The 144179-nt window shown below is 39.1% G+C and overlaps 5 protein-coding genes and 1 pseudogene across 13 annotated transcripts; 2 read left to right on the plus strand and 4 right to left on the minus strand.

The window, feature by feature from the left end:
• Positions 1–310: 310 nt before the first annotated feature.
• EFHB (EF-hand domain family member B) lies at positions 311–24891 on the minus strand. 3 transcript variants are annotated; one of them, XM_064704613.1, is made up of 13 exons: positions 24717–24891; positions 24366–24425; positions 23436–23579; positions 21971–22151; positions 21232–21342; positions 19820–19946; positions 19385–19468; positions 17592–17659; positions 16052–16206; positions 15026–15233; positions 14450–14653; positions 13473–13654; positions 311–1204 (listed from the first exon to the last, which is right to left on the minus strand). In XM_064704613.1, the coding sequence occupies exons 1-13, from the start codon at positions 24780–24782 to the stop codon at positions 965–967; spliced, it is 1830 nt and encodes a 609-aa protein (XP_064560683.1). In that variant the 5' UTR covers positions 24783–24891; the 3' UTR covers positions 311–964. The 3 variants fall into 3 exon arrangements, with proteins under 3 accessions (XP_064560683.1, XP_064560685.1, XP_064560684.1); XM_064704614.1 differs by lacking the exon at positions 311–1204 and adding an exon at positions 8132–10619; XM_064704615.1 differs by lacking the exons at positions 24366–24425; positions 24717–24891 and having other exon boundaries at positions 23342–23452.
• Positions 24892–30735: 5844 nt separating this feature from the next.
• RAB5A (RAB5A, member RAS oncogene family) lies at positions 30736–46635 on the plus strand. Of its 3 annotated transcripts, none has more exons than XM_064704616.1 (6): positions 30736–30983; positions 36603–36855; positions 40158–40309; positions 41369–41491; positions 43300–43393; positions 45755–46635. In XM_064704616.1, exons 2-6 carry the CDS (start codon positions 36693–36695, stop codon positions 45868–45870), a joined length of 648 nt encoding a protein of 215 aa, XP_064560686.1. In that variant the 5' UTR covers positions 30736–30983; positions 36603–36692; the 3' UTR covers positions 45871–46635. The 3 variants fall into 3 exon arrangements, with proteins under 3 accessions (XP_064560686.1, XP_064560687.1, XP_064560688.1); XM_064704617.1 differs by lacking the exon at positions 30736–30983 and adding an exon at positions 31262–31546; XM_064704618.1 differs by lacking the exon at positions 30736–30983 and adding an exon at positions 31306–31434.
• Positions 46636–47426: 791 nt separating this feature from the next.
• On the minus strand, positions 47427–50366 carry PP2D1 (protein phosphatase 2C like domain containing 1). Its single transcript, XM_064703183.1, is given in 7 exon segments — positions 47427–47584; positions 47587–47764; positions 47767–48216; positions 48218–48510; positions 48513–48550; positions 48552–48593; positions 50296–50366. Coding segments are annotated over 7 exon segments (1230 nt in total).
• Positions 50367–52005: 1639 nt separating this feature from the next.
• Positions 52006–62066, minus strand: LOC135442906 (uncharacterized; annotated as a pseudogene).
• KAT2B (lysine acetyltransferase 2B) lies at positions 62065–102578 on the plus strand. The gene is made up of 18 exons (XM_064704619.1): positions 62065–62286; positions 71068–71194; positions 76538–76683; positions 77213–77302; positions 79021–79202; positions 81537–81728; positions 84229–84335; positions 84924–85049; positions 86474–86610; positions 88416–88624; positions 90851–90977; positions 93176–93286; positions 94287–94430; positions 96009–96123; positions 96884–96920; positions 97276–97339; positions 97437–97521; positions 100572–102578. The coding sequence occupies exons 1-18, from the start codon at positions 62065–62067 to the stop codon at positions 100763–100765; spliced, it is 2415 nt and encodes an 804-aa protein (XP_064560689.1). The 3' UTR covers positions 100766–102578.
• Positions 102579–103723: 1145 nt separating this feature from the next.
• On the minus strand, positions 103724–108831 carry SGO1 (shugoshin 1). 5 transcript variants are annotated; one of them, XM_064703326.1, is made up of 9 exons: positions 108255–108674; positions 107943–108085; positions 107663–107859; positions 107129–107233; positions 106599–106663; positions 106303–106436; positions 104886–105731; positions 104517–104691; positions 103724–104280 (listed from the first exon to the last, which is right to left on the minus strand). In XM_064703326.1, exons 2-9 carry the CDS (start codon positions 108076–108078, stop codon positions 104178–104180), a joined length of 1761 nt encoding a protein of 586 aa, XP_064559396.1. In that variant the 5' UTR covers positions 108079–108085; positions 108255–108674; the 3' UTR covers positions 103724–104177. The 5 variants fall into 5 exon arrangements, with proteins under 5 accessions (XP_064559396.1, XP_064559400.1, XP_064559398.1 ...); XM_064703330.1 differs by lacking the exon at positions 108255–108674 and adding an exon at positions 108801–108831 and having other exon boundaries at positions 103725–104280; XM_064703328.1 differs by having other exon boundaries at positions 103725–104280; positions 108419–108674.
• Positions 108832–144179: the final 35348 nt, after the last annotated feature.

Here is a 144179-nt window from a genome sequence, read left to right on the forward strand (position 1 = left end):
GCATTGAGAAAATATAAGAATCAAAAAGAAAACACATTACCAATGTGTGTTCAAGCAACAGAGTGAATGATTCACTACTGAAAAGACCATGTTTAGTATTACACAGCCAAATAGTTCAAAATATGTTTGTTACCAGTCATATCACTAATAAAAAAGAAATAGTAATTTTAAAGTACTTTTTCCATTATTTTACTCCAAGAGTATTTTAAATTATCACTGCTTAACAAAATAATAACAACAAAACCAAAAAAAACCCCACATTTTTTGTCTTTTGATTAATCAAACCCTGTATATTAACACTGAAGACAAAAGTTTTTCCCTAATACATGCACTTACTAATGAATCTTTTTCCATGTTTATTAGGTTATTGTAAATTTTTATTGCAATACTACCCAAAAACCTGCAGTTGCTTTTGAAGAATCTTTTCTGGAGTTTTCCTTTTTCCCATTCTAATTGTCACTCACTGTGGCTGCTATATATATCAAATAAAAACTTACCATTAAAGGAAAAATAACCTTTCACATAACTTATATTTCATAGATATTAAAGTATATATTTATAGATTTTTATATAATTTGCATTGTTGCTTGCATCAATGACAAAATGTGATGTTTCTGGAGGATCTCTGAGCTATGAACAAAGTCTGCTGCAGAGAGTAGCTGTGCTAACCCTAACAGACAAAAACATTCTGGACATCTGTGTGTTGGTAAAATACTTATTGAACTTGACTGAAAATCTTCTACCTGTATAAACCTGTTATGTTGAAATCCTATAATATATATATACTACAAAAACCACCGTGATTACTTACACAGATGTATATCAGGGGAGGAAGCAAGATAAGGTATTTATTTACACATCACAATTCTTCAGTATTATTGAATCACATTTCTCCCGGGGAAGGTTACACAGACCAAAGCGAACATGCAACATTAAATATCCCCAAATTACAATAAATATCCCCTCAGAATTCAATGCTGAGGAAGGGATGACATTTACTGCGGGCTTCGACAGAGAGGGAATCCCAGTGTGACGGTGTTGGCTTTGGAGAACACGGCGTCAGGCGATTCCTGCCGCCGGGCAGCATCCCACATCCCCGCGGATCCTCTGGAAATCCTGGAGCGCCGCCTGCCGCTGGCACGGCCGAGCTGGAACTGCTGAACAGCATCAACCAAGGACAAGCGTTTATCCCCCGCTCCTTGCGCTGCCATCGAGAAATAAGTCAATAGATTTAAATCGCACCAGCCACTAAAAAGCACATGCTGAGGCAGCATCGTGCTACAAGAGAAGATTTTGGTTTTTTGGGTTTTTTTTTAATAATGTCCTAGGCCAAACTCACAAAAAATTTTAAGGAAAAATACTCTCTTCCACATGATAATATAATGGACATGGAAACAGAAGGCACAAATGCAGCCCATGGACTGAGGAAGGTAAATCAAGTGCTGAGCCCAGAAACATCATAGAAACACGGTTTGGCTTGGAAGAGACCCTAAAGAACATCCAGTCCCAACCCCTCCGCCATGGGCAGGGACATCATCCATTATACCAGGTTGTTCAAAATCTCATCCAGCCTGGTCTCAAACACTCCCCGTGATGGGGAATCCACAGCTTTGCTAGGCAATCTGTTCCAGTGCCTCAACACCCTCACAGTAAAGAATTTCCTCCCAACAGCTGATCCAAAGCTACCTTCTTTCAGTTTAAAGCCAGCACCCCTTGTCCTTTTATTTTATGCCCTTGTAAAAAGTCCCTCTCCAGCTCTTGTAGGCCCCCATTAAGTAGTGGGAGGACACTTTAGGGTATCCCTGGAGCCTTTTCTTCCTCACACCAAACATTCACCAAGCTCATTTGCTTAATTTAAAGAGATTCTAAATCTCCTCTTAGTCTTTGAATAGTAAGAAAAATATTTGAGAAACTCAGCTGCCACAAAACTCACATCTTTCCTTCTGTTTAATGTGAAGGAGGCTTTAGGAAAGTTGATGCTTCAATAGATTGCCTACAGTTAAGGAGAAAGGGTCATTGGTGATATTAAGCACAAGATCCCTCTATCTCACAAATACATATCTCAATTACCATAATATTTATGTTTAAAATTAAATATATTATTAAATGCTGGGTAAAACCATTTTGTATGATTCACCACTCCAGAATATCATTACTAGCCAGGAATCCTGGAATTAAAGATGTGAATGACATCTAGAAATTCAAACAAACGGCTTGCTTGTCAGAAATGCAGTGGTTGCAGCTCTCAGTTCTGACAGGAAAATGGATTTGAAGTAATACAACATATCCTCCCACTTGCATGAAACACTACAAAATATTTAGGCAACTATATTTTCTACATCATCCTAACAGTAGTCACTCAATAAAGTGATAATTATCAATATTCCTACAGTTTCCAAGGAAATTAAAGATAATAAGAAAGTACTGTACTTCTATTGCATGACTAACAACTTAGGGAAGAATGGTGATTTATTATTATATTTATAGAGTCACTCAAAACAAAGAATCAGGAACACACTGTACTGGCACACTGCTGTCATACAATGCAATACACGATATTCCTCTCAATGTTTCAAAACATCTTTTAATACTGCAAAACAACTGCCACTCTACAGACAGCTACAGTGTGTTTTTCTCTCAAACACCTTGCTATATTTCAAGAAAGGTTCAATGTCCTTTCAGGAAATTCCCTTTAGGGAATTACAGCTTTCTTCCATGTAGGCTCTTTGGCAGAAATGGATGGAGTTGACCAAAAAGTATTTTCATACTTTTGTTCTTCTTATCCAAAAAAAAAAAGAAAAAAAAACCACAAAAAAAGCCACCAAGCACACTCCTTTTGATGCACATCTCTCTTGAAAAGAAAAATGGGCCTTTTTATACGTTACTCATTTCCAATTTCCCAATATTCTCCTATTGTTTTTTTCTTATTGTGTTTTTTTCTACTTGTTCAGTGGAACAAAATGAAAAAGGAGACACTCTTTTCCCCTACATTCTGTTTTTGATTGGTTGGTTTGGTTTTGCATTTAAGAAGGAAATAACCCACAAAAACTGTGTAACAGCATACATTAATTTCTTTTCCTTTCATTCCAAACAGAGTCAGTTTTCCCTACCAATTCTGTTAACTGGAGGGAGAATTGGACATGACACTTGACATCTTTCAAGCCCCAGGGCCAGAAAATCTTCAATTCATGTAAAGCTCTTTCCAGGATAGCAATCTGCTTCCCTAATTTTCTGGTGAAGCAGCAGTGGAAAGGGAAGCACTCATCACTCATCTGAACCACGCCTCGTTTTACAAACAAATGTTTGTTATGCAGAATTTTACTGAGTAATCTCTCAGTTCTTTTTGTTCTCAGATAATAAGACCAGTAATCATGACACTGGAACATTGTTAGCACATCTCTGACCACCTGCAAACACTATTAGGCTGTGTGCTCCAGCGATGTCAATCTCACAAGCCCGAAGTAAATTGTCTGAACAGAAAAGCTGACAAACACAATAAATGGTGGGAAATGAAGCAAAAAATGAGTCAGTAACAAAGTACCAGCACTTTCTGTGACAACATACTCAGGCTACTGATATTGTTTCCAGCAATACAAAATAACAAAACAACAACAAACCCAACCCAAACAAACAGAATTTTAAGAACAACAGCTATTATTCAGAAAAGAAATACTTGGCATGATATCTAAGCTTTTGGTCTCAATCTTATCCCTGCTACTGGCAGTAGGTTTCACATCAAAGCAACTTGAGAGGTGAACTGTGGGCTCTCTCAAGCAAGGATGTATTAATCATTGATGATGGTGGTTTAATAAGGGTTTACAGTGTTTTAACAAGGCCTGACTTAGCCGCCTGTGTGATTGAATTAGAAAAGAAAACCAGGTCTGTGACAGACAATTACATGCCTGCATGTACACAGAGACAATTGCCTACTGTCTTCAGTAGATGGCTGCACAGCTACAAATGCTTTTAGCACTTCTCAAAAAAATGGTTATATGAGTCTTTGTTTCCCCACCTGTAGAATAAGGACAAGAGAAGACTTGAAAAAAAAAGAAAAACAAAACCAAAACAAACCAACAAAAACCCCTCCAATCCTACATTCCTATTCATCATGTTACTATTTTAAATGCAATTTAAGTCCAGCTCAAATGAAGTAATTAATCACCAGCTTGTTTTTTCTCTCAGAAATTCTTTGTAATGCTTTCCATTCTAAAGTTGGTGCAAATAAGGACTTCAAAAGGCATTCTTATTGAAACATCAGAAGTCTGGAATCCATTTACATTTGGCTTTCAGCTGGACTGTCCTTTGAATAAAACACTGTATGAGTGACCTTTTGTTATTGGTATAGCACTAGTATATATTCCCACTGCAACTGGACAACAGAGTATTTATTAAAGCAAAGCCATTTAATTTCAGGTTTCATCTTCCATCCTACACCTCCAAAGTATTTTATTTATTAAAGAAATTATGTAGACTCTCCAGGTGTATAAAGGGAACCAAATTCTGTTCTCCAAGCAACATGCAATCTGGAAGCAAACCTACTTGACTCAGTACATAAGAGCAAAGCAGGTCATGGGGAACTATGTTTGCAGTAAGCATACACCAGCGTATTACATGGTTGTTGCCCTCAGCAATGACCTCTGACTCAGTACAAAATCACTGCACTCCTTTGAAACTGCCCCTGCTTCCATGTTTGAAATACAGTAGTTATTCCCAATATCGTTACTGGGGGAAATCAACTGACAGCACAGAGAAAGCTCTTGTCTGCCACTTTTAAATCCATGCTCATGGTACCTCAGAAAATGTGCTGCAGAGCCAGAAACATCTCAGAAAAAGATAACCTGTCAAAAGAAGACTTAAAAATCATTTCTATGCAGGCAACAGGTAAGCAAGCAGTCCCCAGACCAGACTTAGGAAGGATGTGACAAAGGTTTATAAGCATCGGTATCACAGACAGCATTTGGAAATTGATTTGTTTGTTGTTTCTGCTCATCTTACATCATACTAAGACTTTAGAAAGGAGGTTTAAAATAAGCAAAGGAGCTAGGTTTTCTGTTCAATGTATTGCTAAAACTATGGAAATCCATGACAAAAGATGTTGCAGAAGGTAGAGCATGCCAAAGTTTCAAGGTTGCACTGGAGAAGCTCATGAAGAGAAACATGCTTAAGATCATTGAATGTTAAGAATGCTTCTCAGAAAAGTTCTTCCTTCCTTTCAACCACTTGAGGCTCAAGTAGTTGGAGCACTGAGAACTGCTTGGAACAAATATTGAAGCATTTGCCCTGGTGGGCTACTTTTCCATAAACATGTTTTTGACCATTGTCAGTTGGTGTGCTGGGCTAGATAGAACCCCTGAGCTGCCCTGTGAAGACACGCATTACATTCTCATGTTATATTCATTGCTCACAAGCAGAAAACTCTACACTTTGTCATGCACTGAGGAACACACTTTTACTAAAGCAGTCCTTTGGGATTCTGTATGTCTGTCTTTGAAATCTGTTGAAAACTACTGAAAAAAAAAAGAAATCATAACCCTGTGATTAACTGGTACCATTTGAAAACTCTTCACTCTCATTTCAGTCCTTTGTACCACTCCAGATTCAAAGAAACACTTGACAATTTCTAGAATCTGCAGAAAACATCAAGGCTTATAGGAAAGCTATTTCTAGAAGGACATGTTCTTAAACTCCTCTGTCTACTCCTGATTTGATTGTGTGGTAGAATCTTATCTAGTGAATATACACCACACACAGGATTATTTTTTTTAGGATACAGAATATATGATCCTTATTACTAGAGGAAGAGAACCTTTACAAACACCATGACTAAAACCTGTCAGTGGTACTCAGGTCCTCTTTTCTTTCAGATTTAGTCTTAGTTTTGCCATTTTCATCTACACCTAGGCCCTGGAATAAAAAGTCACCTTCGAAAGCACACAGAACACAGCAGATTTACTCTTTACTTTTATTACAGAGTTTAACACTTCATCTCTTAGGGTATAATCTCAGAACACAGTTGCGCATACCTGTGTCCCCAGAAATATAAGTTTCCACATTTGGAACTAAGAATGCGGACCCAGGAAGCACAAGTTCTCTACATCCTCCAGGCCTCAGAGAACCCACATCTCCGGTTTATCTCGGCTGTTTGAGGGGCCTGGAGAGGCTCTGGGTGGCCTTGGGACAGCCCGGGTATCCAAAGGACGAGAAGAGGCTTCAGTTCTTCTTTCTGGTTTTATGTTTATTAATTGTTTATCTAAAAGATGTTCTTTCAGCTCAACAGAGATCCGCACAGCAGTCAGCCATGGGCACACTGTGTCTCCCTCCGGGCAGGCACCTATCTTTATACCCTTTGCTACGTGTACAATATTTATCATTTTTCCCCAATACCATCTATTCTTATAACTCGGTGTACTCTTAGTAATAACCAATAGAAAGGTGCCACCGTGGCCAAAGAAGATGGAGGAGAGGAGGAAGAAGGAGGAGGACAGGACACACCCCAATTCCTCCATCTTACTCCTCTAAACCCCCCTGTACATAAATCTTAAACCTTGTGTCTCACCCTCTAATTAACTAATCCCTTCACCATTCACCCAGTGAAGCCCTCATCCCTGTCGTCTCCTGTGCAGGGTTAAAGTCCAGCTACCAGACACTTCTGGCAACATTCCAGGAGTCCCGAGACCCCCAAAGTGGTCTCGGAGGCTCAGAATCTCAGGGCTGAGATTTTGAGATCCGACACCCACACATCTGGCAGAAATCAGCAAGCACCTGTCGTAGGAAATCAGAACCTACTGGCAACTGTTTTAACTACCTTTCTCCTTGCAGATTAGTCCTGATCAAAGACTTCAAAATCTTTCCTATGGCTTTGAATAATCTATGATGACATCTCCAAAATTAGTAGGTTATTAAAGAGTAGTAAAGAAATAAATATCCTATTGGAACTATTTAACAATGGTAGCATTTAGTGTTTCTCTAGCACGCCTAAACCCGTACCTAGCTGCCAGAAAAGCACTCTGGCCATCCAGCAAGGAGAAGCCACTCAGGCAGATGGTGCACTGTGACAGACTGTCAAATGCAAATAACTACTGTCCAAAGAAACACATCCTAATGGCAAACATCAACTAATTAGGCTGTGTAAGTCATTCCAAAAATATCATATCTGCTCCCATCTGTTGGCAACACAAAGACTTTCGCCATCTTTCTAGGCACTTTCCCCCAGTACCTTTTCTGCTTAGGCATCCATTTGAAGTACTCTTCTTAGTATAAAAGATTATTAGCGTTCTATTTAGCACACAAATAATTATATACAGCTGTTTAGAAACCAAATCAAGTAAACAGGCAAAACTGGCCATTCACTTCAAGGAATGAGTTCAAGGACCAGGAAATTTACTTGATCAGATAAATCACTGAAAAACAATAGCTCTTGATGTACAGAGCAAAAACACTAAATCTTTTTACGACAGATACAATAATGTTAGCTATTAATATCTAGGAAAAGGCCTACATTTATATGTACATACATTTCTGTGGAAGACAGGGGGCTGGATCATCCAGCATGTCAAACAAAAGTCATTGCACAGATTATTATTTTTTTCATTAGAGAACTGAAATAATAACAGTAATAATAACCGAATGATCTAGTCCAACATCTGCTTTACTTAGCACAAGTCACTGCCAAGTAAGGCATACTAGTTGTGTACATTCACATTCCAAAGTGCCAGAAATACAGAATGAATGAAAAGCAATTTTGCACATTGAAATCTTCAACATTATCTTTTACAGGTGTCTTTAGGTACTGAAAGTCACTTTCCTTGTCATGGTTTTTTGAGGACTAGCAAACACTAGTCTCTATCTCTGTATATAGGAAGAGCTCCCTGCTCAGCTCCGGAAAACCAATACATCTGCCCTAAAATGAACTTTGTTCATTTGACAGAACCAATTAAAAATGCATCATTATTAAGTACATTATTCTTTGGAATACTCATTACAGTGAAACAGATTAATAGAGAAATAATGCACGAGTATCTGAATGTGCTGTGTCTTTTATCCAGTGTCTATTTTTATGAAAATTCTATTAAGAAAATTTGACACAAAATGTCTAGAATTCACAGATTTTTGACAAAATATTTACCTTTGCTACAATTTGTTGTTTATTAGCTTTGTCCACCATCTCAGTCAACATGTGATATTTTAATATAACTGTCAACAGAATAAATTGCCTCAACCGCTAAATTTACACATTTACTCTTAGAACACATGGCTTTTGAGTTGTTTTCACATCTCTTTCCAAAAACTTTACCTTGGATACAGCCCCTGGGTTAGTGCAAGGTAGTGTGCTGTCCTAGTTACACCAGCTCCGTACCTAGAATCACACTGAAATACGGACAAAAGCAAATCTTTTTTTTCTGTCTTTTGGAATATATTGAGGGACCCACAAAAATTACAGAACACAACTTGCAGCTTTAAAGTCTAAAAACATGTCATTGAATTCACATATTGGGAAGTTAGACATGAAACAGAAAAACCCGCACCAAAGCTCTGTGTACACAAACTGTTTCACAAAAGGAAGCAAAGGATTTGGGGAACCCCTGAGAAGTCACTGTGTCATAGTTATTAAATCTTTCAGGGGCTTCCTAATCAGTATGGTGATGAAAAACAAGCACCTATGAGCAGAATTTACAGATCTTTTCAGTAATTTATCTTTTCAAGCTTCAGAGGGGTAATTTCAAACCCAAACCTGAAAGAAAATATTTAGTCTGTGGTTACAAATATACTCACAAAAAATGAAACCATGATTTAGCAGTCTTCTTTACTCAGAACGTATTTAGCAGACTGACCAAGAACAACATTAATTCAATTTCACTGACAGAGGAAAGGATTCTACTGAAAGAGGAGTGCAAGTACTTTATGGTAGAATAAAAAAAAAGTTCACAGAATTTCAAGCTGCTCAACAAACAGAACAGATCTCATGTATACACATACATAAATACATACACACAGATCCAGTAAGTTTTTTTCATTTTCCCCTGACATGAGCTTGAGTATTTCATCTAAAATCTTCTATTGAAGAGGAAAAATATTTCGTTTTTTCTGAAGTAATTCTCTCCAGCAGGAAAGAAGTTGCCTTCATCCAGCAGCATTTCCACCACCTGCTCCTTGGAGATACCAGCAAATTGTTTCTACTTGATGTAAGACAGTTGCTGTTAATGCTACAAAAATAATGCACAAAAGGGTCTGGCTTGCAGATCTCATGTAACAAGCAAGTTACATGTAAATGACCAGCTCCTAGAACATAGGCAAAAGAGGAATCTTAAACACGACAGAAGAAGGAACTAAAACATTAAGCTGGTATTACATGCGCATTTCTAGTATTTAACAAAAGAAACCTTTACTTGTGTTGTAAAATTTTGGCTGGCAACGTTCTCCGAATCTTACTAAGGTATTTAAAACACTAATAGGTGACAAAATAGCATCCTTCTTTAAATCCTGTATATTAAGATTACATTGGACAAGGATCTTTCATTTGCATTTGAGAGCCTAGAAGTAATATTTCTCACTGTTAATAGTGAACAATTTCCATCTGTTTTACATCAAAGTTCAGTACTGTAGTAAGAGTGAACATTCCCACTCACAGTTGCATGTTTTCATATTATTTTCTTTCCATTATTTATTCTTATTGGACTTTACATCTATTCATTGGTATTTGCATAATAATCGTTAAGGGTTTTCTATTAATGACTCTCCCTCTTTCCAAGAAACCACACTGGTCAAAAATGAAATGAGGGCTCTCTGAAAGCCCTCACAAACTTTTCTGACTACTCAGCAATGTAAGGTTTATTACATAAACACCTCTCAATATCCATACTTTTTCCCTCATTATGAAAGCTGAATACTATTAAGTAAGAGTCATAAGGTTGCATAAGGAATGGGAGCCCTCTACCACAAACTGGACACTCATTCCTGGCACTTCTTCCCCTATAGGTTTTTATGGGGTCTATTTCATGACAACACTTCAGATCCCACACCTCCTGCTATTTACCTTTCTTACTATTGGACTGTAAAGCACTTTCACACATGAATGGTCAAACACCTCAAATACTTTGCCACAACCAGATCTCTGTTGACAAGAATTATGGAACATGAGAAGAAAGGGAAAATGCCATGATATGATAATAATCTTTGACAGGCCTTGAATATCTGAAACATTTATTTTTAGCACTTTTTAACGGGTTTTTCCACTTATAAGAGAAAAAAATAAATTTAAATCCATGAAAAATGGGATATATTTGTAAATATTGGTACTACATTTACAAGCATGGATACCAGTTCCTACCAAACGCAATGATCCATATATGTGGTGAACCCACTACTCAGAAAGACAATACACATATAAATATTTGGGGTTTTTTTATTCAGCACCAGAATTATGACTAATGTTAAATAAAAGGAGTGTCCGGAGACTAGAATTCTATGCCTGATTCATGTATCTTATTCAGTATATTCCACATACTTTCTTCACAATCACAAAGCTCTTGTATCTCATGTTTTGTACACACTTGCTTCCATATTTCTTCAAACCTTTCATCTGAAGTATTCATGCCCATATTGTGGAGAATTTGTTTAATCTACAAAAATAATATAAAATAATGCAATCAATGTAATTCGAGTCAGCATTTTGTTAAACTCTACAGTGTCTGGCTTTGACATATTTAGCAATCTCTATTTGCCAAAGAATATTTTCCCACTCTTAAGTTAAAACTACAGACCACATCCTGTATCCTAAACAAAAGAAGTTTCTATTTAAGTAAATCTGAATCTTATTGCAATGAAAGGTGTACAAAATTGTCTGTAATTAATGCAGTAATGTGAATGCACTACTTCAATGCTGGGACAAAAATCAAATGCAGAAGACTAAGGGAAAAGTAAATGTTTTTCAAAAGCCCTAAGTAAAATTCTGTTTATCCACTCTATTTTTGCTGTCTACAGTTACCAACACAAATCACATTCAATTATTATCTGCATTTCACAGCAACAGTACTACACACAAGGTCATCAGCTGGTATAGATAAGTGGATGAAGTGACTAAAACGAAATGGTTCACATCAACTTTGAGTTTTGCTATAATTTTACACCGAAATAATTCAGCAGAAGGGATTATTCCCCTGTTTTCTCACTTGGATGCTTCCTGTTGCATGCCTCATTACACTGACCTGTTGACTCATTAGAGGAAGGTAACTTTAGAAGAACATTGATGCACTCTGTGCTTCTGTTAGTATCAGCAAACATTTGGCTTCTGCAATTGTATCATATATGTCTGTGTTCAGGTGTTATATTTTTGCTATGGAGACTTGATGCATGCTTTGATAAAGAGCTTTAACGCAGTCAAATCAGCCTTACTGTCTTTTATATTTTTGTATAAATATAGGCCAGATCCCCAGTACAACAAATCTTCAGCTTCATCTTAGCCAATAAATCTATGAGTGTTTCTGCAAGGTGAAATTGCACGAGCAAAGAAGGGACTGAATTTTGTTTCTTTAAGCATAAGTGTTGTATCAGTTGCATCAATCATACTACCCACAAGTAAAACAAACCAGATCTGATCCATTGTCTTCAACAAGCTAGTGAAATATAGGCATGAAACTAAAAGCAATATTCCTTCCCAGGACACCACTGCAGGGAGAATAAAGGACTACATGTTCTCATAATTTGGCTTCACCATATTGAGAGAGCTCTGTCCTGACTCAACTGCTGTAAAATCATCACTGACCAAACCACAGACTGTCTGCAGACAGGATAAAACTCACTCTCACCCATGATCAACATGCTGCATACAAATTACACACTATTCCTCAACTACAGAACTTGTATCCTCTTCAACAGACTGGAGGGAATTTCAGTGAAGAAAACAGCAAGCCCAAGAACTATTTTGTTCTTTTGTAACAAGATGAGTCACCTCATAATACTACTTCATAGTCAGAATTTGCATTCATTTCTACCACACTATACAAAAACACTATTAAATTACTCTGAGCTTTCATCTAATAATATCATATAATCATAGAATAATTTCATTAACCATGAAATTTTTGGAAACAGTAATTATACATATCAAAACAATAATCATAAAATTGCTAAATATCCCATTTCATGAACATAGGGTGTTTCAACAGACTCAAAGGTGGTTCTGCACTGAATTCTATATAGCTGGTATAGTCTACAATAGAGTATGACATCTCAGGACATGTTATAACTTCAAAGAACAGCTCTATCTAGTGCCTGACAGATGTAATTGGCTTCTCAATGAAGCATGAATTGCATTTACTGTTAGCTATTTGCTGCATGCACTCATTTCCTGCTTTCAGAGCTAGATTATAAAGTGGTAAAAGCTCATGTACACAACATTCTAACAAGGCGTTTGATGAGCATGACACCACACCTTCTACCCCCAATCACTAACCAGCAACACTATTTTTTGTAAAATATATATTCAATCTCTAGATCCACTTTCAAACATGACTGCTGAACATTTAATATAATGAGTAGAGGTCATTAATGTAATGAAGAGGTTGCCACAGCTTCTTTTCTCATTTTAGATTAGAATTTCACATTTCATCACAATTGTCCAGTAAACTGTATTTAATGTAATGAAGTTCTCTTAAAATTCTTTCCCGATGAATTGTATACAAATGTAAAAACAAAGTGGTAAACAATACTGAAGAAGAAAGAGCAAAGTTATTTTAGTACTTATGTGAGAGAAATTCTGGTCTGTGAGAAAACAGAGTGGTAGGAGGCTGCAGATGTATCAGAGAAATCATGGAGTCCCCAAGTAAGTCCCTCTGGAGTCCCAAGTAGAGTCTCATGTCCCATCTTTGCCTTCAGAATTATGAGACAGCACAGCATTGCTGTGTGAGTCCCAATGTCCTCCATCATATACAGATCCTTTGTACACCTGAGCCTACAACTGTGACTCAGCAGAGCACTTAAAAGGTACTTTCAAGTGGTTTGGTGAATTTGTCATTAGCAAAAAGCTGCCAAGTTTGTCTGAGGAGAGACACTTTTGGTAAAATCTTCCATTAAACACCCCTATGTGACAGAAATTATTTGTATACACCTTTAAAAATCTCCTTGTGGGGCTTTTTAAGACATTTCATGGAATACCTTAGATTGGAAGAGATCTCTGGAGATCATTCATCCAATCACATAATCAAAGCGGGGCTAACTTTACTATTAAACCATATTGCTTGAGACCTTGCTCAGAAATTTCAATAGCTTGGATCACAATAAAATTAATATCTACCATCTTTAGGAATAATTTAGAACGTGAAGAGTACATATTTTTCAGATAGCTGAATGGATGTAACACAAGATGGTAACGTTGCACTATGAATTTTACAACCTGTTCACTTAATGACTTCCCACTCCCATATGGCTAGCAGAATTATTATCTTGGAAGACTATTCTGAAGAAATTCACTATACCTCTGCCTTTGGTCTCTTTTTTAAAAGGTGTTTTTCATATACTCCCTTTTGACTGAAGACAGAAGGGTACAGAAGTGAAAAACTACTGCCCTGGTCACCATAATTAGTCGTGTCACTGAGGCGACAAACTTGAGGAGCAGGAATATCTGAACGAATACTTGGAACACCACACATTGGATAACCTGTGAAAAACAATCAACAGGTAGCATGGATAAATAGTCCCAGGGAGGAGAAAACATTTTGTATGAAATAAGAAAAAATGTGATGCTTGTTCAATAGTAAGTTACATAATTTTCTTCCTCATATCTTTTTTCACATTTTTAGACATTCTGGCTTCAGCTACATCATGAAGTGTGAAAACAAGGACTCTTGCAGTACTATACTAGTACTTACTTACTTAATATTTCCAGCTGAAATTATTTTAGGTGATTATGTTATCATTATATTGCAAAGGTTTCATATTGCTGTCTCCTTAGCGTAAGAGTTTCACACCTCCTTGATGTTTCTTGTGGGCATCTCCTCCAAGCACTGACTCTTTCTTCTTCTTGCAGTGGCCAACTGACTCCAGCTCCCCTCGACCACCCAATCCACTCTTTTATAACACTCTTGTTATTGGCTACAGCTGCAGCCTGTTAACATCAGGCTTGCTCCTAATCTTTGATAATTAACCCAGCTGCAACTCTTTAGGGGGTAAGATTACTTTCTGTACTACCTTTATTTTCTTATATTCTATCCCCCTACATGATTGTAAGGAGATATGGTCCTCCCAAATTTACTAACATAATTTCTCAAAGACACCTAGATTAATTTCAATGTTGAACAGGCAATCCCTTCCAACTCTTAATCTTGAAAAACTTAAATATAAAATTAATTTGCTATTTTACATTAGTAGAACCTGTAGCAATACTTTTTAACTTTGCTCCTGATTTTGTCTTAAATAATGCTCACAAGTGAGCAGCACAGTCCACTGTACTTACAGGATGCTGGGATACCACCAACTACAGCATTATACTGAGAAGATGATGTTTGATAATTCGTATATACACGGTCTGTTGATCTTGTAAGTGGTTTTGGCATCTTTTCTGAGCTTTCTCGTTCTTTTAACTCAAGATCTTTCTGTTCTGGCAGTGGTTTATCCTCTTTCTGTGTGTCTTTGGGAAGATAGGCATCTAATTTTTTCCCTACAAAAGGGAAAAAGTTATGGGACAGCCAAGATATATTATCAACATATTATAAAGTAAGAGGCAAAAAACTTTGTTTGAATAACTGTAAAAGAGGAGACATAACTCATCTACATTTCTGATTGTGCTTCTAGGAGATGTTTTACTTCCTGTTGATCTGTATTACTGAGGAAACTTCCCAGTGTCAATCTCAGCATGCAACACAGAACTCCAGGATTCTGAAACACAACTGCACCTGAGATGCTGGTAGTTAAATCAGTCTCTAAATCCTACCCTTTTAAAGGAGCACCTAGTTTACAACAGCAATGTCCTTTCAACAGCTATCCTAAGAACAAGATCATCCCCATATTTTCCCAGTATTAAGGCACCTACCTTTTGTAATTATTTTTTCTTCAAACTCTTTAACACCCATTTTATCTTTCCAGTTCAGAAAGTTCGCAAAGTCCTGGTAATTAATCAGACCATCCTTATCCAAATCACAGCAGTCAAATAAGATTTCCAGGAGCTCATCATCCAGATTCACATTCAGCTGAGAAAAGATCTTTCGTAGCTTGTCCTTGTGTATCATTCCATCACCATTCTATTACAAAGAAAACAAAACAGTTGTTATATTCTATGATTCTCTAACAGCCATCATAAAGTAACTTCACCAAAAGAAACACATACACGTGTTTATACAGCTATGTACACATATTTATACATTTATATAAATAGCACCAGACACACTATTTCAAGACAAATAATATTGCTGAATATGAAAATAAACCCTAAGTATTGTAGAAATCTGAAAAATGTCAAAAAGTAATTTTCAACTTAAAGAATACAGTGGTTTGAGAGTAAAAGTGTAACAAGCTATTGTGACAAGACTGCAATCTAATCATAAATGTTGAGGAAAAGCAAAGATATCTTTAAAAGTAAGACATCAATCATTCTGTATACATTACAATTAATCTTACATATGAAATGTCAATTACAATTTTTTTTTCCAGAGAGAAAAAAAAGAAAATACCTGAAATTCTGAGGCTTGGCAACTCAGTCAAAAAGTACAGCTCAGAAGAAAATATGAACATAACCCCTTCCACTGTTTTCTCTTTACCAAGGAATGCCAGACTTTGAAATCCAAAAATTGTTAAGATTACTCCTGCTTTTGTGTCCCTTGCTCCCTCTAACCTGGATATTCCAAATAATATTATGAAAAGCTCCAAATACTATTGTGTCTAATTCCATAGCATATCACAATAGATGAGACATTCAATAACTATGAAGTTATCTTCACAGTTACAGTCTTCATCCATATTTGCCTTGCTATGCTTGTGTTTCTTCTCGTCTGTATCTCTACAGCACAGGAGAGCTAATGTCACACATTCCTTTACATTTATACCTTTTGAGAGCACTAACCTTATCAAAATGTCTTAATGCTTCTAGCAACACATCAAAATTCCTATAGTTAGCTTTCTTCAGACTTTCTCGAACTGCCATCAAGATAACTCTTTCTCTGTCCTTCCCACAGAGGAACTCACATGGAACCCGGACATGAAGAAGATCATGAACATCTATAAAAATGAACAATTCCTCAATTAGTTGTGCATATACCGTAATCAGACATTTACCAAAAAAAAAAAAAAAAGCTTGAATTCATTAGGAAAAGGAGAATTTCAGTTTCAAGATGCTAATTTTCAGCACTGCTGCACAGGTGATACAGCCATTTCATTGCAAGATCAAACAGTCCACATCATTATTTCTCCACTCACACACAGTTAATATCAAAAATTTTGGAACGTGATAATGTAGATTCAAAAACCTATCCACTGCTTTCAAAAGCTTCTAAAAGCAGTATTTTTTACTCAATGTCCAGATAATTGAGCAAAAAAGAATATATATTATTGATCTACCACTTCTGTCACGTTTCACGTACTTATGAGATATAAGTATATACCTATATACTATCCAAAATTTAGTATTTTGGATAATTATATATCACAGGTTTCTAGAAAGACAAAGCAATATTTTTATGTTACTGTTCCCATTTTTCATGTATCCTAACTTTATCAGTATTTTTAAACACTTTAGCATACTGAGCTACAATCTTCATCCAGATTCCTAAGGTGCCAGTGTCACTTTCTGGAGTGCAAGAAGCTCATTCACAGTACAGTAACAAACATGAGCAGCTCACCTAATCCCCTCTAACAGCAGTGTACAAGCATTATTTCCTACTTGTTAATTATGAACTCTTTTGTTCAGTTCCTTCTGCTCTTCCTTATAGCACAAACTTTATTACACTACATAGTAAAGCATGTAAAAGATTATTCACTGTTTGAACAGACTTTCTCTGGCCCAGATTAACTGTATGACTTTGATCCACTTCATTTTTTTGCTTCCCAATTATTGACTGTATTCTTTAATTATTAAACACAACGCTAAAACATCATCAATCCCATTGACTATTTGAGTTGAGTAGCTTTCAAAATTTTGTCATAATGAAAATAAAGACTTATTTTGTACTCTGCTTTCTATCTCCTTGCAACCTTCAAAACTTATTTATTACTTGTAGTTTTTACTCCTTTTAGAGAAGTGCTTGAGAAATCATTAAGAGGGAATATGCATGATTGGTTTAAATAGCCATTTTTGTTTGTCACTTTGATGTCAATAAGGGGTTTCTGCCATTTCCCATTTTGTTACATTTGGATACAAAGGCTTTAAAAAAGAAAAAAAAACCAGCATGACAATCCTAAACGTAAAGCTTCTTTATTTTTGACATTTACTTTTTTCCCTCTAGCAACTTTAAATCCACCCAAATTTACATTTCAAAAATGTATTGTCAACAAATTTTTGTACCTTGCCTCTTAAAATTTTGGGAAAATTGTATATGCAACCAACAGTTATTACTTTAGCAGAGTTTCATCAGCAAGGTAAGATTTTATTCTGCTCCTGAACTTACCATATTCATCTGGACGGGCCACCAATCCAAATGTATGGTCTGGGGGAACATTCATAGTATCTGCTATACTGTCAAAAAGAACATTTTTTTGTTAATTGCCAAACAGTTTATTAATAGCCATAATAAAATCTCAGCTACTGTTAAAAAAGTGATTAATAATAGGGATGATACTCATAGTTTACCTGACATTTGTTTATCAGGACTTTGTTTCAACATTACCATTCCAGAAAAGCAACCCTTTACAAGCTGATTAGAACATTCAGTGTTTGTAACATAAAACAGCCAAATGTAAACATTAACAGTTTGAGCACTTATGCCCATTAAAAAGAAAAACACCCTAGGCCATTTTTCCAAAGAAAATGATAGAAACATGCAAGAAAAGTCCTTGTAGTCAAAGAATGGGAATATTTTGACAAAATCTCCAACTGAAATATCTGAAATAAACTACTTTTGTATAAAGTGGAAAAATTGAATCACATCTCTGCTTTTCCAAGTGCAATTTTTTGTCAACCAAAACCAGCAACCAAGTCCATATCCATGTGGAAAACTTTTCTCAGTTCTATTTTCCAAAAATTGAAGAATTTCCTTTTGACATTAAAGAACTGTTTCCGTTTTTTAATTTTAAAATAGATATAATGCTCATTTTATTTTTGATAATTAAATAATTAAAACACTTAGCTGAATCAAAAATCCCCATCAGAATTTAAAAGATTATCAGTGCTTTGTTCTAAAGCACAAAACAAAAACCCACGCATAGAAATGGAAATACCACAATCTAAAAACTACTATGTATATTTTTCTTTTATCATTTTCACATCACACATAGCACGTGGATGGCATAAAATTCACTAAATAAGATTAAGTTTAGCCTGTATCTGTCTTGTAATATTAGTGGTGGGTTTCAGCCTGCACTGCAACCCATCCCTGACTGATCACACTGCTTCATGCTGCTCATGCTCCAAGTCTGTCTCACAGTAAGCTGGGACACAGTGACAGGGAGAGAAGAAACTGACTTGTATTTGTGCTCACTGCTCACATTCATTTATGAGAACACTTCCCCAGATCAACCTAAGCCTGGGATCTTGAGTTTAAAATTATATTTTGCCACCAAAGTCCATGTTAGTGAGCCTTCAGATATATTTTTGCAGAAATCAAGAGTATCTGTAAAGACAACCTTTGGATACATTCAGGAGCCCTAGATCTGCAGCACACCTGGATCCTAACCCCACTGTACCTTATCACTTTGTGGTGCTTCTTAAGCGCTGTTCTGTAAAATTACAAACTGTTCCAGATTGCTTCATAATCAGTCATTCTAATGATTCAAGAGAGATTGGTAAATGCTGCTAGGTAACAAAATTTAGTTCCATGTCCTTTTCCAAGGAGGTAATACAGTGAAATTACAGATGATGTAACAAAGAAGACCAAAAATTGTGTGAGAGTAAGCAAAATGGTTGAATCCCAAAACATTAGGTATTATGTGTCAGTCCTTTCAAACCTCACTAATTGCAAAATACTGGGGGAAAAAATGTCTCAAAGAGTGCTTGACCACTCAAACAGTAAGCTCGAACTTCACTACATGGACACAGTACAGCCCTTACTAGAAACTTGTGTACTTATCAGCCTAATTAGGGCAGGTAGAAGGTCCTTTTCTGTTAAATAAGTGCTGCACTGGAAGCATTAAGCACACAGTTATAATTTTTATCCAAGACATAAAAAGATACTGGAGAAATGGCAAAAGTGAGTGAATTTTGTGCTTGATCTATTTGTAACAGAAGGCATCTTTGCTTACTTACGGATCAAAAACTTTTCCAATCAGAGGCTGGTATTTTTCCTTGAAATCATCACTTCGTTTTGACACAAGGTTTGGTCCTCTCTTCCTACAAATTACAAAAATAACTCTTGCACATAATTTTTTAAATATTCAATACTTTTTCAATAATATTTAAAAATATTATTATATATTTAAAAAAAAGCAACTCCTTTCAACTTAGTGATTAAACTATCTTGCTACTTAAAATCAAAGGGCTTTACATAATGCTTAAGATGTGCCAAGAGTTGTTATATGGTAAAAGTTATTTGGATAAACTGTTCCAAAAATCACATTTTGCATTTTCTGTTCAGTTCAATACAGCTAAGGATTGTGAGATATACAATTTTTTTCAAATATGAAGACCCACTCTTCCTGATCATTTTTAAATTAATTAATTAGTTAACTCATTGCAACTTACGAATCCAGGTCAAAGGCCCAATTGAAGGTCTTGGCTGTATTTCGCCCATCTTCATAGTGAGGGGTTTCCATTCCATAAACAAAAGACTTGTCAAAGTGTGAGTTATACTTCCTATTGACTGATTCCCCTGCAGAAAAAGCAGGCATTTCAACCTGTGTAAAACACCTAAGGAAGAAAAATGTACCCAGTACCTTCATTCTTAAGAAAAAACAATGAAGAAACAAAGGCAAATAACTAACAAACCTGTTCAATTAAAGATAAATAATTTGCATTTTCCCTGTTTATTGAGTAGTTAGGAACAATCTCATTGTCAAAAGTGAAAACACAAAATAAAAAGCAAAACTGCTTCAGTTGGATGTTCTTTTATGTCTGATTAAAGACAAGCCCAACAGAATAAATTAAACCATGTAGCCTAAGTGGTGAGGGTCAAGCAAACATTGCTTTATAATATCTACACTTGAGCAGAAGTGTGCACCATTTGATTTATTGTTTTCAAAAAATGCAAAAAATGTTTTTGATGTGTTGCATTTTCAGATATACTCTTGCTATGTCTTTTTGTCACAGAAAAAAACAGTCATTCTTTTTCTTCAAGGTCTTTTCAATCACCTTTTAAAAAGCATGATAATTAGAAATTTTAAAAATATTATTCACTGCATGTTTTCTAATAAGGGCTCCATAAGGCTGTATGGCAGCATGGCATTTTTTACACTATTGGTGGGGCACATAGTTGACTTTTTTTCTGTCAGTCTGCTTCTGACTTGGCCTCTCCATGGTAGATGGATGTTACAAGAGAAACAGAAACAGATTATGAATAATTTCACTGAAACACCCAAGAAAAGCAGAGAAGAAAGGAAATGAAGTTACAAGTTTGGCCAATTTACACCAATACTCTTTATAGAATAATTTCTCAGTGAGACAACAAAGTACTATAATTTCACATCTATGTAATAGTATTCACATAAAATTTACATTTTCAGCCAAAGTGAAAGTCATGGAACTGGGAAAAATTGAAGTGGCTGCAAAAAAAAAAAAAAAAAAAGAAGTAAAATCTGAGATTGCTTTCAGTGGCATAGACAATGCCAAACTCAGTAAGCAACCAGGGCATCTGTGCGTTTCTAGTATCCTGGAAATATTTTGCTTTTCAAACAGCACCCAAAAGAATCTGGCTTCCAACCCCTTCATGGAGTTCTTATACTGTTTTAGATGCCCATCCTGAAGTGATTGACAGTTCTAGAAACTGAGATCATGCTTTCTCACTTGCTTTTTTTTCACATAATTTTTTAAAGTAATATATATTGTATTTATGCAGTGATTAAAATTAATAGTTTATATCTCAAAAAATAGCATACAGTAGGCACTGAACACACATAGAGGAACATTTTATGTGGTTTCTTATGAGCCTTTTACCTTACCCACATAATAATCCTCATGTGAGAGAACATATAAATCATGTCCTTCTCTTGCTTCTTTATCCACTTCTTCAAAGGTTTTTGGTGGATTGACAAGCTCTCCAGCTGTTAAATCTGGAAACAAATAGAGAATGTCTGGTTGGGGGAGCTAAGGAGGGGGGATATCTTATTTCATTAATTCTTAATAGTAAACAAAACCTTGTTAGAGAATTTGCTAATACTGTGGAAGGATGATACTTCTTACCACATTTCTAGTCAATCCACATTCATCTAATGAATGGATGAATAAACATCTAATTCATTATTCACATAATGACATCGGACTAGGGAGAAAATCACAGAAATCCAGATGAACAGAATTTTGCAAGAAAGCTACATGGGCAACACAGATGTGATTTCCTCTAGTCTATGGAGGAAAGCTATATATGTCAAGGAAATTTCTTCCATGAGACTTATTAGAGTTGTCGGAAAAAGGAAGGTAAGTTGACAGCTACCCTACAGTTCTCACAGGAAATCTATAAAGACAGAAAGGAAGAGGGCCAAAAGTCCTGGTAGTTACCATAAGTTCTCAGTTGCTTGTTTCTTCATCAAAACTGAAAAATTTTTAGGCCTTTTGATAGCTGTTATATAACAACTCTTCTCTTAAAATGGAGTGGTTGGAATCATAGAGCATGTGATAGATACTAAATTGCAGATTATCTTGTATTTACAGGAAATATGTTTTAATAGCACATTTTCCTACCTTTGAAGACTTTCATTCCAAATGTAGTTTTAATTATATCCAAGCCCTCAGGTAACTTCAAAGATTGATCATGTGATTTACCCAAAGGTGTTTCACGATTACTGGAGTAAATTGCTTCTTTCATGTCCTGCATCTTTTCTTGAAATTCACTTTTAGCAACTGGACTTATCAAAGAAGCTACCTGAAGACATCACAAACAACACCAGGGGCAGGAAAACCAACAAACTTTGATCATTCACGCATCACTATGACTACTCACACAAACAAAAGTTTGCTCATAAGGGTTCTAATGAGATCTTTCATGGTTACACTGACATAATTTTATCCATTGAGTTGCAAACCAAAACTGCATCTTGAGAGAAGACCACTAATAGCCAATGCTATGCTAAATTTCCAGCTAAATAAAATACTTATCGTGAGATATTTTTATTTTTATGCTAGCTTTTCCACTTTTTAATATATACATTTTCTGACCATAGTCTTTCTTTTCTTAGCACATATTAGAAACTATAGTCAAATTACAACGTGACCAAAACTAAAGTGATTTGATTTTTCAGGCTATCAAAGTAATGGAGATTCTAGAGGAGATTTATTGTTAGACTGTCAATATTATATAAAGAAATATTGAAAAATTAGTAGCGAATACAATTGATCCAAACCCATGCTTAGCAGACTAGGCCCCCAACCCTTCCTAGAGATAATATTTAACTAATTATGCAAAGTCTTCAACAGACAGTACAGGCTAATCCAGTACAGATCAATCCATTCAACAAAAAACTTCTAAGGAAAGACACCAAAATCTGGCTGTCTTTCATTTTGGATATGCCTAATAAATGTCCTACTCAACATCCTGGAATACTAGGACTTCCTTCCTTCCAAAAATACACTTTACTAACAAAACTGCTATTTTTAGAGACAGAAACACTAACTGTGTGATAAAACCAATAATGATCTCATCAGTTGTTTGATTACAGATTACAAAATCATTTCTAAAGAATACACACAAAATAGTCTGCCATATCCAAACCATCACTTTTTGGCTAAAAAAATCAGTTTCTAGCCAAAGGTAAGAAAGCATACAGAATGACGACACCAAACTGTAAACGCACTTGCAGATAACAGCTCTTTTGCTAAGAGCTCAATTGGTTTTATCTCTGTAACCCACAAAAAAAAAAAAAAGGCAGAAGACTGTTCATTAACTTAAACATTGAAATTAATTTAGTAGTCACTATGAAAAGTTACATCACTGATAACAGTCACTGAACTTCAAATAATTTCCAGGTTCAATTATGCTAAGTAAGTCCTATGATTTGACGTCAGAACTCAGATCATTCACAGCAGCTGTGAAATGCTGCAGCATAAATCACTCACCTTTATCCCTGACTATGAAGACATCAGTTGCTTTTATTAAGAACACTCTTAAGAGGTTCATTCTTAAACAAGAGTAAAGGAGTCACATTCTTACACTGCATTGGGAGGTTGACTTTATGCCATGAGTCAAGTCTGTTGCAATGTCAGGATCATCTGCACTGCCGTAGAATATTATTTTAGCACCAGGAGCTGGATCTGTTGTATTTCGAAACTTTCGTACAGCAGTGGGAGTAACAGGCTATATGAAAGGCAAAGCAAAAACAAGTTTACATTAGACATTCACAAAATGTTCATGAAAAGAAAATGCACTGCAGACATTTATGTTGTTCCAGATATAAGAACAAAATATGAGGATGCTTTAGGGCTGCGGTACATGCCCATGCTCCTGCAGATGCTAATACTGTGAGCATAAGCTCAACATAACCCACACTAAATTTTATCAAATCAGCATTGTTAAGTTTCAACGCTTCAATTTTTTTTTAAATTTGAATAACAGCTACTTCACATGTTCTTGATGAAAACTAGATGTTACAATTATAAATTTCAGAAAGCTTTAACCCAATTTGCAATTTCCACCACCAATGAAGCAAATTTGGAAATTGTTTAAACTAGAGTGTTGGGGTATCTTTAAATATCATTTAAAGGGAGACCTGCTGTTTACAGAATCCATTTGTGTCTCAGTAGCCTCTGACTCTTCTGGCCATGGGAAAGGGTCAGTGGCAGGCATCCTTGCAAAGAACCTCCATCTGAAGTAATAATAATTTCCAATAATTACTTTAATTGCATTACCAGAGGGAAAAGCCGCCTAAACAATTATATTTAGTCCCAAGTAAGCAAGCATGGTGACTTTTGTAAAACACATGGAATGGAAATGAACTGCCAGAAGTGTTTTCCAATCTTGCCAGCTAGTCTCTGTAATTCCACGTGATAAAAAACAACATTGAAAAAAACTATAGTTTCAAAAGTGAAGGTATGTAGAAAAAAAAAAAAAAAAACAAAACAGGAGACTACAAAACCAACTCACCTTGGGTGTCTCTTTGAGACAACTCGCAACCGTGTTGCCCGCTGGACTCAACTTTCCAGCCTAAACAATGCAATCAAAAAATAACGTATAACGCAACTCGTAATAATATACACAACTAGTCAAATTGGGATCTGGCACTATGCACGGGACGTTGTCCAGTTGTTCTGATGAGGGTGGGAATGAGCCACCCTCATTACAGGGAGAGAAGGAGCTCGCAGGGAGATGCGCCATCCCCTCCCACATGCGGCCCTCCTCCAGTCCCTTCCCTCGGCGAGACTCCGCCCCTGAAAGGCACAGAAGCGGGGCGCAGCTCCGGGGCATCGGTGACAGCCCTTTGGCGAAGGCACTCACGTTCGGCAGTTCCGGAGTCCTCTCGGGGAGAGTCTCTTTGGGACATGGCGGTGGCTGCTCCGCCATGGCCACCGCTCGCTTACTCTGCTCGCTCGGTAACGGCGGCGGCGCCGGCAGCGCTCGTGCGAGATCCGCGGTGCGGCCGGCGCTCACAGCGCTCCGCCATCCCCTCGCACCCAGCGCCCTCCATCCTGCCCCTCACAGCGCTCCGCCATCCCCTCGCACCCAGCATCCCCCGTCCTGGCCCTCACAGCGCTCCGCCATCCCCTCGCACCCAGCGCCCTCCATCCTGCCCCTCACAGCGCACCGCCATCCCCTCGCACCCAGCGCCCTCCGCCCTGCCCCTCACAGCGCTCCGCCATCCCCTCGCACCCAGCGCCCTCCATCCTGCCCCTCACAGCGCTCCGCCATCCCCTCGCACCAGCGCCCACCTCTTCTCCCCTCCCAACCCTCCCTCTACCGCCCTCAGCACCCGCCACCCCCCTTACACCTCGCATCCTTCGCGAAAAGTCAGGAAATAAATCACATTGGGCTGTTTTGTAAATGTCATGATCTAGAAAAATAACTAAGGCCCGGCCGCAGAGGTCGCACATTCCTTACACGGACTGTTTGAAAATCTACCAGCTTTCAGACAGGCAGGTTGACTCCTGAGTTTGAAATGAGGTCTTACATGGTCAAAAGTTTGATCAAATTTTCAATCTTTATTACTGTAATAAAAAATACTGCCCCTTTCACAAGTGTTGTCACATGCTATTAAAATATTGGGGCTGTTCCTCTAGAGAAAACTGCAGCTCACCCACCCACAGCTTGGAGGTGGGTGAGAGAAGCCCGTCAGCACTTCCCCATGTATCCGACACGTGAGTGCTCTCACTGTTTGTCTTAAATGAGTCAACACCTCGTATATCTAACCCACTGTACTTGCCTTTTAGAAACAGATGTGGATTATTTCAGAAAAGCAGCATGGGTAAGACTGAACAAGTTTCACCGCTGTTTAACAGACCCTCAGTTCTTACAAAGACTCATTCTCAGATGACATGTAGCAAACCATCCTGTTCTTCCCAGCAAAATATCTCAATTTATTAAGATTGAGATAAATTTATTTAATTAATTAATTAAATTAAATTAATAAATAAATTTAAATTTATTATTTATTAATTTCCATTCTCCATAGTCCTTTGATGGCAAAACCAATCTTACATAAATATACAGACCTTAACTGTAATTAATCAAACATTACCAGGTGTTACCATTTTATTCTCTGTTCTAACATTTGGTAAGGTTTGGTAAGGACTTTAGATGAATGATGCTAAGTTAAAACTAAATTTCTTTTCTACAAATGGAAGGTGAGAGGCTCAGGCAGTCCCTGCTGTCTAATGATGTGCTCCAGCTGTCCAAGTCACCAACAGTACTTGTCAGTGCCATGATCCATGAACTTCCAGCACAAATGTATCTTGGTCTTCTCCAGGCAAGAAGCATCATCTATAGCAACAACTATGATCTAGCTGTGGCAATGATGGTGTCCATTATGTGTTTTCCTGCTGTAGATGTGGCTGCACCACATCCCTAGTATGGAACCCCCATGTCCACTTGGGAACTAAAGAAGCTCTTGTAAAGTCTTAGTGTGCTCAATTCTTTTCATATTTCAGTCATATTTGTTGTTGCTTGAAGTTTAGAGTTTTCCTGCAAAACAAAGCAATATTTTTGGTAGTTTAATAAATAAAATGATTGGTTGTATCTTGCCTTGTGATCCATTCATCTGTAAGGTGAAATTTCTATCTAGTAAAGTTGACAGAAGGGAGCACTATTTATAGAGAGAAAGAGCAAAGTACAGTAATGTAAAAATTAGATGGTAGTAATGGGGCACAGGAAACTGGGAATTTTTTTTTATCCCAGGATAAAATTCAGGAAATGGAATTTTTGTCCTAGTATTTGTTGTATTTCTAGATGGCTCTCTACCTGTGCTCAAGGTGGTATCATTTTTATACATTCTGTGCATTGCTGATTTATTTTTACCTTGTTTTTTTCCCCAGTAGGTGGCCACACTTGCTAATTGAAACCATCCCCTCAGCCCGATGGAGTGGGTTGTGTCAAAGGCATAAAAATAGGACTTGGACATGTAAGAAGAGTGCCTATTGCAGAAACAAGTAGAGCAGAAGTCCTTTTTTTTTTTTTTTTTTTTGCCTCTCTGTTCTCCTTTACTTTTTTTGCAGAAACATGGGTCCCTATAAATCAATTTGAAACCTACTGACAATACATTCTTCCCTATAATTCCTCTCATTCTGGAACCAGTGTCATATCCATTCTTTCTTATACAGAAAGTTATTTTGGCCACAGAAAGAGTATTTGTGGAGTGGTAACGATCTGTGATTTTAAAGGTAAGATGATGAATTTAAAAAAAAACAATTGAACTCAATTTTAGGGAAAAAAGGATTAAAACTTTCTTTACTTCAGCATGAATTTGTCATCTCCTATGTCAAAGGTAGAATCTCTAGAGAAAACTATTTGAAAAAAGTTGAAAAATTTCCATTTTTCAGCAGCACTTTTTTTCCTCAACAGTACTTGACATTTCACTAGTTTCTGACATCCAATTCCCACAACCTAATGCCTTTTTCTGTCTTGTTTAGGCTAAAACAGGAATGGAAACTGTCCAAAACCCTGCATTTTACTTTCTTTATGAAGTGCAAGCGCCCCATGTTCTGCAACACAGCTCTCACTCTGACTATGGTGCTGGCAGACTGGACTCAAAGCACTTAAGTCTGTATATTCCTGAAGGTCTGTGAAGGTCAGAGAACTCCGTGTAAAACACTCAGAATGTTGTGAAATGCCTTAATTGTGTCAGCCATGCTGATGCACTTTGCTGTTACTGCCTGGTTGCTTTCATGGTTTTTTATTCAGTTCATTTATGGATAGGAAATTACTGTTTTCTATGCACAGCACACTTTCTATGTGTTATGGTATGACCAAGCCAATGTAGGTACATAGAAAATGTACACAAGTAGAGATAGGAGACAGAAAAAAAAAAAATTGGGAAGTTCAAGCACAATAAAGAGATTGTGCACATTCTCTATAGTCAACTTCCACTTATTATTACCCATCTAACATTAGATTTAAACACAAAAAGGCAGAGCAGAACATAATATTAAAACTCTACAGAGAAATGCTAAAATAGATGGAATACCACCTGGTGAAACCATGACCCACTAATATAAATTTGTTAATATCACCCAGCAGTTTCACTTTTGGTATATGATCTACGAACCACGATGAAACAAAATATGAAAACATGACCACCGGTAGGGGCTATCTGTGTGATTTCAGAGCTTTCCTTCCACATCTTTTTGCACAGACTACATCAGAAGAAACTTGTCTTCACCACTAGAACTCACAGAGACTTGTCAAGCCTGAAATACAGTAAAACAGTAAATACAGGAACTTGGTAATTTGATTACTGCCACATTCTCTCGTGCCTCTATTTCACACATTCACAGTGAACCCTCGGTGTTGCTGTCCCACTCTGTCAGCCTCAACCAGCTGTGAACAATTTGGGCATTTCACAAAGCAGGAGAGATGTGCTACAGCTCTGCCTTGCACTCAGAGAGCTAAATTAGCCAGCAGGAACCTCCTGCATATAAAACAGACTTCCTAACAGCAACTATACAATGTGAATAGAGTTCCTGCATCAAAAATTCCATTTAGCCTTGAACTTCAGATACATCTGCTAATCTGAAAGATTATTTCAATTTTATGAAGTATTTATTTATATCAGAAGCATAGATAATGATCCTTACATATGGAATAGTATGGTTCTTTATTAGATAAGATTAAGTGAAACACGAAATGTCACATATGACGTGTTAAATCTCTGAATTGAATTTAGTTCAAGTAATTCTAAATTGTGCAAATTCTAAAGATTTGATGTAATATTTTTCCACATAAACTGTTCATGTGTGTACTGTGTCTTACTGAGGTGGAGTTAATTTTCTTCATAGCAACCTGAATAGTGCTGTGTTGTGCATTTGTGATTAAACTACTGTTGATAACACAGAAATACTTCAGCTACTGCTGAACTGTGCTTGGATAGGGCGAGGACTTTCTCTTTTTCCCCACTTTGTCATCAGCCCCACCTAGGGAGAAATGCTGCTGATGGTCCAGAAAGATGGGAGTGGAATACAGCCAGGACAGCCGACCCAAACTGATCAAAGGAATATTCCATCTCACACAGCGTTATGCTCAGCAATAGAAAATGGAGGTACACAAAGGAGATGTCTTCCAAGTTGGCTGCTGCTTGGAGACTGCCTGACACTGGCCTGTTTATGGGAGGTAGCCAGTGATTTCCTCTGTATTGCCTTTCGCTTCCACTTTCCTTCATCTATTACATTGTCTTTATCTTAACCCACAAGTTCTCCTGCTTTTGTCCTTCCTGTTATGTTCCCTGTCTTGCTGCGGGGAGGTGAGTGAGTGAGTGAGCAGCTGCCAGGTTGACTGGATACTGTCTGGTGCTCCAATGCATGCCTGTCAGGTGTGTAGTAAAACACATTTGGTTATCAGGAATCTGCTGTTTGCTCAGCAAATCGTGCAATCCAGTTGAACATATTGAGACCAGTCAGAGGGTTATGGCAAATAAGCAGTGTATTAGGGCAGGATTACATGATTTAAAGGACAACTCTTACAATTAGAAAACTCACAGCTCAAAAAAGTTTGTATACTTTACTTACACAAATATATTTCTCTGGAGCTAGTCTGGCATTCTACATCACTGGTGAATGCAAAGACTATTTTCCTTTTTTTGAAGTTACATATTGGCCTTTCACAAAGCACTTATGTAAGTGATTAACTTCAACTTAATAAAGCAGAAAGGGGAAATTGTTACTCTGAGACCAAACTGGTACCAACGGAAAAGTGTATGGAAAAGAAGAACTGATGAAGATTATAAAAAATAATGTTTTCACTCCATTCACTTCATTATGTTCAAGTATTGATAAGTCATACTAAGGAAGGGGAAAGTAGCATAACAGTGACCACAGGCTTTATATAACTTGATTTTTGCTTCATTTAAATATATATGGTAGAAATAAAAAATGTATTTTGAGAATGTAACTACATCAACTTGATTATTTCCTGTGACGGAGTATCCAAACAATCTTCATTAAATTGTACCAGTTACTAAATACCATTATTGATACACTTATTAAGGTCTTACCAGTTTACTTGTTTCTTTCTTTCAAATGCCAACTCTTAGACCTTGTTGAAGCGGCTATACTGAAGAAACACTTATCATGATTGTTCTGTTTCCGCTGCAACCCACTTACAGCCTGTGGCCAACTGGCCTTTATCCTGCTCTCTCGCAAGGCCATGCTTTGTGCTATGAAGCAATCGGGACTTGTTCTGAGCTTTAGCAGTGGCTGTTCAAAAAAGGCAAATTCCCGATGGCAATTCAGGTTTCCCATGTAGTTCCTCCTTTCAACTCACTTGACTGAAGGATTAAACCAAGACTTGTCTGCGTGTGCAGTGCCCAGCTCCCACCCCTGGCTCCTCAGAGGCCTCCTCAGGCTGCAATGCAGTCCCTAGAGGACTGGCAGAGAATCATGGAATAGTTTGGGGTGGGAGGGACCTTAAAGACCATCCAGTCCCAACTCCCCTGCCTTGAGCAGGGACACCTCCTACAACAGCAGGTTGCTCGGAGCCCCACCCAGCATGGCCGTGAACACTGTCAGAGATGGGGCATCCTGAATTTCTCTGAGCAACCCATTCCAAAGCCTCACCATCCCCACCGTAAATGGAAGCTGGAAGACGCGCGGGTCGCTCGCAGGGACTCTTCCCCCGGGAGCAGGGGAGAAGCGGGAGGCAGGGAACAAACACCCTGCAGCCGAGAGCGGCTCGGCCGCGGTGGGAGCGGCCGGCAGGGAGGGGAGGGAGCGGGAACAAAAGGAGGAGGGGAAAAGGTGGGAAAGAAAGGGAGTCACGTGACGGCCGGCGCGGGCGAACCGGAAGGGTACGGCGCGTGCGGGCGTGACGTGGCGGTGGCGGAAGTGCGTGTTGTGTGTGTGTGAGTGTGTTTTGGTCGGGGCAGAGGCGGCGGCGGAAGTCGGCGGCGGGGCTGGGTGAGGCACGGCTGCGCCCCCGCCCCTCGCCCCCACCGAGGAGCCGCCTCCCCTCTTACCCCTCCTCCGCCCACCCTGCCCCGGCGCGCCCGCCAGCCCCGACCGACGGACGGACGGACGGACGGACAGCGCTGCGCCGCCGCCCCGGCTCCCCCACCCCGGCCAGGTGAGGAGGCGGTGGCGGCGCGGGGGGGTCCCGGCGGCGGCGGGACGCGCCTTGTCCGCGCTCCTGGCGGCGGCCGCTCCCCCGGCGCCGCGGGAGCGTCGTGCCGCGGCACGGGCGGCCGAGGTGGGCAGCCCGGCGTGCGGGGAGGGGACGCTGCTCTCTCCTTTCCCGGCTCAAAATGGCGCCCCCGGTTTTCCCACTTCCCCTTATTCCTGTGCCTGGAAGGGAGCCGCGGGGGAGGGGAGGTGGCGGCGGGGGTTGGAGGGGCTGGGCCCCGGAGAGCGGGGATCCTCCCCTGCGTGCGGGCGCTGCTGCGGAGAGGTATCGCTGCCCGGGGCCGGCCGGGAGGGCTGTGCCCCGCGAGGTGCTTGTGAGATATGGAAGGGGCGGCTGGGTGATGGGTCCCTCGCTTTCCCTTTCGCTTGCGTCTGGAAGAAGCACAGTGAACTAGGTGGGAAGTAAAATGCTCCCGACAATGCGTCGCCATCGGGGGGATCGCGACAGGCCTAGTGTGCTGGATATCTTCTGCTTCGCACGGAATTGGAACTAGACGCAAAGCTGGGGTAGGGTAGAGGAACAAACCTAAGCTTTTTGTGTTTTAGAGGAGAGCTGAATTGCATAAGAACTATCAAAATCCTCCAGACAGGGCCATGAAAGGCTGTTCTCTCAGCATTTTTAATGATTTTTTTTTTCTACCTTAGCACCTTTTTCAGAGCTTGGGGATGGCATTGAGAGGCTAAACAGCTATTTAAGCAGCAGAAATTAATCAGTTTCTTTCATGTAACGTTCAGGCGAAGTAAAATTCATGGATTTTTAAAATTTTTTTCCAGTTTTATAGTGTCTCTTCAGAGTTACAGTCATGCTTACCTACGGATGGCATGTAGGTATTGTTCTTCTATAATGGGAAACTTGGAAAAGGTAGATGTTGGCTGAAGTGAGGTGGCTAGAGACAATGGTATTGTAGTCATCACTTACATTTCCTGTTTGATAAACCAGTTTATCTGAAAGCAATTGGTACCATTCATATTCGGATGAGCTTATTAGATGGCTGTTACCTTTAATTGTAGGGCTATGGTTTTTTTGCAGCAACTGTGTTGATTCACTTGTTTAACTTACAGTCTCATTATGTTTCAATACGGCTTACATATGATGATCATTTTGCTGGTTATCTCTGTCACTGTCTTGAACACTGCAGTAAGGTGCCACACTAATTCTGATGAACCTGGAAGGAAAATTGAGTTAGTAGGAGTGGCTAATATATAAGCCTTTGTAGTTACTGCCTTTTAAAACGTTCAAGAAAGTCCAGTATCAAGAAATTTCAAGTAGATAATAGTTGCAGCCTTAGCATTGTATGCTTTGTGTCCATTGATGCAGCATACAAAAGTTTATTAGTAAGAAACAGTGTTGTTTGCTCTGAGATATAAAAGTGGTGGAATGTTCCAGTTTTAAATTTATCGTGAATTTTTTTGTGTAGCCTTTCTATTTGATAATACACTTAATCACATTAATTGTAGGAACAGTGCTCACTGTCTTAATCTCTTCAGTAGGCTGGCTTTTGTCACCAGTGTTACTTTGATACTTCTGTATTAGCTGTATTGTAGTTGAAAATAGTCCAGTGCTTATGCTTACATGACTGAATTATGCCATTAAATTGAGAGTTTGTAGGTATTGGCTGGGGCTGTTTTGGTATTTTGTACACAGACTCAGGCATAATAAGATTTGTGTTGGATCTGTTAAAATACTTTGGACCCTTTCATAAATAAAACTCAAGACTGTCCAACAGCATACAAATTTCTCTTCTGGAGAAACAGCATCCAGTAAATTAGTTGGTGGGATGTCCTGGAGTACTTGGCTAATAATATACTCCAGGCTTTGTGTTCTGGCATTTCAGCATGGATCTGCTCTGACATGGGGGAAATATTCAGAAGAGTGCAAGTTCCTACTTAGCAGAGTGACATGTATTTGTACTGCCCAAGACTGCAAAGTGGAGTTTTTATGTTAAACTCGACAAAAGTAAGAAAATGTCCCTCATTTCCATCCATCTCAAAAAAAATTTTAGTATTTTCTTAACAGATTTTTATATTAGTAGGTCACTTCTGTAACTCCCATATGTATCAGTTTAAGAGCTTGTTTCAAGTCAAGCAGTTGAGTACTTGCCTTCATGTAGCGAATGAAAATGTCTTACCCAGGTTTTCTTTCTTTACGTATTCCAAACTTATTGATTACATTGCATACAAATTGGAAGAGGAGCAGAAAGGGAGCCATATCAGTAGATTTTTTTTTCCCAGGAAATTTTTCCTAGATCTGGGTTTGCAGTGTATGTGTAGGGTATTGAGTGTACTATTCCTCCTGGGTTCTCCAGGTTTGTATTTTACTGATGAATTAAGAAATAGAAGAATGAATGTGACCTGAGACTTGGAGTGTGCACGGGGAACTGTAGCATTGAAATCTACTTCTGAGTCTTGGTGAGGCACTGTGTGCTCAGCTCACAGATGTGAAAAGACCAGGCCAAAACCATTCTGCAGTGGCTGTGTCAAACTGCAGTGCTGCTTCTCTTCACATCAAGCAGGTACTTCTCTTGTTTTTTTGTGTAAGTGTGCTGCCATTGGTAACATCTGAAACCTCAAAAGATTATGATTTCCATATACACTGATAGAAGGTGTTAGCGACTTTTTTAGTATGTCACAATCATCTGGATGTGCTCTATCAGGTTTTCAGTCTTGCATTTTCTTTTATCCTGAGCTGTTGAAAAGTGGGTGGTATGACTAGTAGGATTCATTATTAATTTATTAGGTGTATTGATGTGACTGTTGAATGAATGAGGTTTGCAGTATGTTTCTTAGATGGCCTTCCTGTCAGGTCCTGTGGTCTGCTATCAGCTTGAGAGCTGGTTGTCTTTGTACATGATGTCTGACTGTCTAGAATGATTTCAGAGGAGGGATGCTGTAAGAATGTAAACTTTGATGGTCTCTGATAACTACAGCTTCTGTAGCTTGGACATCTATAAAAATAAAACTAGATATTCTTCTTGACAACCTGTGTTGGCTTTGTAGTTTTGAAGTAGTTTTGCCAGGGGTAGTAGTTACTGTTTCATGAGTGGTAAAAATCTGAAATAACTACCAGCCATAAATGCTCAGGTGAAATTGATAAATATTATGCAAGTTAAATGTTCTTTTTTCATACCTCATTTTGCTCTCTGTGTGGGAAACAACTAGCAAAAATATCAGTCATAGGGAGTAACCTGTGCAGTGACTTGATTTCCTCACTGTGTGTCATCTAGAAGTCACTTGCTCCCAGGAGTACCAAGTCACACAGTCGTTGGATGCTGTCCTTATGTTTTTATGAATGCTGCAGTCTGGAAGAATATGGGACATATTAAGATTAAAGGATTTTAAATTATTTCATGGTTGTCCAAACACACTGGAATGCTACAGCAAACAGATGGGTTTTTTTCCCGTTTTAAAACAAAAATAACTTAATTGTCTTCATTATTTTTCCAGAGGAAAAGATAAACAAATGGCTGACAGTATTCTGAACCACCTATATTTTGGTTATGCCTTGCTGCATTCTCTATTGTAGTACAATTAGGGAGAGATTAACTGTTGTCACTGATCCATTTTTATCCAAATCACTCCACAACTTCTGAAGCATATTTCCACAGCTTGGAGGGGGGAAGAGTCTTGCCTGAGAGCCAACACTCTACTAGTGCAAAATCGTTTTATGGTGTAAGGATGAAAGGTCTGATATTTTTAAAATAACTGGATCCATTCCCATATTCTGAAATACTACCAAAATTAGTTTAATGAATAAGAGTTTTAGTATAGAATTAATGTGGTAGTTAATACAAACGATGGTAAGATTTGCAGGGGCTTTTTTGCTTCATTCTTTCACTGTGGAATACTTTCACATGTTTCCAAGAATATACAGCTAAAAGGTAATACTTAATAGATTATGCTGCACAACTGAAATTTTTAAAATATGTATTTTTTAGTGTAATAGTGAAATGGAACACCAGCTCAGGACAGAATGCCAAGTTGTTATATTCTACCTCAAAGAAAGGCAATTATTTTGAGAGAGATGAGAAAAGGAGGAACATGAACAAATAAGTGTCTCTAAGATGCTGAAAATATTTTTTAGAACCTGTGTTCTGGATACAATTGGAAATAAAGTACCTGTTTTTCAGCTGTTACGTTTTTCTGTAAATAATGCTAAGATTTTTGTTCTCATTCATTCCATGAATATTAGCTTGTAAGGGAGTGTCTTACTGAAGCGTAGGGTTCTGCTAGACTGCTGAAACACTTTCCAGGAAAGAAGGTTCTTCAGGACTTGTGTTGAGGGAAGGGGAGATTCAGGAAGGAGAAGGGAGGCTTGGCATCTGAGCTAGGCCTGTAGCAAAATTGGAATGCTCAAGTGCCTGATCTGTGTTTGAAACAGGAAGGTGGTTAAAGAATACTGTTTGGTTTGAAATGTAGTTGCTTTATCACAAGGAATGAAGAACAGGAAGTAATTTGAAAGTATTATGTTTCCTTACTTTTTTGCAATATATGAATTTATGGCATTTTTTGCATTAGGAGCACATACTCCAACCTAACTCACATCCTAGATGTTAAAAAAGCTGTATTCCTGCAAAGTGTGCTTAATTCAAATAAATTATCAGCTGGAGCAGGACAAAATTATGAGCTAATTTTGAGAGTCTTTTGTTTTGCATCTACTGTTAAGTGTATAAAAGCATAAGTATTAGGGTCAGAAGTGGTACCAGCAGAGTCTAAAGTCTTTCCTTTCTATATGAATAAGTACTGTGGGTGGGGTTAATTTAAGCAGCTGGAAAGAAGAGTAAGCAGACTAAGCAATACACTGTTCATACTTGTCCTTACCAAAATCTCTGTTGTTTATACTGATCTAGGACACGTGTAACTATTGGAAATAGAAATTTATCATTGTACAGTAGTTATCTGGTAGTTTGTGCAAAGTGGCCTGGAATTCTTACTGGTCAGTTGGTTTTCATATGGAAGGCTTCACTTTTGCTTCTCAGTACAGTTGTTAATTAGGGAGGATATTAATGGTTTGCGTGTGAAGATCTGTACTTTTATGTAAGGAAATTGTGTTTGATAGGTGGGATAGAAGTGAATTGATGAGCTACACTTGCTAAGAAGCTGCTGTGGTGTTTGAGTTTTCCCAAATCGCTCAGTTTTTTAGCATCCTTGAGCAGTGCTGACTTTGGAATATTGGTTAGCAGTAGTATAATTATGAAAAGTTATTCCTGCTTGTCATTTGTTATTTTACTGACAATTTGCAAGTCTAAACCTGTTGTGTTATACATCAGTCCTGATTTGTTAAGAAGTAACAGGAGACTGAGGTCTTGCAAAAAGCAGCATAATTGGATTTTAATGTGCTAATTTGAAGCTTTGATGGGAAGACTAGGTGTTGAAGAAGATAACTGGTTCATGTGTCATAAATTCTGGCTATAGTTGACAACTTAGAAATGATGGTACCTGTAGTCTGGACTGCTGAATTTGGTAAATACTAGGTGAAGTTATACATAATACATTGCATTAGTGAATGAGACTTGTCTTACTTGGTTTGTAAATCTAATGCACCCACTGTCTTTTCACAAAATAGGTTGTTACTGGCAGAAGAACCAGGATTCAGATCTCAGTGGAACTTGCTTTCAAAGGCTGTTGAAACAAAGGACTGCTTTCTAATTTGGACATGGCTAATCGAGGAGCGACAAGGCCCAACGGGCCAAATGCTGGAAATAAAATTTGCCAATTTAAACTAGTACTTTTAGGAGAGTCTGCAGTTGGCAAGTCAAGTTTGGTGCTTCGTTTTGTAAAAGGACAGTTTCATGAATTTCAAGAAAGTACAATTGGAGGTGAGAAAATTACCCTGTTAATTGCTTTCATGTTATGTGTTTATATTGTCCTTGCCCTTGAAAGCCTTAAATGTAATGGCACTTCTGGAGTGATCCTTGACAGCAAGGCTCAGACCTGTGTCAGTAATTGAGAACTATGACTTTGAGTTAAACATAAAGATCCTTTTCAAATGGAGGTAGTAAAGGTGTCTTGAACTGCATAGTTTTGAAACCTGGGCTAAATGTTACATTTTGTTTGTAAGTGGGTGTGTGGCTCTTTTAATTGTGCTGCGTGCTTAATGCATAAAATAACTGCTTAGTAAGTATTATGAGCTTAGTTTCTATGAAAAAAAACCCAAGCATTGCATCTTCCATAAAGCTTGTATTTGTCACTTAGGCATTCTGACTTTGATTTTGGAGAACTTGCTACATTTTTAGATACATTTTTGTGTTAGCAATCACAGAATTTATTGTGCTGTTTTTCCATTTTGTGACTTCAAACAAAACAGGTGCTGGCTACCAGAATTTTTAAAAAATCTGTTTAGCTTTAAACAGCTTTTATCACACTCTTTCTCTTGGCAGATTTCTTAAGTTATATTGTGTTTTGGAGTTAATTGTGCTTTGAGCTGTATTCCTCCTTGGATAGATTTAAATGTATCCTAAAACTACCTAACAGCATACAGACTTTACAAAGTTTGGATTTGGTGAATTGATAATTACTCTCCAGTAGCTGCTGTTGCAGCTTGCATGAGTCAGCCTGTTCCATTGTAATATTTATGTGAAGGCCTTTCAGTGGTCTGTATGTGTCTTCACACACCAACAGTTGTTGAAATGTAAAAACGCTGGAAAGCTTACAAAATAAATGCAAGCTGAATTTCATTGCATTCTTCTTTTGCCCTATTTCTAGCTGTTACATGTGTTTATTTTTTCTATCTGTCAGCATAAATAGACAACCACATATTTTCTGCTTTAGCAATCTTGCTAGTGCACACTTTTGGCTCAGTGCATTTTATCGTGGCTTGAGGATAGGTGTTGGTATGAAAGTTTCTGTATGCTCTGATAAACAGCTGTGTGGTAATACAGAGAACTTTCTCAAAGATGTGTTGTGAATTAACTTTCCAATGTCACCAAGGTCTTTAGTTTAGAAAAACAGTTAAAATTTAAGTAAAATTCGTTGTTCCATTTCAATGATCTCAAAATTCATTTAACCTCTGTTTAGTTTTTTCTTGTTTTAGTGTTTGGAATAGCCCAAACCCTGTTACACTGATCAAAATCTAAGCAAAGGTTAAACAAGAGCCTAAGTTCAAGTTCAGATATATAAAGTTTAGTGTGATCTGTGTTAACTTGTGCTTCTTCTATATCAAATAGAAACAAGGAAATGCTATATAATACAGCTGAGAGCTATTACATGCAGCAATGTTGGGATTCAGAAAAGTTTTCTATAGAGAAAGCTGTCTAACTCTGTGGCTTGTAGTTGCCTTAGGCATAATTTTCTTTGTATACAAAGAGAGGCTTATGTGCATTGTGAATCTGGATAAAAACATCTGAAAGGGGTTGCAGTGAAAGGCAGACATGTTGGATGGTGGTGGTGTGGTTTTGCCACTTCAGACTAGTGTAGCAAGGCCTGTTAGTTGCTTAAGACAAAAGTATGGCTGTTAAAGAAGATAGACTTTCAGATAATTAACAGATGATTAATTGTTAATTTACTATGGCCTTGGCAAGGTCGAAGAAAGTTATCTTTTTTGCAGAAATTAACTGTTATTTTAAAGTGGTTGAAATGTTACTTTTGACAAAAACAAGAGGATTACAAAAAATAAACCTCTTGTTTAATTCTCTTTCCAAGTACATACCTTCATTTATGCAGTGTAGGTTTGTTTTTTTTTTGTTAAGAGAATAAAGTCTGTGAGAACTTGAAAATCAGCTTGCTTAACATCTTGTCTCTGCCTTGGAGAAATATAATACTGAGCTGGTTCTGGGGAGAAAACACTTAGTTTAGTGCAGGATGCATAGTGTTTTTCCACTCTGTTTTGGTTCTGGGCTGCTTAGGGAGCTGCCAAGTGGAGCCTGTTCTACCAGTGTTCAGATATGTAGCATTTGGAGAGATTTATGTTGATTTAACATTGGAACATCAAAGCTTTTACCTTCTCCAGCCTGCCTGCTCATCTGTGATGGATGCTAATACCCCTGAAGCAGGAGCACCTGACCACTTAAGGAGTCAGCTTCTGGTCACGGTTTAACCCCAGCCAGCAGCTAAGTACCATGCAGCTGCTGCTTACAGCTGAGACAGGGACACTTCTGTATGCTAGTTACAATATCCTTTACAGAGCAAGAGTGGCTTCATTTTGGTTTCTGTAATGAGATGTGTTGAAGGTTGGAGCAGTTTTGGAATGATTCATACACTCTCAGAGTATGTAGGACAGGATGCAATCCCAGGTATGCAAGTGTTAGGGATCAGTGTCTCTTCATCCATTTGATTTAAATTGATCGCAGTCCATCAGTGTGCCTAGTGATCAGAACTCCTGCTTCAGCTAAATAGTGGGCTTTCTGTAGTTTAGTTTTCAATGTGGATTTCTGTGGGCACTCACCTCCATACTTCTGATTGTACCTTAATGTGAATGGAAAAATTTTACTAGTAGTAACTGTTTGAAGACTTGGAATGAGTTAGTATTTTCTCTAACTGGAAGACCATTATTTATGGTAATGCATTCAGCTGTAGTAGCAATGGCTGCAAGTTTTCCTTAAACTACAGGCTGTTGGAATTGTGCTGAAATTAATTCTTGAGATCACTTGCTAAGTCAAAAATACAGCTGCTTTGAGAACAGGAACTTTAAAGAAGTGCCTCTTTCTTCCAGACCTGTTAGCTAAGGCAAAGTTGTTAGGAGCTGAAAAATCACAGTTTTAAGATGCAAATCAAGTAATACAAATATGTAGAATTGAAAATATCTGAACTTTAGGATTATAGCATGATGAGATGCTGTTATTGGTACTCTAGTATCCATCCTGCTTCAACAGACCATATCTAGAAGCTTTTAGAGAAGGCTTATGGTTACTCAGATTCACTATAATGAAAAAGGAATTTTTTTCCAATTTTTGCTTTCTTATGTCTAACTTGAGGAAAGTCCAGTTGTTTAAATAACTCCTCTGTGTTGATCAGAGTCAGACTGTCAGCATTTTGTTTGAATAGATAGTAAATAATGATTGCATCAAACCTGTTGTGTTTTAATAGTAGGCTATAAATATTTTGCATCTCTGTGAGCATAACTATATATGAATATAGAGATACAAGCAAACTTCTGGTTTCAGCACCTCTGTCTTTTTTGTAGCTGCTTTTCTAACCCAGACTGTATGTCTGGATGATACAACGGTAAAATTTGAAATTTGGGATACAGCTGGGCAAGAGCGGTACCACAGTTTAGCACCCATGTACTACAGAGGAGCACAAGCAGCTATAGTGGTATACGACATCACAAACGAGGTAAGTGCTGGAGCAGGGATGCACAAGGGGGATTGGGGAGTTACCAGTTTTGCATTGATCTTTATGGTTTTTTTTCCTCACTGGCTTATGTAAATCAGTTCATCATTTTGTAGAATCATAGAATGGTTTGGATGGGAAGAAGCCTTTAAAGGTTGTCTAGTCCGACACTCCTGCCATGGGCAGGGATGCCTTCTGCTGGACCAGATTGCTCATTTCATACTGCACTATGTAATGTCAATTTGTGTCTAAACTTTTCTGGCTAAAAGACTGTTTCTAGAGTTGGGGTTTTGTTTGTTGTTATTTTTTTGGTTTTGGGGATTTTTTTGTTGTTGCGTTTTGGTTTGTTTGTTTTGGGGTGGTTTTTTTGTTAAAAAGAGGGAAAAGAAGATGAGAAATCCTCTTATAAAAATGTTTCTAACCCCCCCTTAAATCAGTTCACGGAGTTTGAGCTTTTACTCTCATCACATTGCTGGTGGCACCTTTATTTCTGATAATGCAGCCATTATTTTAATATAGTATTTTTGCAAATTTTGATTAAGGATTGGAAAGGTAGCACAAGCTATTGAGACCAAAACCAAAGGTTATTAGATTTCTTTTTATTTGAACTTGGATGAGATAAGCTTCACTAGTTTCTGATAAAATTAGACTTAAAATCCAAGTCTCTCAAAAAAACCACAGAAATCATGTACCATAATGAACAGTCCTCAGTAACTAAAAAGTAATTTTGAGGCCTTCTCAATGTAGCTGTTCATACACTTGAATCTTCCAGAGAAACTGAATTTCCTGTTTTCTCTCTTAACCACTTCTTTCTTTACTCTGTCTGCACAAAGTTCTTCCTACCTATTTACTTCAGCATTATCCCAGCTAAGCACAGTTGAGAGCTAAGGTAGGAATGTTTCATTTTAAAAGCTCAATTGGCAATTTGGAGTGTGCCTTTGGACTAAGGTAGCAGCCTTACATTGGCATTTTGTGCTTGAAGTGTAGATAACAGAGATGGGGATAATAGGTGAGTAAAAAAGGATAATAAAACTCAGTTGCATCATTTATAATCATTAACAGGAATCCTTTGCCAGAGCGAAAAATTGGGTCAAAGAACTTCAGCGACAAGCAAGTCCTAACATTGTAATAGCTTTAGCAGGAAACAAAGCTGATCTAGCTAACAAAAGAGCTGTGGATTTCCAGGTATGTACATAATTTTGTTCATAGAAATTGCATTTTGTTGGAACAGATAGTAAATAAACCTACGGGGAGCTTATATGCATAGCCTAGCTAGTTATTATGGAGGTCATGCTGTTAAATATAAATGTCAACTGAGACTAATTAAATTATACATGCTACCAAAAAACCTATTTCTGTACAAGTAATATGGAGGAATAGGCTTTTTGGAATAATTAATTTGACTTTGAGGAATAATTAATTTATTTGCTTATCTTTAAGGCTAATTGAGTATCTGTTCTTTGATGTGACCTCTTTCTTTCTCCTACCCAAAATTACCAGTAACTAGAGTTTCAGTGGATGAGATAGGAGTAACTTCTGTCTGGCTTGTCAGCCAGAGAATTTTGATTATCGTGTGATACAAAGCTGATTGATGTGCCTAACTTGCTTAGGCTGTACTGTTGAAGCAGTGTTGAAATTTTAATTGAGTTTTTCCTGGCATTTCTTTTGGTTTAGTGATTACAGCTGTGCTCTCACTGGTGTATTTTATCTTCTAGAAAGTTTAATCAAGCCATCAGAAAATAGCCTTTAAACTGAATTAAACTAACAGCAGGTAGTTTTGGTCCATTCACGATTGACTGAATTTGAATTAAGATAGTATTTATTAGTCAGTAATTGATGGTTTTTAATCTGTGTTTGGGGTCACTGTTTGAGATACAGCTGCGTATAGTCATGAATTCTTTTGTAATAGAGAGTTGAATTAAAAGGTTAGCAGTGGTTTAGGTGTTTTTCTGCCAGCTTTTTAATTTTATATGTCTGTGACAGTTGACAGGCGGCTTTGGTGTTTTTTGAAAAATTGTGGTATTTAGCAAAAATTTCATACATGACTGCAGTCAATAAGGTAATCACATTTAACTAACAAAGTAGACCTTCCTGTACTATTTCTTGAACAATTACAGTCTTAATGTTTTTCAAATGTTAGGGGGTTTGCTACTGTGTATTTGTGGGCTCCTTGTGGGCTTGACAGGCCTTTCTCATTGTGAATCAAATATTAGATTTCTAAGTATTTGTTAATGTGTTGTTTCAGATAGAATTACATAGATCTTAGCAGGTGTCATTTAATTATAGAGTCGTCGATTATTCTTATGATCATCAAAGGTGTTCTGTAGTTCAGCTTTTTCATGGATTTCTTATTGAATGCAAAGGCAGTTACATAATCATAAGAAGCTGCAGATTCTCAGCTGAACTGACTAATAAGCAATGGCAGAAATAATATGGTTCTTAAGAGCAGTGTATCAGATTAAAATTCATACTGAAAAGGGAGGTAACATGGCAAATTACTGATTACTGCTTATTTGCTGTAATTGTGAATTTATATCAGGATAATAAAACTGTTCTGATCCATCTGCCTCAGTGGTTCAAAGATTCAAGATAGTTCACAGGCTCCCTTTTTCCAGGGTAGTAATGGACTTGCTGACATTTGATGGCACTTTTGAAGCTTATTTGTTCTTACTATCAGAGCTAATGTTCTGCATCTCTTTCATAAATATTTTCATTTATGATTTATATTTTTCTGAGATTTTTCCACCTGGATATTTTTAAGATTAGTAGGGATCTTTAAGATTCCACTTATAATTGTTTAACTGATTGGTGAAATTGTAACTTCTCCATAACTGCTGTATAAATTTGTGAGATGAGTGTTTCCACAAACTGTCTTTCTTTCAAAATGATGTAGAGATTGGTTTTTTGTAGCAGTTAAAAGTACAGTGTGTAGTGATTGTCTGAGTTTACTTCATAAGAAAAAAATAGAAATGTATTCTTATTTTAACTTTCAGGAAGCACAGGCTTATGCAGATGACAACAGCCTATTGTTCATGGAGACGTCTGCCAAGACATCTATGAACGTAAATGAAATATTCATGGCAATTGGTGAGTTTATGAACAAAATGAGAACTTTAAAGAGAATGGTTTTCATGAGATTCAGACCATGGCAATCTTCCTAACCTAAGATCTTTGTTTTTCATGTGAATTATTTTTGGTATTGAAGTGTTCTTACTCCCTTTCATTTGTTTAATTTTATTTAAGCATCTATCTGAAATCCAAAAGCTGTGCCAAAGATGGCAATGTGTGCTTAAATTCAGTGTCCAAGTCATAAGTATAGGACCCTGCATGTGAAAAGTAAACCTACTCATATATTTTTAATTTAACATAATCGTAGGGATTTCTGTAAAAATGCTAGCGTGTAGTAGTAAGTATAAACCAAGAACTTTTGTGTTCCATTGATACCCAAAATTGTATTTAAGTGTTAATAGACTCATGAAAGTGGAGGAAAAAGAACTCATTTTTAGGCTGGCCACTAATCTATTTAGTAGTTGTCTTAATTATAGTAGATGCTTTGATAGTGAGTAGTAGTAATGTATAGCATCAAATAACCTCACTCAATCTGTTTTGTCTGTTGCACCTCTCTAACCTGCTTTTTGTGAAAAAACATCATTGATGTTAAAGTTAAATGTTTTTAAAAAGGTCTTGATCTTCTACTTTCCAAGCCAGGAGAGCAGGAGGTAGTTTTTGGTGTCTTTCAAACTTCCAGCAGATGCAAATTAAATTATCAACATAGCAACCCTTTATAATAAGTAAATGCTTCATATTAACTGTAAATAATTGAAAAGGGGGATAGACACAGACACTTAACTGTCAGACAGGTAAGTATATTTTTGTCATAAATGTTCAAGATAAGCATGCATTTAATGATACAGAAATGCTCAACTGTACTATTCAGGTGAAATGTCAAGATTATGTTTAATAGTGCAGGTTGCTTCCTGCTCAAAAAAATCCCCAACATCTGATTTTTTAAAAAATTTGATATATCAACAATAATTCTTGCCTCCATATTTTAATGAAGTCTGTAAAGTAAATTTGAGGGAAAAAATGCCCAGTTAGTAACTGTGTGTTTTGTCTGCAATGTTTTTTGGCCATGTGAAAATTTTACATCAGTGGGGTGAAATTCAGCTTTGTTAGTGCATCAGAACAAGATCTGTGCAGCAATAGACTCTGAATGGAAATTCGGATGAGGTTATGAGTATTGCATGTAATTTGGAATGGCCTGCAAAATATGGATGCAATTTTCAGGACCATGTGTAAATATGATCTTAAAGCTGAGAGAAAATTAAAAATGAGAATGTTGAAAGAATTGTTGGATGCAAGCTGCAGCTGCTTCTAAATTGACTGCTTCAGCACTCATTCAGAACTCCCAGTTAAAAAGATCCCAATGCTAATTCAGTTCTAGATACAGTTCTAGAATCCAAAACATTGCTCTGAAGACATTTATCTGTTGGTGCATTGACCCTTTTTACTGGCTCAGCAGCTTAGTACCATGTGGATTCTTGGGTTTTACCACAGAACTGTAGAACAGTCCAAGTTGGAGGAGATATCAGAGGATCCCTGTGGCCCACCCTTTTGCCCAGCACCCTGAGGTTATCTGGCACCACAACATGTTGATGTCTGCTCTTTGGGGTTTTTTTTGGCTAGGTTTCATTCATTTTAGAAAAAGATCTTTTAAAAACTGACAGAAGTAATTACTTTGGAGTGAAACCATTCAGCCAAGCTATAGAACAAGGGTGGTTGTTGGGCCCTGGTAAAATAGGCCCATGGAATTCCTTCTGTGTAGAACTTTGCAATTTTCTGATGGAGAGAAATCCAGGAGAAGCTGCTGCTCAGAAGGGCGACAGCTTTCACCCTTATTTTTTGTGTTAAGACTGAGGGACCTTGGAGCTACAAGGGCAACAAAGAAATTACCAGTCAATTGACTGATAAGAACTGGAGAGAAAAGACAGCTTGAAAAAAAAACAGGAGTGGCTTGATCTGATGTTGAGGGCCATTTTATATGTTGTCTGCAAACACTTACTTTGCTGGGTATCTGGGAACTGTTTGACCCATTTCTGTCTGTGTTTTGTGCCTTTTCAATGTTTCTGTATCTTTTTGCACTAACATCCTGATCTTAAAGCCTGTTCTGTGTGGGTGGATTCCCACTAGAGCTGTCATTTACTGGCATAGCACACCTGTGCAGATACATTTTACTGCTCAGGTTCCCAATGCCATTTCACTCCTGGAAATCATAAAGTAGCTAATCATTAAGAAGTGTCTTCACTTCTTTTATTACCAGTGCACCAAATCAAATCAGATTATACAATGAGTACACTGATACGCCTATAATATGTTGTTCTTTTTACTCAGGTGATTTAATCTTAGTAAAATCTCAGGTTTAACTCTTACTTCCTGTTCACCTTACAGCAAAAAAATTGCCCAAGAATGAACCACAGAATGCAGGAGCCAGCTCTGCCAGAGGAAGAGGAGTAGACCTTACTGAACCCACACAACCACCCAAGAGTCAATGTTGTAGTAACTAAAAGATCAATTGCTTTAAACTGTTCTGAATATTCTTCTGCTTCCTAACTGTTAATAACCATGGAATTGGAGTGCTTAACCTGGTCCAGTACAGCTTCCAAACAGCGAAGAGACTTACAATAATAGTCAAGTTCATGATACAGAGTTTTCTTTTCACCTAAAATTTTAACATGCATGTATCCACCACTGGCTGTAATGTTTCAGCAGTAGAGGAGAGATGGAGGCGGAATAAACTTCCTTCAGTTGAAAGGTTTTAAAAATCAGTTGTTATTATTAGAGGTGTAGAAGAACTACTTTCTGTGGACCTAATTGGCCAGTTCCTGTAGCCTCAATACTGATCACTGTTATAATAAATAGAATTGGGTCTTTTCATAATTCTCAATTGTGCTTTAAAACCTCCTTAGAAACAGGGTCTAAAATTTACTTAAACTTATTTGCAGTATTGATGCAACCAGTTGTTTCTGCAGGTATCCATTGTTTAGTTATACATTCCATAGGTTAATAATTTTATTACAAATAATACTTGCATTAACAATTTTAAGAATCCTATGCTTGCTGGAAAGTGGAGTTTTAGTTGGTACACTGTATGTAAATTATATCAACCCAGTTAGTTATCTTAATGAATTAGTGATGAATCAAGTCTAACTTCATTTCTAATCTGTTCAGAGGGTACAGACCAGTAAATTCAACTCTACAACTTAGGATATGGGTTTTTTTGTCCTCTACAAACTGTAAGAGCTCTTCAAGTAAAACCACAACAAACTCGGTGTCTGTGACTTCTTTCTTGTTTCTGATCATTGCTGGCCATTACAGTTTGTTTTTCCCCTAAGGAAAAAAAAATAGTGCACTAACGATTATGTACATCCAACTTGATTTTAAATTTGAATATTAATGTACTGTAAATAGGTACTCTGCATTGTAGTCTACATTTGTTTAATACTTTCTGTAATATTTAAGAGTTGCTTAAAGGTATACAGAATGTACAGTTACTTAAAGCTAACTTTTTTCCTCTCTAATCAAAGGGGGTTCTGAGTTCTTCCTTTATGGCTAGAACAGTAATAAATGATGCTCCTGTATCTGTAACATAAGTACTGCTGTCTGTCAGTAATGAACTTCGCAACTTTGTTTTCCAAAGTACATTTTATTTTGATCAGTCCAGTATATTGCACTAATTCTTTTAGTTATTTTCATTATATGAAATCTACAAAGTGTGTCAGAAGAGATGAATTAGTCTATTTAAATGTTGAACTGATAGAAACTTACTTGTGCAGATTTTAAATTTGCAGTAATCTGGGTTTAGCAAGAAAAATGACAGTTCACCAGTGTTTAGTTTTATATTGAGGTGCTCAGGTTTGAATAAAGTGGTTTAAAAAAATTTTGATTACTGGTTCTTATTCAGAGTTTCAGGAGGTTTTACTGCATTTGTTCAGTTCCAGACAAGATGTCTGATTCACTGTATGGGTCAGCATTTAAGATGCTTACAATAAATTCATGGCACAGCTAAATATAAGCTCGTCCTATATATATTGTGGCACTCCAGTTATCCTGTGATAAATCTTTAAATGTTGAGGTAATTGGGTATCTTATCGCATCCATTTAGAAGTATGATCAAAATAGTAATATTGTCTCTTGAACCTGCAGCTAATGCAGTCTTTGCCAGTTGTTCACAAGGTGACTTGTTGCATTGCAGTGTCTCTGAGCTGACTCTGTCTCCTCTGCAGCTTGTGATTTGCAATTGATTTGGTACATTTTTGTGTCTTTTTCAAACTGTGGTGGTGGTTTAGAACCCAGTGGTGATGCAGTCTTTTGCAGTTCTTGACCAACATCACCTGCAGTTTGTCACCAAATTAATTGGAGTCCATTTTTTTCTGCCAGCTGTGTATTTGAGTCAGAATTAGATGGCATGGTTTTGTCTATTTTGAGGGCATTTTCGTTGCTTTAGACCTTGATGCCAGCACATTCTCTTGCAGCTGTTTATAGCTGTGACTTGGACCTATTGCACAGAAAGTGTTGGTTTCTTCTTGTTCTGAAGTCTCACTGTGGATGAAAACTTGGATAAAATTTTCTGTCATCAAACTGAGTTCTTCAGAGTCACCTTGTGTTTAGAATTGGAACAGTGTATCTCTGTTCTTTGAATTTACTTCATTGTTACTAAAAAGAGACAGTCCTGGATTAGGTTGATTTTTGTGGTCGTTGGTTTCCTTATTAAGAATTCAATTTTTGCTATGCCTATAATTCTTCCTGGAACATTTTCACTGATTTTGTTTCAGGTTGCCTTTTGAGTCACACTGAAAAATACTTTGGTTGGAATAAAATAGCTGTATTCTATCTTGCAGATGATTAATAGTGTTTTGAGTCAGTTAAGTTGTCTCCAGTGAGGGATACTAGATACTGAGACACGGTGTCCTCTTTTGTTGAACAGCATTCATGCATTCTCAAGTAATGAGTGGATGTTAAGAGTTGGTGCAAGTACTTTAGGTAATCCAGAACCCCTCAAAGCCCATTAGAAGTCAAAATAAGAAACTGGCAAGTAACATTGATAGGGACAGATGCAGTATGAAGTACAGATATAACACATGTTCTTTTTACTGGAGCTCTGTGATGTCCAAGAGCCCTTGTAGTTCTCAGGTATCCCTCTACAAATCTGGTTTATTAGTGCTGATGTTTCCACCATTCTGAAGTGTTTTCTCTCACATTGGAAGTGCTGTGCTCTTGAGAGACCTGACTTCATTTTTACGTAAGACTGCACATACATCATCTGAAGTTTAAATAGTATTTATAGCACTCTGGGTGGTTTAAAGATACTGCTGTTACAGTATCAGCCTTTTGTTAAGGACTGGGAAGAAACCTGAGATCATAGTTAATAATCTACTTCACATGCAACAATATGTCCATCATTGAATCTGTTTCTGGTTTTACAGCAAAGTTGTCTGTGGATTTTCCCCTTCCATTCTTTAGAAGACTGTTCTGGAATCTTCATCTCTTTGACTGCGAATAAATTCTTATGAGGAGATTTAGGTGACATTTCATTCAGCTTAAAGTGCAGTCTAATATGAAAAATATGCACTCTAGTTGAAAAGCCAGTCAACATGCAACTTCTCTGTTTTTCTCAAATACTTTTTCTCCTATGAGAACATGTGCTTTCAAGTGTCTGAGCTCAGCAAGAAGTTTCAGCTCAGACTGTTTCTGGCAGCCTACAAATTCTAGTACTTGAAAATACTTTGGACATGATGTAGGGTTTACTGTTTACTTACAGGATGCCTTAAATCTCTTGGTTGAGGCACCCAAGGGAGCAAGAATTCTTAGTCATTGTGGGAAGTTGAGAACTAATTTCTTGGCTTTGGTAGGAAGAGGTATTTTCCCTGTCCCTCAACGTTTCTGAAATCTGAGAATTAAAAGTGTTAGTAATTGCAGCACTGCAGGAGGCTGGTCATGTCAGATTTGAATGCAGAGCATAAAGGAAGGAGCTCTGAACCAAAGTGCTGTGTTGTTTGAGATCCTCTGTGGCTGCCCTGGGAGACCATTTCTTGTGTTAGGGGAGGTGTTCAGTTCCCTCCAATGTGTTGGCATAAGGGCAAAAGCAATGCCAGGCAGAAGGAACTTCCTTGGGATGTGGTGACTTTCTAGGCATGAAGCTGGCTGCAGTGTGTTCATTTATATTGTATTTTTAATATCATCTGGCTAGACTGGGGCCCAGACCTCTCAAAAGGGTGTATGAGTAGGCATTGCTTACACAGTAGTTGTTTCTTGGGCAGCACTGGCATCATCGAGTGTAGGAGACAGCTGTGTGTAGTGTGTGAAGGCAGATTTCTTCTGCCTTAAATTAGAAAGTGATTCAAAATACCAAACTGAAGGATGCACCTTTTTAATTACTTATAAATTTTAGATGCCTTAAGTTTTGCTCTGTATGTTTCCTTGTGCTTGTTTCCCCCTCCTTCCTCTGATTTCCATGGAGAGCTAGAAGAATATGTAAAATATCCTTTAAACCCTTGGAGCAAGACCACCAACTGTAAGCCTGACCAAGGCCATAATATAACCCATGGGGAACAATCTGACTGCGAGAAAGAGTAAAATCCAGTCCCTTTTGGATGCAAGTCTCTCTTGTCTGCAAGCCAGAGACAGGGCAAAAGAATCAACAAAACTTAGCTGACCTGTCAATGTGGGACTAAATGAAGAAGATTGCCCATGTTACCAGCTCCTGCTCCGTGTATCTGACCATCCTCTTTAGTGGCTTACCTGAAGCTGAAGAAACATGTCTGTACTTCTGTAAGAATGCACTGCTTGGGGAAAAATGAAAGTTCATGTTGTGTGAATGCTTTCCTTTGATGTGGTACATTTGGTGGAAAATTAATTGTATTAGATTAAATAAACTTGTATTTAGCAGTGATTCAGAAATGTGGACTTGAATCATAAAAGATCTAAAGTACCTCTGATGAACTTCAAACCTTAACTTGTTAATAGAGCTTGAATTTTTGTTATCCTTAATTGCAGTCCTCATGAAACCCTCTCTGTAAGGAATGGATGAGGCAGGTAACCAGACCCAGAAGCAATTTTGGTAAAGAATTCACCCAGCCTCAGTTCTTGCCTTAATCAATCTCTTTGAAATAAAATGTATTTCCAATAAGGTGGAAACAAATTCCTCTGAAAACACTGCAGCCTTTTTTGTGAGTTAATGCTGTATTCCAGTAAAGGTGTGACTGCATTTCCTGAAAGAACAGCTGAGCTAGTGCTGAACTACCTGTTTTGATACCTGTACCAGTCAAGGTCACATAGCTGCAGAAAGCTTACTTGAAGTAAAGTACAGCTGTAGCAGCAAGCGTTGAAGAATGGAGGTGATGAGATATACCACAGTTACCTAGAGCAGTGTCAGTGCATGATAAAGTTGGTTTACAGTGTTTACAGGCTGGCAGATGACTGCAAGTTGTTGTTAAGGAAAAGTATTTTTTTCAATATCTGGAATTGTTTTTTTCAAATGTAAATTTTTTTTTGTCTTGACCACAATGAAGTCTCTCATGGTTCTCCCTTTTTCTACTGATATTTGACCCTCTTCATTAATTTTGGTGAAATTCCATAGGAGAAATATAAAGAAGTCTTACAAGTTGTGTGAATGCACACATCACAGAAGAAAGAGTGCCTCTGATGTCAGCTGCAGTGTAAGGCCACTCCTTACTAATGCCAGGGAGAGTAAGAGAGAAGTGGTGCAGAGGGCATGTGCTTCAGGCATGAGGCTGGAAGAGAATGTAGCTGCAGACACAAATCCATTTGGAACTCTTCACTCACCTGCTTTTTTTATACACACTGTTTGTTTTTTTTTACCCACTCTGCTTGTGCACTTCTTTGTGGGAAAACAAGTATCTTGCTTGTAATCTCACAGCTGTTTTACCTATAGGAGAGTGCTTAACTGGTAACAAAAATCACCAGGTGGGAAGATACATTGACTGGGGTTGCCAGTCTGCAAAAGCTTTGTAGTGTCCCTTGTAGCAGGGGTGGGTGAAGAATCCTTAGGAATGTATCATTGTTTCTGATTGTAATAAATAACTGATTCTTCACTAAAGAAAAGCAAGGTTCTACTTCATAAGGAAACAGGTCTGAATAGTTCTTTCATAGGAGTAAAATACAACAGATTTCTATTTCAGAAAGTAATAATTCAGATTATTCCTTCAAATCGTGTTTTCAATTTGCTGGTAGCAAAATGTGGTGACACTTAGTCCAATGAAACAGATTAATTTAACTAATATCTTGAGCATGTTTCATTGACACAAGGACTTTGACACATCAAAAATCAGAAGCCTGTCCTAAAGTGATGACACTTTAAACCTCTTGATTTAAAAAAAAAAAAAACAACAACCAAAAACATACTATTCTTACAGAGGTCACTTGTATATTATGGAATGTTTCCTATCTCTGTCTTTTACATTAGTAAATTGAATTGAATGCTTTAATTCAAATATTGTGCTCAGGCTACTTATCTAATAAGCTGAATACTATGGTCTGATAGCAGTATCAGTTCTGAGGGAATTTATCCTGTATCCTTCACATTGTCAAGCTAAAGGAATTGCTGCTTTTTGTCTCCATATACCAACTGCCAACAAATCTACAAATCTCTAGATTAATTTAGGCTTGCTTTTTTTTTTTTTTTTTTTACTTAATTGGATGATGGGGAAAAAAATCCTGGTATGGAATATACTTACCTGTAATAGCAACATGCAGTAGCCCAGCAGCACCTTTGGCTGTCCTGGCTAATGGGCTGTGTGTGTTGTTTTCAGGATGTTTTCTTTGGTGCCATCCATCTCTTCTCTAGGAATTCTTTTTCCCGCTGAACCACCACTCCAGTGAACTTTGGAAACCTCATTCCTTCCCAGCTGTAAAAATCTGCATTCTCCAAAAGGACTTAGCATACACTTTCACAATAGACTGGTCTTGTTGGTCTCCTCATTGCTTGGTTCTTCTCTTTTTTCCTGTAATCTGCCTTGATTAGTCTGGCAAAAAATTCTAGAATTTGCTCTTTGTCATTTTTATTTTTGTGGGAGGAATCTGTGTGAGAAAGCTCTTCAAGAAATAGAAGTGGAAGCTTTGCTACAATTGTTTCTGTAGCTGTCACACCATGACAACCATCATGAATCTCCAGAAAGCATGTACCTGACCTACTTTCATGGTTGTCCAGCGCAATAAACCTGTCTTCCATGTCTCTCTGCCATGTGGAATTTTTATCTTAGCAAATCAGTAATGCTTTTATTAAAGAATCATTTACTTTCTTAGAAGCACTGGGATTGTTGATATTGGCAAGATCACAAAATGGTGTGGGAGTGGGATTATCCACAAGGAATTCAAGTGAGTAATGAACCTTCTGCCTATGTATCGCAGAGAATTCAGTGGTGTAGAATTTTCGGGTACTGCAAGGACCTGACTCCAGTCAGCACCAGCTTCTCTGCCTGTCCTCCAGCCAGAGCTTGTGGCCTCCCCCTGCCCCTGCACCTCCAGTTCTTCCACTGCAGCTCCTTGCTCCAGCCTCCCCTCAGTCTGTCTCACGTCACTGTGCACCCCCAGTGCTGTTCCAGGCCTGGCACCTGGTGCTGCAGAGCCAAGGGTCAGAGCTGGAGAGCCTCCGAGCAAGGTGTTTCCTGATGGAGCCCTGGTGGCACAGAGGGACCTGTCTGAATTCACTACCTGCACATTGGCATGGCTCTACCTGGCATGGGCAAACTGGTGCTGCTTTCTAAATATTGTAACTTGCTCTGGTTTGGGCAAATTGACAAGAATGAAAAGAAGCACTGCTGATGCCATTTCAGCCAAATTGCCAAGTGGTAGTTTAAAACCTGACCGTCTTGGAGCTTCTCTAGGAAAAAAAAAAAACCTTTTAGCTTAATACATTCAAAACAACATATTTTCCAAATCCCATTCTCAGGAACAGCTAAGCCATTTTACCTAAATTTTTTTCCCAAGTGATTTCTGCTTCAGGCTTGGAAAATTTCATATGAACTGCTGCTTGCATAACATCCTCTCCCCCTAAACCAGCACGTGATGTGCATACATAGACACCATAACACAAAATCCTGACACCATGTGAGCAGCTAAGCTTGCCAGTCTATGCTTCATGTATCTACTAAGTATGAAAACACAGTGTTTATATTCAAGTTGATTATGTTTTTTTTTTTTTTTAGTATCTAGCATTTATGGATGAGAAAAATCAGACAAAAATGCATGTGCGGTTGTATTCTCTGAGATTTCTGTTTCAGTTAATCTTTGTTAATTGCTGATAATTCATCACCAGGGCAAGGGAAGGTAGTTTAGCAGCAGTAGTACCCCACAGGCACATTACAAGAGCAGCCTTTGGGAATTTCATTCTACTTCAACATCATTCCTTTGCTGGGACTCTCTCTTTGCATTCCATACAGCCACACCTGAATAAACTATTTTGCACCTGCTTTTTCCTGCAGGATTTCAGCTAGGAAGTACTTTTAGTACTTTTTTTTTTTTTTTTGGTCTTACTACTTCTCTCCATCACCGGTGTATTATAGGGATTTCTGCAGTTTGTGTTTCAATGTGTGCCTCTTTTCTGTCATGGCAGTTAGATAAAATGTTAAAGTCAAAGCCCTAACCTCCTCCAGCTGAAATTAATCCTAATACATCTTAATGAATCAAGTGCCTCTGATCAGCTGAGGTAGATCAGTTACAACATATCTTCTGCAAAGGCTGATATTAAGCAGAGCCACTTAAAAACCCCTTATGACAGTTTAGATAGCTTATCCTTTCAGAGGTGGCTTGCAGCTGGCTACAACTCTCAATCTGCTGTAGGATCGGTTTATAGGAAAGTCTGTCTCTCTACAAGGGGTGAACATCAGACTCCTCTGAAGATGCTGCACCTCTCCAGCAGGGAAAGGTAAGGAGGTGCATGGGTAAAGCTGCTTGTGCAGATCCCTTTTCCTTTATTCTGCATAATTTGAATTTGAGACAGAGATGTCACAAGACTTTTCAGTGCTTTCATTACAATGATGCATTCAAGCCTGAGAAAAATTAGGGCTAATGTATGCAAAACACCTCGTAAGCTATTTTTTGTCAGTCTTTTAAATAGTAACCCATTTTATGTGTCGTGTATATAAAAGCCCCTTGGATTAGAGACAGGAAATTGATAACTTTCAGCAAAATGTTAGTTTTATCTCAGCAAACTGAATTCTTAACACTCACATACATTTTACATGGGTTTGTATCACCACAAGTGGCGGTAAGTGCTAAGAAATCACATTTTCAAAGCACCGAAACAGTCCCAGTTAATTACAATGTGTAAATAATCAGGAGAATATACATAATAATTCATGTAGCAGGGTAGACTGTAACACTTTAGTTGCAATAACTTTGCTTATAATTATTAAAAGGGCAGTCCTGATGTTAATTTTTTATGCTATGCATAAATTGTTTATGTTAATAGCTAAAAACCTTTTAAAAATATTAAAAAATAAACTTTTGCTTTGCTGATCTCTAATGAAGTAAAAAGATTAGTCTGTATGTCCTTCTCTCCTTGTATTTCTCTCATCAGGAACAAATACAGACTGGGAGGTTTTTTTGCTGTCAGGTTAAAGGATAACAGTGAGATACTGACAGCACAATACACCAAGCTAAGGCACTGCCAGCTTCACAGTGAAAGATAAAATTCAGCTTTCTAGCTCACTGCAGTTTCCCTGTGCCTATTTAGGGAACCAAAACCCAACACAGTTTAATGTTCTGAGATGAAAATAGAAGCAGATAAAAAGAAATTAGATGTAGAAGAATGGGGAGTGAACCACAGCTTGAGATTATGCATGTTTTCAAGATTAAAAAAATTGTATTTACTGTGTGTCATAACAAAGAGCTTCCTGGTCAGAGCTTAGTCTGCCATAGACTGACCTGTCTAAAAGGGACAGAATGATGCAGAGCATGAGGTTCATATGGCAGATGATACCATTGTCTCAGTAAATCTCATATTTTCGGAAAACCTTTCTAGCTATGACACTTGGAGCTGCTTGCTGTTAATAAGGTAAGGCAAGATTATTTTCCGTTTCTGCAGTTTGGCACTACAACCATCATTTTTTTAATTACCAAAGATGGAAGATGTTCCAGAGCTTTAAGAATGGAAGATCTGAGTTGTATCTGAACAGCCTAGTCCCAAATGCAGTTATCTCCCTTTGATACATGTTGTTCCTATCTCCACCCAGAGAGAGCTTCTTCCTCACTTCCCTTTGACACAGTCAGAACTTAGCTTGCACAATCTCCAGGCCTGAACTCCTTCCTCTCTTAGGTTTGGGGGGTTTTATTATTTGCTACATACTTGTGGTCTTAGAAGATGGTGACTGTCGTTGCTGCTGAAACCAATGCTGGAAAGATGCCTGCCTGTGGGTGATGGGATGAGGCAGAGAAGGACTGTGGGATATAAAATGGAGGTCATGGTCTCCCTGAGTTTCTCATCAAAATATTATCAACTAGTACATATAAACAAATTCTTGCTGAATGAGCACCAGCTTCCTTCCTTGCCTGTCTTTTCCTGCTTCCCTAATGTACCTATTTACTTATTGCTCATGTCTCAGGTTGTGCTTCCCTCTCAGTCCTCTCCTTCCCATGTGCCTGTGACACCAGGACATGGCTTCATTGCATGTCACCTTCAGCACAGTTCCTGCAGCAGCACCTCCCCTGGAAAACAGTGAATGCATCACACCCGCATGCAGCAACCATGACAGAGACTCTCAGAGTGGCCAGGACTGTCCCTGAGCTGCAGGGTGCCCGATGCCACCAGCATGAGTCAAGGAGCCACGCAGGGTGGGCAGTGAGGCATTGGCACTGCTCTGGTGCAGTGTGGCTGTGCTGTGCAGCTCACGCCCTGCTCACAGCTGCAGCCAGCCTCTGCTGGGGGTGCTGCCTTAGCAGGTCCCAGGTCCACGTGGCCACCTTTGGCCAAAGCAGCAAAGAGCAAATATCTTCTGTGAAAACCTGTACAAAGCCTTCCCCAAAGGCCTCTGAAAAAGTCTTCACATGGAAAAACAAACTCATTTGCTAACCCAGGAGCCATACCCTATACCTTCCATTATTTTTTTATCAGAGCTGATCCTCTCATTCTCTAAAACCATTGACAGAGGGAATGGTGCAGAAGGAGCAAGACATCTTCTCCCAAGTGAGTCAACTTGGGTGTGCATGTATAGCCTACTTACTGCATCCCCAGAAGCAGTGATGCAGCTTCAAGAAAGTCTAGTTATGATAGGTGTGGGAAGAGATAAAGACAAACTTGTGAGTCACAGGAGAATGCCAGGGGCAGAGCGTGCATTCGGGACTCGGAATCCTGTACTCCCACCTGTAAACCTGATAATAGGTAAGAAAGAAGGAAGTGATTGATAATTAAAATAATTATGGAATAAATTAAGATAATTAGGATCCTTATTTATCTCCTAAAGTGTTGTCCAAAACTGGAATCCCGGGATTCCAGGCCCTCTGGTTTTGTGCCACCCTCTAAAATAAGAGTCCCCATCACTAGGTCTTCTTGGGCAAGAGTTCTAATTTGTGACACTGTCCACTTGTGCAGAGCTGCAGTTCCTCAGCTGGGAGGAAGCATCAAAATGGGAAATGGGAGTAGTGAAACAACAACAAACCAGCTCTTTCTACACTCCAGATATTTTGCAGCTCTTCCTCATAGATGGGTCAGTCTCAGTGAGGGAGAAGTAGCAGTTTGCTATTCCCCAAGGGCCTGTGTGGGGCAGAGAGGCTGTGAAACAATGAGTGAGGATGGTGAGCCTGCCAGCCTTGGCACAGGAGGTGAGAGATGTGAGGGTTTGGGGACCCACAAAGAAAGCTGTGGCAGAAGGTAGAATGGATGGTGATAATGTAACTGTGCCTTCTGCAGTCCCAGTGACCTCCTGCCTCCTTCACCCCACAGATCCCATCTGGGGTTGGTGCTGCACTCCTAGGGCTCCTCTGCATTTGTCAGCTGTACACAGCACTGTTACAGTCAGTCCAAATGCAAGTTTTTAGCCTGTCTAGTTTCTGCTTCTTGGCTGAGGGGTTAGCAGTGGTGCCTGTGGTTGTGTGTCTAGTTCCTGGAAAATCTAGGATTTCCAGGTGGTCCCCCACACAGATATGTGGAAGGCCCATGACTGAGTTTGCACAACCAGATGTGCTTAGGCCACTGAAACTTCATCCTACAGAAATAATATCTATGTCAGTGTTGTATCAAGGGTGCTGGCTGGCACCTGGAGAAAGGAGAAAGGAGGCCCTTTCTCTCCCATCCCTGCCAGCAGTGCCTGGGCCAGTATCCCAGGGGTATTTCAGGCTTCGAGCACCAAATGGCCTGCCCTACATGGCACAAGCAGTCAAAATGCTCTAAGTGGAGTCCCAGAGGTTTGCAGGGATCTATCTCTGCCACGAATTAAGGAATAGAAAGAACAGAAAAATACATTAAAGAAAGGAATAAACTAAAGAATTGTGAGGAGTCAAAGAGAAGGTAAGGGAAAAATAGGTGTTACATCCCATGTTTGCGAGAAGAGATCCAGAGCTCTACTACCACAAAATAATACATTGAAAGCCTATGCAGTGACTGCTGATGGCGAAATAACTTCAACAAACATCTTCTGGACCTCACACACACAGCTCAAATGGTGCAAAGGCAGGAGTGACTCCAGCTTTTAGCTTTCTCACTTGGCTTGGATTAAATCAAAACTCTGCAGTCAAGAAGAGCATCCTCTGGGTAAGAAGCACATAAAAATTGCTAAGTGGTCCATCACTAAAAAGAAATTTGTGTGACTGGAGCAGCCATGGGTGTTGCAAATGACATTTAATCCATTTATTTTTCTGCATTTTTTCCTTTAGAAACTGGGTAATTGGGGTGTGAGGTTTCCTACCAGAGCAAAAACCTGATGGGAAGGTCTGTGCTGTTGGAGTCACATGTGAGCACCATGGGAAGCTGACGAGATGCTAGAGGCAGCCTAATGAGCAAAACTTTTGTATTGTTAATACTTCCAGTGATTCATAAATTATTGATAGCACTCCTGAATGCCTGGTGGCCAGGAGGGAGGCCACTTCACCTACAAGGAATGCACTAATGAAAGGATACAATAGGATTTCATACTCAGTTCCCTGGAAGAGCAAGAGCTATGCTTTTCCTATTGGAATTGAATGGCAAGAGTAAAAACAGGTGGAAGAAAATCTCTCTTGAGGAAAAGGAGGGAGACAAGGCTGGGTTGGGGATGCTGGTTTTGACTGGGCTGTGAGACAGGGATGAGGGTTAGGGGTAGACTCCCACAGCTCAACTGTGGACTGGGTGGTCCCTGTCAGAGCAGTAGCATACAGCATTAGGCTGCTATTAACTGAGTCATTATTTAATTTATGGGAGCAAGATAGGCCCCAAAAGCCCTAAATGACAACTTGGTAATAACCAGGAGTCCAGCACGCCCTGAACTGTATTTTGATTTCCTCTTTTGTGACTCAAGAATGCAGCTGCCTCCTTTGCCTCCTTGGAATAATACAAACACACAGGCTCTTGCATTTAAGCCTGTCAGGTGTTCACGGTGAATTCAGGCAGGAGCAACAAATGTGAAATGCATGTCTGACCTGCTGGGAGCATGGGCTCTGGGCAGGGATCTCCTCGGGGCTGTCAGCAGCCTGAGTGAGACCTGAGACCCACATGAGCTGGCACCTGTGTCTCACCTGGCTCCTGGCTTCCCTAATTTGATGCAGACGAGTAGCATTCCTGAAGTCACCTGGCCACTCACCTGAGCTTGTGAGCTGAGCAGCACAGGCAGGATCGTCTGCTCCCACCTGGGCTTCCTCAACTCGGGTTTCAGAGTCAGCTCCACTTGTTCAAACCCACTGACACGCCCCAAAGGACAGAAACTGAAAAATGTGGTGAGGGTTTTTCAGACAATACTGTGAGTTTGAATCTAATTTAATATATTCATGTTTAATGATGAAAACCAAGCAACAGAGGGGTTACGTGGTGCTCAGATTTATGCATGCATTATAATTAGAAAATTAGTACGTGCTGCACTTCTGAATTCAGCCAACAGAAGAAACCAGCTTGGATATATGCAACACTGACATGAGTCCACTCCTATCTCAAAGCACAAGGGGTTTGGTTTTTGCCTTTTCACTCCTTAGTCTTGTTAAAATTTTAAATGTAATATTTTTCTTTTCACTACAGCAGTTTAAGACAAAGTAAAGCTTTTTTTCATTTTGTTTTTAACAACATATTTGCACAAAGTTAGAATGTGAGCAATGATCAGGCTTAATGTTAAAAAAAAGAAAGGGGAAAACTTACCTATTCACAGTTAGAGTGAATAGAGCTTCTTTCTAAGCAGCTTCTAGCAGGCAGCAGTTTTGCAAGTGTAGTGAAATTAGTGTTTATAAATGTTACTATAGCAACTGTATCTGTAGCCACAAGCTGGTAGACTTACATTTCTGGTTATCTGGCGAGCATCAAGGTATAATGGAAAAAAAGAGAAATGGCATTGTAAGGCAGCCATGCTCTTGAGGATTCAAGAAGGAACTGCAGTAAAATTATTTGCTTCCTGACAACTTTCATCTTTGATTTTACTTTAATGGAAGTAATAAGTTTTCAGGCTTTTAAGGTTCCTAAAAAATAAGGTCGTTCACCTAGGCAGTGATACTGCGAGCATTCACCTGTGCAGTTTCAGACATAAATGCCCACCGAGTGGCCTCGATGCACATCGGTGGAGTTATTCATCTGTGTGAAAGCAGTAAACGTATTTTCAGTACCAAAACTGTAATTCATTACATGCAAGTGTGCAAACTTAATGCTGGTTTAAATATCATTGTCTACCTGGTTAAAGGAGAACCTGGTGTTTGGGGAAAAAAAAAACAAAAAGAAAAAACATACAGGGGCATGTAAAGGTACATCTACTCCCGGGAAAACTAGGAGTCTATGTTCAGGCGGGGATATTAAGTGGTCCATTGCAGCCAGCGTGTTGTTCCAGATGTGCTCTTTGCTCGGAACATTTGCTCTGCCGAGGAGGAGTCGTGGGAAAGCTGAAAGCGAAACTAAGCAAGAACAGTTTCATTTTCAAGTCCGAAAGAAGAAACCTAACCGTCATAAACAAAATGCAAGCAAAGAGCTTCTTAGGGGCTACTAATATACACCGGCTATTTGTTATTTTAAAACGTGATTCGGACACCTACAACAAAATTTTAAAAATAAAAGACGAAGATAATTCTCTCCTAAATTACAGAGAAACTGGATTTTCGTATCACGTTTAATTTCCTAATCATCTTGAGGCTGCTGCCGCCAAGGGCAGCGGCTCCTCCACCTTAACCAGTCCGTCTTAAAGCGGCGGGGATGGCAGCAGCCATCTTACGGGTCGCTGTCACCGCTGAGGGAAGCCCGAAGCGCGCCCGGCTGCTCCCGCACGGCCCGGGTACCCCGGCTCGGATGGCAGGGCTGACCCTATCCCCATCAACACCCTGCCCAGTTTAAAACCTCACCTCAAAATAAAAATATAAATAAGAGGAAAACAACAGATCTTCCTGTTTCATTAAATGCTTCATTTTATTCCATTCTGGTTTCCTGTAATTTCGTGAATATGCCAACTCGCTGTGTAACACCACGCTTGAAAATATCCCCAGGAGCTGCGAAGGGAAGAAGGACGCCGCAGGGTTTTGTCATCCACCCTTCCCCCCAAATATTACTTCGCACAAACCTAGAGTTATTTTTGCTTTCCCCATGCAAGCTGCCAAGGCCCTGTGCCTGCAAAGCCCTCTCTGTGCGCTGGGACTTCCCTCCAAACTCACACTGCTTTTTTGATAGTTTAGCTTCACACATCAAAGAACCGTAAATCCCACGCAAACGCCCAGCCTCAATGCCAACCCTTCAAACCGGGTGCCGTAGTACGGAATTGCCATTTGTGGTTTCTCACGGCTCAACCACGGTTTTACATACGTGCAGCGGGGCAGAACCGCCTCGCAGCCGGTGCACTTGCTGCTGTGCACGGAGCGCGCTCGCTCTCTGGAGCAGGGCCATTTCCTTAATTTAACTTTCAATTAAAGGGTAATCCCTTTAAGGTACAAACTGACCGGCTCTCAACACTTGTTTCTGGACACAACAAAAAACCAAGCCCCAGAACCGTGACACGAGAAACTAATCTGAGAGTTTTTGAATTAGCCAGTATTTGAAACTGACCCGTACTTTTACATTGAATTAGAAATGATCTGGGGAAGAAGCCGGGTGGCCGCAGAGTACACAATGTGGGAAGGCAATGGTTAAGCCAAACAAAGTAGCGGCGCTCCGAGGGGCCACGGCGGCTGCGGCAGCACCGCGGGCTCGCCGGGCTTCGGGACCGTGCGACACGGCCAGCGATGCCGCCTCTTTTCAGGGCAACTTTCCGCGCAGCCTCCCGGAGGGCCGGGATGGCTCGGTAGCGGCTCCGCACGCCGCGGGTGCCGCCGCCCTTCCCGCGGGGGCGCCGCCCGCCCGCGCAGCCCCCGCGCAGCGAGCAGGGAGGGCGGGCGGGAGGCGGGCGCGCCCTTGCGGTGCGCAGCGGCGGGAGGCGGGTGCCGGCCCCCACCCCCGCCGGCGGGGCAGGAGCCGCCCGCGGAGCGGCGGGTCCCTCCTCCCGCCCCCCCGGGAGCAGCCGCCGCCGGCGGAGCGGCGAAGGGGAGGGTCCAGGGCCGGGCGCTCCGCGCCGCGCCGGCGGGCCGGACGGACGGGCGGCTGCCGCCGCGCCGCGGGCATGGCGGAGCCTGGCGGCGGCGGGGCCGGGGCGGCGGGCGGCGGCGGGCCGCAGCAGGGCTCCCCGGCCGCCGCGGGGGTGGCCGCCGGGGGGCCGGTCCGCAGCGCCGCCGAGAACCCCGGCGGGGCTGGCTCGGCGCGCACCGCGGGGAAGAAAGCGCAGCTGCGCGCCGCGCCGCGGGCCAAGAAGCTGGAGAAGCTGGGCGTCTACTCCGCCTGCAAGGTACCCGGCCGGGCGGCCGCGGGAGCCCCCCCGCCCACGGAGGGTGGGGATTGACGGGAGGGGAGGAGAGGGAGGAGGTGGGGAAGGGCCGTGCCCTGCCGGGGGCGGGGGCGGCCCGGCTGCCGCCCGGCGCTGCCCGAGGAAGTGGTGGCTACGGTGGTGCCGGTGGATCCTGCTCCTGCCGGAGCTTTCCGCCTGGTGGCCGCAAAAATTAAACCCGTGCGCACCGAGTACGGGACTGCGCGTGTAGCGCCGCCTCCCTCCCTCTCGCCCTTCCCGCTGCTCGTCCCGCTGCCCGACGCTCCGGCTGCTCCGGCCGTCCCTCCGCGGGAGGGGGCTGCAGGCGGGGCGGCTCCCGGTGCCGGCGGTGAGCGCTGGGTGAGCGGCGCAGCTGCAGCGGTCTCCGCGTAAACATCCCGGGCGGGGAGAGCGGCGCTTCTCTGCTCCGCCCGCACGTCCCGGCCCCGGGCAGGGGCTGCTCCCGCCCGCCTTGGCCGCGGTCTCGCAGCGCGGAGCTGTTGTCACCGCTGAGGCCGCTGCTCCGGGCGGGAGCTGCCACTGTCGCCAGCGGCGCTGGCAGAGGTGCGAAGGGGCGCGGCCTCCGCGCTTGGGAAAGTTGTGTCCCCGGCGGTCACGTAGCGCCGGGGCGGGTGTGTGGTGCCCGAGCGCACGGCGGGGTCCCCTGTCCACCTGTACCCTGCCCCAGCGGAGCTCTCTGCTCCGTGTCTGCCCGGCGCTCGCATTTAGGAGTGCTGCTTGCTCCTGGTTTCCCATCACAAGCACTTTCTGTCCACCTGCGATTTTCTTCTTGGTGGGAGAAGCGGGACTCGCCTGTTTATTATAGAGGGAGGGAGCTGGGTCAGAGCTGTCGCTCCCGCCTCTAGAGCTCAGGCCGCGGGCATTGTCGCCTGTGCTCAGAGCACGGGCCGCTGGCTGCGCTGCTGCTGTCAAGGCAATTTGTGGATGCACAGCGGGGCTGACATATTTAGATTGGCAGTGCTGATGTCAGATCCCCTAGTAACGCTTTCAGCTTTGAGAGTAGCTGTTTGTGAAAAAAGTGCATCTTATTTTCTCTGTTCTCCTACTTGGGCAGATGTTAAGTGAAAGGCCAAGGTGACAAACGAGACGAGGCATCGTTGCACCACGGCTCTGTAGTCCTGGCTGGCTGTGCGAGGAGATTTAGCTGTAGGCAGAGGGCATGGCGCAATGCTGCCATGGGAGGGCAAATTACGGCAACCACACATTGCAATGCCTTAGCTGTTCCCACAAGTGCAGGCACCCACACTTCAGCTTTGCAGCATGCACGGGACAGTGTGAGATTACACCGGTGCCAATAAGGTTAAAGAGCAGCTGCTGTACTTGAACTTTGCAGCACTAACTGTGGGGAGAATGATATGGCTTGAAGCTTTCCCAGTGATAATTCCCCTTTGCACCCCCATATTTTAATGTTACCAACACTTGCTAATAAATGAAGCTGGTTGTGAATTGGGTAAATTTCTCGTGGGCTGTTAAAGAAGTGTGTGTGTGTATTTAAATTGGTTTTTTCTTCCTTGGTTGGTGCTTTTTTTTTTTTTAGTTTTCCTCTGATGCAGCTCCAGAAGATGTTTTTGAGGGTAAAAACCTTCTCCTGTAGTGCTCTGCCCCACAGAGGTTGCTGTGCTATAGAGAAGCCTTGTCTCCTCTGAAACTCTTTGCTTTTTTGGGGGCTCACCAGCCTCTCTCTTTCAGGTGCTTTGTGGTAAAGCAAGGTGAGCACCATTTGGAGGGGAGGAGGGCACACTGTGGCCTGCAGGCAGCTCCTCTTTCCCTCTTGCAGGACTCTGGTGATGGGGTACAGAGCAGGAACAGCTCCTGTTGTCAGTGCTCAGCTGGGTGTCCTTTGTCTGTGACAAACCTTGGATGTGTGTCTTGGTACTGATAAATGGAGCAGGACCCATGGTCAGGGGGTCTCCCTCCTGCCAGGATGTAGGCACAGTTCCAGCACTAAACACTGCACTGTGTTCAGGTTAAAATTGCTGTTTGACTTCTCTACAGTGGCATCTACATACTCATAGCAAAAACAAGTAAGCAGGCTGGAAGCCCCTTGCAAGCTTCTATGAGATAAGGTGGGAAGGATGGTGCACGGTGGAAGAACATTTTATTTTTTCTCCTGAGCACCTGGCAGGTGCTTCAGAAGGACACTTTTTGGCTTGTAACATTGCTGGAAACTGTAGCCTGGAGAAGCTGGTTTGCCAACTGTAGCAGTGCAGTATGTAATTTTAAACTTTTTCTTACTTTGGGTTGCAACTTCCCTTTCATTGATTTTGCATTTGTGTGTGTGAGTGCAAAAGAGTGAGAGGAGGCAAACTCTCGCACCATCTCCAAAGGGGACATCTGTTCTCATTCAACTAGTGACTGTACATGGATCTTATGTAAATCTACATGGAGCTGTGCAAGTTGGAGTGCTAAAATATGTAACAGCATCCTTAACGCCAGTCACCTTCTCCCACAGGAGTTTCATTGCAAAATTCAGCATGCAGAATTCATTAGGAGCTCAGCCTCAGGGATGTTTGGAGTAACATCCAGGGAGCACCTGTCTGCTAGGGATAAAGTCAGAACACAAGCAGGTGGAGAGGTCAGTGACCGTGCAGAGGGTGAGTCTCAGAGCAGAAATGCTGAGCGAAGAGTAAAAGGCGCTGCTCTGAGGCAGATCCTCAGGAAGGATCTCCTGGTCCCTCTTTACAACCCATCCCTTTTCATCATGGGAAACATGGATAAAGACTGCTGGTAAATACATATTTGGTGTGCACGTATCCTGAGCAGAATGAGCCTGAAGTTTAGGGAGCTGAGACTAGACAAATGTGGAGTTTGGGTTTTTTCCTGATAAAAGAACTGGACCAGGAGAGTTGTAGCTGTTGGGCTGCTCCACTTGACTTGTTCCTCTGTGAGAAAAGTCTGGGTGGAAGGCACAGAACAGGCTCTTCTTATTAAAAACCTTCTTAAAACCCAAATCTGAAGGAGGAGGGTGGCATTCTGAACAAGATATATGAGAGGAGTTGGTACTGTTTTCATGACTTTTGGAGGTACACAGTAGTGCTGTGTGCTGTGAGGGGTTTTGTATTTGGCACTTGCTGTGTCTGTGTGTGTATGAATGGCTGCATACATCGTTTTGGTTTTGTCCACTGTGAAATTGAGCATTAGGCATGTGAGCTTGCAGCATTTTATATAAAAGCAGCACTGTGTGACTTACACACATAAATATATTTAATGAAGATGTAGGAGGAAGCCTCCTCTGCATTTTTTTCCCCCTATTGGTTTACAATATGTGAAAATACAACTCTCTCTCCTGTCTCACTGGGAGCTTTTTTTGTAAATAAGGTGAAATATGTACTATTTTAGTACACTAAGTTTTCTGTAAACTTGTTTAGTTTTCATTATACATGTCTTACAGTAATGCCTGGGTGTTTACAGATATAATGAGAACCCAGTAGTCTAAAGCACATGCACAAAGAATAATGCCTCCTTGAAGAAAAGCTTTTTGCTTTAGATAAGCACAGTAGACAGAGTGAGAAGGGCTGTGGTGAGATGACTTGGCCATGGCCCTGCAGCAGGTGAGCAATGGGCAGATGTGGAAGTGAAATCCCAGCTCCAGGCTCCAGACCAGCTGCTGATCCTTTCTGGAAGCACTTCTTCCCACTCCTCATTCTAGAGTGGCCTCTAGTTTTCCCACACATTAAAAAAAAAAAAAAAAAATCATAAGGTAAACTTGTACCGCCTTTTCCATAAGAAAATATTTTATTTCCTGATTTTTATAAGGCAGATTAAGAGGAGGCCAATTTGGCCACATTACTGCTGGGCTCTTTATACTGAGAGTACAGCTCCTTGAAGCTCAACTTGAAATGTGTTGTTTTCTGCAGAAGTGTTTAGGAGAAAAAGAAGTCATCTAAAGCTTTCTTATCACTTTCATTGTGGAGTGAATCTGTTTTATAATGTCTTACAGGGTCAATTAAAGCATCTTCCTTTAAATAGGAAATTACCATTAACTTTACAAGCTAGGAACTTGTTGCTTATTATTAATAAAAGCTTTATATGGTAGCCTACTTCTCTTCTGTAATGATTTAAGGAAAGTACAGGGAATAAAATAATTGGATCAATCAATAAATTAAGAACATGCCCTTTAAGCTGCCCATTAAACTGCTTATTTTGTATTGTTAAAGTTAAATGGGTCAGCTAATTTCCTGATACATATGAGTGGCTCTTTGAGTAGTGTCCAGCTGTCTGCTTCTTGGGTACTGGACATATGAGTAGGAAAAATATATGATTTAAATTTGTCAGTGTATTTATTATAGTTTATGTGATACTTTTTGATAAAGTTATCATTTTGAGCTTGCTGCGAGCAGGAAAAAGCTTATAAGGAATTTCACTCAGCTTTTGTGTTGGGAGGAAAAAGATGTTTTCTAGAGTAATTGTACTTGCTGGAAATAGAGAAGATCTGTAATGTTCTGTGCATAATCTGTTGAGCCTGTTTTGCATCTCAATTACCAAACAGGGTAACCTGTATGATTTTTAGCTGGAAAGAAAAATCCTGCACAACAGCTATTTGAAACTCAGATTTAGAACTCTTGGGGTCTTTTGCCTTATAATTCAGTTAGCTTGAAGTTTGCACATTCACTACCCAAAAGGGGGAGGGGTATTTTAGTCAATAGGTTATTGTAACTTACTTATTTATTCTTATTTGCAGAGCTGAAACTCACCTAAAAGGGGCTGAGATATGTACAATATTGTAACTTTCAGGTGCTTCCTTTTTTAATACAGTACTGACAATTTGTGTTAAAATGTGCTGTATTTTTTCATGGTCCATATTTGACCTATCAGTGAATACTTATTCAGTATTCTAATGGAAATGATCACTTTAGTTTTCCTAGAGATATAGTTTTCACTGCCCAGAGCTACTGGACAGTTTGATGTCTCCCATTGTAACACTCCACCAAACATGGAAGGAGTTAAAAAGAAAATTAAAATTGTGCCATGTAGTGCAAAATGTACATAATTTCTGCAAATTGTTTTTTGCTTGTTTTGTGGTTGGCTTCTTTTGTTTGTTTGTTTGTTTGCCGGGGGGGGAGGGAAGGCAATAGCATGTAGTTGTTGTGTTTTATTTTATTGCACTCCTCCAGTTTAATTAAAAACCACCAATGAAAGTGTCGTGTTCATGATCCCTGCAAAGATGATGGTCATTATTTTTCAGGCCTCATTAGGGCACAAGTTCTACAGTGGATTTATCAGAGCTCTGCAGATGTCCCAGAAAACAAGACTTCAAGGAGTGGATGTGCTACTTCAAATACTTTTCCTTCCTTCCCTTAAAACTGTTTTGATCTTACATTAAATTTTTGCAGAGGTGAAGTCATACTTTATTTTCTAATGAAAAACAGATGAGTGACATTAAAAAAAAAGGAAGAAAGGAAAAAGCTGAAGATAGTCAAAGAAAGGATTGAATGAGCAAAATGCTGTGGAACATTTAAAACAACTCAGCAATTTAAGCCACTGAGGAATGCACATTGCATATTCACTGCAAAATACTTGCACTGTCAACATCTACAATAAAAGCTAAGTTTTAAAGAGGACGTTTTTAGGTTCTGTTTTGCCTTGGTTAACAGAACATTAATGCTGATTCTGATGTTTTATTGAGATTAACCAAAAATCCCCACCCTAGTGGTTGGTTGGTTAAGGTCTCAAGAATAATTTGAACAATACCAATTAACAGCTGTTGCAAAAAGATCTGGAGGGGAAATACCAGCAAGAGCAGAAAAAAATTTGTCATCGAGCATGCTGGTTTTGCTCTTCTGTGGGTGGGTTGATATTTATTTTTGTCAGTTTAACTGAGCTGTTATCACGATTCATGCATCTGTTTGCATCTTTGCTGTTAATTATGGTGTGGCACTAAAGTTTGCATAGTTACTCACTGTTTATGGTTTTTTGGCTTGATAGTAAACATTGTTTGGTGAGCTTCTGTGACATACTGCTTCCACTCAGAGAAAAAAAAATCTCAAAAAGCTTGTGCCTGTTTTTAGGAGGGAGTTCTGGATATGCTTCATTGTGGCCTGATTTAAGGCAATAAATAATAAGCATGGTGATATGTCCGTAATTTACAGTGCTGAACATTTGTCCAGACAGCTGCATGGGAAGGGTCAAATCTTACTTCCCTAAAACAATATTCAATCCTTTTTTTTTGTTTGACAACTCCTTCAAAATTGTTTCTTGCGTTTTCTTTGTCAATAATCTCATTTTCAGACTTTTTTTGTTGACAGTTTCTGTAGCCTTATGTTAAATGCAAAAACTTTCATGGGAACATTGCCTTTCTCGCAAAACAAATGTGCACAGTTTATTTGGCATTGGTTTTGCATTGGAAGCTAGTTGAAAATTAGGGGTTTGTGTCATCTCCCAGGTGTCCAGAGTCCTTGCAGTGGGGCAGTCTGTGGTTCACAGGTATCCCCCAATCTCTGATCCCTCAAATCCATTTAGCTTGGAGGGCCTGTAGGGCTGGATGAAAACTCAACTGGCTCAGTGCCTGTGAAACTGCAAGAGACGGCTTCTGCCATAAAATTACACTTCAGTTCTCTGCCAATCACATTACTCACTGAAAACACGATAGGAAAAGAACATAAACTTCACCATAAATCTTCTCAGATTGCATTTTATGAGACTTAGAAAAAAAAATTTGTTTTCATCTTCCCCTCATTTCATCCTGAAGCCTCGCTGATTACCCTTTATAAATGCACGGGTTGGCAGGCGGTCTGCACCCACTCAGTGAGTTTGGAGAGCCAGGAGGTTCAGGTCATGCAGGTTGTCCCTTTTTCAAGGGAAATACTGCAGAGATGGTTTTGCTGGGCACTTGCAGGTGGATTTCTGAGTCACCCTGGTGGTGCCTGCAGAAAATGCTGCTCCCAGCCCTCGGTGCCAGCCAGACTGCCCCGGGACAGGCCATGGCACCCATGGCCAGCAGCTCAGCTGGGTAAATGCTTAAGCCTCAGAGATGGTAAAAACATCATGTGGTGCTCAGCATACTGCAGGCAGCAGTTTTCTTGGTTCTCAGGTTACTGAATATTGAAATGAGTTTAAAAGAACAATTTACCAGCCATTTACAAAGCTGTCAGTGCTAGGAGCTGTCAAGCTGTGATCCTTTCTGCTTCTCCTGCGTTCTTCTTCCTAAGGTAGGATGGGATTTGGAAACTTAAAAGGAAAATGAAATAGGTTCCTGAAATAGATCACACTAAATGCATGCAGAATCAGTTTTGAAAAATGATACATTAGTGCTGCATATATTACCATCACAATTTTTCCTACTAAGATTGTTTCAGCCATAAATATTATGCAGCAATTGGCATACTTTCCTCACTGAGGTCTCGGCAGTACAATTTCGTGAGTATCTTTTTACAACCCGGTGCACAGATATCTCTGAAGAGTAGAAAAGCAGGCTTTCTTTCCAATTAGATCTTCAAATAGGAGTACTAATAATGTTAGAATAACCAAGATCTTTTGGATGTGCAGAAGAAAATCCCCTCCTGTGAAGCTGCTCTTTAGATAACTGGAATTGGTACTTTGATCTTCTGAATGATTTGAGACATGATTACCAAAGTCACAACCTCTCCCTTTGTGGTCTTCCCTTTGAGCTGCATTCTCTTGCTGGTTGTTTCACACTCAGTGAGTGTAAGCAAACTTCCTAGGGAAAGCAGCAGGTTGCAGTGGAAGTGTCACTGTCTTTGGCATCTGTTGCTTCAGTATCCAAGCATTCCTTGCCTTAAACAGCCCTCTCCAATAGTGCATTTATTGCTTGGCTATTTCAGCATTAGTTAGCCCTGCCTGGGTTGACATGGGCTTGGTTTCAGCTGTGTGAGATTCCTTGGTGCCAGTGCAGCTGATGAGGCAGTGACAAACGTGCTGCCTGTTGGGTGACCTGTTTATGTTTAAATAATTAAATCTGTCTCGGTGGCAGTGATAAAAAGGAGAGCAAGCTCCCATGCTAAGTGATTTCAGCTTTTATTATAAGAAAAATAAAGGCCTAAAGCAAGGGGGCCCGCGGGCCGAGCAGGAGCGGTCCCGTCGAGGATGCTGCAGCGCCGGCGCTGGGTTCTTTCTTGAGCAGCGATGTCCCAGGTGGAGCGGCACTGGGTCACAAGCTTCTTTTTATCCTGTTTTATGTCCCTTTGGATCGGTTTCTTTTTGGATTCTTCATTTGCATGAAGGTTTAAAGCGCTTGATTGGCCCATGGCGGTTCTGTCCAGGCTGGCTCGTTTCGCTTGGGGATGGTGCACTTTCCTTGGGTGTATGATTGTACGTTGAGTGCCCTATTTCTTAAAAGTACTCTTTTAACCCCTTTTGCAATATAATAACCAAACTAACAGAACATGCTAATGATCTATCAACGATTTTACAGCAGTTTCTAACCTATTTGTAACAGCAGGATCTGCAAATGTTGGTTTACTAGTAAATATTCAAATACTTTTTTCAGTAGAGTGAGGACTGTCTGTAAAGGAGCTAGGCAGGGTTGCTTATGTATTCTGTGTTAATTGCTCTGTTTGAGACAATATTCTGTTTCTGATAATTTCCAGAAAAGAAGGAAAATAAGTAATGTGGTAGATAAAAATGCTAATGAAACAACAGCAAAACTCCCCGAGTCCCCTCTTCTCATCCTCCCCCTCCAAAAAAAAAAAAAAAAAAAAAAAATTATTGCTTTTGAAATAACACAGTTCCAGCAAGTTCCTGTGTTCTGTGGCGTTGATCGATATCCCTTTGCTTTGATTTCAGGCCGAGGAATCCTGTAAATGCAATGGCTGGAAGAACCCGAACCCGCCTCCCACACCGCCGCGGGCCGAGCTGCAGCAGGCAGCGGTGAGCCTGGCCGAGCCCTGCCGCAGCTGCAGCCACGCACTGGGTGAGCTGCTCCTTCTCCTCCTTCTCCTCCTTCTCCTCCTCCTTCTCCTCCTTCTCCTCCTCCTCCTCCTCCTCCTTCTCCTCCTCCTTCTTCTTCTTCTCCTCCTCCCGCACTCCGGGCACCTGAGCCCCAACGTTTCATGTCAAGGCCTAGAAATGGGAATTACAATTAAGCGCAAATGTCAATAGCTTCGATTGGAATATGTTTGATATTTTAAAGATATGTTTAATGTGGAAATAATCCTAAAATTAGTTTTAAAGAAATACAGCTAAGTTGCAACTCCCGACCTTCAAAAGTTGTTAAAGTGCAAAAGCACCATTAAGCTACCTGCCACAATTTTGATACTTTGTGTTACATATGCCTGAACCTTACACAGCTCTATCTGCCTTTGTTACAAGGTGAATGACTCTCCCGTAGGCTGTATTATGTTTCCTTACTTTAGAACAAAGTATAAAATATTCTTGAGCATCACTAAAACAGGTAATCCTACCTGCAAAAAGAGCTGTGTCTTTTCTGAGTCACAGAAAATAAAACTAGGTTTGCACATCTTAGGATGGTCTGAGTTATTGTGCAGACAGCTTGCATGTCTTGGAAGCAACTGCTCAAAATCCATTGTTAAATGCTGTTGTGGTTTTTGATTTTGTTTTTCAGACTTAGAATAAATAACAATTTGTTACCCACATAGCCTGAAAAACAGTGCTGAATCACTGTATTATTATTTTAAGAATTTATACTTATCCAAAATAAAAGCTGATGGCTGTTTCTACATATATCAGAATCACAGTTTGAGTTGGGAGGGACCTTTTAATGATCATCTAGTCCAGCCCCCCTGGAGTCAGCAGGGATACTTTCTGTTAGATCACATTGCTCTGAGCCCCAGCCAGCTCTAACTTGGATGTTTCCAGGGATGGGGCATCCATCACCTCTCTGGGCAACTTGTTCTGGTATTCCATGACCCTCAAAGTAAAAAAAACCTTTTTCTGAAATCTAATCTGAACTCTAAAGCCACGACCCCTTGTGCTGTCACTACATGTCCTTGGAAAAGTCCCCCTTTGGCTTTCTTGGGGCCACCTCTGGGTCCTGGAAGGCTGCCCTAAGATCTCCCTGGAGCCTTCTCCAGTCTGAACAACCGCACACTCTCAGCCTGACTTCATAGGAGAGGTGCTCGAGCTCTCAGATCACCTTCATTGCCCTCCTCTCAACTTGCTCCATCATAGATCCACGTCCTTCTTAACAAATACTGAATAAAAATTCAGCTAAAATAAAATTCAGAACTAATTTAAAAGAAGCACTTAATATTTAATTTTTGTTGCTGCCCAATGAAAAAAAAAAAAGAAATTTAAAACCTTCACAATAGATAATTTATTATTTTACTTTAGAAAAAGATATTGCGCTTTGAATTGAATGCTTTTTCTTTTTTTGCATGGGATTTATTTCTATTTCTTCCCTCCTCTTTTTATGGTCTCATTACATGTCATTTATTTCTAGGCTTTTCAGCAGGATTTTTTCGTGGTATTCCAAATCTCTGGGTTTGCTTTCAGGAGAAGATTAACAAATGCATAGTATCACAGAAAATTCAGTCGCTTTAGCCAAGTTAGTTTCAATTTTTCATCACACAGCTTCTCTGTGCTGCTTCTGTTTGTGCAGTTAGGGTGGCTTATGTTACCTGTCCCTTTCAATCCTGGCCTTTGAAGAAAGAGCTATTTCTTTCTTTTTTTTTTTTTAAGTTGCAAGATGTGCCTGTCAGTTCTCTGTACTTCAGCAGAATTCATGGATGTTTTGTATTTTGTAGAAAATACTCAGCTCTTCTAAAAGCTGGGCCTGGTTTTGGTCTATTAAATAGTATTAAATCATTCTTTAGCCAGGGAACCAGGGAAAACCAGAACTGTAAAATCAGCAAAAGTATTCTATGAAGAAACTGTATTTTTATTTACTGTTTACTGGGTTCTTTAAGAAAAGACTTCTGACTGCAGCTAATGACGAAGATGTTTCATTTAAAATAACTCAAATGAGTTGCTGTGTGCTTCCTCATACTACTGGAAGAATATGTCTTTCAGCTGTGTTTTCCAGGATAATTTTCCTATTCATCTCTTCTAAATTAGTCTGTTTCTGCTGAATACCTTTAAAACCAGATTTACCACAAGGTGTGTGGGTTTCACATTAGCTGTGCTGCTTTTCCTTCTCAGAAAGCCATTGAAGTAGCAATGTGGATATGTGCTGCTTAAAGCTGTACATGATGTAAAAATTGAGGTTTTCTTTTTTTTTTCTTATTTTTTCTCTTTTTTTTTCTTTTCTGAATTTATTTATTTAATCCAGAGATGAATTCAATCCTACATACTATCTTGCTTGAGATGTCTCTTTTTGGGGATGTTGTTTTATCTTCAAGCCAGTGCAGCTTTTGGTGCATAAATCTATTTGATTGTGTGTATTATTGTCTACTTATCTACAACATAATAGAGTCATCCTTTTGGTGCTCAGCCCCACAGTTTGGCTCAATGCGGTTGTTTTAATGAATATTTCTTTTATTTGGATGATATATTTTCTGGCACTGTGGCTGCATTAGATGCTGGGACAAGTCACTGTCCACCAGCCACAAGACCAGGTGTTGCATGGTCAGAGACTCTTTTCTATTTTATTATTTCTCCTGTGTTGCAGGGTGCATTTTTAAATTGGTAAATGCTGTCAGTCTTGAATCACTTTTAAAACTAGATAATTAATGTGCTAATACACCTTATATGTATTCAGTCTCTTTTTTTTGTCCCTATCAGTGTCTTTGGTTCCTGCTGTTGTTGGTTTCTCTGGGACTGGATTGAAGGCACTTGAGACAGTAGTTCATGTTTGGACTCAGGTGTTTATTATTTCTTATCAGTAAAACAGTCTCACTACTGTGAGATCGGCAGCTTTTCATTAGAAGGCACAAAATGGCCAACAATCTCTTGTTCTGAGGTCTTTTAAGACTAAACTGACACCTAGATTACTTTCCCTTTTAACCCAATAACTGATCCCAAAGAGCCTGCAAAGCAGACTTTTCTGCCCAAATACAAAATGCCACCCAAACCCACGAAGAAGAAGGAAGAGGAAACATGAAGAAGAAACCCAGGACAATACCCTGTGCCCTCCATCTTGCTTCCATCCACTACATACTAAAAATCCCAAAACCTTAATTTCTCACCAAGTGATACACCTACACTACTCTCTATAATCTATTTCACACTTTTGTGGATTCTAGTCTATCTTGAAGTCTAGGAAACTTCCTCCATGAATGAGGGCCAAAGTCAGTGCTCCCCTGGGGATCATGGCACCCCAGATCAGACAGAGAAATATTCCCAGTGCCCTGGGTTTCCATGTGCTGTGCACCTTCACACAGCATATTTGGGTATTTCTTGGTTGTAGTGTTTTGAGATAGGCTGGACACATTCCTTGTTAATCTGTGTTTTCACTGTTCCTAATTTGTGCACTCCAGTGCTTCCTTGCTGAATTTGCAGGTCTTCCTGTCACTGAGCCTGGTTCTTTCTGCTTGCTTTTCTGTGCATGCCCTAGCAACCGATACATGAGATGTTTAATTTTTTTTTCAGGCATAACAGCAACTGAGGAAAGGTGTACCAGTTGGGCAGGGCATGTGACTGGGACTTGTAACTCTAGTCAAGAGTGATGCAGTATTTGATGTTGGTGTACCAAAGCTTTAATTTTAATAAACCACTTACTAACAGCCACAGAGTTTGGGAATGGGCAGTGAACATCTGAATAGTTTGTTGGCCTGGTGTATAAACATTGCTGTCCCTTTGGCAAACACATGCTGGTAATACACTTAACTTTTGGATTCACAGCATAGGTAATAATTCTCTAGTTTAATAAAATGTTTAAACACCACGAAGTAGTCAAGGTTCAGTATTGTTATGGAAACTGCATAGAAATGGCTTCTTATGCTGATGTTTTATTCATTTGTTGAAGGTGAGGTTTCTTTGGTATGTTATCAGTTTCTAATGCAAAACTCCTCTAGAAGGATATTTATTACTTGCAAATGATCAAGACAGACTGCTGGGGATATTAACCCTTCATACCTGTCTTAAGGACAGAAGTTAAATGATTTTATTCTGCCCAGAATATTTATCCTCAAAGGAAGCTTATGACGGCCATGTGCCTGAGACACTATATTATAAATTTTCATTTAAGTGGAAACAGTTGCTGTCATATTTTTAAGGTTCTGCATTACAGTGTACTTTGTACTTGAAGCCAAATAAAAGTATTGAATTTAAGCATTTTGGTATCACACTAAACTTCTCAAAACAAACCATCTTTGCTGCATGGCCAATAAATGCGATCGTTTTCAAGTCAAGTGTTATTTTTCCTCACCAGCTCCCCAACTAAAGAGTCAGATTTCCATTGAAAAGATATGTTACTCTTAAGAAGTAAATATAGATAAAATTTATTAAAATATAAAAAGCTAATATACCTGAAACTAAAAGTATTTTTCTCTTTCTTTGTAAGGATATTTTCTTGTACTTTCAGAGGAAAGGATAAGCATACCATCTACATTGGCCTGGAGTCAGCTAAAATCATTGCTTTTTGTAATGCAAATATCTTCTTTCTGGGAGTTGACTTTTTGTTTTACACTGCCTTCCTTCTTCCCGGGGCCAGTTGTTCAAACGAGCTCGAAATGAATGTCCCATTTTACAGGGAGAAACCTCAAGCTTTTGAACATTACAGGTGTGGAACTGTATTTACCTTTGGAGATGATAAAAGGGAGTTTGTCACTTGGAAATGAACAAATGAGCACGTACAGTCTGCAAAATCTCTGTTAATATAGTGTGCACAAAGCACAGTTTGATCTTACATGATATGAAAGCAAGGGACTTAGCCAATAATGCCCAGTTTAAAACAAAAAGGCATATTTTTGGAACTGGATTTTTTTCATTCTTACTGAAATAAGGTGCTGGTTACATCTGGATTACATAATTTATGGAAATTCTGGATTTATTTTCTTAAGTCAAGAAACCTTGTCTCAAACGCATAGCTCTAGGACAAAAATGTGTGTAGTTATATAGTGCAACATATTCATACAAGCAGGACTTGTGTAGGCAGCCTCAAGTGTTAACAGATGATGGGATTCCAAGCAGCTGCCATTCCTCTGCTGTGGAAGTTGCCTCCCCTGGTCAACCTTTACAAACTGCTGTGATGTGACACAGGTTTCAGTTACCTCTGATAAGATGTGTTCTGTTTAAGTGGGTTATTACAGGGTCAGTGCCTTTACAGTTAAGGATTGGGTGGGGATGTCCTGGGGTACAGTTGTGCTATGGGTCCTCTCAGTAGCCTTTTACAAGTCTGGGTTTTTATTCTGTTTAGCTGCTCATGTTTCTCACCTGGAGAATGTGTCTGAAGAAGAAATGAACAGGCTCCTGGGGATTGTATTGGATGTGGAATATCTGTTCACCTGTGTCCACAAAGAAGAAGATGCAGACACCAAGCAAGTTTATTTCTACCTGTTCAAAGTAAGCTGAACTTGTGGGGTATCTTCTCAGATTTTTCACTTTCTCACATATTAGCCAATTTCATTGCCATTCAGGCATGCATTGACTTTATCTGCTGAGACAGTTTTTTTCTAGGATGATTCTCTACTGAGTAACTGTGGGCTGGATGTTCTGGTACTGGCAATGTACTGATTCTTACTCCCAAAAGCCATCCAGATGATTGAGGAACTGACCCTGAGTCCCGTGTATAAACTGCAGCCTCCTTCCCTGACACACCAGGAAGAGTCAGTAGACATGAATGGTAACTTGGCTGCCTGCATTTCCTCAGAGGAGCCTTTTGTACACATTTCAGAGAAGGTGATTTCTTGACTAAACAGTGAAGTTTAGTAATTACAAATTCAGGTGATTAAACAAGCATATATATATATATATATATATACACAGCCAGGAGAATTCCAACACTGCTCACAGTGTGTTGTGCCCTTGTGACTTCCATTGACTCTCTGTATGAAAATATACTAACTTTTAAAAATTTGTGTGTTTTGAACAGCTTTTGAGGAAGTGCATTTTACAGATGGGAAAACCTGTAGTAGAAGGATCTTTGGAAAGTCCCCCATTTGAGAAACCTAGCATTGAACAGGTAAGGAGTCAAAATGTGGATTTTGTTGGTGTGTGGTGAGTTTTTTGTTGTTTATTTACGTATTTTAAAATTTTATTTTAGTAGGGGCTTGGAGGCTTTGCTTGTTTTGAGATTTTTTGTGGTTATTCTTTTTGTAAATGTAAGCGTTGGTGGCATTTTTTAAGCACTTTGCAGATGTTTCTGTGTTCTGCTCAGGACCAAATAGGGGGCTATAGGAGATTGCTCTTGGTTCTCCTTTTAGTGTTTGTACAATAATTACATTATTTGTATTCTATTTCTCATCATTAGTCTTAGGATTTAATAAAACTGACTTTTTTTTGTGGGTTTAGAGAATTAACTTGAAATGCTACTTTTGTGTGGGCAGTTCTAATCTTTCTTTGTTTCAAGTGATGAAAAATGCTGTTGAAGTTTTGAAATCCAATATTAAAATGAAGCTTGCCTTCTGTATATCAAGAAAAATGTTACAGTCCAATTCAGTGAGATCATAGCCTTCTCTTTCAAAGGCTGCACAAGAAAAAAACAAAGCTGAAACCAAAGAATAATTGAAGCTTTTGTGACTCTCAGTAGATAAAGAACATATGACAAATTCAGTTTTTGGTTAAGCAAGCTCCTAAGAATGCACTCCTGGCAGAGAAGTGGGCCCATGAACTCCAGTGAGACTCCAGTGCAGAGGCTCACATACCTCACTGAAACAGGAGCTCCATGTTTTCCCATCCCTGGATGAATGGGTGTTCTATTGTTAAGCAGGATAATTTAAATGTGAAGACTGTTACTTGTAGCAATGATTTCTTTGCAGCTCTCGCTTATTGTGTGTGTGTGTGTAGGAAGATCAAACCACTTTATTGCAGAACTTCTGAGAAGTCTTCACTCTAATTTCTCCTTTAGTTTGACTATAAACAAAAAATGTGTATGTAATCCCCCATGGTTCCTAATCCTTAAAATACACTATTAAAAAGGTTTTGTACAATGCAATTTTTTGTCAATTTCTTCATAATGTTCAAGTTGCTAAAGAAAATAAAGCATAGAGATTAAAGGATAATTCTTGTTACATCTTACTTTAAAATCATTTTCGCTTTTAAAAAGACCAATATTTTCAATTCTGGTTTTGGCAGCTCAGCCACTCAATCAAACAAAATTATTTGCTAAGCCCCAGTATTATAAGGGATTTTTAAAATATATGTGTTGCAGCACTTTTAGTCACCCATTTTAATCGTGTTCAGTAGATTTTTCTTCAAACTGGACAGTGTCCAAAGTGCAATGAGGAGACATGATTGTGAGGTATTAAGACTTCTTGAAGAAATAATGTGGTTTGTAGACCTAAACTTAAGTAGAAGTCCATAAGCCTTAATCTATTATTGAAAAGTAGATGGTGAGTTTTGAGGGTGATAGTTGATTTATGTATGGATTAAAGCCTGCCAGAGCTTTCTTTGTTCGCTGACTTTGAGAAGGAAGGAAAGAAGGAATTTCTTCTTCTTTCCCTTTCCATCAGCTGCTGAGGGCAGGTTGAAAATACCTGGATGTATCTCCTGCTACACAGGTACCAGCCTGTGGCATCTGCATGAGTAGCTGAGCAAGGAGATCATGGTCTCCAATATTTCTTTTCTTTCCCATGCAATGCAAGTTCATAATAAACATAAAGTGAGGAATGTTTGAGGATGCTTCTGTAAAATTCATGGCTAAATTATTAAACAGATTTTTTTTTTTTTTTACTTTTTAAGGGTGTGAATAATTTTGTGCAGTACAAATTTAGCCACTTACCCTCGAAGGAAAGGCAAACAATAGTGGAACTGGCTAAAATGTTTCTGAACCGCATTAACTACTGGCACCTGGAGACACCTTCTCAGCGAAGACTGAGATCACCCAATGATGATATTGCGGGGTATAAAGTGAATTATACCAGGTAATGCTGCTTCTGCTTGTTGGGAGACTTCCTTACAAACAGGGCATGTACAAACTTCAGGAGTACATCAGTATCTTTACGCCATAGATGGACCTTGTGAATTCTTGCAGCCGTGGATTTTACTTGACGACCTAAGGGTTTTAGTGAGACTGTATCAGTTTCACATGCATCCTTGGGTCTTGAGAGATATGCTCTTATCTCTAGAGCCTCTTACTCTACTTGGAGAACAGAGGCTGGAACACTTGGAGAGAGTGTTCCAAGTGTCCCCATACTCCAAGAGTGGGGAGTAGAGGCTAGAACACTTGTATCTAACAATGCCTCTGCAAGGTTTGTATTTGTCAAGTGCTCTTGGTCTTAATGTTTGTGCCTCATGAAAGTTCCCTATTCATTATTCAACTTAAAAAAGAAAGAGAGAAGATAACATTTAGCATTGTAAATCATCACTGTTTGAAACCAAATCACAGAGGAGTTGAAAAATCAAGCTAATTTTGCAAGTGCTTGAACACTAAATGGGGAACAGATATTACAGGTTCCTTAAAATTACAGTTCTTGTTATGACCATTTAATACATTGTTAGAATTTAAAGGAATAACTGAGTCGCTGGAGGATGAAGAGCTAGGATAGAGAAACATGTCTCTATTTATTTTCTTTTTCTCACAGGAGTAGCGCAGTGCCTTTTTCAGTGAGCAGTTCAGTGAGAGCAGTTCAGGGTCCTGCAGGTCAGGCAGCAGGTAGTTAACCTCTGTCAGCACGCTGTTCTCAGGAACGCCCCGGACATCTCTGCTGGCCCAGGGTGAGCACCACCTTCTGGCTGCTTTCCTGGTGGCCTTTCCTCTCACACACCTCCTCTCCATGAGGGAGAGCAGCAGCAAATCTGGTGTGAGTTGAGACTCTGGCTGGTGACAGAGCAGACTGCGCTGTGTCTGACTCAGATGTGCTGTCACCATAAAGGACACTTGTAATCCATGGTGCTCCTAAGACCATGTTTGGTGGGTGTTTGACCTCCATTTGACCTCCATCACCTCTGTGATAAGTGGGGTCAGCCAGGGGTGGTAGGAGTTAAATCTCATTAGGAATCGATAGCTAATTTGTTCTGGTTGGTGGTTTTTTGTTGTTAATTATTTTGTCACTTGTGTTTTCTCAAACTATCCCGCCCACAGTCCCTAAGGTCCCCCCATCACCCAAAGTGCCCTTCCCACCAAATCTCACTTGTCATTGTGAGTTCTCTCCTCTGTGTTGTCCAAGGCACTGCTCAGGGTGCTGCTGGGCACCATGGGCACACCTGAATTTTCTGCAGTTCCAATTTCATTTGAGAACCCGAGGATTTGAATGAAACTGTATCAGAGTTTCACATGCATTCTTGTGTTTTGAGAGCTGTGCTTTATCAGCCAAGAACAGGGAGTAGAAGTCTGTGAACAGCTCTATCTCACAAGTCTTTTGCAACACATGTTTGCAAAGATTAAGGCACAAGAGTTTGGGAGAATATTTCGAGACAGGCTGTACTTTGGGTCTGGATGAGGAAATGTGTGCAAGATCCAGCACAGTATGTTTGCATCCAATTCCTAATATTTTCCTTTCATTGCTGGAGCTTTCATAGTGGTTGTGGGCTGATTCTGCTAAAGCTCCAGATTCCAATGACTGTTCACTTACACAGATATCAAAATCTTGTTTACAGAATTAACAGATATTGTGATGTCCATAGGCAGTGTACTCCGGAGTTATCTCTTTGGTACCATAATCTCTTTTCCTAGAAGAGAAACATGACATGCTGTAATTTTCCTCAGTGCAAGGTTTATTATGGATGGAGATACTGGTAATGAAAGAGTAACAAGGCAGGGTATGATGGGAAGAAGCCAACTGGTGGAAGACCAGGGCAGGAATCCAGTTGGATTGGGATGGAGCTAGTTAAAAGTGTCACCCATTTGGCCTCTATGTGGGGAAAGGTAAAAGTTCAGAGGGTAAAACAGGCTGTGCTGAGGGTCTTTGGAGTCAGAGGCAGGAGATGTGTGAGGCTGAATGGATGAGCTGTGGAGGGAATCTCTGACATACCCATGAATTGTCTGTAATCTATGATTATTCTCTGGAACAAGACTACTTTGTGTAAACTAGACTGCGGAGAAAAATAATATATGGAAACTTAAAAGTACTTGGTTGTCATTTCTGTAAAAAACTGGGCAATATAAATGCTGCTTAACTCTGTCCAGCCTTGTAGTGGAAGTGATTTATACAGTCATATAGCTCTCAGCTGCATTATAAATGATGTGGGTAGTGGTTTTATTGCATTAAGTCATATGTTAGGTGGTGATAAGTATCTGGCTTTTTTCCTCTTTACAGGTGGCTTTGTTACTGCAATGTCCCTCAGTTTTGTGACAGTCTACCTCGGTATGAAACCACCCAGGTGTTTGGTAGGACGCTGCTTCGCTCTGTTTTTACTGTAATGAGACGACAACTACTGGAGCAGGCCAGGCAGGAAAAGGACAAGCTTCCTCAAGAAAAACGAACACTAATCCTCACTCATTTTCCAAAGTAAGGGGTCACAGTGTGCCTGCATTCAGAGTTAACCAGCAACTTCATTGTGGAAAGGGGGAAATTACCTGCAGCTTAAAATAATTTATCTTTTTATTCAGTAGCAACTAGATACTGCAGCTTTCTTTACTGCCATAACTTAGATTAGTGTATTTTATATGGAAAACTGCTTGCTTTGTTTTGTCCTAGGGTTTACTTTATGAAAGTAAAAACACGAATGTATATGGATATATATATATATGAAAATTTATAAAAATATGAATAAAAGGATTATTGGTATTGCTGAGGGATTGTACTGTTTGCCTGTTAGCAGGTATTGTAGGTCACTTACTTTCTTTTTCTGTAGTCCTTGGAAACAATGGACCTCCAGAAACATGCTTGCATCTGCTTTGGTGATGGACCATTAAAAAGGGGCAGTGTTGTACAGAGTTTATAAGAACTTCAGTTTAATTTAACATTGTAATAGTGAACAAAGGAGTCACCCCACCCCCAGAAGAAATGGGGTTATTAGAGAGGAGTCAGTATAAAACTGCATCATTGAATCCTAAACTGGTAAATTTCATACTGGGTATCTTTTCCAGTACTGGAATGTTGATGACAATCTCTCACAATAAAACAGCAATAATTACCTATAGCAGTATTGAAACATGCTCAACTTTGATAGTTATTAATTTCAAACACTTTTACTGGTGGTAAGGAGGTGTAGTGATGATGACAGGATCATTCATTGTAATGAATTCCTGTTAAAATAGTGTATCACTTTAAATATATCCTTGTTTTACAAGGGTAGGTTGGTTCTCCAAGTCATACTTTAAAAGCCTGTCCCTCCTAACAACAAATGAACTGAACCTACAGAAGACTGGTGGCACTGATGCTATCTATGCAAGCTACTGTGTTGGGCCAGAAGATAGGTTAGAGCTCAGGGGAATGAAAAACAACATGAACTTTCCTAAACTGAGTAGAGCCAGGATTTGTTGCTCCTCCTATAATTAATAATTTATTTTACCACTTTGAAAAATGTACAGTACCTTTGGGATAGAGTGGATACAGGCCCTGAAACAGATATAGAAAAGGATCTGACACCCCACTGATGCAAGGAGCAGATTTGTGGAGGAAGCAGGTGTGCATGTGCCCCTGTTTCCACTGCCTTTTAAAGCCTTTTGCAGTAATTTAGAAAGCATTATTATTCACCATAATTCCTTTTGATATTCTGCTGGGGGAAAAAAAGACAAATACTGTTTGCAGATGATCTGTGGGAAGTATGAATAACGTTTTAAATCTTTCATGGGCTGTACTTATCTGAAGCATTTGTCTTTTCTCTGGCATGGTTCTGAGTGAGCCCTGCAGAGGACCTGTGTCTCAGAGGATGGAGCCTGGCATTGGCACAGGGCTCTCCTCTGCCCTGGGTCTCCTTTTGGGCAAAAGGAGCACCCAGGGGTTGTGTCTGTGCATACCTAGGAAGGAGTTGCTAATGGGGCTGAAGGCAGAGCCTCTGGACTGCCTGGAAATGGAGCTTTGGCTAAGGTTGAATTTGTCCTTCTGCTCTGTCACAGGTCACTGTTACAAACTTTTTTAGCCATTATCAGCTGTACAGACAGCAGCAAACTCTGCACATTGCTTAGGTATGGCTGTCCTTTATATACAGTATGAGAGTCTGACTGGATCCTGAAAATCCCCATCCTGTTCAAGGAAGTTTTTCTCAACAGTCCTGTTGGTCTCAAGGAAGTTTTACTCAACAGTCCTGAGCAGTTTCTATACATGTAGATGACTCCAGAGAGTAGCAACGTGTACAACAGCAATGTGCCATGTCAGCTTCTGGTCTGAAACCCCTTTTGTGCAATGTAGGATAAGCAGCTGTCTTGCTGCTGGGAGGGAATTGTGTATTAGCCCTGAGAGGGTGAGGATGCTGGAGAGTCTGATCTGTGGAATTCAATAATGCTAAGAGAGATTTAACATCGAGCTGTTTCTGTAGCTGTACCAAAGTAAGGTTAAAAATACTGTTATGCAACCACAAACATGCAATTAAAAGTTATAGTAGGACACTTAAAGGCATGAAAATATCTTCCTAAGAGCATTGTTAGTAACACTGGGATTCTGTCAAAGGCAGAAAGCAAATGCATCTGCAAAATACTTATTTATCAAAGCAGACTCATTTTGCCATCATTGTATAACATCAATCAACTCATAGCTTTCTCGTTAGTGGAATTTTGTTGTGTAAATGTAGTTTGTAACTGTCTTCCTGCACTTGCAAATTAGATTACTTGCCTGTAATCAGAGGTAAGGTTTAGTAAGTGGAAGCATTCTACTTATGATACTTCATGTCTACTCTGGCTTGTGATTTTTGCATGTATGGGGTTTTTTTTAATAGCACTGGCCAACAGCATTTTCTTGCTGACTTAGTAATGTTTTTTAATTTAAAAACATTGCTAGTGCTTATTTTAAAAAAGAACCTGTTTGGAATGATCCCATTAGTCGCTATTTTGCCTGGTTTTGTACCTAGGTTTCTGTCCATGCTGGAAGAAGAAGTGTACAGCCAGAATTCTCCTATTTGGGATCAGGATTTCATGGTGTCCAGTTCCAGAACTGGCCAGCTGGGAATCCAGACAGGTAATTGGCATTTAGTGATGAGTAACACAAAGGAAAAAACTGCATGAATTAGAACTAATGTGGGGCTTTTTTAATGTATATATTAGAGAGAGAGAAGTGTTCATCTGTGACCTTTTAAAATAATAGTTTCATTCTCTTAATTGGTGAAACTCTCCCTTTCTTGAGTTTGATTTGTCCAACCAGTCTTAGAGCACTGTAAATAGGATAGATGGAGCTGAATGATGAGATTTAGCTTTTCAATAGAGCCCTACAAAAAGCCTTTTCATGAAGCTAAGTGCCAGCAGGCTTGGCAGGTATGTGAAAGAAGTTTGTTTTCTTAGCTTCAGCTCAGCACTGTGAACTGATGAAGCCTGATGTTTGCAATCCCCATTATCCAGCAGTCCCTCCTTAGGTAGAATTCAGTTTAGAAAAATACAGTGAGATAAAGCTTTAATGTTTCTACTTGGGAGCTGGTGGCATTGCTCTCTTGCACAGTGCTCACTGTTACTTTTTGGGTGGTGGGTGTCCATCTTTGGGACAGTCTTTCCATCAGCACCAGGATGGGTTCTGTGACCTGATTTTTTCTGTTTGTTTTTTATGTCACTGCAGTTATCAGTCCGCCTCCTGTTGCAAGATCTGTTGCATACAGTGCAAGTCCTTCATCTCTGGAGCAATCCAACAGTGGGAACATGAGTCCAGCTTGTAAAGTTTCTTCTGCCCTTGACCCAAACTTAGGTAATGGAGAAGGAGCCTTGCTTTTTGACTTCTGTTGATATTATCAGTAGTTGCAGTATATGCTAACCTTTGCCTTCACTCTACATTAGCAAACTTGAGGTGTTTTTGCTGAAAGATTTACATAGACATACCTTTTTCTCCACTATGGTAGTGTTTAACTAATAGAAATCACAACTGTATTTGCAAAAAACCCCAATTGGTTTGTTTAAATTAAATTAAAATGGGGACAGGTCCGGTGGTGTCAGAGGTTTTTGAAAAATACTTTCTTTGGAGTACATCTATTGTAAGTCATGAAGAGAGATTTCATTTAAATGATGGTGGAGTAGAAGGAGCCATCCCATTTGGGTTTTTCAATCTTTCAAGGTACTGAAAATGCATATATTTGAGCAATGAAGAAAAACACAGACATACCAACTAGGTCAGATTTAAAACCTGAATGAGGTTAGGTCAAAGAAAAAAAAAACCCTTTTAAGGAAAAGAGTTGGTGGATGCATAAATTCTCCTAATAAATCCTTTTTCAAACATCTCAGGATTAATGAGCCTGTCAAGAGAGGTTGCTAGGTCAGAAAGATGATCCCAAGCTTATGTAAAGTGAGTCCTCAAAGAAGGAGAAAAACCAAAACCACAGTGAATTTTGAGTCTCAGTGTTCACTACAGAGAAACTTAGGGCAGCTCCTAAACTGCAGTTTTCCTTAAGGTCATTTCTCTACTTGTCCCTCAGAAGTGGGAATGAGTAGGATAATGAGTGGGATAATCCTGAGCTAGCAGCTGGATCTCTGTTGCTGTACCTCTGCTAGTCGTTGGTGGACTGTTCTATGAATTTAACTAGTTTCTTTTGCTATATAATACATGTGGGTCTGCAGTCAGTAGGGCAGTTAATTATTAACTTGGTATATTTTGATTTGGAAATTTTATATGGATTTTTTAATATGTATGACACATCAGACTGTATGGGCTGCTTGGTTTACAGAAGAGGTGAAAGAATTATGTGATGGATACTTAGTTCCAGTGAATCCTAAAAGGGGGTTTTGTGTTATCAAGAAATAGGCACTGCAATTTGTGAATTGAGCACTGGCCTTCCCAGACAGCTGCACAGAGGTTCCATGCAGAGGATTTTGAAGCAAAAAGAAAAAGCAAATGGTTTAACTGTGAATTCACAGAGGTGTAGTGGAAGGAGAGGTGTATTTTTCCTGCTTCATGCTAATACCTCAGTGCAAAGTGGAAATTGAGAAGTGATAAATATTTTCCAGATTTCATTTATTTCTCCTTGTCTATAGGGATAAACCTCCCCCCCCAAAAAACCCCAAAACACCAAACCTCAAACTTGTCATATAAACTAGAGGATATAACAGATGTGCTAGACTTCATAGTGCTTGTTTGTGACATTTTGGTGAATTCTAATGTGTCCGAGTTTTGTTTCATAGGGGAAAAGAGAAAAAATAATGAACCCTATTCTCTGGAGGATTCAAAGAGACCAAGGGTTGTAGGAGATATCCCCATTGAGTTAATCAATGAAGTAATGTCAACAATTACAGATCCTGCAGCAATGCTTGGGCCAGAGGTGAGATATAGGCTTGGTGTTGCAAATGGTCTGTTTGTGAATGGTCTTTAGTAAATGTTTTTTAGTAAATGGTTTTTAGTAAATGTTCCACATGGATAGAATGTGATAAGCTAAGAGTCCCGTCAATAAAAATAGACTTTGAAAGGGTATGATTTGGGGAACAAAAAATACTGGTGAAATACATCATAAACATGAAAAATAGTTCTACAGTTTTTTTTTAATGTTTTGTGTACAGTTAGGAAAGAGACTTGTGAACTATTGATAGTAAGAACATAGATCTCAGGTTATCCTGCAAGGTGCTTTTGTTACAGGATGGTTAAAAAGGCAAATTTTTTTAACCTTAACAAATTTTTTACAAATCAGATCAGAATAGGATAATGAGAAAATAAAAACTATATCTTAAAATACCTTTGCCCCACGTCTCCCTTCTTCCCAAGCTTAGCTGCATTCATGATTCTCTGCCTTCTCCCCCAAGCAGTGCTGGGGGATGGGGAATGGAGGCCACAGTCAGTTTCCCTGTGGTGTCTGCTGCTTCTTCCTCCACAGGGAAGGACTTCCCACACTCTCTCCCTGCTCCAGTATGGGGTCCCTCTCATGACAGACAGTTCTCCATTAACTTCTCCAACATGGGTCCTTCCCATAGGCTGCAGTTCTTCATTAACTGCTCCACTGGTTGAACCTTAAATTTTTTTAACCTTAATTTTTTTTTTAATTTTTAAATTAAAAAATTGTTAAGGTTATAAAAAGGTGATTTGTTAAGGTTAAATAGGGTTCAAGTATTGCAGCAGAATGAAAGATCCAAAGTTAAAACCTCTCTCTGGTGCAGGAACTGATCTAAACAGTTATTTGCTCTGTCTTCCCCAGTTGCTCTTTTTTTTTTTTTCCCAATTGGAAGAGAAAAACAAACAGAATTGCAGAATTGTGCCATGTACAGAATTGCACTTTTTTTCCTTGGCTGGCTTTTCCTCCTTCTGTTCTCTCTGCCAGGCTATGTTTTGCCAGCAGCTCATTTGCCAAGATTTAGCTAGAAACTGCTGAAGATTTGGAACCACCTACATTTCTTATTCAAACTATGTACTGTGACTGATGGCTCTGCATATTACAAATGCTGTGCCAGCCTGGCTGTTGGGGCTGGCAGTGACTAGAAACCCAGCAGTCAAACTTTGCTCAAAAAAGTAAACAGTATGTTCATACAGAGATGTTTTGGCATTGTAAAATGATCTTGAAAAAAAATAAGCTAAATACATTTTCTGTATTAATTTAATCTGCATTTAGATATATAGATGCAATTGCTAGATATGTAACAGCAAATTCTGTAGGAGTTAAAATCTTTTTTTGAGGCTCTTACAGTAGTGGCAGAGATAGTGGAAAGCACTAATAAAATGGAAAAGACCTACTTTTCCTGTGCTGCCATTAAAATGTGTGATTTGCAGTATGTGTAGGCGAATCCACAAGTCATGCCCAAGCTGGCTATGAGTAAAGCAAATATGAAGACTTAGTGGCATAGGCTTAAACTAGATGTGTGCTATCCCTCAAGGGATTTTGGAACTTTTTGAGCATAGCCATTGTTGTTGTTATCTAATCTGTATCAATATAAATTCAGATTGGTCTTTGTAGACTGTAGTGCAGACTTACATCTGGCTTATTTGATGGTGTCCCTCCTGCAAAGCTACATTACAGAGGCAGTCATTGGCAGTTCTGTTGGAAAAAGAGAGTGGGGTTTATTTGTTTGTTCATTAAGGCTGTTCTGTCAGAGGATGTGAAATCCCAAAACTGTGATTCTGTTCCTCGTTTGTGTGGCACAGACCAACTTCCTCTCGGCACACTCGGCCCGGGACGAGGCCGCCAGGCTGGAGGAGCGCAGGGGGGTGATTGAATTCCACGTGGTCGGCAACTCCCTGAACCAGAAGCCCAACAAGAAGATCATGATGTGGCTGGTTGGTTTGCAGAACGTGTTCTCCCATCAGCTGCCTCGGATGCCGAAGGAATACATCACCCGCTTGGTCTTTGATCCGTGCGTATCCTTGGACTGCCTGTGAGGCAGAGGGAGTCTGGTGCTGTTTGCAGCAGAAGAGGGATGGAGAGCAGCTCTGCCTCTGCTGTGCTTTTGCCATCTTTTCAAGCCCTCATAACTCCTGGTCAATCTAACTGGGTTGTAACCAAGTGCCTTCTTGGTGGCTGTATTAATAATAAGTGGCTTCTTGTTGTGGGACCGTGATGGGTTGACGTTGGCTGGATGCCAGATTCCCACAAAACCTGCTCCATTGCTCCCCACCTCAGCTGGACAGGGGAGAGAAAGTACAAAGTTCTTGGATAGAAGGACAAGGAGTGATCACTCACTGATAACTATCACAGGCAAAATAGACTCAATTTGATGAAATTACTTTAATTTTTTTACAAATCAAATCAGAATAGGATAATGAGAAAATAAAAACTGCATCTTAAAATACCTTTGCCCCATGTCTCCCTTCTTCCCAAACTCAGCTGCATTCATGATTCTCTGCCTTCTCCCTCAAGCAGTGCTGGGGGATGGGGAATGGAGGCCACAATCAGTTTCCCTGTGGTGTCTGCTGCTTCTTCCTCCACAGGGAAGGACTTCCCACACTCTCTCCCTGCTCCAGTATGGGGTCCCTCTCATGACAGACAGTTCTCCATGAACTTCTCCAACATGGGTCCTTCCCACAGGCTGCAGTTCTCCATGAACTGCTCCACCAGTTTAACCTTCCATGGTGAACACCCTGGGGAGGCGCGTGTCCCTCTGCAGCCTGTGAAGGAGCCCCATGCTGGAGCAGGTGGATGCCTGAAGGAAAGCTGTGGTCCTGTGGGAAGCCTGCCCTGGAGCAGGCTCCTGGAAGATTCTGTGAAAAGAGCTGCCCACACTACCTGCTAGAGCAGCTTTGCTGGCAGGACTTGTGTCCCTGTGGAAAGGGACCTGTGCCACTGCAGTTCCTGGACCCCACACTGGAGCAGGGAAGAGCTCCTCTGCCTGAGGAGGAAACTGTGACATAGCATGTGGTGAACTGACCATAACCCCATTCCCCATCCCCCTGCAGTGCTTGGGACAGAAGGTAGAGAATCAGGAAGGAGGAGGGGAAAGGTAGTTTTAGGATTTGTTTTACTTTCTGTCATCCTGCTCTGATTTTGATTGGTAATAAATTCAGCTAATTTCCCCAAGTGAAGTCTGTTTGACCTGTGATGGTCGCTGTTGAGTTATTTCTCCCTGCTCTTACCTCAAGTCATGAGTTTTTCATCACATTTTGTCCTTGCTGTCCAGCCAAGGAGAGGAGTGATAGAGCAGCTTTGGTGGGCACCTGGCATCCAGGCAGGGTGAAACCACCACAAAAGCTCAAGCTGCTGCATTGCTGCTGTCATTCCACAAGTTAGAAAAAGCTAAAATATGTACAAGAAAAAAAGAATATATAATATATATAAAATCTTCTTCAATGGTGGCACATACAATATAACCATCATACAATATAACTATCTTTGGGCTTTTTGGCAGGGGGTCACTTTCGGCACCAACTGGTTTCCCCAAAATACATCATCTGTATATTGACTGTATCATTTATATGATTTATATGATACTTTATATTGAATAATCTAAAGGATGGTGCACTGTTTTCACACCTTGAGGATTATACTAAAATTCCTTATCCTTGACATAAGAGTTGAGATTGCACCTTGCTATATCTTTCCTGGCAGTCACGCTGAGTGCAACAGAAATGGATGTTTATTCTGGTCTTGATTCCCGGAGGAGTGTGTGATTAGAAATAAGAAATGTTCTCTCTTACTTCATCAGCTGTATTTGAGACTGATAGGTTAACTATGGAGATTGCATGCAAGGAAACAGGAATCCCTTAGAAAGGACTTGCTCTCCTGTAACTCCATTAACTTCTAATTTACTCAGGATAAAATCACCCTGAGAATTGTGCAATGGTGTAACTATCAGCAATAGATTCAGTAAAAGCAATACAACTTTTATTTATTGGGCATTACCTGAGTATCTCAGAGTACTTGGCAAGGCCAGGAGCTTGCTCTGTGATGATCACCTTTATGGTCTATTGAAAGCATGATATTAAAGTAAGAACTCTTCTATAGATACAGTGGCTAACTTAGGAGGCATACAGAATTGCATTATCATCATGGAAAGAAGTGAATCAAGTTTCTGAAAAAGGAAGGTTAAGGGCACTTGATGTACTATGTACATGAATTAAAGTGATTGTTATTTTTGTCTGCTCAGGAAACATAAAACCCTTGCATTAATAAAAGATGGTCGTGTTATCGGTGGTATCTGCTTCCGGATGTTCCCCTCCCAAGGATTTACAGAGATTGTTTTCTGTGCCGTGACTTCCAATGAGCAGGTCAAGGTAAAAAGAATTCTGTATTACAAGTGTTTATTAAATGGATTTGAGTCCCATTCACTCACTGCATGTAGTCCTAACACTTTTAGTCATGTTGAATACTCTGCTGAGTTGCCAGACAGAAATAGATTTTGAAAGATACAGCAATTCTGAAAACAATACACAAAAACCCAACTAAAATGTGCAGATATAGCATCATCATCGTAATAGTAGGATTACCTGTATTTAATTAATTAAATAAAATTTTTCTCAGCAGAGCAATAGTGGCCTGCCATTCTTGGTATTTTCATGCCTCTGTCCCCAGTAGTTGTGTCTCTGTCTAGTGTAACATTTTGTGGTTGACTGAAATAAGTATTGCTTGTGGGGGGCAGTACTTTGCGTTCAAGCACTTTGTGACATTACATAACTTCAATCTAAATGAGATAGAATAAAAAATTAGATGTAGTTTTACATCTCAAAATAAGCTCTGGATCAATTCTGTACACTTTTTTGAGTTAATGCCACATTTTCTCAAAATTTTGAGAATTAGCATCTGTGTTGAAAGGATGCAGAGCAGTATGAATACATGAGATTCCTCCAGCTTTTCTAGCTGCTCACAATTTGGTTCAGGGTTTTGCCTTTAGATGGTGCTCTAGCTTCATGATTTTAATTTCAAGAAACAAGAGCTGAGATGTGGGTTAATTCAGAGTGTATAGCAGTTAACATGCAAAAATTGTACACCCAGGTGCAAAAGAGTAACACACTGGGATTGAAAGTCTGCAACAACTGTTAATACTCAGGTTATATTTGATTTTATTCTGGTGTTAGAGAGGAGCATTTCCCTACATTAAGCAATGACCTGTCAGCATTCAGAGTGTTTTAGCAAATGCAAATCCTTACAGAATATGCCTAAGTTGTGCTTAACTGCACTACACAGGTGAGGCTGCCAAAGGTGTGTTGTGATTTTCTAGGAATAATCTTTCAGAATAATAGAGCAGATAATTCTGACCCGTCAGATTGCCCTCAGGGCTGCATAACACACTATTTATTCTTTTATCCTCTGGGTGCTTTGCTGTATCAGTTGAGTGTTTCTGAAAATTTGCCTTCTTGTTTTTTCCTCTGAGTGAGCTGACCCTGTCAACAGGTAACTGAGAAAAAAAAAAATGTTGACACATGAATGACCTGCCAGGTCTTAGGGAAAAATATGTTCCTATTTTAATTCAGTTTGAGGCTTGAGTAAAAAAAAATAGGAATTGTTTTCCCATACAAATTGAATTGGTTTTTAGGTAGTTTGGTCCCCTGTTACAAAATAATTTTAAGTATTACTGTATGTGGCTTAGTTTATTATCTGGCACTTGCCATATTTGGATCTATGAAATTGTAAATGAAATCAGAAGTTTGTATTCTCTAAGTCATTTTTTCTGGCTTTTTTACATAAGTAAAAATTTTCCCAGTTTTGAAGAGCAGAGTACCCAAAAGGAATCTGTGTGTGTTTCTCTAAGTGTCCTGTTACTCTGCATTTTGAGAAAATGGAAACATTTGCAGGAACAAAACATTATTATGGGATTACCTATCTATTTTACATTTCTTCATATCACAGCAGAAGGGCATGACTATAGCTTACTTGGCAATGTGAATAAATGCAACCTGTTGTTTACTTTGGGGCTGAATTTAAATGGAAATCATACCTGTGTGCAGTCAGAAGGCGTAGCTGTTTATTTGATTGTGGACTCTATAATTTTCTGCTCCTTATTATGGTAATTGTTCACTGTTCCTTTTTATGCTTATGATAAGCTTAGATAATAAATCCTTTGAGGCAGAGACTGTTTTGCTACAGCTGCACAGAACACTGGAATAATTTCAGTATTGTTACTGCTTTGTAGTTTTGAAGTGATATGGCTCAGAAAGGATGCTCTATTGTTACAGTATGTGCAGTTTTGTTATGGGTGAAGTATGTGATTTTAATGGTTTATATCTAATTTAAAAGAGGAACGAAAAAAAAAAAGAGGTGGGCACCTTGAATTACAATTTCCGTGCTGGGTCACAAAGGCACCCCTACAAGGCTCAAAAGAGTTTGCTCTTGAGTGTGCAACACCCACTTAATTAAGAGAAAATCTTTTAAACAGGATCTGAAGGAAAGATTGTATTTTGAAAAACAGTGTGTAATAACCCAGGGTCCACAGGTTCTAATATGTCATGGCTTTTTCCTGCTATGTTTCACCCAGGGTTATGGGACTCACCTGATGAACCATCTGAAGGAGTACCACATCAAACACAACATTCTCAACTTTCTCACGTATGCAGATGAATATGCTATCGGCTATTTCAAAAAACAAGTAAGTTCAGTGCAAGAAATTACTTTTTGCAAGAAGTTTTATATCTAGTAGGGTTGACTAAATAACTAGGCATGGCAAAGTAATTGGATAAAATATATAGTGCAATTTTACATGTGTATTTTTTATCTATAAAATGTGCTCATCTCATGTAATGTTTTTGGCTTCTAATACATTTTTCTTTGATAGAATCATCTGAACATAAGTATATGGTATAGTCTATAATTTGTCTAGTCTAAAAACTAGTAAAATGTCAGTTCATTCACTGATTCTATAAGAAGTACAAAGAAGGACTAGGCATACTTGTGATAGATGAAAACTTACCTCACCTGCACTTACAGCTCCTCCTGATCTGAAGCATGAGGTTCAAATTCAGGAAAGATGGCAATGTCTGTTCTGTAAAATAGATTTGATAAACAGGTGTCAACTATCTGGTCAGCAAAATGGAGTCAGATTTTTCTCAGAGGAGTACAGCATTAGGCAGTGAAGATGACCTGAATAATGGGAAATTGCAACAGGTAGAAGGAGATTTTTTTTTTTCCTTTCCTGTCCTGAGAGTGGTGAAATACTGAAAAATGTTGCTGAGGGAGGTGGTGGAATCTCTGTCCTTTTACAATATTCAGGACTCATCATGGCCTTGATCAGCCAGATATGATGAGACTTGTTCTGAGCTGAGATGGGGCTAGATGACCTCCTCGAGTTCCTTCCAGGCAGTTCTATGGTTCTGTATATAAAACTGGTACAATCTACTCTTCACACATTTAAACTGAGTACAATCTCCCCAGCTGCCCTTCTTAGCAATTAACTGTTCTTTTATCAAGTGCCTCCCATGAGAAGGTTCATGCAACACTGAACCATGGTATGTAACTCACTGTTGTATTTATTGTATTTTAACATTATGATGAATTTGGTTCTCAATCCTCATTCATTTCAGTTAAAACAAAAATGTAAAAGGAAAATGGCATAATGACAATTTAAGTTATATGTTTTAATTCTTTTGCAGGGTTTCTCCAAAGATATTAAAGTACCAAAAGCAAAATATGTTGGCTACATCAAGGATTATGAGGGTGCCACATTAATGGGATGTGAATTAAATCCAAGGATCCCCTACACGGAATTTTCTGTCATCATCAAAAAGCAAAAAGAGGTGAAGGTTGACATGAAATGTTGAATGTTACTCTCTATTCAGATGTTTAGAAACAGTTCAGTGGGTGCCAGGTTAGCTCTCTTCTTTGCTTTGGTGCTTAAATTTGAGTACATACTTTTATTAGTTAGAATAATCCTTTCATTCAAGTCTCAGTGCCAAAATTTTGTAGTTGAAGCATCAAATTCTAACTTGCTGACTTAACAAGAGCAAGACTGTTAAAGTACTTTTATTTTGAGGAGTAATTCACAGTTCAATTTTGTGGTAGTTAACTAGGCAAAATCTTGTGAGATTGATTTTTTGTAATGACTTTGTCAGTTCCTTCCCTCCCATATGGGTAGTGTTCATTAGAGTGACATTTAAATGGAGTGTTTGTATTGCACAGCCTGTTTTACTTGAAAGAAAGAGGATTCTTTTTTTTCTGCCATTTTAAAAATATATAAATCAAGGGTGGACTGTCTTAATTTCCAGTCTGTCCCTCTTTGGATTTTATGTGGGTTGTTTTTTATTTAGTCCTTAATAATTTTCTATATAATAAAATAGTTTATTAGCAAAATAATTGTGACATTCCCGCTTGTTTTTGAATACTTTCCTTGGTTTTTTAAGAAATACTATTTATAATTTGTTCTTTCAAGATTGTTCAAACCTGACTTTTTAATTTTGTTAAAAAAAGTCTGAATTTATCTTTTTCCTCTTCTTTAAGAGGAAATATTCTGTATGAGGGAGTGAAGGTCCTTAAAATTAAAAATATGTCCATTTTTATTATTTCCAAAGAAATTATTCTATCAGACTGGCAGTGTGCATGGCTGTGCATTTGTTTACTCCAAGTTACAAAGTTTTGAAAGTCACATATCCAGGACACACAAAGCTTAGATAAGTATCTAAGTGGGTATCAAGAGCACCAAAGCAAATTGCTTAGAATTTGAGGTAATAAGATTGCAAAGAAAAACAGAGTGTACCCTGGAGTGGGAAAAGCCTTTCCCTAGCATTTGCAAGAGACAGTAGAATTTTGGTTCTGAAGAGTCAATCATTCTGACATCCTCCAGGAAAAATCTTTGATGAGAGTATCTTTGATTGATACATAAGCAACTCCTACAGATATATATATGGAGATTTTGAAGTGAATGGGCTTCTAATTTCTAAAATATTGGAATATGAATATGTATGTACATAAAAATACATGCATTCACTATGTGCCTTGAAATTTTTGACCAGCTGTGCTGAAGCATTTCAGAAGTTGCAATTGTTAAAATTTTACAGCCAGTTCTCAAACTTTTTTCCAGAAAATTTCCTTCTCTGCCTCTGCTCCTGTCTTCCTAAGGGCTGTGCAGCTTGTGATCAACAGAGCCAGCAATGACTCCTTTCTTTCTAGATTTGTGCCAAAATAGCTGAGAGACTCAGTAGCTTCATTTGCAGAATCAGCGTTTGCTCAGGTAGCTCAGCCCCATTTTCAGCTTCATGGAAAAGGACTGCAGAGTTAGGAAGTGAGAATGTTTCTGCTCACCACAGTTTTGCATTAATCTTCTGGGTGACTTTAGACCAAATCAATTATTTTTTGTTTTCTCTGCTGCTTTATTACAGATCATTAAAAAGCTCATAGAAAGGAAGCAAGCTCAAATCCGAAAAGTTTATCCTGGCCTTTCTTGCTTCAAAGATGGAGTACGGCAAATTCCTATAGAGAGCATTCCTGGAATTAGTATGTATCAAACTCTTTTAATGTAGAACAGAAGCAGAATAGCCCAAGAAATGTCCAAGACTAGAAATACTAATGTAGTCACATAGTTCTTTTTGATTAGTATGTAATTGTTTTGGTCTGCTGATTTGATTTCTGTGAAGGTTATTGTATTTCCATTACAACTGCTGTCTTTGAGATTTCCCCAAGGCATCCCAGGCTGATCCTCTTTTATGTACGTGTGTATAATTTTACTTACATGTGATCCCTCTTTGATTTGTATCACAGTATAGGCAGCATTTTCCCTCTGGCACCATTTTAATGCACTGTACTCCTGAACAACAATGATTTCTGTGCTAGGCATGAATGTACAGGACAAAACAGAATTAAAAATAATTAAGTATCATATTTTGGGGGACTTTTTTTTGGCTATGCTTTTCTGCAATTTATTCATTGTCCCTGGGGAATCAGATTGGATAACTTTGTCATGATTATTCTTTAGAGGAGTGGGTTTCAGTAAAATATGTATTGAATTATTGAAAAGAAATGTGTTTCATATAGAAATATTGTAGAATCTTTTCAGCAGTCTGGTGGATCACGTAGGAAATTGAATGGAGCTGCGGGCTAGATGGTTATGTTATTTATTAGGAGTAGCTTTTATTAAAACAAACCCATTTTACTGCAGTAGTGCTGAAATGGCTTTTCTTCTTTGAGTTGCAATAATTCAGTTAATGTTTTGACCTACTGTAGTTCCCATATAATATCTCATGTTGTTGGTGTACAGGAGAGACTGGCTGGAAACCAAGCGGAAAAGAAAGAGGGTAAGTGCTACACAAAGTAAAATGTTGAAGCAGTTGGGATATTCCTTTGAGAAAAATCTTTAAACAATGTCACTTGGTATTTCTTTCCATCCACTGGAAATCAAATAATCTACAAGAGATGAGTTCTTAAGAGGCTTTTTGGTGGTATTTTTTATTTTTTATCATGGGCAAGTGTGGTTTGCGTAGCGGGGGTTCTTTTTTGAGGATTTTTGTTTGGGTTTGTTTGCTTGTTTTAAATTTTATTTCTTCCATAAAATGCTTGAAACTTTGGAGTTGCTTTTAGGTAAGATGCAGATTGTAGGAACAAAGATAAAGGACTCAAACTAATCTTTTTGTATTTATATTTTCCTTCAAGTAAGGAGTCCAAGGATCCAGATCAACTTTACAGCACGTTAAAAACCATCCTGCAGCAAGTCAAGGTGAGTGCTAGCTCTAGTTTACTTTCTGTAAAGATTTTAAAATGATTTCCAATATCTAGTTTCCATATTAGATACCTTACTTTTTTCTTTACCAAAGAGCCATCAAAGCGCTTGGCCCTTCATGGAACCCGTGAAGAGAACAGAAGCTCCTGGATATTATGAAGTTATAAGGTTTCCCATGGGTAATGCCATTAACATTTTTTAAGTAGAGTTTAAAAATCATTATAGCTGCAGACATAGCAGATAAATTTTAATCTGATTGTTTTATGGTAAAAGATATATGTTACTTGCAGCTGAATACCTTGCAGCTGTGAAGTGTCAAGAGTGTGATGCTGTTGTTTGAAATTGATGAGTGCTCTGTGACCTCTGTGAAACATGTGTGGTGTACCTATCTGAAATCTTAGTGTGCCCTAGAGAACTCTTAACAAGCTCTTAAATGATGCAGTCAGCTGGAAGCTTTCAGGACTCAGCTGGTGTAGGTGAATTGTAGGGATACATTCATGTGTGTGGTAACTGGTCATTGCAGATCCTACTCATAATGTTAAAAAACTTGAAGGCAAGGCAAACTTTCAGGGACACCTGAGCATTTGAGTTGCTTTGAAATACAGATTTAAGATTTCTAAATCATATAGAGAAAATATTTTCAAAGGTTGCAGGGTTTTCTAAGTAAGTCGTAATACTTTGCTCCAATTTAAGTTTAGGAAAATGCTTCATGCAACTAATTTTAAGCTAACTTTTATCTTTCTCTTTTAGATCTGCCACAGTTTTCTGAGGTGTTACATTTATTTATTTATTTATTTATTTTTACTTCTAAGTAACACAGCTATTGTTTGTGTAGCATTGCTTGCAAAGGGAAGTACACAACTGCTAATGTTTTTCTTTTGCCTTCTCTTATGATCCAGATTTTGACTTCTGGGACACATAATTTCAATGATAATTCAGTGATACTCTAAAAGAATGCTTGATTTGCACTGCACCAGATTTAAAACTGAATTCTGGCACTCCTTCCTCATTTGTGCAGTACTCACCTCTATCATTTTGATTACAGTTTCTGAACCCTTTAATATCATTAGAGAATGAAATACAGGTTCATGGTAGGCCATTAGCTATCAGTTTCTCAGAGAATAAAAGTATTTATTCATGTTGCTTTGTACATGGGCTCCATGTCTATCAATTTAGTTTAATTATTTTTTAATATTCAAATTACCATTCCCAAATAGCAGATGTACATATATGTTATAAACCAACTGCTGGCTTCCTGTACCCCCAACACAAATTTATTCTCTAGCAATGAAGAAAAAGAATGTGAATCCCCTTCTGTGGTAGAGTTTTCTGTCTACTTTTCTCAGCAGGTCTAGCTCAGAAATCTGTTTAATCTGAACAGTGGTTACAAATAACTTACCTAAGTTGGCAAACTCAAAGTAGGAGTGTTGTCTGACCTTTCCTTGTTCAGATGCATTACAGTAGAGGTAGGGGCAGCAGTTTACTTTGAGGCTTTGAGGATTGAGCTGAGTTCTTTGGTTTAGTTTTGTTTTTTTTTTCAGCTAAGGAACCCAGCATGACTAAACTGTGCCTTGATTTGTGATAAATTCAGATTTCTTTCTGCTCTCCCTGCTAGCATGCTGATACTGTAAAAAGTTGTTCAGACAAGAGAGAACAGTTGCATTTATGTTTGTATACAGACTAAATGGTACAATTTTTGAGACGTATGGCAGTAATTTTTTTTTACTACCTCCTAAGGTCAGTTCTCATGTAGAAATGCTTTTTTACCCTGTTTTAAGTGCTCTGCAGGTGTTGCATCGAGCAATACTCTTTGGGGGTTGTTTCCCCTTTTCATCTGACATTCAAAAGCTGTGTGGCTGAGTGACAGATGGAACTAAACTTTCACTGTCCTTAGAGGAGAACAGCTTAACTCTCTAGCCAGGCAACATTTTCTTCAGGGCAAGCTGAACAGCCTTCTCAGCTGGGTGCTATAATTAGTCTATGGATATCTAGTTTAGGTATAGGCACCTGAATTTCAGACTTAATGGGAGCTGAATGAGCCTTTACTTTTGCAAAATATTGTGCAAAACCAGGGAGTAGCAGGTTCTGTACCATTAGAAAAAGTATTTGAGAGCGTCTATTAAACTTTCCTTAAATAATCCCATCTTGTCAATTTGAAAATGGTTCTTCTCCTTTAATAAATTCAAATTCCCCTTAAAAAAAACTCAACCCGCCCCCCAAAACCCCTGAAACCATTACCAAAACAAAAATACAACCATATTTTAAAATCTGAAGTTAAAAAGTTTAATTCCTTTGCATTGGAGGTCTTTGGTCTCTGGTGTCCTTGCAATACTCATTGACATTAAGTCCTCCTCAATTCAGCTACTTCTGTTTCAGATTCACAAAGGTGCTGTTGATGCCTGGCTCAAGCATTGCTAAAAACTAGTTAGAGCATCTGAGGTGAGAAAAGCCAAGGCATCCAGCACACCTCCCACTACTTCTATTCCTGTACTCACTCCTAGAACACTTGTAATGTAGACAGAATTTTTAAATGCTTGATGAGAATTACTGGGAAAGTGACTATGTGGAGAACACAGATGATTTACATATTTTATGGATGACTGATTTTAGTATAAAGGAGAACACTTCTTAAAGAATGTTCTGTAAGTAAATGTTTTGCATGATGCTCTGAAAGCAGGGGAGATCAGTTCTCACATGGTTCTTAAAAAGGATATACAACTATAAACTCTGAAGAGGTAATAAAAATATATGTAGAGGTAGAACAAATTTTATCTTTGTTTTTCAAGGCTACAAATTCTGCTTGTAGTGTAGACAGACCAATGTATCTTCTCTGCCGTGTTTGCACAGCAGTAAGGATTTTAGTTTAACGTACATGTTTTGTGATGTTTGAATTCTTTGCCCATATACCCCTAAGGCCTCCTCCAGCAGAGCTGAGAACAGGTTCTCTCAGGACAGTCAGAAGAGGATTAGGGACATCTAATAACCACAGAAAACTCAGAGAATTAAAAATAAATGCTACATAAATTCATCCTTACAGTGAGGTATTGCTTAGTTCCAGCAGCTCACTTACTTTTGAAGCTAAAATACAGACCCTGCCTGAGATGAAGGCAATTTCCATTCCAAATCCTAGCTTTGCCAGTTCATGTTAAATGGCAAATCAGTCTGAAGGGACACTGCACACAAAACGTATTTGAATCCAACGCTGTTAATCTATTTTTCTTCTGTGCAGATCTCAAAACAATGAGTGAGCGCCTCAAGAACAGGTACTACGTGTCTAAGAAATTGTTCATGGCAGACTTGCAGCGAGTCTTTACAAACTGCAGAGAGTACAACCCCCCCGAGAGTGAATACTACAAATGTGCCAATATACTGGAGAAATTCTTCTACACAAAAATTAAAGAAGCTGGATTAATTGACAAGTGACACTGTCTTTTTTACAACCAAATAGTGTGCCTATGTTATGGACAGGGAAAGCTGTTCTATATATGAGTTGTGGACTTTTAAGAAACTTCTGTTTAATACTTAGCACTTTTAAAAACCCTTTTAGTTTTGCAAACATGTATTATACTGAAGTTACAAAAATTATTTTATTAAAATGCTTTATAATGTATTTAATTACGGAATATTTCTTTTGTGTGCCGATTACCTTATGTTCCTAATAAGTTTATCAGCTACAGCCTCAGAAACCCCACAAACATGGGGGAAGTTGCACATGTTTGGGAAGATGAAGAAAATTCCCAGACAACAGATGTTATAGCTTACCTAATGTTATAGCTTACCTAATGCAGTACCTATTTGATAAAGTTTTATTATTTTTTCCAGTAAAAAAGAAAATTGTAAGGGAAAACAACAGGTGTGGGGGGGTTCTGAAACACTTGTTTCTTTGTAGAATCTTTTTATAAGATATTATTTTTTAAAAGAAACACTCAGCTGGTTGAGAAGCTGTGAGAGAAGAGCAGTCAGTTCTGAAAAAGGACTGCCTGTGATCTTTGATAGATGCAAGTTTTTCTATTCATTTTCAGTTTTGATAAATATTTTACCTGCAAATTGTAATCTCATAACCACTCTTAAAAAGAAAAAAAAGAAAAAAGAAAAAAAAATCTGTCTAGATGCGCAATGTCATAGTGACTTGGCTTATGCAGGACATAAGTACCCAAAATAACTTTAGAGACTACTTCGCATCTACTAGACAATTCTAATTGGCTCAGTAGAGTTAAGGTTTTGTGCACTTCATGATCCACTCTGCTTACTACTCCTCACTGCTAAATTCTTTAGGTTGTTCAGCAGAAATAAGACTATTGTACACAAAGGAAGACAATATAGGACAGCTTTGAGCTTAGATACTTGGCTCTGTGGTAAACTGGATTTTCTACCAAGCTTTATTGTAAATGCATATTAACCGTGATTATTTAGACCCAGGAACATATTAACATTATACAGCTCTTAGTATACCTTCCAAAGGAACACACACTCATATATACATAAAATATATATACATTTTGCTGCTTACACTACATTTAAGAGGTACACTTAAATCCTTAATGGAGATCAGTACAGGCCAAAAAGCTGTCCCTTGACATTTTCTAATTAGAGTTTGTAAGTTATAACTGCTTTTGTGAAAAACAGATTAAACTTTCATTCTTGGTGTTTTATATTTACAGATGTTATACTGGTAAAATTCAAGTTATGAGAGAGAAAACCAATGCTGTGCTGTGTCAAAGAATCTATTCCTGCAAAATGCCTGTGCAATGTTAGATCACAGATCAATTCAGCAAGGAGATGTCAGGAACTATCTAGAAGTAGTAAATGTGATACTCAAGGTATTCAAAATGTTAATGCTGGACTTGCCATCGTGTTTTGTATGAATTTAGTCTGACCTACATTGGGATCTATAACAAAGGTACAGTGAGTACTTTTTCTTTAATAGCCAGAACAGGATACTATAGACCTGTTTTGTAGATTGGGCCTACAGATGCACCTGTTAAGCTTGGTAACCTGTGAATTTTTGTTATTTTCAGAGTAGATTTTCTTATCGTCTTTCAATCAGATTGTCTCTTCTATATTGAAACGTGTTTTCTAATTTAAGAATTAATATTTTCATAGATACTGTGCAATAAAGTTATGGTAGGATATGTGGTTTTGCAAATGCTTTAACAGCTGATGAACTTTACATTTGTCAAATTAATATATTGTACTGGTACAGAATAGTTTTAAATTATATATGTACAAAACCCTACTTATTTTGGTCTCTTTTTTTCATTACTTGGTACTTCATCACTTCAATTTTTAAAGCTTGCTCAGTCCAGTGAGAAAAAAACAACCCAGACCCACCACACCTGCCTTGAGTTGCTCTACAATGACCCTACCCTTTTTCTCTCCCTGCTAAAACAGCTGTTGCAGATTTGTTTCCTTAAAGAGCACCTGGGGTTCACAGAACACCCTCAAGGATCATTAAGTGCACCTCTAACACGAATGGCTGATACAGGGATAGGACCCACAACCTTGGCATTATTAGGACGAGGCTCTAACACTATATAGTTCAAGCACTCTGCTTAAGTTCCTCTAGTCCTAGAATTCCAGCCTGAGATGGTGAGGCCTTGTGGCTAGAATTTTAGGATACAAAGGTAAAGCAAAGCTTCCATTCAAACATTCAAAGGCTGTGTTGTGAATGACTATTTTCAAATGCTTAGTAGCTGAAGCTAATATTAGTAGTACTGAAAGCCATGGAAGAAGCTACAAATAAAATAGTAAGTAATAGTTTTATTACTGAAAGGGGGAGATCTTGCACCTATTGAAGTGGGACAGACAGATTTATAAAACAGAGGAAGAGCACGTAGTTTCTGTGTTTTCCCAGTAGGTGTTTAGAATGTAGCTTTCTTTTGGGTATTCACAAACCTATTAATACTTCAGTGTGTCTCAAGCAAAGTGGAAGTAGTTTGAGTGGTGGACAGTTGAGAACACTGTTGTTCTCATATGCAGCCTAGTGTAGCACCAAATAGCACAAGCTTAAATGTGGCACTCTCCCTCTGGGAAAGGCACTGGGCAAAGCAGGGACAAAATTATTATAAACTGTTATGAATGTCCCACAACAGTTGGGATCCAAGTGGAGCCTTCTTCACCAGGAGAAATTTGCTTTGTTTCTGTCTGGTTGACACTAACTTGCACTCACTCAATGCAGGACCAACTAAGCCTAAATTGCTGCTTTTGAGAGTTGCAGCTACAGAATCAAATGGCAGCTGCAGAATTGCTTCTAAACAGTGCTTATGCCACCATGTAAGATGGGGACAGAATACACAGGCCTGTAATGCCCACTGCTGACATTATTGTCCTTGGAGCAACTACAGAAACTGCCAAAAGAACAGCAATTCACTCAGAGCTGTTTCAAAAGACTAAGATGTTTATTGTAAGATTCTACATGAAACTACAGCCATCACATAAACAAGATCCGTACAGTTATTAAAAATACTTGCTGCTCCAAACATTTGAAGTGCCTAAAGTTCACCCATACAATGACATTCACCATCTTATCCATCAGAGATTTCCCATATACTCCCAGATCTGTTCAAAAGGAGCTTGAATAGAATCACTTCTGTTATAAAAGTAATCAATCGGTATCATTAAAAATAAGTCACTAGAATAAATCCAGGCCCCCTTAATCTGATGTCTTTAATACTAGACACACAAATATTTACATAATTATATAACATATTGTGCAACAAAATACTTCATCCAGGAAAGTATGAAGTATTTTGAAATGAAATTATTTTCTTCATGGCAGAAGCATGATTTTGCTGAGGACCTCAAAGACAACTAACCAATTTCTCACTGGATATTTTCATAGAATCTTATGAGAATGTCGCTTAACGTCTTTTTTCAGCTTGAAAATTGGAGAACACAGGAACTTTGTATCTGTAAATGGATCTCCTCTCCTGAGTTTCCTGTTTGAAAGAAAAAAAAAGGCAAAATGAGTTGTTCCCTATATCACTCAAAACAATAACTTTTAGCTAGTAAGGTCCATTTCACACGAACTAGGCTGTATTATTAACTTTAGAATTTGAGTTCTTTGAGCTCATTTTTTAAGGTTTTGTTTTCAAGATCTAAATAAGCTTTTAAAATCCTCTATTGGATAGAACATAATGAACTTTATGTCAAACTGAAAAGTCAAGACACCTACGCTACAATACTTGGTTCTTTGTAGTTCACAGTAACACTACAGCTTCGCCTCTTGCGTTTCGGGGACTGAGGTCCTTCACCTTCAGGGACAATTTCTGCATCCCCAGTGCTGGGGAGTGCTGCAGCTGTATTGGTAACATCACAGAGATGCCCACGAGATGGCTCAGGAGGCTGCTCTGTGAAGAAATTAGGAAAAGTTCAGTTCATTCAGATAAGCAAGCTTTAAAGAAAATCTAACCATTCTTAAAACATTACTCTTTTAGTTGCTATTAAAAAAAAAACAAACACTAAAATAAAAAAGCATAAATCTCCTAAACAATGTTATCTTTCAAGAAAACAAAACCAACTACAGAACAATTTCTGTACTTACTAATGGACTTATCACTTGATTTGTTCTCAGTCTCTTCTTCATGACAGAGCTTCTGCTCACGCTGTGCCAAACATCTTTTAGACCTTGGCCTTGGATGGATTGGTGACATCGGGCTCTCATCCATTGAACTTCGCCTTGTCTTTGATTTACTCTTGTAAGGCTCATAGAGGCTGTCATCTGAGTCCCCTGCAGTACTGCTTGACTCAATGGTATTGGTTTCACCTGAGTCTTCGTCATCCTCCACTTCAGTATCACTGTTGTTCACCTTGTTTTGTCGAAAAGGTGTAAGATGGACGCTCTCTTCCAAATGAAAGTCATAAGCATCACTGATGCCACCCACGAAATTCTGCTTTTCTTTAGAAGCCTCTTTACCCAGTTTTCCTGGTTTTTGTTGGGAAGTAAGTGGCCATTCCAGTTTTCCTTTCTGATGCTTTTCTTTCCTTCGTTGAGGGTTTTTTCTGCTTTTACACTCCGGTTGTTTAAGATCAGAATTACATTTCAATTTGAACTGTGCAGTTTCAGAAGTTTTCTGCCTCAACACCAGCTCTGAATCAACCTTGCTTGCATTCAAGTGAGGAACAGCTGCCTTTATATTTTCTGTAGCACACTTCTCTAGACTTTCCTCAAGCCTAATTTCATCCTGCTCAGAAAGTTCTTTTACTGAATCAGGTGCTTCTAAACAGTCCAAGACATCAGTACAAATTACATCAGAGTTCCTCATCGTTGAAAAGTGACGTCTGGTGGATACACCTTTTGGTAACATGCTACCACATCCAAACTTTACACATGAAGAAACATTTTCCAGCTCTGGCTCTGTGCTGTTCAGATGAAAATCAGATGGCTGTCCTTGTAATTGAAGGGAAAATGTCATATTAAAGGCAAACAGAAAAACCTGCAAAAATTCTGAACCTGTCAAAAATGCAGACTATTCTCTGGCTTTTCTCCACAGATTTTTATAAACTAGGACTTGGCAATTGAGATAAGCTCTGCTTAATATAGCTTCCATGCAGAAAGCAGTTAGGTAATATAACACTGGTATTTTCCTCTAAACTGTTCCTTTTGGAAAGGTTATTCACAGATCATTTATTTTCCTGAGTATTTTGCTTTGTTAACAAGTTTTTATTGATTTCATAAATGCTAATGACTGTATAAAGGCAATTTTACTTGGTTGAACTGTTTGATAGATAATGAAACTGGACTGCAGCTATAGAGAAGATAAAGCAGTTTCAAATTCCTCCCGATTTTGCTGGACATCTTAATTTAAACAGTTTAGCAGTGGACAGCACTAGCATTTGCCCTTTATGACAAGAAGCAGAAAGATACTTATCAGTTCCTTTAAAATCAGCTAAAACTTGTACTCATACATTGTTTTCCTAATTCAAAAATAGAGCAATGTCTGATACTTTGATTTAGTTACCTTCACTTGGAATTATTTTGGTAAAGGAAATGTCACTGTCAGATTCCACACAGATCTTTGACAAAGAATTTCTGTCACCACCAGCTTCCATCCCACTTGGAAGGACGTCTTCAAGAACACACTTTAGAGGTCCTCTAGAGAAAATACCAAAGGTAGTATTTACTGAGCAGCAATAAAGTTTAACACAAGGAACAGTTTTCATTACACTGGGTTGCTTCCCTTTTTCCAGTCAGAAAATTAAACTTTGTGTAACAGATTTTTCCAAAGATAGACAGGCATTAATCAACGATACTTACATTGAATGTGTTGGTTCTGTGACACTGCAACCATTTCCAGGACCTGAAGAAAGCACTCTTTGATTCTGTCAACAAAATAAATCTTACTGTGATTATATGGCTGAAACAAGTTTGCACCATCTACAAATTTTAGACAACAGCCAAGTTACCCCAAAAGCACCAGAGACCCTTGACTCTCTTTCTGTCTAGCTAATACCAAGTGCTGTGGGTGTTAGCCAGCCACCTTCTCAGCCTCTGCACATCAGCACATTCATCCCCAGCTCAATCCTACAGCAAGCAGACAGGGGAAGGAACTGTGCATAAAACCCCAGAAAATCAGGGTGCTCCAACCACTGCCTAGCAGAGCCTCAGTCCCACTTATCACTTACTGAGACACCCCCACAGTGTGCACCCCGGGATGCTGGGAACTGTGGGACTAGTCCTTGCTCTGAACTAGGGCTCAGATCTAAAAATCTATGTGCAACTGTGGTGGAAGAAGTGAAGGCCATCAGAAAGAGAAGTCCTGCTCCTCAAGACAAAAAGGCACTTACTACATCTGTGGAACACAAGTTCTTTGCTGGGCCAAGGAGAGCGACTGAGTCCAGTAAATTCTGAGAGACTTTGGAAATTATCTCATTCAAGGCTGACAGTCGGTTCTAATGGACAAAGGAAGAACAGTAACACTGTTACTATCATACTCTGGTATTAACTACAAACTTATCAGCATTATAACTAAAATCTGAAAAAACCTCTGTCAGGTGCCTTCACATGTGATAAGCTCCCTACAAAATTTACAGAAGATAAGACTTTAATTTTTGATAATTAAGATTTTATCTTTACTCTTTTTTATTTTAACTAAATGGGAAAGAGTAGTGAGAAAAAAAATTCATTACCATGTGTCAAGGTACCCAAACCAGCATACCAAGTTAGAAAAAAACCCCCACTGAACATACTGAGTTAATGTTTTATGAAATATTTAAGATCATAAAGATATCTATCAATTTAAGATCATAAAGACATCTATCAAGGGATTGGTACAGATTCTCATGTTCAGCTTCACCAGCTCATATAGTTTTTAAAAATACCTCCACACGTCCTTGTTCTTGCTGGAGCCTATGACTTCTTTGCAAGTCAAACATTTGAGCCTTCAAAATGTGATACTCTTTCCTTAGCTGAAGAATGGTAGCTTCAGCTTCCCTCAGTTTGAGCTTGTGTTCTTGCAAGGACAGAGCCAGATCTCTGTTGTTTGCTTGAATGATCTTCATTTGGTTGGAGGTGTTGTCTGCAAGGCAACAGTGAGTGTTTCAAATGGCATTGAAAAGAAAACAAGTAAATTGTAAGTCCTAAGACATTTAAGCATCTTACTTGCTCTTTTGGCCTTTACGGTGGAGAACTGGGTAGTTTTGCCCAGCCTTAACCATTTCTGAGTTCTTTTCTCTTTCATACGTTGTTTTATATCGCTCAGACTGTCTTTGAAGGACTTCCTCGAGGATTCTGCCATCTTCTACCTTTAAAAGCAGAGAGTGTGAGGAACTCGCGAAGCTGGGGTTGCACCCCCGACGCTAAAGGAAAAGGCACAGGGACAGACGAGTGAAGCTCGGGGCAGTTTTAAGCGCAAGTACACACACAGCAAAGCCCCACAGCCAGGAAAAGACGCGCAGGTCTGGCCATTCTCACCGAGGCCGCTGTCCCGACCGCGCGGTGGCTGAACTGCAAACGCTCGGTGCCCGCGGCAGGGCCGGGCAGGGCTTTAAACAACACCGGCGCCGGAGCCAATGGCTCGCTGGGGTCTCCTCTAAGCGCAGGCAGAGCGCCCCAGCACCCCGCACGGCCGGCCGTACCTCCTCGGAAGGGCGAGGGCAGAGCCGGGCCCTTCCCCTCGACCGGCTGCGGCCGCCCGAGCCCCCGGCGGAGGCGGGACGGCCCGCACGGATCCGGGGGCAGCAGCGGCCTGGATTTTCCCTTGTCCCGCAGCTCGGTGCTCCCCCTCCGCGCACGTCCAGCTCCTCTCTCCCCGCGGCCCGGCTGTGCCCCCGAGGCCCGGCTGGGCCCCGCTCGGCCCCTGGGACGCGCAGGAGCGACCGCTCGGCCCCGCGGGGCGGCACCACCCGCGCCTGCCGCTACGCGTCGTTCAAACGCAGCCGCCGCCGCCTCCCATTGGTGCGCCCCGAGCATGGCGTCACGCCGCGAGCGCCGCGCGCACCCGCGCCTAGCCCGGCCCACCTCCGGCAGCGCGTCAGTAACTGTGGGTCGGGGAGCTGCGGGGTTGAACGGGCGGGCCGGGAGATTAAACTCCTTAATTAAACTCCTTATTTAACTCCTTAATTTGTGGTGCTTTATTGCCTGTGGCCGCTTCTTGCAGCAGTGGCAGGATGAGCCTTTCACACTCTGAGAGTTAGCCACGGCCAGGCCGTGAAGTGTGGGAAAAGCGCGAGAGGAAAGCCAATGTCTTTACAAACGATTTGATGGGTGAAGGTGTGGGTGTTAAAGTCTCTGAAATGAGTATTGGTATCTCTGACTTTGGCAGCAGGGTTGTTGCAGAGCCCAGGCAGCTTGGCTTATGAAACAGCCAAGCACAAGCCTGAGTTTCTGAACTTTGGAATAAAATAGTAGGTTCGAGGGTGAGATATGTGGTTCGGGAAAGCTGTACCCTCCTAGAGTGCCTCAGCGATGGGCAAAGGAAGAGGGCAACACGCGGCCGGGAGTTCAGGATGAAAGGAGGCTGTGCCCCCTGAAAACCTCAGGAGAGAAAGCCCTACATCTGTGTGTCTCCGTGGACGCTCTCTTTATTTAGAATAAAGTTACAAGACTCCTCTTGTCTCCTTTTTGGACATAAACCTCTCTGGCATTTGTGGATTTTCCTGACGAGTGTGAGGGAGCTTACATCTTCTGTGTGCTTATACACATCTTTGCCACAGTGTGCTGAACCTTTATTAACCACTGAGAGAAACGGGAGGGAAAAAAATCAGCTAAATTATGTCTTATTAACAGAATAAATGGTATTCTCAGTTCTATTAAATCAGTGTTTCATAGCTGCTACACTTTTTTTTCATCTTACAGCTATTCCTGATTTTATTCATTACAGCTTGGATGCGTTGTGGCAATCTGATTTCCAACTTGAAAAATTCTCATGGATCATGACACAAACCATGATGTGTGTGCTTTTGTCCTTTCCCACTCCTTGCAAAGTCGTGTAATTTTTGGTTTTGCAGTTCAGCCTTGAAGGCCTCATCTATGTAGTTTTACAGTAGTATGAATAAATATTTAACCTCCCTACTTCATCAACAGATACCGTTAAAGTTGGTGTTGCTTTCCTGTTAGCAAAGAAGTTGTCCTGCAAACCCAGCCCTGCATGCAGTATGACAATTCCCTTTGGAAACATGAGATTGTGCAAAAAACCCCATATTTTCTTTAGGATTCAGCATGAAAAATTACGAGCAATTTACACACATTATAGACCCACTTCCTTACTAGTAACACACAAAACCATGCCAACCCACAATCTTAGTTTCTCACTGTGTGTTTTTTTTCTCATCTGCTTGATGAACCTAAGCAACATCAACCCACCCATCCTTCCAGCCCCAAAAAACTCTCCCAAAACAAATCACAACTTCACAGGCCTGGGGGAAGAAGAAAATAAAAATTTTTAAAAATCCAACCAAGCAGCCAAAAAACCCCAAAACCACCTCAGTTTCCCTTCCCCTCTCTCCCTCCCCTGCCAAGCCAGAAGATAAATAGAGGCATACTGGACATTAGGAACTACATAGTCTGTAGAAATGCTGGTTTTGTGCTTTTGTATGATTTGCTGCATATCCCCATCCCTCAGGCCTCTCACTGTTATAAAGGCCATAATTGGGCACACTCCTTCACTCAGCTGCAGCAAACTGTGTCACCTGGTCACCTGGAGCCTTGCAAATCTCTCTGTCTCTAAACATAGATAAAACTCTCTGGTTGAATTCAGCTTCTGGGGGCTTGGAGGCTGTGTTTTGTGAGTTTTTTTTGGTTTTTCCAGCTAGGCACAACTATTCTAACCCAAAGCAATACCTTTCCTTACAAACTTTGTCTTGCTTAAAGGCAGCAGGTGTTTTGCATTTAGCCAAGTAGCAATTGATAGTTCCCAGCAGTACTGGTAAGGTATTTTATCCATTAGTCATTTATTAGCTTGACACAAATACACTGATTGTGATTAAATGAACCCTGTTTTGATTAAAAAATAATGCTTTCCTCATTATTATCCAAGTGCTATTCTTTATTAAGTTTATTTTTGTTCTGACTACACTTATATCACCTTTTTTATTCTGTTGTTTCCATCAATTTTTTACAGCTCTTTCAGAAACACTTTGGAATCTTTCTGCAGATTATCTTTTATTTCCTTTATTTGAATTTCTATATCCTGATAATCACATTTCCACTGGTACTGAGGTGTGCTCCTTTGTGCATTAGTCTCATCTCTATAGCCAGTTTTGTTTCTATTAGATTATTTGCAGGCTACACCCTGTGTATCATTTTACTTATTTATAGCAGAGGATTCCAAGTAGTGAATTTTTCTAGCTCAACTGAATCTTTGCTGTAAGCAATTTCACGTTTTCCTCTATAAAGATTGATGCTGTCATTGCTGCCAGAGTTGCTGTGGATTATTAGTTTATTTCTAGCGGGTGCACTCATGTGGCAAAACAGCTGCTGCTGTGACTGCAATTGCAGTATGGAAAGATTTGCTCTCATCTTAGATTTATTGTCTTGCATTACAAGGGAAGAGTTGCTTCAGATAATGACAGCAAATTACAGGAATCACAGCCATGATTCTGGGAGCATCCTGGATACTTCTTATCAGAGTTGCCTGGGTGTGATGTTACATGATGATGTCCAATACATTCTGTTAGGCCTCAAAGTTAGAAAGTTGTTTTTCCCAACTAAGCAAACAATCAGATATTAAATATCCTGTGCAGACTGAAGTAAGTTACCTCTATTGCTACCAAAACCAGTGTCTTCAAATAAATGGAATTTTAAATTTTTGAGTGAATGCTTATGAGAGGCATTGATAATCCAGTACTTGATGGAAAATATTTATAAAACTCTTACTGGTTTCAATGACAGGATGAAGTGTATGGCTCTATAGGAACAGATGTTTAGACTTGCTGTATTTAGTTTTTCACTCATTTTTGATGACCACTAGTAGGGCACAGAAGAGCAGCCATGATGTGGTGACTGATGGCAGGCTTTTGTTGATGCAGGCAGCTGGGTAATCTCCAGATAACCAGCTTAACTACCCCACCCTTCTTTTCAGCCGCTCAACATCCAAGCCTACATCAGACAACCACAGTGGTGATGTTGGTGCTGTCTGGTGTTAACCATCACAGTTGCTGAGTTAGGATGGTAGATATGACTCATATTTTACTGCTTCTACCACAAAGAGGTGCATAGCTGGAAATCACAATGTATGGAATGCAGTGCATACTGTGTGACAAAAGGAAAACTGTATACTGTTATGTGTAGTACCAAATTAATGAGTCCTGCAAGTGTCCTGTTAGAGGACATCCTTAGAAGTGGCTCTTACACACCAGCAGTATTTCCTTCCCTTAGCAGAGAGAGAGACTGATTAGTGGCACACAGGACTGTCTTGCTTTCCATTACCTTTGGGATTTGGGAAGATCATTTATGTCTTGCTGAGGCAGCTCAGTTCTCATTTGCTGTGACATGCACACTGATGCTGCCTTGCGGTGCTTGGCCATTGGATGGCTCATTTGTGAGCTGCCTTCAAACTCTTCAGCTCTGATCAGCTTGGAGTAGGATGTTTGTTGCTATTATCCTCTTGGAAGTATCATGACAGGAGTCTAAGAATATTTGACGTGTGAGAACTGCAAGATGCTGATGCACACTCTTCTTCCTGAAAACAGAAAAGCAGCAAACATTTTTTGAAGAAGCTGGCACAGACATATTTGAGTAAATAAGGTGTACTAGCTTGAGCAAGTTTAGCTGAAAATCCTGTAGAAATAATGGCCTGGAAAGATTTTGACAACCAGAAAACTGATATTTGTCCTTCAGCAAGGTTTAAAAGAACTGTGAGCATTTTTTGGGTGCTTTTTTTTTTTTAATGTATGTCCCTATGTGCTATTTCTTTCACATTTCAGAAAGATATATCAAATTGGAGCCATAAGTTGCTAAAGTTCAGACCATTTCTATTGTGGAATATGTTATTATTATTACATTCTCTATTCTAAGTTATCCATAACACTTTCTAATTACAATTTTTTTTTTCTTTCTCAAAAATAACTTTGTTCTACTTACAAGCAAAACCACAAATAGAAGAGGAAAAGAAGCCTGAGTTAATTGAAGCATGAGGCAACATGGGTTTCATTAAACTAAAATTAATTAGCTATAAATCAGTATTCCTACATTAGTTGTATCAGTGTCTTTTTGATATAAATATGTATTCTAAATTGTTCTAAATGCATATATATACATAAATCTTTGTGTTCTAACTAATTCTAAAATGTTTTTAATTATTAATCAGTTTAATGTAAGTAAGGATGCAAAAGATTAATAAGTATCTTGATCTGTTTATGAGAAATATTCTAGAGACAAAAACATATGCAGTGATAATTATATGCATCAGATACAGCTGTCTTCCACTTTAGACACGCTGAATTATACATGTCTGAGTTGCCACCAAATCTTTCCTTTCAATGCCAGGGAAAATCCAGAATCCCAAAAGAATGTCTTAATCCATAGCAGTATGCAACAATATAAGTGCCAATCTGAAATCTTGAAACTAAATGGTCTAGTGAGCAAAGAGGAATAACGTGTCAAAAGTGTAAATTAAATGTTAAACATTTTTTCAGCATTTCTGTTGAGTACCTACCTTAATTTATCATTGTAACACCTGTCAGTAGACCAGAACCCTGACTTTCTCCAGTACATGGCAGTTCCAATGCATGCAGTCAGAAGCAACCTCCTCCCCCTCAAATTTTCTATCCTTAAGTCTCCTACTAACCTCTGTCTCACACTATTGAAGTGAAGCTTAGCACAGCTTCAAGGTTACCAGGCAGTAAACTTTTTTCTTTTTAAGCTTTGAAGGTGGTTTTTTTTGGTGTTTTTTTGTTTTTTTTTTTTTTAGGTTTTTTAACCATTAAATATTTACTAACAAAACTAATTTTTTTTCTTCTACTCTTTGTAAAAATATGTGGCTTTCCACCAGTTATTACCCAGTTTGTCCTGATGAATAAATAGCTCAGTAGTAGAATATACCACTGGTAGAATTGTAGCATAAAGAGACAAAGGCAAAAATGACCTGCATAGTGGATCTTGATGATAATGATGATGACTATGATGATGATGATGATGCTATCAGGCATAATGGAATGAAACTCATTAATGGGTACAAGAGTATATTTTAGTGTAGCTTTTCTTAATGCTAATATACCTGCCATAATCTGAGAGGTGAATATTAATCATATGATAATAAGTTCAGAAATCTTGGATCCTGATGGAAGAGGGTGCCACCAGCTTCCTCACCCTTGCATACCTTCTCTCTCTAGGTGCTGTGGTGTCAGTGGAGAAGGTCTTGATTTTCACAGGTAAACCTGGGGTTAAAGCTGACCTTTCTCTTTAAACACAAGTGCTCTTATAAGTACACATTGCATACAAGTACTTATTTGAGTCCTTGTAGTAGTGTGTACAATCCTTACTGGCTCCTAAAGTCACTATGATGAAAGAGGACTGAAGAAATTAACAGCAGCATTTGGCAGTCACATTGGCTGGGGCACACTGGTACTGGGGAGGGAAAAAATGTCTTGACAGCCAGCATTTCCTCTAGATCAGAATATTCAGTTAAGGAGGATTTTTTTGAAGTGTGGAAAAGCAATTTTCCTTCCTGCTGGGATTGTATTGCTGCAGTCAGCTCTCAGAGGTTTGGGTCATGGATGAATGACTTTCAAAGAGCTAATCATTGTTCATGGGTAGGAGACAGAGATATAGATTGACACTTTGTTCTCTCAGAAGAGGTCTTGCACAAACACTTTTTACTGACTTTAGTCCACCACAGAGAACAAGACAGGGTAGACAGGGGAAGATAGGTTATAATAAGTTATATAACTGTAAAAGCCAAGGATAGACAAAGAAGCAAACACCATTACCCCCAGTACTCCATTTGGTTCTGCTCTAGGTATGTTGCCCATATTAAAATAGCAGGATTGCTTTATTATTTAAATACTTTGTGGGAAATGCTGTGGGTAACACCAGTCAGAAAACAAAGGCAAAAAAAGAGGGGTCAGTTCCGAAATAAAGCAATACCCTGCAACTATCATTTGATGCTTCTGTTAATAACAGATCTACTCACACTGAGGCTGCAGTTTCTTTTGAAGAAAGGTTTGAATGACAAACATTCATGAGGATCAACTGAAATCATAATTGTATGGACAAAATGACATTATAACATTTGACATTAAAATGTCTTCCAAGGTTTGAGGATGTTTTGTTTCTGTAGCTTAGCTTGCCACTAACTTCCTGATGTTTACTTCAACAGTTGAAGCAGATCTGTCACCAGCAAAAGCTGTAAGTGGCATGACAATGGTAAAGAGATATGGGAAGACAGCTGAACTGCTGCAGATGTGAACTTCAAACATGACAAGATTTTTGACTGACAGAAAAGGGGAACAGAGCCAGAATTCTCCAAGGTCTGTTATCTTTGCACTTCTCTATCCTTGTGTTCCTCTGTATCTTGGTACCTTTTATCATTCTGTTATCATGCTTTGCAACTCTGCTGTAGTGTCCAGTGTTACAGCTTTTTGTTCCCACAATTTTATCTGGTTTTCTGTCCTTTCAGAATATTTTCTCTCAGTTTTATTGGAAAAATCAGAATAAAAAGATATGATATTGTTATTTTATATTTGTAGACAGATACAATAGCATGGTAAGAACTAGAGATTGTATTAAGAAAGAGGAAGCAAAAAGCCAGTATGTTGAAAACTGCTATGTTTTAATGGATGTTCCATAGTTCTTTTAGTTTATTTTGTGTAATTCAAATATTTAAAAATTTAAGAACATTTGAAAAATTAGATACTGTGACCAAACTTCTTTCAAACTGAACTATTTAAATCAATAGAGATAGAGCACAGCATTTGTCATGATTTTAAATAATGAATGTAAAATACTGGAATATTACTGAAAAAAGTAATTAAATTATTATATCTCAAGTTTTAAGGTAATCAGTATGTTTGCAGAAAGTTTTTCACTGTAGTTAAGCCAACAATTTCTAAAATAAAAAGTTGGAAGGATATCTAATTAAAACTTTCAAAATGCTTTAGTACAAAGCAGTTTTATAGAAATTTCATGAGATAAATTAGATTGAAGTAATTGTTTACCAAGAAATAAGCACAAATCTGAACAGAGTTGCTCAAATGACAGTTTTCTATGCACATGCTGTAGAGAAAATGAAATTGCTGACATGGAGCCCACTCAACCTGCAGTCACATTCCTACACATCTCTTCTACCACTTTTGTGTTGGAAACTAGATGTAGACTGTTGCAGAAGATTATCAGAGTTCCTGTTATATACATTTAAATAAAGCTACTTATTTCTGGCTTTCCTAGTTTAGTTCCTACAGTACTATTGCACCTGCATCAGATACCCTGGCTGCTGCCCCAGTCAGCAGTGAAATAAACACACACACATACAGATACTCCTGGTCAGCTTAGGCCAGCTAAGAAGTGATGGCTAACCCTAGGCCTCTCTTTTTTATGTTTTTTTAAAGAGGTCTAGAAACACAGAAGTTCTAGAAATAGGAGGAAAATATTGCTATGCATAAAATAGGAGCTCATTGTGCATACCACATTTTATCTGATTGCCTGTAGACTGAAAAACCACATATTACCCAGCTGCAAACTCATTTTAATTCTGTTATTTTTATATAATTTGTCAGACTGTGCATTATTTGATAGCAAAGAGGCTTAGGTCTTAGTGAATGGTTTTCTGTAGTCAACTGGAGTACTTACTAGTGAGCAAGGAATGAGGGAGTCTGCAGTTGCCATAATTCTTTTGCTAAAAATGTTTTCATGTGCCTGCCTTAGTACTGGCTTATTGTAGTTTATCTGTTGCCTCATGAAAACTCACTTGGGCATTTTTTTAATCCTGAAATCTTACACCAAAGTACAATTTAAAATCAGAATTACCAGATATTTCAGCTAAGTATTTTTTTTCTTCAGTTCAGGCTTCAGCACAGATTTTACTAAGATTTTACAAAGATTTTACACTTTCTTCTTTTAATTTGTATTGTATTCTAACCAGCTTATTGCTCTCTACTTCCTTATTAAGCTGCTGTTTGCTGGACAGTCAGTTTACAGTTTGGGATAACTGTGATTTTTAACTCTGGAGTGGATGTCTTCTTATAGGCCAGTAGATTTTGGTGTTGCTATCTTTTGTTAGAGACAATAACACTAACATTAATTGTTCAGGATTCCAAAGATTGCATTTCTCTCTAATTGATACTGAAGTCCATAAGTCATAAAGGTCTTCAATTTCAAAGGAATAAAGTCCTAGGAAAAAACCCCAAGATTTTTATTTGCCCCGAATCTTTAGCATGAAGAATACATGAGATTCCCCCCCCCCCATTAGTTAGGTGTCAGACTAACAAGAAATCAAAGCAAAAGTCTAGTTTTTAGAAGCATCTCAATGTGTTCTTCAAAAGGAGTCAGTTCAGATCCAGAGGTGATTTTCCTTCCTATTTGATTTACACCGCCCTGCCCTTTCTCAAAATGACATCAGGATCTAGGACACTAGCAGCTTCTATTGGTCTGCAAGGTTGTCTGTTCCCTCCTGTGACAAGAGGCAGAGTGGAATACAGCTTTGATGTGAAATGCCTCAGGCTTTCATCTTATAATGAGCTCCCCCAAAAGATCCAAGCAATTCTAGGCTAAAAAAAGCTAAACTTTATTTAAATAAACAGTTGCATTTCTACTTTTTTATATAAAGGACTCTTAAGGCAACTTGAGGTGACACACACAGAAAAAAGATTTATGGATTGTTCTCTTCTTGTCCACTATCACTGCGGACAGACCTTAGGTTTGAGCTGCTGGGTGCTCAAATTTCTGTGTAGTCCTGTTTGCAATCTCTTTCCAGTCTTTCTAGAGCCAGACTGCTCATTCTTGTAAATGTCCTGTCTATTTCTTCTTGTGGTGCCCTCTGGTTTTCTCTTCCTTGGGCATGCTGAGTTATCTCCCGTTAAGTGGAGCAGGCTTCCTCCTCAACCAGTCTTTTTAAAGGAGCAGAACACATAACTGAGAACACACAAATTAAATAAACACTACATTATTGTGTAGCTAAGGAATGTGGCAGAGAGAATGATAATCCAAAGATATATTAAATTAATTTATAATAGTTTGCATGCCCCGTGTGTGTGTACATCCATGGGCATTGGTTTATGATTCTTACCAATAGCTGTCGGCCCCTTGCATTGTTTTTTTTGTTCAGAATTGATAAAAGTAAAACTGAGTTTGCTCAGCCTTTCCATAGTCTTCCTCACCAAAAATAACTACTGCATGTAACAATGATGATAAAGAAAATCCTGCTGTTTATGGTAAAATTTACAATTGATTAACAGTGATATTTAAACTGTATCGACTGCATCATATTAGTTTCAAAGTTCAGCAGAGCTACTTTCTCATGCCCCTGTGAGCTTGCAAAATTTAAGCCCAGGGTCTTTGGGTGGGTTCACAAAGTCAATGCAGGCAGCATCCAAAGCAATTCCAGTTTCACTGTCAGACTTTTCAGTCTCTCCCTGGCCACCTGAAGTGCTTTAGAAACTTCCCTTTCAGAATGTGCTGTTGTTCAAAATTAGTTTTGCAGAAATCATTTTATAATAATCTTCTTTACACCTGTGATTTTCATCCACTTTGTTTTTAGCTGTCCAGAGCATGTTCTCTTAGACCTTACTTTAAGGAGTGTGTGTAGCAAGTTCATTCATACACATTCTTGATACTGCAGCAGGCTTTCTCTCATTATCTCTCTGCACCTGGAAGAATGAGTTTCAGGAAACTTAATTTACTCTCCTGCCTCCCTCTTACCCACCTAAAATTATTGTCACAGGTGTTGTTGGTGGAGTTACTAATAGTAATCCAATGGGTACTTTTGTAAGACAAAATTTCATCATCATCCAGTGGGACAAGTAAGTTCCTTGCATTGCTTCAGTGTTTTCCCTTACCATCTACACTTCAAGATAAATGTATGATATAGTGAAGTACAAAGCTATCCATAAAAATACCATGTTACCAAATTAGGTTAATATTTAGTACCCTTTTGTGTTTTCTTAGGTCCAGGTGTCGACTAGCAATCACAGCAATCGTCACTTGGTGGAGCCAGATTACTCTGCAAGTGAATGTGCTTCACAAATAGTTTGCAGAAAAGCTATCAAAGACAGAATTTATAAATAGTACTTTGGAGGAAGATAATAAAAAATTGTGGGATTTCAATACATCCTTTTAGGATTAGAAGCTTTTCTGCTTTGCTTTTAATTACTCCAGCACAGAAGAAGTATCAAACTTGCTGGCCAAATCAAAGGCTATCTTCTTTTGCTGGAATAAAATGGAAATACAGTATATTGTTATATTTGATAATGTACATGCAAATCTGCAAGGATGAAGCCATAGCTGTCAATCTTGGTACTTTTTTTTAAATTAAACATGTTAATGTTTATATATGTTTTTACATTATTTTTCCCATTCATATTTTAAATTTATTCCATACTTGTATCTCCCTTCTAAATGTTCTTCATAAAATCTGGAAAGACACCTAATTTATTTCTTGTGTAGGGAACAGATTATACTTGGAGGAAAAAAGGAGGGGATACTACCCTGTAAACACCTTCTCTATACTCTGCTAAGTAGGAAGAACTCTCAGTAACTTTTCCTCACAACTTGTTTCTTTTCTATCCATATGAATGGGACACTATTTAAAGGGGACGCTACTTAAAGAAGTGTCAACAGCAGAAGCACCTACTCATTAATATTCTGCACTGTACTGTGCACACTGTAACAAAGAACTTAGGGAATTTATCTCTCTCTCTGCCATTGTGATAGTCAGCAATCAGAGGTTACTACTGGCAGTGTGTGTATTTTTATGGGGTTTGGTGTGTTTTGTTTTTTTTCCCTATTATTCTCATTTTTTAGTGTTTTTAGTTTGCATTGAATTCCTCTGAGATGGATAAGGATAGGTCTTTTTAAGCAGTTGTTCTGACTACCATGTGAATAAAATCTTACACTTCCAATACATTCTTTAGACTTTTCAGATCTCATTTACTGGGAATAGACTCTGTCATTTGAGCTCAACCTGCACATTTTATTGTGTATTATATTGAGCACATGTCTCTTTCCTGTTTGGTGACCCCTCTGTGCCAAAAAAGAGCCAGTTCTTCCAATCAGCCATCTGTTGACAGATATATCTGGCAACCAGGGTTATAGAACAGGAGAGAAGCTACAGCACTGGGGAGAGAAGCTTAAGATTGGCCTGCTAGAGGGGTTTATGCTCTGAAATCCAAGTTAAAAGACAAAATTCTCAGTGACATAATGTCATCACAGTCCCACACATTGCATGCCTTCGCTCCCAGCTCCCGTGTGTGTTTTTAGAAGTACATCTGCTTCCCTGACCTGTCAAGTCAAATGACAGTTGAGATTTTCAAGCCTTTGAGATACTGACAAACCTGGCACAGAGTGTTCTTATGACTTCTCCTATCTTAGTACGAAAAACCAAGAAACTTCTCGAAAATCTCATGTTGCAGCTTCCTAGACTGTACATGCAAAATCATACTAGGGACATTATTCAGAACCACTTTGATTTTCTGAATAATTAGATTTCCTCAATTATTTTTGCATAGAACATGTTCTTTCTCAGTGAATAAAAATATGAATCATGAAAACAAAGCACATTTCTAGAACATCTTAATTTATAACTGTGGGCAGCAACAAGATATATGTTAAGGAGAATTAAAAATGACTATTTCTCCCTTGCAAGAGAGGAGGCAAAAAGAAGGTATATTAAACCTTCATGTAAAGAAAAGATCACATTTTATGGAAAGACAGCAATGACGTTACTGGTGAAAAAAAGGAAAGGTCAAGCAGAAGAAAAACTTGAAATATGGAAGTGACTTTCCAACTTACAGAAGGGCAGGATGTGCTCTCTTAATGTTGGAAGATGGAATAGGGGCAGGATGGATTGGGGTGTTGGTTTTGCACATCCAGAATATCTGGAAAGGGCCCTTGTGGTGGCCTTTTTCTGGGTCACTGTCCAGAACTTCTATCCAGGCAAAATAAGGGCAAGTGTTAAATTTTGCAGTGCTTTTCCAGATGATGAACTCTGTGGAGGTTTGGGGCAATTTTTTTTTTTTTAATTTGTTTCTAACTGGATAGCTCCATTTCTCTTTTATACTTTTGGTTACACTTTGGCAATTTGCATTTGGTTTCTCTGCCTTTTCTTAGGATAAGCAGTACTTATTACAAGTTACACAGGATTTTTGACATCCTTGAGCAGGGAAGGAAATTTTTGAAATTTCTTTTTCTGATTTTCTGCTTTCCTTCTGTGATACCATTTGAACAGCTGTATCTAGCTCTGCCAACAAGGGAGAGAGGTTCTCAGCTGAAGGGTTTTAAAAGTTCATTAATTTAATTTATTCTGCCTCTCCAAAGGAGATTTGCATTGTCATTGGAATAGCAGCTCTTACTGGTTTTTCCCTCTTCCTTCCTCCCCAGCTGAATTGGAGATTTACACACAAAATCTCTGATTTCATGCATTTTCTAACTGGCATGTCTAGTTTCATTCGTTTTATATCAACTACTTGATTTTATGTGCTCTTATTTTCATTCAGTTTATTGCTCTTTTCTTTTTTTCTATTCTCCCTGTGGTTTTGTATCATCAGGAAATTTCTCTTCTTCCTGAACACATCTTCATCCAGGTTAAAAGGGAGAGACAGTCAATCAGTCAGTAAATCCCTACTCCCTGAAAACACAGTCAGCACCAGCTGTAGCTCAATTAAACTCAACACTTGAATAGTTCACAAGAGAACCCACACTTGTATACACACATTAATCAAATCAATCCATTTTAACCTGTAGTCATATTCCAGACTTTCAGTTAATAGCTTGGACAGTAAAGTGTGGGCTGGAGATACGTTATGCAAGTAGCAGATAATTAAACCTTCTCGGCATAATGTTTAAACTTATGATGTCCTGACATACACAGTAAACAAGGTGTGCTAAAGGAACCTCAAATATATGGAGTATACATGCCTAAATGTTGATGAACATTTCCTCTAAGTAATACAAGCAACTCAGCTGTTCAGAACCGCTTGACATCTTTCTAGTTTGAAAACAGAGAAAAATATTTTATGTTTTACTTTTTTTCTCTAGGGTTGTGGATGCAACAGTTTGTAGAAAGACTATTTCTATACATGTTCTTAAGTCAACTTAAAAAACATTGTAAATAAAGTTATGCTTACGTTATTGAGACAGAATGTCTGTCTGCATTTTTTAATTCTGCAGATATTGAGAATAATTCCCAAGGATCAATGATTTCATAATCCATATTTAGAATAACTTGCATGTAACAATATGTGCTTAAATCCTGCTGACTCAGTGTTACTGACCCATACTGCCTTGACCATGGGACTGTACTTTGGAGACAGCAGACCCCTACTAAAGGGCACTCCAGCTAGAAAGTACCCCAGTCTGTGGAGAACACAGGCCACGTCAGACTCTGTTCTAGCTTTCTAGTCTCATTAAGTAAATGTCTTCTGAACAGATTTCAGACAAGGTCAGGCTGGCCATGCTGATTGCTATTTAGAATGTGTTCCAAAAGGAGCATTACTGACACTGGTTGGGAATATTTTACTGGAATTACTTTTGTCATTAAGTGACTGGTTGTCAAACTGAAGTATATTTAGCTTAGTTTGGGACAGCTATCTCGACCCCATGCTGGGGAGAGATAAAGATGGACAAGCAATTGTCCCAAACCACAGCAATCAAGTTCACTAACACTACTGGGATCAAGTTCTGGCTGCAGTAAAATGTTTGAGTGTTTATAGATAACATATATATGCAGCAGTTCCACCCCCAGGAAACCTGGTGCTCATGCTATGTTAGAAAAAGGCTTAAACTCACACCCCTTGTTTAGACCAGGTTGTAGATCACAGTGAATCTGATCTGGAAGTGTCAGGGAAGGCATGCTTTCTCTTGGTGAGAACCTTCGAGAAGCTTTAGTTTCATACTCATGTGGAGTGAAAAATGATGTGGAATTACATGAGAAAATACTTTTTTTTTTTTTCCACAGCTGTATTTAAAATCCCCTTTTCTCTAAAGTGATGGGGGGAACATTTTTTGGTGATAGACTAGTAGACATAGCTGTGAAAATGTTTTGCTTGTCACAGGCCATCAGCTGTGATCCTCCCTTGGGCTGACAGCAGTGATACAGACAGATCACTTCCCACACCCTCTGCAGTAATTGAGTTGGATTGCTTGAAGTGAAATCATATGTTCTGTGGCTGGCTGTTTCACCTTGCACCCAAACATTCCCAGTTCTAAGCAGAAAAAGCCCTAACCTGGAAACCTGGGAAGTTATTAGAGACACCCTGTGAAAGTTGTGCCCCTGTTCTTTCTTTTGCCTAGTGGCCTGTGTTCTGACACTGAGAGCACTGAAGTTAGCTCCAGAGCTTGCTTAAATCAGTGGGATCCTTTGGATTGGCTTTGTTGTCTATGGATCAAGTCCCAGCAGAACTCTGAAAATAAAACTCCAGCACTTTACAAAATATTATTAATTTAGTGGTGAAAAGATTTGCTGTATAATTGATAAATAATAGGAAATTTTCCAACCCTATCTTAAAATCTTTACCTCACTGACACTTCCTAGTTCCAAAATAGTTTTTATAGAGGATTATAGTAGTGCTCTATGTTCTGAAATCACTGGTGTATTCTTTCAGACATTCCTAGGTATCTGCTTGCATTTGAAAGGGACAGACAGTTCTGAACTCTGATTAAGGCATGATTTATGGTATGAAAAACTTGAACATCTTTTGGTAAAAGGAAAAAAGAAACCTTGGCTTCAAAAGCTGCTCCAGTTCTGAAACTTTAATATATTTTACCCATTTTAATTCAGTATAATTTTAAATAGAAGCACTGAAAACAGTGCCATAGGCTACATGGTGGCACAGCTTTAAGGTGGCAAGTGAAGTAACTTGTGGATATTTAGAAGTGCTCAACAAAGCAGAAATTACAACAAGGATTGGAAGACAGGAAAAACTCATATGCCTACAAATAACTGAATGTTTCCCTAGGGCATAAACATTAATGACTTTAATTAGATTATAATTGCTCGTGGAAGCATAGTCTTGCACAAGATAAAAATACCTGACATTGCATTTGCAGCTAGGCAACTGCATAGAAGTACAAGGAGGTTTAATGTTAAACAGAAGTTATTTACTAAATATAAGGTGGTGCACAGTATATGCTCTGTTCTGAGGATATACTCATGTTTTTCAGATGGCAGCACTGCTTCATATATTTGGCACTGAGTTGTAGCTGTTGGAGTTACAGATTGTAATAACTGAAAGGATAACAGATGGCAACAGTGTTTGTTTAACTGAGGGTCTTTTTATTTTCATCAGTGCACTTGCAAAAAGATGCCTCAGTGACAATGCTTGGAATACCCTATCCATGTGTCGAGTGAAGATCTAGATATTCCCCCAGTATTTATAGCTCCACAAATTAAAATCCTGATTTAGGTCCATGAGCTGCATTTCAGATAAAATAGTCCTGTCACATTTCAGGAGGTTTGTTACACCAAGTTATCAGGCATGTGTGCAACACGGCCACATGATGACTAAGTCCTTTTGCCCATTCTGGAAGTCTGCTGGTTGCCAACCTGTAAAAGTCAAAAGAGGGTAGTACAGTTGATTTTAAAAAGTGAATTTATTCTCAGTATGGAAGCTGAGGAGCTTTAACCTTCAGCTACAGTCTTGCTGAAACATTGCCTCTCATGGAATCTTTGTTCTCTTGGCTATATGGCCGTGTAACCACACCAAGAAGAGTGCAGATAATCTTCTGCCCTCTTAACTTAGAATCAAGTGATTAAGTTTCCTGTCAAAATAAGTTTTAAACCACTGAGGTAAAGGAAAAATGAGTTCTACTCTCTTACACACTGTTTAAACATACTAGCCACTAAGCAATTATGGATAGAAGAAAAGGGCCACAACGAAAACACACTGAAAAGATGCAGCTGCTGCAGATTGGTTCAAAACCCTGTGCAAATCAGAGAATCCCTGCTGTCTTAGCATGGGGCAGAAATGTATCAGGTGTCCTACTGCTAGTTTCTCATATGGATGGATCATCTGTCCAGTAATGCCTGCTCTGTTAGAGGCAGAAGGATCCACCGTTACTGGCATCTGTTCACACTATTAACAAGATGAAAGATTTTTTTTTTGTTATTGGTTTTCACAGGAAGTGGTTACATGAGGACTTCACAATTATGAAATGTTGTGAGAGAATCAAAATGGTTAAAATATATGAATCTCTTGATTATGTGTTTATATTGGTGTTAAAAACTTTCAAGAAAAGTTTAAAAATGTAATACAAATATATAATACATAAAAAAACAAACACTGGATCTGATTTTAATCTGAAACATGGCCTGAGGCAGCAGGCATTTTCTCACTGAGAGCATTTGATCATTGACTAGCATCAAGGTATTAGCTCTGCCACAGACTCAGTTCACGACTGAGATCAACTATTACATGGGCTGTTTCAAAAGCATTTAGACACTGTCTGAGGGAGAGAGCCTGTGCTCTGATCAGATCCAGCAGACCTGTGAACAAACCTGTGAGGACACTGCCTGCAGTATAAACTTGGAACAGTGTACACTTGTATATTTGACATGGTTGAACACATGCAACCCAAATAAAATGAAATTTAAAGGAATAAATGTAGATGAAAAAGCACCATGGAAGGTACTGATCCCATGATGTTGATTTTACAGCTAAATCATCATTTAAAAGATATTAGCTATGCTAAAATCTTGTCGGGTGGTGGGAGGGGGGTGGTTTTTTAAAAAAAAATTCCTTATCTTTAAAACCAGCAGGATTACTTAACTGGCAAGGTCCTTACTTTCATATCATTGCTTCCCAGGTTAGGTTAGTGTCATTGACCATTGGGTCTCAGGAATAGCTGCAGGTGTTCTCAACTAGCAGAAACACTGCTGCAATTAATTCACTTCTGCAAGACTTTGACCTTGCTCCTATAGCAAACAAAGTGTTTCAAACAATTGTAAGACCATTAGTTACTGCTAATGAGAACCCTATTGACTAAGATTACACAGATGCTTTACCTTTCTAACATAAAGATGTAGCTTGTTAGTGATGAGAAATAGGTCAGGTGAAAATACTAGAGGCACAACTCTGAGATCCTTATTTCATTTTTATGCACTTTTTTCTCCTTTTTTTTCTGGATGGATCAAACTTTTGACAGAGAGATCAGTTAGGAAATTGGGAGAGAAAAATAGTCTTCACTGATTTACATTTAGGTAGTGATATTTCCTTAAAGGATGGTAGGTCTTTTAATCTTCTCATATGCTCTGCACTATAGCTCTTTTCATTTCCTTCATCTCATTATTTTTATCCTACTTTCTTCTTTTATACGTCTTTGACTGTTTTAACCCTATATCTGCCATAATTCTGGACTTTCCCTCCATGACCGTCAAATAAAATAAATCCAAGATGACAGTTACTGTCATACCTATAATAATCCACTGACATATTATCTCACTTTCCCTAGCCCTCAGTTATCTTCAAAGGTGAAAGCTCCTAAAGTAGGATTTGTCTCCCTCCATTTGACCTTATGGAGTCCCAAGGAAATTTTGGCTCCTGCACTGTATGAGTAAATGCCAATTTAGTGGGGTGGGGTCAAAATCTCAAAGCTGCTTCCCCTTTTCTCTGTAAGTGGTGTACCCTGACTTGTAGGTAATATGGTTGTGTTGACTGCACAGCCCATTCTTCCTCCCTCCCACCCTACTGGCTGGAGCTGTCCCTATCCCAACCCATGACACATGACCACTGGCATAATTTTGTTGTTTTAGCCACTGTATCCTTTCTGTATATTGTATGCAAGACAATAGCTTAAGTAACAGAAAAAATAGCTCATCAAGATTCACACAGTGCAGAACAGTCACTGTAAGTGCTGAGTGTTTTGGATATGGTAGAGTTGATACTGGAGGAGTCACATATTTCTGGGAATACCTTAGATTCCTAGATCTTGATTCATGAATACATGTCAGTGTTATTTTTTTAAAAAAAAGGTACTTAAAAATGTGATACAGCCACACTTATTGTATACTAAAACAGACTTAAAGTCAGGGACATTATTGATAATTGATTAGCTTTAAAGTAGAGCAGCATTAACTCATCCCTTATTTCAGGGAAAATTTAAACAAATGTGTGACTTTAAATGCTCATAAGTTTACAATTACTGAACCATTTTTCATTAGCCATGAATAATTTTTCCTTCCTCTGTGAGGATTTATAAAACAACCTGGAATGACGTGTGGAGAATTAGCCATTTTTAAGATTTCCATGCTTGAAAATTTCAATCAGCACATATGGCGAAAGCGCAGCTTATTTTTCATGCTGGCTTAACTCAAGTGACTGAATTGATTTTACTCATGCTTTCCAAAATAATTTATCACTGGACTGAGAACAGGCGCAGACATTTTTGGCTTGACAGAATTTGCATGAGAAAGTTAGGAGCCACTGATGCAGGGGAGGGCTGAGCAGTGGATGGAATTCCTCTTTAATGACAGGGGTCACTACCAGTTGGATCCTGAAGAAGCTTGATCTGCACACTCAAGTGAGCAATAATGGAGGATTCCAGCAGAAAATTAATAGACTGACAAATACTTTTTGTGCTTGATGAACTGTAATTGCATAGGAAGGCCAAACGCTAATGGTAAAACATAGCCTAACAAAAAAAGATTTATGCCATGGATATGGGGATCGTTATTTGACTGTCTGCTCAAAGCAGCAGTTATAATTGGGGGAAAAAAGCCTCTGTCAATCCCTTAAAAAAAGTAAACATTATGAAAAATGAACCACTGCTCTCTTTTCCTCTTCTCCCAACATCTATTAAACTACAAACAGAAAATTACAACTAGTAAAAGTAAAGCAAGTAAAACCTTGGGAATTTTGTTTCTGACATATATATAAATAGCATTGATATGACGTTGATGAATCAAGATCTAGGATTTTGGTACAATCCACCTTGAAACTGTGCACAGTTCAGTCATCAGTACCTCAAGTGGTAAAAGATATCTTGGCTTATCTGTGCTTAATATCTGCTTCCGTTCTGTCTTTATAGTTTCACAGAGATGTATTGCTTTTCCTCATGAATTGGTTAGCCAAATGAGACTTCTGGCAAGCTCCATGGAAATTACATCATCCAAAGAAAAAAAGTAGGGACTTGTTGGCAGATCCCAGAAACATCCAGAACAAAAGGATCCATCACCAAGAGTGGCCCTGACCCCAAAAGCAGTGTGCAGTGATATTAGCCAGTCTGGGGCAGCATGGGTGTGTTAACTAAATCCCTGGGCTAAGAGGTGTTGTTTCTCAGCAGGGATATTTGCTTCAGCTGTAAAACCACCTTGATGCACTTACATTGTTTGGGGAAAGCTCTTGCCAAGGTAATGATTTTGGACAACCTGGTGTTCTTGTTTAGTGAAACAAACAAGAGGTGGAGACAGGCTTCTGAGTCCAGATACACCACAGAGGAGAGGGAGGAAAATAAAAAAGGGAAAGAATGGCAAGTGCTGGCCCTGATATGAAGAGAAATAAGTCAATTCTGACCATAAGGAAAAATAGGCTTAGACTTTACAAAGGCTTCTAGCTAGATTTACTAGCAGGTTTTAGAACAAAATGCTTATAATAGTAGGGCAAAAAACCTGCAGGTGCCTTGAGGTGGATCTCCTTAGATCTAAAAAAAAAATGATTTATGATGCTGTTAGTGAGTTTAAGCATCTAGACTTTAAGGATACAGTCCTGAAAACCTCCCCAAATTTTTGTAATATTTCTCTAAGACTAAGTAAGGCAACCAATTGTAATTCAGACAATTTTGTTGCTTGCTATTCCTTACAGCTTTTCTCTAGCTGATAACTATTCAGAGCCTTGCTTAGTTCTTTCCTTTCTTCCTGAAGAGCAGTTAATTCAGATTCATACCTTCTGCTTGTTTGTACAGGAAATAAAGCAAAACTCTTGCTGGTTTACACTGCAAAAAAAAAAAAAAAAAAAAAAAATCTCCCTGAATTTCAATTAATGAACAGGTTCATTGAAAACTCTTCACTAGCTAGTGAAGCATAATTATCCCTGCAATAGTTAGGGCCAGTTCACCTTGCCCCTGAAAAGAGCAGTGTCTCTCTCTTCTGAAGCCTTCTGAATTCAGCCCTCAGCTATATCGTTGTTACAGGATAGATAAATTAGAGGAGAAATGAGCAATATAGGTGAAGTTTATTATCATTTTTGGGTTATGGATTGTTCTTCTGTTTCCTGTCTTTTTCTTTCCTAATCTACTATAACTGTGCCAAAGTATATGAAATGGTGTTTTTTCCTTGTCTGAGAACAGTAAAGCCTGCTGGAATTAATAAGTGAATCAAGGGTAAATGAACTCCGAAAGCGAATAATGACAAAAATCTCAGGATAACAAACCTTTTTATATGCCCATCAAGAAGACCTGAAACTTTTAAATTAGTTGCCTTTAAATGCATACAATGTATCAAAGAAATTTTAATACCTACTTTATGCCTTAAAACATTTTAGTGCCTCATTAATACACTTGATCAGCCAGGTTGTTAAATGTCCATCACCAAACAGTGATAGAGTGCAAGAAATTGCCTTCTGTACCAATAAAGTGTGCCCTAAATCCAGTTTGGAACTGGTGTTTTAAGGTTAGCAAGATAGAAATTGCCAAAGAAATTTTGCTTTTATTAAATGTTGTTAATTTTTCTTCTTTCTGAGCCCTCAAAGTTGCTCAAGTGTGTAATATGACTCAGATTATATGTCCAAAATAGTGCTTAAAAATTTCTTTCTGTCTTCTGAAAGAAAACCTGGTATTTTAAGGACCATTCTTAAAACTATAATTTATTCATATTTTCCCTACAGATGTAGAACATGCAAGTTGCAGTTGGCCTCCAAGTACCATGACCAATGTTTTGATCTTGTCTGTGCAAACAGGACCAAAAGAAGTTATTCTGCCACATGGACAGCCATGTCAACAAGAGTTTCTTCTGAGCTGATGAAAAAGTCTGTTTGGTTGGGCTTGCAAACTTTGTCTGAGCTGCCCAACAAATGGTTTGTGCCAGCCAAAGGTAGAGTGCAATTGAATCAGTACAAAGGCGTGTTTTAGTCCCAGGCCTGCTGACCAAGGGTGTTCTGGCATCATATTAATAACTGGACCTTAAATTTGAAATTCCAGCTGAATTGCATGCTGCAAAATATAGGCAGACCTTAATGTTGGTAGAATTCACCACCGCATAGAAAGAATATGTTTTATGATGACTTGAAATAATTTCTGTGCTATGTAAATTGTGTTCTAATTAGAATTGATTGCTGGCAATTTCCCTGTGGTTGAAAGTTCACCCTGGTGATTGTCAAACATCATTCTGTTCCGACTGGTCTCCTTTGCTAAGTTTACTTTGTATTTATTGAGTATGATATTCATGGTATAAAGGCACTTCAGCCAAGGAATGGCTGTTTCAGTTCCAATGCCAACAGCTTGACAAGTCAAAATTTCTATGAAGTTTTCATTCTGAGATTTGTTAATAATTTTTTACTTCTGTATGCCTCTACTTATGTAGAGCTATTTGAATAGCCCTTCAATTTTAAGGATCTTACATTTACCACCATTAAAAGAATGTATGTTTTAGATGTTTGACTGACAGCTAGGTAGTTGACTTTTTAATGTGAGCTTTTTTTGATCAGTTTTTACTCATATTAATAGTCCATTGCACTGCCAAGTGATTCTGGGATCACTCTCCTCACTGCTGTTAAGAAACAGGACATAAATTAGGGGCATTTGGATGATGTACATGATTGATGCTTGAGGGATTGTGGGCAGAGCATAGTCTAAGAGTGTTGCAAATTTTTTTTTCATATTCTTATAGATGGGTGCTACCTGTCTTGCTGTCGAGTTGAATATGGGTTGGGACATGTGTAAGGAGACCAGGAAAAGGAAAAGACTTGTCTAATCTGTAGTCTCTGATGCTTGGTTACTCTGCTTACAGAATCAGAAAACTATTTTATAAGTGTTTTCTGTTAAATTACTTTTTTTTCTTGTTTTCCTTGAAGACTTGCATTGCTATCTATTTTAATAGACTTGATTAAATATTTAATATTGATTGCATTGAACTGGGAGGCTTGTGATATTTCTGCTGTGTTCCCATTCTGTTTACTGTTGACAGACTGCTACTCCACTAGGAAAACCCCCGAAAGCAGCAGCCTAAACCCCAATAGTAACAGCCTCCAGACTCAGCTCTTTGGCTAAGGGGACCAAACTATCTCTAATGTCTCCTTTATTTTGTGTCTTCTTCTTCCCTGATGTAGCATAGAGAACAAAAGTGACTTTCAGAGGCCCTTTTCTTCTCCTGGTTACCTCCATGTTCTGCAAAAAACTATTTGGCCTGAGCTAAAGGTATGGTAGAGGAAACTGTTTGTTTGTTTGTTTTCCTGTTTTTCCTATTATGCCAGGGCTATATTCATGTTTATAGATGGTTGCTACATCAATCCATGGAATACAAAAACCAGCACAATAGGTCTGGAACAAAGAGAAGTAAATTAACCATACAGTGGAATTCTGGAGACTGCAGATTTAGTAGGGACAGTTTAATTCATCTAATTATGCCTTATGAAAAGCCTGCTGAAAGAGAACTTTTCTCCTCATACAGATACTGAGCAAGTATCATCAGCATAGTGGTTACTGTCGACCATGTATGAAGATGGGTATGTGGTATGTATTACTAGTAGCTAAAAAAATCAGTATTCCTTGGATCTTCTCACTGTTTTCAAAATCCAGGATAGGGATCTAGGGACTAATTGGCCTATTACACACAAATCTCTTAGGAAGACTCTCTTGCTACTGGATGCACTCAGGACTTACATAACTACATATCTTAATTATAATGTGGTGAACTTGCTCTCATAAAAAGAGAGCAGCTTCCATTCCTCAATGTTTGCCTAGTTTTAAAGTCAAATTTGAACTTCTAAAGTACCTTCTGTGGAGGTTATGTTCCTAAGGATTGGGTACCGTAGCAGAACAAGGTGCTGATCCCCCATGTGACTAAATGTTGTGACAATTTGAAGACTAATTTAAGCTGAAGACAGAGCAGGAGGTTAAATGGCTCCTTCCCAGTGCCTTTTCCAGGCAGGGAGAGTGCAATCCAGCAGGAGTCTGGTAGCAGTATAATGCACCATGTTCTTGGTCTGCTAACCCCTGCCAAACGTTGCCTTGATGGAGTGTGAGCTGCTATTCAAATGGATGAGGGTAGAAAAGTATTGGAACTAATAAACTCTCCAGAAGAGATTCTTCACTGGTTTTTTCCCCCCCCTGTTTAGACCAGTTGGTATAACCTCATTAGGGTATCCACATGGCCCTCTATCTAACCAAGAATGTTTTTAAAATAAATGAATGAGTCAACTTGAAAAGAAGTATGGAAGCACCATGTAAATTTGTGACAGGATGGGGGAGGGAAGTGGGAAGAAAGCAGCAGTCAAAACCTATTTTGATACTTCCAAAAGTCATCCTCTGGCATGACAATTTCTGTCCAGACCTAACAGGGTATCCTTCATGTTGGAGTGATCCGGTTGCTGCGGTCAGAGGACTGGGAGCAAAAAAAATAAGGATCTATGTGTGCTAACTTGTGGTATGATGTCTCAGTCACATAGGGATTGTAGAGGGATACAAAAAAAAAACAAGAGCACCCACATTTCCAGCAAGATGGGGGTGCAAGTAGGGAAACTGTAACCCAGAAGAGAATGGTAAGGGCTTATTGCCCTCAAGCCTTGTGAGAGAGTGGTGCGTATGCCACTGTGAACCTGGGGGATGCTGTAACTCTTGGGATTAGTTACAGTGTGCTTGGAAATTTATAGGTATTAATTAACATTTCATTCTAATATTGTGGTTTATGTGTTGTGATACTGATCCTGAATGTATAGTTTACCGACTGCCAGCTAATCACATCAATATTAAATCACAGCTTTCTTTGTTCATGGTTTGATTCAGATCATGTGAACTGAGCAGTTTTTTCTTGTAATGTACCCTAAGACTTCATTTGTGCAGCAGCAAGGTTATTGCTCCTCAGTCACTGCCTTCAGGTGGCTATCTTCATCTTTGAGTAGGGAGTGGGCTGTGTTAAAATGTTCAGGTTCTGAGGGAAAAGACAACCCTTCTTGCTGTCTCCCCATGGTAGTTTTTATTTATGCTGAATGGCATATCTTTAAGTGAGCACAAGATATGTCTTACAAATAGTTACTTGGGCTCTTCATCCAATTATCTCTTTTGGATTTTAGTCTTCCAGACTAAAAAGGGAGAGACTTCATCTCCCTCAAGCAAAGACTAGCTTATACTAGCAAAGAAAGCAGCTTCTGAAAGTGACAGTCAAGTGGATTTAAAATCACAAACCAACCAAACAAAAAGACCCATAGTACGCTTCCCTCCCTGTATAAAATGGTTTCCTCTAAAGTATATGGACCAGAAAAATAATTAATTAACCATTATATGAAATATTATTTTATTTTGAGCCTTGTTGTTGCTTTTATAGTTTCTTGAAGGTAATTAAAATTGTGTGGGCTTATAAATTATTTTTTTAACCTCCTACAAAATAGTTTTCCAAAATTAACAAGTGTAGGAAGTTAGTATTGCAGGAGGAGTGTGCTACAGGTTTGAGTACAGATGAAGAAAGGCACTGAATAGGTACAAAATGTGATGCAAGGAAGAATTATGAATAATTGTCCTGGTTGGTTTTGTGCATTTCCAGTGGCATGCTCTCCAGGCTAGTTCCTAGGTTTCCGGATGGTCTGTGGCAGCAATCAAAGATGTGGATCAGAACTGTAATAGCAGGTGGAGGACATCTAATTAAAATAAGCCAGGCAGGCCGTGTGATACTTGTCTCTATTTCCAGGCCTAATATTAGCATGAGATGAATTGTCTCATATAATTACATACTTCCTGATGTTCTTCCAAAGTAGTGCTTCATCCCACACAACGTTGTAGTTGCAAGTACCTCCTCTTTAAAAGAGGCAAATGCAAATAATCTTTGTAAAAATTATCTTTGGAGGAATTGCTTCTTTGCTTTGACAGCTTGGTTGTCAGCTGCTGAATTCATCCAGATCCATGTGCCTAACACGGTAAGAGGTCTCACCAGCAGGGAGGAGGTGTAGGAATGAAACTCTGATTTCTAGTGGTAGCAGCACCCCATGTGATGAAAAGGTAAGGATTGTAAATATTTACAAGGGAAAACCTGTATTGTGGTTTGTTCTTAGTTTCAAGTAACCCACTGATTAATCAACACATACTTAATGTTTACACCTCATTAGGTGTAGCAGTAGTCAGTGCTTTTGTTTCATGTAGACCCTGACATATCATTTGGTGGAAGTCTAATGTAACTCACTTCATGGCTCTTTTCTTTTCCTTTTTAAATTTCCAATGAAATTTCTAGTGAATAAATTAGTAAATTTATCATTTTCTCTATAATAGTGTCACATGGACAGTTTGATGAAATAGCTCATTACAGTCAATGAAGTGAAATATGAGTTCCATCAGCACATTTTCATCAAACGGAGTTACAGAAATTAGCTTGCTGTTATCAAGGACTGTGGAATACAAAAATAAAATTAAGCAAGCTATTAGAGGATAGATTTAGGGAGGGTCCCAATTGAGTTGGAACGCAACTGCCACTGTGGAAAACAGAAGACTGCTGTATGCTTAAATGAATTGTGAAGCATCAGTATTAATTGTAAATGATGTACTTTAGGGACAAAATTAAATTCAGAACCACCTGAGTGTACATGAATATCACACACTGCGCAGCCACTCAACCAGGAATGAATGAAAAGTGAGTGCTTGCTGTTCTGCAATCACTGTCAAAGTTTGTAACTGAGCTAAACTGTCTTCACCAGTGTTACTTCTGTGACACCATAACAGGCTGAATAGATGGAAATTCTCTACTGTTAAAGTTATCCTTTTACCAAATATTTTCCAAAGTCAGAACGGAGAAAGAATCTGACTCTGAAGAATTTGCTGTACTCAACTTGGGAGAATTAAGTACTGAAATAAACCCTTCCATAGTGGGGTGCAGCTCTCTCCTGTCAAACTGAGAAGCTATTGACAGACAATGAGTTTATTCTTTAAGCACTGATTTTTAGGTCAGTCAATAATCTGTGATCAAGTGTGATGTACTTAGGGCTTTTCGTTCATGGAATACTACTCCCAATATTTAACTTTAACCTTGGATCTTCAGCTGACATTTAACATTTTGTTTTAATAAATTATTACTAGACTTTATTTGCTGTGTGCAGAGAGAATTATTTCAGCTGTTTCTACTTATTCATGTTATTTTTGTATGTGGTCCCTTTCTAATTTTACTCCTTAACTAGACTGGGAATGAATTCTTAGTGTCTTGATAATGATGTTACACAGACTAAACACTCCAGGCAGCCAAATGCCAGTTTCATGTGACATTTTTTGCAGGTGTCATATGTGGTAAAGTTCTTATATATGAAAGGAGGCAGCCTAAATCCTGCCAGGCAGGAACTTGAAGGGATTAGCACACTTGAGGAAGCTTGGAGGCTGCCTGACTTCTTGCTGAAATGAGAACTGGCTCACTGTCATACTTATTTTCTCTTGAAGGTTATTGTCCTAAGTAAATTCAGTTTCACAATTATGACTCAGTCTCTAATGAATTCTAATAGACTAAACTGCCCGCTCCATTTAGAAGCATGCATGTGTAACATTCTCTCCTCCACTGAGTCATAGGACTTGCCTAATTTTGGAGACTAAAATTAAGTTTAATTTTGGGATGGCATTTCCCAAAAGGGACATGAAGCTATAAATAATGGAAAGCCGTAACCAGTAAAAACTGCTCGTATTTTGATTGCCCTGTTATGTCTATTATGCAATAGTTTCAAACTGTAGAAACTCAGGCAGTTTTGTAGTTGGGGAATATTGCATGGACCACCAAATTTAGTAAAATACCCAATTTATCTGTATATGTAGCATCACTTGCTTACAAAAGTAGGATGGTATTTTGTCATTTTCACAGGTCTGCTTCAGCTATCCACAGAAAGCATTCCCACAGCCATTTCTCACATGTTTCTTTCCACCCTACTGATGGACTAGAAATGCAAAAGAGGATTTGGGAGATGTGATACCAGTTTTGCTCTTCCCCTGCCACCCTGCTCCCACATTAAAGGAAATGTTACTATCCCTTTCAAAGGGGTCTGACTTCATCCAGGAAGAAGTCAAGATAGAGAAGGATTAAGATATACAGTCATTAGGCTAAGGTGTAATACAGTAAGAGATACCTATACTTCCACTTGGGACCTTTTTTTCCATCTAATTTAGTGACAAATTTTTAGAATCAACTGAAGTAAGGTAAGACTTAGAAGCTGAGAACAAGATATTAGAAGTCTGTTGCAGATATACAGGTCTAGAAAATAGAGATTTCTGATAGGCCATGGGATTGGGCAAAAAGTGAAGATAGGCTCAGGCAGAGGAGAAATCAGTGGAAAAGTGTGACTGGTACTTGGTAGGTGTGAATGACTGAGACCGAGACACTGTTATGGTCATTGCCTCTTGAGAACCCTGTAATGGGAGACGGCAGATGAGACTTACACCCCAGCTGCTGCCCTCATGCGTGAAAAAACATTTATATATATTTATATTTGTCACTTTCTCTCGCTGACATGTCACATGAGACAAAGTTAATAAATTTCTGTGTAAGGGGATATAAAGAGTGTATACTTGTATGTAGGCAAAATGAAATTTAGTGTTGAAAACTTTTGAGAATATCTGCCACCATGGAATCCTAGAGTGGTTTGGGTTGGAGGTACCTTAAAGATCATTCAGTTCCAACCTTCCTGCCATGGGCAGGGACACCTTCCACTAGAACACATTGCTCAAAGCCTCATCCGACCTGGCCTTAAACACTTCCAGGAATCATGCATCCACAACTTCTCTGGGCAACTTGTTCCAGTGTCTCACCAGCCTCACACTAAATAATTTCTTCCTAATATCTAATCTAAACCTATTCACTTCCAGTTTGAAGCCATCATCCCTTGTCCTGTCACTGAATGTCCTGGTAAAAGGTCCCTCCCCAGCTCTCTTGCAAGCCCCCTTTAGGCACTGGATGGTGCTCTAATGGCTCTCCCTGGAGCCATCTCTTCTGCAGGCTGAACAATCCCAATTCTCTCCATCTGTCTTCATAGGAGAGTTGCTCCAGCCTCCTGATCAGCCTTATGGTGCTCTTCTGGACAAATTCACATTTTTGTTCCTATTAAAGCTGCTGATGTCATGGATCTGCATTATAGTTCCCTGAAGGTTATTCTAATGAACAAATCTAGATTCAATTATTCAAAAATGCTGGAATTCTGCCTGTACAATTTTCACTTCACTAATGGGCTGGGCAGATTCTGATTTTTCTCAAACAGTTCACAAATGAAGCTTAACATCATGTTGTTAACTGCTTTTATTACATTTCCCATAACATGAAGCAAAACATAAATTTTAAATGCAGGAAAATGAAAAAGTCAAATGAATGCAAGTCTGAGGTTTTGTTCAAAGTATTCTGGTGTCATTGTTGGCTTTTTTTTCATTTCAGTTCACATCAGCTTAACACATTTGCATTCTGTCTGTTTATATGACTGACAGCTTAGGAGAATGCAGGGTAGCAGTTAACCTGATTGACTTCTATTTACCTTCAGATAGCCAAGCTCTGGTAAGTGAGTCATATGTGATCATGCAGAATTTCTGGTTCTCAGCTTATTTGTATTTCACATTGCTACCTCTATCAAAGCATAGTATACACAAAGACACTATTATCAATATTATTTTTTTGCTTCCACTTCATGGTGTCAACATACTTGCAGTTTGGCCCAAGTGGCATGTAATATGTGTCACAGCCTTCCACACTCTGCTTCATCATCCTTTTTTCCGGCTCAAACTCTCCAACAGATCAGGGGAACTTTAAAGAAGGGTGCTCGAACTTTTCTTCAGTTTGCATAGCCTCAGCTTACAATTTCATTCTCACATGTTTCAGGCCAAGTGTTCCACTCCTGTCCTCTGTGACTGAGGATCTTTCACAGCCTGGAAATCACAGCTGAAATTGTAGCACACCTTCAAGCTTGAGCCTGCAAACGCTGCAGCCGGAGACTTGAATTCCATAAGATCTCATTTGGATGAATCCATTTGCCCACTGTGGACCAGAGGCAAGCTTTAGGAGCAGGCTGATCTATAAAGTGAGTAAGCCGCTAGTAAAACTGAAAAGAAACCTTTTTAAGATCTGTGGTAAATTGTTTAAATTTCACTGGCTTAATCCCTCAAGTATTAAGCAAACAGTCATGAATTGGGACATGAGGAGGAATCTGAACAAGATGAGGGTTAGGGTAAATGTTCGTAAAATTAGAATGGTAAAACTAGAATAATAAAACAAATCCAAACTGTTAAGTGGGCTGATTAAACAGTAAGAGCTCATTTTCCCCTTCTGATATTCTAGTAATGTTATGTTCCTTTTAATGACATTCCTATATCTTTCAAGGCTGTAAAAAGTTCTATACATCTTTCTGACTGCAGTAAGAAGTGAAGGGCATGTAGCAGAGGCCTAAATGACCATATAACAAATTGAAGCAAATCTGGATCTGTGAGATTGGTGAGGCATGACTTAGGACTGGGATGAGAAGCTGGTGTGTCACTGCTGGAAAATTACATCGAGGACAGATACCTCACTGCTCTTTCTTTTTGCTCTCTGCATCTGGAAAAGAGGGTGATCACAGCATTGTACAAAGGGAAATTCAAATTTTGAGTTCATTTTGGATGTTGTGGGTTTTTCCCCTCTTAGGAGCTTTTCTGTCTCCATTGACTCATAGAAAGCCTATGGTATTAATTGATTAAAAGTGGTGCCTAGGACTGGTTAATGCAGATGCTTTTTTTGACTGGCATAGAACCATAATTTCACTGGAGAATTTAAAGATTTGGAGAGCTCAGGTGCTATTCGGTTTTACCTTTATCTGAATAAAATTTAAAGGTCATTACACCAACCAACCACATACAGTAATCTCTGTGGAAAGGACCCATAGTGTGTTTGGATTGTGCAAGTTTAAAGCAAGCTATGGTATTTGGTATTTCCATCATGAGAAATCTGTAATACTGCTACAGGAATCTGGTTTACAACTTTCCTGGGTTTCCATGGGTTTGAGGCACTGTCCTTAAACAGGACTGTCCTGAAACACTTACCAGGCATTATGCATCCACAGCTTCTCTGGGCAACCTGTTCAATTGCCTCACCACCTTTGCAGCAAAGAATTTCTTCCAAATATCAAATCTAAACCTACCCTCTTTCAGTTTGAAACCACTCCCTATTTTCCTGTCAGTACAGGTCCTTGTAAAAAGTTTCTCTCCATCTTTCTTGTGGACTTCCTTTAGGTATTGGAAGGCTGCAATCAGGCCACCCTGGAGCATTCGCTTCTCCAGGCTGAACAATCCTGATTCTCTCAGAATTCCCGTGTAGAAGAGGTGCTCCAGTCTCTAAGCATTTTTGGTGGTCCTCCTCTGGACTTGCTCCAACAGGCTCCTGTCCTTCCTGTGCTGGGGATACCAGAGTTGGACGCAGCACTGAAGCTGAGGTGTCACCAGAGCAGAGCAGAGGGGCAGAATTCCTCCTTGCCCTGCTGGCCACACTCCACTCCTTTTGATGCAGCCCAGGACAGGTTTGGCTTTCTGGGCTGTGAGTGCTGGGTCATATCCGGCTTCTCACCCACCAGGACCCCCAAGTCCTTCTCTCCAGGGCTGCTTTTGATCTATTCATCCCCCAGCCTGTGCTGATACCAGGAGTTGTTCTGACCCAGGTGCAGCACCTGCATTTGGTCTTGTTAAACTGCCTGAGGTTCCCATGGCTCCACTTCTTGATCTCGTCCAGGTCCCCCCTGGATGGCTTCCCAGCCTTCAGGTGTTCCAACTGCACCATTCAACTTGGTGTCATCAGGAAATTTGCTGAAAGTGCACTTGATTTCTTCATCTTAATATCTTCTTTGCAAAGCTAAGAAGAAATTTCCTGTGGTGTCCTTAAATCTCAGCAGTTCTTTAAAACATATTATGTGTCTGTTCATCTTATAGAAAGGATAATGTGATTCTAGTATGGAAATAGCTCAGTTTTTTCTCCTCTAACTTCAGGAACTAATTTCCTTTGAATCCTCCTTGAACACTTGAATTGCTCTATTTATACACATTTGTAACAATATGTTTAATAAATGTAACATGTTAATTAATTCAACAGCATGGTTATTCAGCCTGTTAATTTTGTAGTGCAATTGTTCAAAGAAAGACTTATAGTCAGGGAAATAGCCAATGACTAATCCAACATCCTGAATGGGATTTTTATTTACTTCTTGAGTGTTAGGGCTGAATCACATCACCCCCCACAAAAATCCCCACCAATTCCTCCCTAACTTTAAGAGGTATATGTTTGCTTACATGCAAATAAATAACAAGAAATCTTGGATTTTTTTTCAGAGAATTGTCCTTAAGATAACTACAAAAATATATGGTAAAAAAATTAAAAATATATAAAATCATTCAGTAATGAGACTCTGTTGAATTGGAGATGGGTAAGAGTGAGCAAGAGGAACCTAAAAGAATATTAAAGGAATGAAAGGTACATACATCCCACCTGAAAAACTATGACAAGCAAAGGGGGTATATTCTTTTTTTTATCCTGAAAGAAAAATAAGTATTTGAGAAGAGTGATGAAAAAATCTCCTGGAGAACTTATGGAAAACCTGCTAGATTTCATTAGCCCGCTTGGATCCTAAGATTGTAACTTCTTCAATATCTTTAAAATGAAATGTAAGAAATTGTAAATAATGTAATTGTAAATAAAAAATGTAAGAAATTGTTTGAACCAGGGTTGTTGAAGTCAACCAGTTTTGCTTTTTAGGAACTACTGATTACTCCAAGAAAAATCCTTCTTGATACCTGAGATTGTTCTGTCTTGTGGGTCTGGTGCAGACATACATGCCATTCCAGCAAGGGATGCCTTTGACTTTTCCAAATTGTGACTTCTGTTTTGGAAAACTAGAAGAGTTTTCCTAAAACCTGAAACCAAATAGATGAGATTGATGTCTGATCTGGTGTTTCCTTGGGAAAGGTCATTGAACTTCTAAAGAGCCATGTGGGATTTTGACCCAGAGGGGACACAACTGGGCATTTATCCATAGTCTGCTTGAGGGTGTTTCTTACAGGTTAGGAGCTAGCAAATACTAGGTTTCCACCAGAAACAGTTAAAACCACAGCAGATCATTTGATGTAAATTTGATCAGCACAAAAATATGCAGATCTTGAACTGGCCTGTTTAGGAATAAAATTATCTTATGGCCCCTTTTCTGAGTCTTCTGCTCTGCTCTGCATTTAGATGGTCTTACTTTTGAAACACATGCAGAAATAAATGAGAGATTCAGAAAAGAGAGAAAGAATTGGTTATGTGTGTCACTTGGGATTGATTCTTAAACTTCTTTGAGATGTAAATAATTGAGTACCAGCAGTATCAGGGAGGGTGGGGATGGTGGGTAGTATAATCTTTCAGTGGAGACAGGAGCATTGCTGTCCCATTTGCATAAGATATTAAGTGTAACACAACAGAAGAGAATGGATATCCTGGGATAGACTGTTCTAATGGTCTGGTAATTAGGGCATCCCTGTGGTAAATATGAGTGTCTTGATTAAGATACCTGATATGATATGGGCAGCTGGAAAAAGAGAATTTCATTTCATCTCTCAAGAAATAGTTGTTCAGAAAACTGAATTACAGGATCTCATATAAAGTACAAGGGCAAGAGGAAGGGCATAGAAATTGATAGATGTATTTTCTATTTTTTTTTAACTTAACTGGGTGCATTTGCTAGTTTATAAGCATTTCTATCAGTAATGTTAACTGAATAAACACTTTGGGGAAATTAATTAGTTACTAAAAACATCCAGTTTCTCTGGTATACAAAACAGGTCAATTTGCTGACAGCCCTGTCAGTAAACTGATCCCATTCTATATAAAAATTTCCTTTCCAGAAAATCTTAAGCAGTTTTGTTGCTGCAATCTCATCTGATGTCCCTGGTATTACTAATTAATTACTTATTTTTTTATGACAAATAAATATTTTTAAGCTTCTCATTATGTGGGTCTGCTATTGAATATCAAGTGTTTTGGCTTTTAGCAAAGTGTCAGTAAGCAGATCAGAAAGTATCAGGAAAGGCTGGATTAATTAAACACAAGCTTTGATCTCTTTCTCTTTTCTCTGCTATGTTTTTAAGTAGCCCTTTGGGTTTTGTTCATTACTAGGTTTTGTTTGTAGATAAGGTTAAGGGGCTAATGTGCAAGGTATTTGTGCAAAAAATAGTTGTGCTCTCGCCAAGTGCAGTAAGTACTTTGGAGGATTTACAAAATGTTTCGTTACGGTGCCCATAGCTACACACATTTGAACAGCTATGTGTAAAGTGCTCTACAGACAGGTAATGAATGATAGTTTTTGCCTCAGCTCACAACAAAGTGTAACTTTTGAGCTTCATCTTTATTTTTAAAGGTGTCTGAGATATGCTAGTATACGTTGCTGTGCTAATTTGAAAAAATAACACATGATGATAGTAGCATGCAGTGATTTTTTTTGTTTGCTTCTAATCAATATTTTCCCCCAGAAATAATTGTTTGGAATCTTGGAGTGCTGGAAAGCCTTTAGGTTGGAAAGGCTCTCTGGAGATCATCTGGTACAAGCTCTAGCTAAAAGCAGGCCATTGGACTGGGTTAAACAGGGCCCTGTCCAGCCAAGTCTTTAATACCTCCAGCAAAGGTGATCCCACCACATCTCTGAAAACCTCTTCCAACGTTTAACTGCTCTCACAGTAAATAACTTTATGTAATACCCCAGGTTCTGCATGTCGCTTTTTGCTCTGTCACTTTCCTTCCTTTGGGAGAGAGTGCTTACATCCTCTCTGTGACTGCCTCTCTTAGGTACTAGAAGGATAATTTATACTGTTCCAGTCCCATTTCAGCTGTTGGCTTTTTAACATTTTGTTTTAACATCTGGCATAGTTTAGTTTAATCTTAATCAAGTAGATTATTAATGCAATGCTCACTAAAACCAAAACTATTAAATGGAGAGAAGAGCCAGTATCCCCTTTGCCATTTATAGGAACAATTCATTTCTTATCCCAGGGAATAAAACCAGAAGAGATCAGAAAGGTGTTCTCCACTATATCATCTGCTTTCTGGAAAGAAAAGGGAAAGTTCATTGTAAGGTATCCTTACTTTAGCTCTGAAATTGAGCAAATTCTAGCTCATAGAAATTCTTGCAGACATAACAGTGTGACAGGTGACTCTGGCTTAGTGCTGCCCATGTCACTTTGCATTAGAAAATACTCTGTGACAGACATGAGTGATATAAAATGTCAAGTAAGACACTTGTCAAAAATGAAATTTAGACCTTTTCTGTTTAAATGTAACAAAAGAAACTATGTCTTAAAACCAATTTAGGCAGCCTGGATTTTGTTTGGTTCTCCTTTTCCCCCCACTAAAGGTGACCTAAGAATATTAACTTCTAAATAGTTACAAAGGCTTTTGTAAATTTATACTGACAAGCTCTATCACTGATGATCAGGAGCAGTCTTCATCAAGAGGCAAGGGGACTTTCAGTCACATTTCTTGCTCTTTGTACACCTGAAATCACACTTTCCTGCTCTGGAGGTAACAATTCATGCATTCCTAATGCTGCTCTATTTATTGTCTCCAGCTCATTCCTATGTGAAAGCAACAGAACTGTGCAACTGCCTTAATTTCCCACTTTTCTCATCCCTACTGTTCCTATAAGCAGGAAAGTCTCCAACACTTGGATAAGATGCATAACAGTGTTTCTGTGCCTTACAGTGTGATTCTCTGCATAAACCCTTGGACCAGTTTCATCTCTAAGGAGATAAGGATGCTCAGCAAGTGACAGCACTTGATCTTACACAGTGCTATAGTCACAGTTTACAAAATCAGATCGTGGTCCTGTCAGGTGCACTTTTAGCCCTGTGGGAGAAAAACTGTCCTGGACTTTAGGGTATATAACAAGTAGATTGTATAAAAATAATGTAAAATCATAGTTATAAGATACAAGTAAAAGAAAATTCTTGAAGTGATTCACAAGTAAGATTTTTATTATCTGAAAAATATTTTTTGGCTGAACAACTCTCAGAGGGTTTTATTGTTGACTTTGGGAAGCTGGACTATGGCAAAGGTGCATGTCTACAAGGAAGTTTCCCTTTAGATATTCTGGAAAAGAGCTTTCCATGGCTGCTCTTGCTGTG

The sequence above is a fragment of the Zonotrichia leucophrys genome, chromosome 2 (genome assembly GCF_028769735.1).
Source record: "Zonotrichia leucophrys gambelii isolate GWCS_2022_RI chromosome 2, RI_Zleu_2.0, whole genome shotgun sequence".
NCBI classification, from domain to species: Eukaryota; Metazoa; Chordata; class Aves; order Passeriformes; family Passerellidae; genus Zonotrichia; species Zonotrichia leucophrys.

What these genes read in the sequence shown, in the direction of transcription:
- KAT2B (XM_064704619.1), top strand. Translation starts at nt 62,065, where the DNA reads ATGGCGGAGCCTGGCGGCGGCGGGGCCGGGGCGGCGGGCGGCGGCGGG. An exon ending in ATCCTCACTCATTTTCCAAA is followed by an intron (nt 81,729 to 84,228) that starts GTAAGGGGTCAC and finishes TTTTGTACCTAG; the next exon opens with GTTTCTGTCCATGCTGGAAG. An exon ending in AGTTATAAGGTTTCCCATGG is followed by an intron (nt 97,522 to 100,571) that starts GTAATGCCATTA and finishes TCTTCTGTGCAG; the next exon opens with ATCTCAAAACAATGAGTGAG.
- SGO1 (XM_064703326.1), bottom strand. Translation starts at nt 108,078, where the DNA reads ATGGCAGAATCCTCGAGGAAGTCCTTCAAAGACAGTCTGAGCGATATA. An exon ending in CGTAAAGGCCAAAAGAGCAA is followed by an intron (nt 107,860 to 107,942) that starts GTAAGATGCTTA and finishes GTTGCCTTGCAG; the next exon opens with ACAACACCTCCAACCAAATG. An exon ending in ACAGAACCAACACATTCAAT is followed by an intron (nt 106,437 to 106,598) that starts GTAAGTATCGTT and finishes TATTTTCTCTAG; the next exon opens with AGGACCTCTAAAGTGTGTTC.
- EFHB (XM_064704613.1), bottom strand. Translation starts at nt 24,782, where the DNA reads ATGGCGGAGCAGCCACCGCCATGTCCCAAAGAGACTCTCCCCGAGAGG. An exon ending in GGACTCCGGAACTGCCGAAC is followed by an intron (nt 24,426 to 24,716) that starts GTGAGTGCCTTC and finishes TGCATTGTTTAG; the next exon opens with GCTGGAAAGTTGAGTCCAGC. An exon ending in ACATGAGGATTATTATGTGG is followed by an intron (nt 19,947 to 21,231) that starts GTAAGGTAAAAG and finishes CTTTTTCTGCAG; the next exon opens with GGGAATCAGTCAATAGGAAG.
- RAB5A (XM_064704616.1), top strand. Translation starts at nt 36,693, where the DNA reads ATGGCTAATCGAGGAGCGACAAGGCCCAACGGGCCAAATGCTGGAAAT. An exon ending in TCAAGAAAGTACAATTGGAG is followed by an intron (nt 36,856 to 40,157) that starts GTGAGAAAATTA and finishes TCTTTTTTGTAG; the next exon opens with CTGCTTTTCTAACCCAGACT. An exon ending in TATACGACATCACAAACGAG is followed by an intron (nt 40,310 to 41,368) that starts GTAAGTGCTGGA and finishes AATCATTAACAG; the next exon opens with GAATCCTTTGCCAGAGCGAA.